Here is a 121,896-nt window from a genome sequence, read left to right as displayed (position 1 = left end):
TGTGTTTCAAAACAAATGACAAACAGCAATTTATCAACGAAACCGCAAGCTATGAACTAAAGCTAACGTAAATAACGTGATACATTATTCATATGTTTTATTCAACTATTATAGTCTATTTATATCTGATTATTTTCTGTATATATCAAACTATGGATCAATTTTCACTCATGCATAATGTTGACCCTTTTTTAAATACAATTTCAGTAATCCAAATTAACTTAATTGAATTTAAGTAATAAGCTATGTTCTTGGTGGTGGCTATTTGTGCAAGAACGTATGGATAGTAATACCCATTTATCAGATATTCTACCGCTAAACAGCATTACGTACCTGTCTAGTATTGTTGTGTTCCGATTTGAGTGGTGAGTGAGCCAATGTAATTACAGGCACAAGAGATATAAGTTCTTAGTACCCAAAATTGATGGCGCATTGGTGTTGTAAGAAATGGCTTATATTTCACTGGTGGTAAGTTTTTGTGCAAGCTCGTCTAGGTAGATACCACCCACTCATTAGATATTCTACCGCAAAAATGCAGTACTTGGTATTGTTATGTTCCGGTTTAAAGGGTGAGTGAGCCAGAGTAATCACAGGCACAAGGGACATAACATCTTAGTTCCTTAGTTATCATCACACCTTTTTCGACCCGCATACCTACTACAAATAAATAAAAAATGTTTTACGGTCAAATTAAACTACATCCAATTCTTAAATATTGCAGCCAAAATAATTCCCAAGAGATAATGTAATGTAAAATCTTATTTATATTTTAAATGTATAAAATAAAACACAAAGCTATACTTTACACCAAAGCAGTAAGAAGTAAAAGCCTGTAAATGTTCCAATGTGGGCTTATTGCCTCCGTTTTGAGAACAAAGCTTGGAGCTTATACCATTACTCTGCTCCAATGCAGTTAGTTGTCCGACGTATGCACGATGTTATCCTTCAACGCTGAGTCCGAAATGAATTATAAAGACAAGTTTAGCATAAGAAAATTCGGAAGTGCTTGCCTAGGCTTACACTACCACTCGTTACAAATCACAGTTTATTTTATTTATGCTGCACTTTTTTAGTATATGAAACCTTAAGATATAATTATATCAAAATATTAATAAATATAATGTCCTCTTGACCGATTCCGGCCACGGCGGCCAATCTCGAGAGAAATTAGCTAACTACGCATAAGATATTAAAGTGCACATGTGTGTCCGCAAACACAGGTGCACTCGCTATTCCCTAACTCTCATAATCCGATCGGATGGCTATTCGACACGACCGGAAAGAGTTTAAGCGCAGGAACAACGGCTTTACATGCTTTCCGAGGCACGGGAGTGGACACACTTCCAACTTCCAGGCTGCACCAGGCAGGCAGACTGAGAATTTTCTGACAGAAAAACCCAATAACTTTTATTGGCCCGACCTGGAAATTTAACCCATTACCGCCGGGTCTGCGGCCTTATATCAAGCCACTAGACCAACGAGGCAGTCAATCAAAGTATATTAAAATAATATGTTGTCAAAGTAAAATGTATCGTATTCTTCTTAATGAAATAATATTGAGTAATGTAAATTCATGATAGCCCGGTATATAGAAGAAAATTTTCTCAAGAAGGTCGGAGGTTAATGTCCTGACAAGCACCACTGGCTCATTCAAGTGCCAATTAATGTTAATTGTTTATTGCGCATTCGTAACTAAAGAAAACTATAAGAAAATCTAAATATGTATTAAAATTGTAAATCTTCAATTTAAAATGATAAAAAATGAAAAATTTTGACCATCAGTAAGTCAGTTACGCTCTATGTCTTTAATATAAAAAGTTAAACCAACTTTAAAATTATTTAATGTATAAAATATCAAAATTGCGTCATTTATTTAATGTACGTAGAACAACTGCCTGAAGTTGGTGTCAAGCCCATAAAATTGTCCAATATTATATTTTACTTAGAAATATTGTTATTTAGATGCTATCATAAAAATTTATAATAATTAATTTACAAATTATATTATTGATAGCTTGCGAATAACAGAATAATTGGGTGTGGAAATAAACATCAAATTTTCAGTCACACATTCAATCATACATAACTTAAAAAAACATACATGGCAAACATAGAGCCACCACTTTTTTTTAAGTTGTTTAATAACTTATATGTAGTCAATATACACATAAAAGATTTATGTGACGAATTGTCAATCGCCTGCTAACGTAAAAATAAAATCCTCCTTACATATGACCACCAATTAAAATAATTATAACAATTTACATTTGACTAGAGGATACTACATTATGAATCTAATATATTTTTCATCAAATCATATTAAATTAATATGTTACTGTTGTTTTATTTACGAAATTACTTAACTGCATTAATACTGATGGTAGAGCTTTGTGCAAGCTCGTCTGGGTAGGTACCACCCACTCATCAGATATTCTACCGCAAAACAGCAGTACTTGGTATTGTTTTGTTCCGGTTTGAAGGGTGAGTGAGCCAGTATAATTACAGGCACAAGGGACATAACATCTTAGTTCCCAAGGTTGGTGGCGCATTGGTGATGTAAGCGATGGTTAACATTTTTAACAATGCCAATGTCTATGGGCGTTGGTGACCACTTACCATCAGGTGGCCCATACGCTCGTCCGCCTTCCTATTCTATAAAAAATACCATTATGTTGTTATAAATAAATAAATAACAATCATTCGTTGCCATAGCAACTATAAGATGTTATGATACATATGTTTTATAAAATAATTCTTGAATAACCTTGAACATACTTATCATAAACAGAGTTGTAGCTTCACGGGCCAATGCTAATTGCTAAGCATTGATATTACAAACAACTAATTGAACTGTCAGTTTTGCTTATTAATAGTAGGTATCTCAAAATAAAGGTAGATTTTTCACCACTATTTATTATCCTTACTCTTTATACATTATATCATAATTCAAATAACTAATATAAAAGATATTAATGCAATCATAATCGTGCAATCGTCCATACATAATGGACAAAGTTAACATTAATGTATAAACAACAACTTACCGAGTGTAGGTAATGTTTATTTACAAACAACTTAAATAATTAACACAGCATTCCTCACTTTAACACAACTACTGATTTGAATTAATATTTGTTCAACCTTTAGACAAAACTCCATAAAATTACATGGTAACACAATCAAAATATTAGATAAATTCACGCAACACTAGACAAACAATGTAAGTTACGAATAATATTTATAAGCACTCAGTGTTTGCTGAGCAATTGTTACTTGAATTAAATCGGATTACGCTACGTCGCCGTAGCTCGTAGCGCGAAGTGGCTGAAAGAGGGGCGTATAAACGACAGGGCACGCGGCGAGCGACTGGCATGGAAAATCGCCTGAAAACACCTAGATACCGTACATGTTGATATATTTGTATATATCAACGCCTGGGCTCAACGTATCTACCTACTGCAAGTACGGCTGGAAACATGACCGCCACCGTAGTGTATACGATTATCACGCGATCTGCGTTTTTTTGTTTTGATTGGTATCTTTATAATAACGTATTTCAATGTGACAAGCTATCAGTTGTATAAAAAATGCACCAATTTAGATACTATCAGTATTTTATTGATGTCATACTATTTTTTTATTCCATTAAATTAATCATTTATTATTAAAAATCAAATAAAGTTAGTAGTTTCTTTGTTTAGAAATTGACATTAAATTCTTCAATAAATCGTAACAGGATTTAATAGATGTTAAACTAAACGCTACGACCAACGCGTATATAATTTAGAATAACCTAATATTTATTGAAGTTAATTTGATTATAAATTTTGTTTTAATGTTATTTAACTTCGTGATATGATTTTTACCTGGTATAGACTGGTACATGACTGGACATGGTATAGACTACCGACATTATAATGATTTATCTTTTGTATAAAAAGCGATGTATTTACAATGAACGATCATAATTATTGTTGAACTTGAACAGGGTGGTTACTCTGCCTCTTTAATGAATATTGTTTATAACAACACAACACTTCTTTCGCTATCCTGGCTCACCTTCTGTTTCATAGAGCACGGATGTCTAAATGTAATATATAAATAAAGAAAATATAAGTATTATTATTACATTTTAATAATATTATATTTATATATTAATTTATTATTTCATATTATATTTATATTTATTATTATATTCTCTGCAGAAATTCAGCGTGTCTGTTGGCGCATATTTTCTCCTGTGCCTTTGAAAACATGGTCTTTCCGTTCGTGTAAATTAAAACTGTCCCATTTGATTATGACAGAGATGCTTCGTGAACATTGTACAGCAGCCGCACCAACGTCTTTATTCATATGAATAAACACCATTTAGTTGCATACGGCACAGCTGCCAATTTTTGTACATTATACAAAGGTCTTATATTATGTATTTACCCCTTCATTATTTTAAATCTATATGTAATTATATACTAAAATTATAAATGCAAACTCAAAACTGTCTGTTACGCTTTCACGGATAAACACCTAAACAGATTTTGATGAAATTTGCTATGAAGCAATCTTGAACTCCAAAGACAACGTAGGCTACTGTTTTATACCTAAAACTTGCTTTTCTAACACGCGGGCGAAGCAGCAGGCGAAGACTAGTATCCACAAATTTGTCTTCATAATAAACTTTTTAAGGACCAGAACATTAAATTCACCCTTATCTTTCCCGCTGTTTAAAACAAGATATCTTTACTTCGTTACAGTTCGTTATAAACATCGAGACAGTAATTATTATATTGCCTTATTCTACTGTGATCTCCAGTTTATTATTAAATACAGTAATTTGCGGCTTACACGCGGTGTCGGTGCGGCGCCGATGTGGCTGCTGAGCGGTTTTAATATGAATACATGGTTATTTTTTGGTTTACTTTCAAATATTTAAATTGGCATAGTCATAAAATTATAAGAATTAAAAATAAACTGAAAGTTTAGTAGATTTGATTTGTATATGTAGACTTTTATTTGTGTATGTAGACTTTCATTTTCAGAGTATCTACTGCTTATTACGTTATCAAATCAAATAAAAACATTAATTATTCAAGTAGACTCATCAGAGCACTTTAAGGTCTTGTTACTGATTGTGATTGTGATATGTTATGTTTATTATGTTGCTCTATAAATAGTCCAATGTTAGTGATTTTTGTAATTTAAATATTCGATATGATTTGGATTGGCCATAAAAATCATGGGTTTACTTGATATTTAAAGAATAATTAACTTTATTAATAGGTAAAAAAAATATCAACAATATTTTATGATTTCTTTTTCTTTGGAGTCAGCTGAGATGGCCTCGTGGCTAGAACACGTAAAATCTTCAAGCACCTTTGACTTTTAATATGCTTAATAATTCGTTTGTATAATTCTTCTCGTGCTCGGTGGTGAAGGAAAACTTCGTGAGAAAACCTGCATGTTCCGAATGAAAATCTGCACTTCTGTGGAATCTGTGGTTGAATAAGTTCTAAATCCCCTCGTCAAAATGAGATGCCTTAACCCAGTAGTGCGACATTTACAGACTGTTACCACTTACTATAACTTTGGTTTGAAGTACAAACTCAGACATTGTATTTATGGTACCTATCAACTTATGTTCTTTTGTCTCTGTTACTTCACATATTAAACCAATTGAAAGCTCTGTCGATGGGACAAGTCAAATTCATTTCCGTTATATATCGATATTTGCACTGTATTCAATGCAACATGAAAGTCGTTTCGTCTTTTAAAAAAAAGCTCTCTGTAAAATGCATAATTCAGTAAGTATATTTTCGAAAAAAGCAGTAGCAGCCCGGAGTACTTCGGAAAGTACGTAAAGCCGTTGGTCCGAACTCTTTCCGGTCGTGTCGGATTGCCATCCCATCGGATTATGAGAGTTAGGGAATAGAGAGTGCACCTGTGTTTGCGCACACACTTGTGCACTATAATATCTCCTACGTAGTTGGCTAATCTCTCTTGAGATTGGCCGCCGTGGCCGAAATCGGTCTGGAGGACATTATTATTATTATTATTATATTTTTACAAAAAGATAATTTACACTATTCGAGTAGTTTTAAGAAGAATAGTTTTAAAGTTTTTCTAGGTATAAGAAAGTAGGTTGTAATAATGTGTTGTTACTCAATTTATTAAGCTCAATGCAAATGTACAAGTTTTATATCAGTGAAATATATAAATTGATGAGGTCCAAATTTACAAATATTTTATATTATTTTTATGGTTAATGGCTGCATCCGTTAAGAAATCATTATTAGATGTTGAGGTTTATTTGTTACAATATTTTTTAATTATTTGAACTCTTCTAGAGTATGAATAAAGTAGTAGCTATATGATTTAATGAATTAACACTTATTTTTTACTCAGTTTTAGTTCGAATAACTACACACGTCACGTCAAATAAACGATTTGGTTTTTCTATTACTATTTTTAATTTAAGTTATTTCTAATTAAAGTAATTTACTTAATACATTGGCAATTTTATTATTTTATTTTTTTGTTATATAAAAATAATAATTTATTATTGAATGTATTTGACACAAAGTCAAAATGCTAGAATCAACAGCAACATTTCAAAGCTAATAACTCGATTGCGCAAATAAAAAAATTCTTTACAATTCGCATGCATGTTATAGGTAATACAAAGAATTATTTTTGTAAAGTTATAGCATAACATAATGGCTGATGTTAAGGCGGTTGAGGAACTAACTAAAGTGATAGAAAATGAGGAGGAAGAGGAGGAATTGGATGGTGTAGAAGAAACCGAAGCCAAAGATCCCGCTAAGAAGAAAAAAAAGAAAAAGAAGAAGAAGAAGACAGGTTAGGTTTACTTATTAATAAAACATAAAATGTGGTAAACTGTTTGACCTTATCTTACCTTTAACATTAAACTATCCGTAGGTTTTTACTATTTATAAAATGTTGAGGTTAGAAATTGAAGGAAGTTTATTTTTAGCGGGAACCGATAATATAGCTGTTGATAATGAAACTACAGTATCAGAAAAACCTGAAACGCTTTCTGTAGAAGAAAATGCAGGTGAAGGAGAAGAGAAAAAAAAGAAGAAAAAGAAAAATAAAAGTGCTAAAACCTCAAGCAAAGTACAAACAGATCCTCCATCAATTCCAATTGCTGAACTTTTCCCAGATGGTAAGTAATTTACTTTCATTATTTTTATGAAAATAAATCACCAAACAACAATTAAGTATATACTTATATGAAATTTGTACTTGAAAACTACCGCTACATATATAGTTATAAATAGACTTATTTTCAAACTAAATTATTAACAATGATATAATCTTACACTTGCTTCAGGAAACTTTCCTGAGGGCCAGATAATGGACCATGGGCCAGCAGAGGGTATTGATGAAAGAACTGCTAAGGACCGCTTTTCAAGCGAAGAGAAAAGAGCATTAGACAGAATGCACAATTACATCTATCAAGAAATAAGACAGGCTGCTGAAGCTCATAGACAAGTGCTTAATCAATCAATTACATTTTTTTTATTTTAGACAAATGGTGGTTTTCTAATATTCATATTCACATTTTAGACTCGAAAACACATGCGTGACTGGATTAAACCAGGCATGACCATGATACAAATCTGTGAAGAGCTAGAATCTACTGCAAGATGTCTTATTGGAGAAGATGGTCTTAAAGCTGGACTGGCTTTTCCTACTGGTTGTAGTCGTAACCATTGTGCTGCTCATTATACACCAAACACAGGTTAATATTTAAATATAATATTATTAAATTGACTAGTCATGTGGATATGTAATTTTCAAGGTTTTATAAGAAACATGAATAATTCATTAAATAATAAGAAAAAAAAAATTGTTAACAAACTGGGATAGAGTTGAAACCGAAAAAGTAATAATAGTATTGATACTATATATACTTGTATTTATATAAGAATTATTTATTAAATAAAATATACTATAAAAATACCGACCGTAAAATCATGGCTGCATGGAATGGTAGCAAATACCCCATTAAGATAGAAAAATAAAAATATATATCAAATGCTAATTTTATCAATGAAATTAGGTATGTTTCATATGTGATTAAATAATTACACATACATTTTAGGAGACAATACTGTCCTTGAGTATGATGATGTTGTCAAAATAGATTTTGGTACACATATCAATGGACATATAATTGATTGTGCATTTACTTTGCATTTCAATCCACGCTATGATCCATTGGTAAAGGGTGTCCAGGAAGCTACTGAGGTAGGAATCAAGGCTTCTGGAGTTGATGTCAGATTGTGTGATGTTGGTGCTGCTGTTCAAGAGGTAGGAGTCGCAAATATTTATTAACTTAATAACACTATAAAGTTCATTCACTAGTTAGTAATCGCTTAATTATTATTTACAGGTGATGGAATCACATGAAGTTGAATTAGATGGAAATATGTACCAAGTGAAACCTATCCGCAATCTTAATGGCCATTCAATAGGGCCATATCGTAAGTTCTTAAATATAAAGGTTGCAACAAATAACTCTATCAACAACTAAATTATGATTATTCTACGAAAGATTAAATGAAATACAGATTTTATTTGATTTAATCTGAATATAATTAATATGACTAAGTTCAACAGAACATAGTTATGATCTATGCATAATATATTTTTATTGAAATTTTTCATTTTAAATTATAGGATTTAATAAAAATATATTGTATGTACAAAGTTTTAAATTTTAACAATAATATCAAATTATTAATACATTTCATTCTATTGTAGGTATCCATGCGGGTAAAACTGTACCAATAGTGAAGGGTGGTGAAACAACAAGGATGGAAGAAAATGAGTTCTATGCAATTGAAACATTTGGCTCTACTGGACGTGGTCAAGTGCATGATGATATGGATTGCTCACATTACATGAAAAACTTTGACCAACAATATGTGCCTTTAAGGTAATATTGTAAATACTGGTTTAAAAAAAATATTATCAATAATGTTGATTTTAATGAAACACATTTTAACATTACAAAACTTATGAAATTTTGTGTATTGTGTACAGATTGCAGTCTTCGAAACAACTCCTCAACTTAATAAATAAAAATTTTGGCACCCTTGCATTCTGCAAGAGATGGCTGGAACGCGCTGGTGCTTCGCGCTACGCAATGGCGCTTAAAGACTTGTGCGACAAGGGGGTGGTTAATGCCTATCCACCTCTGTGTGATATAAAGGGCTGCTACACTGCCCAGTTTGAACACACCATCCTATTGAGACCTACATGCAAAGAGGTTGTATCTCGTGGTGATGATTATTAACATATTTTGATTTATGTTCTTATTAATTATATTTTATAGATATTTTTTGACATACTTAAATATACCATATCACTAAATAGTGATAAAGCAATTGTTTTAATTATCACAGTGTTTTACAATACAGCATGTATAATTTGTATAAAAAATAACACTTGCTTTATATGATGACTTAGTCATTGCTTGTTTTGTTGAGTTTGGTTCATATCATGATTGAGACAAATATGTTACTGTTGTTAAGAGTGTATTGATATAAACAACTTAATGAGTATGTTGGTACTCAAAACCTCTTTTATAAGTAATCAGGTCACTATTTGAATAAACTTCTTATACGTAACTAGCAGTTTTACTTATGACATTAGGGATAATAAAAAGTTAAAACAATTATTTTTAATAATTTTATTTCATCCCTTAGGAAAATCTATTTACCTATATGAAGTAAATATAAACGATTACATTAATTAATAAATCAAGATAATCTTCGTGGTATAATAATATAGTTAGTCTTTCGTCAAAAACATTACTCGATAGAAATGTATAAAATTGTTGACGTTATTTAGATACCACTAGCATATCAAATATTATTATACTACACGACTATATCTATAATACATTATAAAATATACTAGGCAAATCGACATGATCAAAGTGAAATATAAATCAACCTGTCTGATTAATACAATACAATTAATAAAATTAAAATTCCTCGTTTTGTTATACAAATGGCATGACGATGACAATACTATATATTTTTAAAAGTAATCGTTGCAAAATAACCATGAAACAGGATCAAGTTTGTCGAATATTTAATCATTTGTTTTAAAAGATTCAACAGTTCGGCTACATAATTACTTTACAAACAAATCTTTATATCATCAACGAGACGATAGTAATGTATAAGCAAGCGCGAGGTGATACTTTAGCATGTAGCCGGACTTAGGATTGACTGATGGAATATTGGACAATATTTCGTGTAGAAATTTAATAATAGACACCAAAAACACTTAATAAAATAAATGTAACCAGTCCAATTTATCCATCCATCCATTATAATATATCCCAGTGTAATTTGTCCATAATTGCATGACTAGATTATGGATTCACATGACATTATTTTAAGGTTATTAAATATCCACTGGGATTACTTTTATATTTGTTTTTAAGAAATATAAATGATAAATCGGCAAACAGTTCTAAGAGGTAATGAATCCAACTAAAATTACATACAAATACCTTATACCACACTGGTAAAGTATCACAGAAATTAAAACATTCCTAGCTAAACTATCGCGGCATCTAATAATTTCCAACAAGACTACGAAATTATCAGGACTTGGTCTTTATTTACCTTACATTCGAAAGAATACAATCGTAACACCTAATATTAGTTATAAGTTAGGCCATTTATCAATGAAAATTTTATTCATAAAAATACCTTGGAAATGTCTAAGACGAGGTAAATATAAAAGTACCAATAAATATTTCATTCTAATAAATTTTCAAACAAATTTAAATAATACAATCAAATCCAACTAGGTAAACAGCTATAAACTGATTAACACTCTAAATTCTGTACATCACCATTAGATGAAATATCAGAATGGGGCCAGTTGTAGATTGTCTGCAATGGTACATGAAGTAATTCCACAATGTATCTGTAGTTCGGTTCTGAAAGAAAAAAAGACTTCAATTTTGAAAGTCAACTGGCAATGTGCCCTGACTCCACATGTTAAAATACACAAACTCCAATATGTTTCTTGTCAGTACTATTACGATTAATTTGGAACTATGGGAATGATATGGCACAACAAAAACCACAAGACGAATATGGCATTTTGATAGTGACGAATTTCTTTTTATGGACTAACAAAAAACAAACAGTGTAAAAATTATCCAATAGGTTCGATTATTTCTTTGTCCTGCAATTCTGCCTTGATAAACTGCATTATGACCATTAGCTTATTTTTGTTTCATGGAATTCAACCACTTGAAAGGTTGCCATGATATAGTTGCCATTTGTAAGCAACAACTTTATGTCACTATGTCCAGGACAACTAACTTATGAAATGTAGAAAATGAATTTATAGAAACAATGTTAATTTAATTCAAAACACCTACCATTCTCAGGATTTATATATCCCCTTCTTATAAGGAAGTCCATTAGAACTGGAGCACTTGTGGTTTTAAAATGAGGGGAAAGAGCTCTTTGCACACATTCTTCTGCAGTCAAAAGTTCAAATGTTTCTACTTCACCATCTGCATTTTTTGGGACAAAATCCAATGGAAGCTCAAGATCATACACATATTCCGTATTAGGAAACAACCCTCTTTCACTTTCAAAGTAGAAGCTGAAATTTTTGTATGAATATCATGAGATTCTTTAAAATAATATATAAAAAATTAGACAATATTATTAAATCATGTTTCTCATAAGAAATATATCTATAAATTTTACAAATCGATAATCTTACTATTCAAAGTAGAAAGAACAACATTATAAAAAAAATTATGTTTACTTACCTAACACAACCAGCTGGCACCAACTTTTTTACTAACTCACCCACAACAGACGCTTCCTCTGCAACTTCTTTTACACAAGTTTCCAGAATTCCATAGCCCACTGCCAATCCACCACTAACAAAACAATCCCACTTTCCTTAAATTGAAAACTAATAATTAAAACAAATGGTCAAAATCTTTTAAAAATTTTAAATTAAGCTTATATAGTTATCAATCAGTTATTGATAACATTATGCACTTCTTTAAGTATCAGCTCTGACTGACTGTCAGATTATATGTATTACTTGTGTTTAAACTTGTAAAGATTTTAACTTTTATTGGATGTTGAATCCACCAAAAGCCTTTCCCGGATCAAATACCCAACAAATAGAAATGGCCATGTTTTCATATATGTCCTTTAAACTTTACAACAAAACAATTCTATATGTTGCCAATCTCACAAATATATTCCAACAATTATATTAAAATGTACCTGGCCATGTCTGCTTAGTAAAGCTCCTCTGCTGTAACCAGATACAAAGTCCTTTAACTGGGTGAAACAAGTAGCCATTTACACTGACCCCATAGTTTCTTATACCAAAAAGACATGTTGCACTCCTGTCCATTTCCAGCAGGCTTTCGTGATGGAATAGGGTGCTCACCTCGAAACACTAAATAATTATGTTTATAATTAACTTAATTTTAATTCTACATAAATAATATACAATGCTTTTAATAGCTAAACTACATTTATACAACAAAAGCAGATTGATATCTTATTACAATAGTATAAGTGTTGTTTCAATTTGAACATTATCAATATTAACAAAAACTATATTTTTCTTATGAATAAACACTTAACAAACCTCATCTCGCCAACCCTTGAGAGCACATAATTCATTTTCTTTACGTAAACCTTGTAATACTCCAGCAACTTTCGAGGTTCTTTCTTGGTAGTCTCTGAATGCAGGATTGAGTTCCACAACTTTACCAGTAATTCTGAATACCTAAATTTAAAAGATTAATATTAACAGTAAAAATATTACTGCAACTAGGAAATAAATATTCTTGAATACGCAAAGTTATGTTCAGACATAAATATAAAACATCAATATAGCATATATATACCTCCGGGAATCTTTGAAGATGTTTTAGTATATCTGGACGAACAAGCCCTACTTGGTGTCCAGCTACTAAAAACGGCTTACATATTCCTTGATGAAGTCCTTAAACAATAAAACACATATTTTCAAGGTACAAGCGTGGATTAATTTATGTGTGCATTGTCATTGCACCACTATAAAAAACAAACCTGATAAATAAAAACAATTAAATTTCCTCGCTAATTTCGTTAGTTCTGAAATGTTATTTTTATTTATAGAATTCATATCTTTCATATTTGTTTTACACAATTCCAATGAGAAATTTCAAGCGAACTTGCGGAATGTAATATCGATTTCACTACTCGATTATATTTTTAACATAAAAAAGTAAAATCTAAGGTATCAAATCGATTATTATCATGTAAAAATTTATTCACATGTGTTTTAAATTACGGATCTTTCACAATGCTTATTAAATTATTGATTGCATGGATTAATCCTAAATCTGCTAACTAGTATTATAACTAGGTACGAAAGTGATTTTGTTTGTTAAGTTTTAACATCTTAACTACTCAACCGACCATCATGAAACTTTACATATACATTGACAGAGCTATAGAAAGGTACAAGGGGCACATAAAAACTGTCCCCCATCACACGTGGATGAAGCCGTGCAAGGAAACTAGTACATTGATAAAAAAAAATATTAAGTTTTGGCGTGTCCGCTATATAATTAAATCGAAAATATCAATGATTAATATATGATTAATATGATTACAAATAAACGAATCAAAAATAATTACAAGAATATTTCATGAATCGATTATTTGACTATATATTGGCAGCCCTACTATAGATACAGTTATGACAACGCTTAGAAAAATAATATGGAGTATAGAGGTACCTCTACACTTCATAATAATAAATTACACATTATTATTTATGTTCAAAGAGAATTTATAACATAGTAAATTATGTCTTATTATTAATATTAAAAAACAGTATTTTTTAGATCGACTCGATTGATATTAACCCGCATTAAATTGAAATTGATTTACTTTAGAATATGCACACTGAATTCATAAAAAGTAAAATTTGCGTGTGTACACAATACTTATCAAAAAATATATTAGAGGTTGCTAAATGACTATAGATAATTTCAGCAGGCTATGTATGTATATACATATATATGTTTAGCTGTTCTCAAATATTTTCTAAACAACCTACCATAACCTGACAAGGTATCAATATCCAAAGTATAAAAGCTTATAGCAAAAATGTAAACAAAAAATTATAATAAAAGTAACGAGTTAATAGTTTTCAGTTTATTTCAAAGCATAAGTTTAGCTTTTATAAAATACAATATTATAAATTCTATATGTGATTCGGTAATTTAAGTCTGCAATAATTAACAAAAAGTCAAACCTACAACTAAAATTAATAGTACAGAGGCACTTACTACACTTTCCCACCATAATAATTCAATAATAATGTGTTAAAGCTAAAAAACAATTCTTGTAACGGGTAAAAAATGTTACTTTAAAATTTATTTGGGGTTATTAATTATGAATATGAACTAAAAAAAATTGAACAATTGGTCAAAGAGAATGTTCATCCGGTAAGGTTTTTTTTTCGTAGAACATATTTTTACTCTTTGGTTTGGTTATAGTTGACAGTTCTAACTTCTATAATTGAATCTCTCAAATGCGTCAAAATAAATATTGAATTGAATCAATTGTACTGTTTTAAATGTTTCTTTTTTATATTTTTAATGTTGCATTAAGTTATGAAAACTAAGGTGCTAAAATAAGTTTTAGTGTTCGGTTCGAAGTCTTAATTATAAAAATGTCTATCGATAATTATAGCTTCATAAGTGATATATCACCGATGTTTCGACCATATATTCAAAATATTTTTCATGATTTAAAACTAGGTATAAAATTCTTAAATAATAAATATTTCGTAGTCGAAACCTTATTTATTTAATATAATGTTTTAGGTCTGTGTAAAACTAAAGTGGACTTAGAAAGAATTGGTAGTACTTCTATTGGTTCTGAAACTCAGTTTCGGTTAGTACTACCCTATTGTTCAAAAAAATTAAAGTGGGATATAATATTTGACCCATCGGTACCTTGGTTTGCACCGGATTTCCGATTTGATGATGATACTTTCTTGAGCAATGCTGATGAAGAATTTTTAGCAAATGGTGTCCCAAGTCTTACAAAATGGAATGCCAATGATCCAAAATCCCTTAGTGATGTAATCTCAGAACTGATTAATATGTATAAAATATACCAGGTAATTATTACATATATTTGTCATATTTATTTACAATTGTTATGGATATGTGTTTTAATAAAAAAAATTTTAGGTAAAAAAATTAAATGAAGATGAAAGTTCTCGTGCTTCATTTGAATATAGTGCATTGCTAGGTAATGCTCTAACAACCGAGCAAGATGTTGAAGTTTGGGTGGGAGGTCATGTTGTGGAATTTTTAATTAAACTCAAAATAAATACTTCCAGATTACCAGAGCTGTACAATGACGGGTAATGTAATCTATTTAACAAATTATGGGTTTCTTTTATGTAGTGTCAATTTTTACTTGTGAATAATATAAGTATTAATGAATTATTTCAGGATAGATCGAAATCCAGGAATTGATACAGCTCTTCTTCTTGTTCGTTACCCTAACTCCACCAATGCAGAATTGATTCTATCACCATTTCTTACAAAAGTATTAGGAAACATATCCTTACCTATGTAATATTGCATTTCCTTATATGGATTTAATATTTTTTTTTACATAAATTCTATGTAATATATATCTATATCAATTTTAGGATGCACCAATCAGGAGTTCTAATGGATTATGTTCCCATGGTAACGGACATCTTAAACAACAAGGTAACAAACTAATAACTTTTATAATATCAACAAGCCTCAGTAACAAAAACATCTGTAATTGCTTTAATTTATCTACATCGAACGAAATGTTATGAAATTTTTGGTTAGTTTTTGAAGGATTGCAGTAACTGAATTTATAAGAGTTGGCCACCAACTTATGAAAATAACCAAAAAGATAAATGTTATATTTACTTAAAACAAGTAATATTTGTATTGTAGATTCAAGACCTTCTTAATAATGACAAACTGAAACGTGAATTATTAGCTCAACTTATTGTCAAATATGAGGGAGCAATATTAGAGCATGATGCGAGTAGTGCAGCACTGTTATTTGAAATGAATGATTTTCATTGGATTCTACAAATAGATATAGGTAAGATTCTGTATTTTAACATACAGAAATTCTACATTTCATATTTACACTATATTTTGATATATTTCTGGGAAGAATTAATTTCGAGTTTATTCTAATACAATACTTTTTTATTGTGTAAGAATCTTTAAAATTTGTAATGATTAATATGTTGGTTTCAGGTATCAATTTTCCAGAAAAACCTCCAATTCTGACCCTTCGTTCTGTTTATCATTGTTCTAAAGGAAAGCCCAAATTCAAAATACTTCCAAGCTGTCCATACAATAATTTTGAAGGATACATTGAACAACAAGCAGAAATATTTAAAAATGAATGTAAAGGAGTTATTCAGATCCACCAGACTTTAAATCTTGAATAAGAAGTGTATGTGTATAAATTTTAAAGATTTTCTACTTCTTAATTTTTTTAATTAAAAGTTAACATACAAATAGTTATTGTTATTAATAAATGTCTTAAGGTGAGCATTTGTCTGCAAATATAGATTCTTTATCTTTATAGTTGAACAATGTTTTAAAATATTTACTTAAGTTTAAATGCCTGTTCACATTATTAAATACCAAATGTAAAAATAATTGTTCTATAATAAAATTATTAAAAATAATTCTAACTAATTATTCTGTTTTTATATATTTGGTTCTATTTGGAGTTACAAATGAAAGAAAAGTGTATTAGTACTAACATTTATTAAGTTAACATAGTTAACAATTTTTATAACTTAAATGATCATATAGAGCTAAATACAGTAGAAATTCATATGAATACAGTAGCAAGATTACCAAACATTTGCGTTAGCGAAATGAAATATTTTTCTGATCTATGAATCAATCTTTAATTCATTCATAACTGCTTTAGTCTTTAATTACATTTTTGTATCAACTAAAAATGATAAACTACAAGTGTCTAAAAGTTTTTCAAATTCTTCTCTACGTGAAATTATATAAATCATTGAAGTAAATAATTTATATTTATCGCTGTCTAGTTTTTTTATTTAAATACAACAAAATATCACAACAGATATTTTTTAACATAAATTGTGAATTATTAATATGATGTAATATGATGAAACAATTAAAATCACAAAGAGTTACTGCAGTGACAAATTATGTCGACGGAAGTACCCCACATAAGTTATTAATTTTTTTATCTATATCTTAACATACCTGTCAGTAGGTTAGGACCTTGTACAACTATATCTACTCAATTTAAATTAACTCTATTCAAACTCATTACTAATTAGTCAATTTATTATCTTTTTTTTCTCCAATGAATTCATAACGATATCTCATATAAAATACTTTCATTCTGTCCCAAACATTCTCAACTGAATCCATAGCTGGTCTGACATCAAGTAAAGCAAATTGAAATTTGTTGTCAACTTCACCCCCATCATAATAATCAATGACATAGCGAACATCTTTTCCACAGCGATCCACAATCCAGTCATGGCGATCAAATGGCAATTCATACCTTTAAAATGAAAAAACAAAACAAATTAAATGGCTTACTATTGAATAATAAATACAAAACTAATAGATTTTTTAAATACACTTCTTTTTAGTAATAATAAATACCCTAATAATGATCTAAACTGTGCTCTTGGACTATATTGAGTAGCTTTGCCTCCAAAACTCTTAAGTCTAGGATGGCCACATTCCTTGGCATGCAATGCTTCCCACTTCAAGACTTCCTGCCATGCCTGAAATTAAATTGATAAAATCAATATTAAATTTAACCCTTTTATCATATATAAATTTTCATGTACATCATCTTGTGCTCTAGCAGTGAAAGACAACATGAGGAAACCAGCATGTGCCTAATTTCACTGAGATTCTGCCACATTACCCATTAACTTATGGAACAGCATGGTGGAATAAGTATAAAAGATAAGAGTACTTAGCTCAGCTGTGTGATATTCACAGGTTATTACTTTACTTGGTTTTACTTTATATTATATATCACACATACTTGCTCATTGTTAGCATTATGTATTCTTATGATATCTTCCATATCTTTTTGTTTGATATCTTCATCTTTCCAACGCCACCCTTTACGAAGCATTGCATTCCAGAACATTTGCTGACTGGGATACACCCAAAATTCTGTAGAACCATCTGGCATAGCACGAGGGATTGTAGAGACTTGACGATTTGTTGGTAGTGTGAATGGTTGATCTGGGGCTGGCTGCTGGTTTGCAGGTGGCATCTAGGTGAAAATTTATAGTAAAATATATAAGATGAATAATTAACACTATTTTTTTCATATAGCTTAAATGATTAAAAGTTAAAATGTCAGTTTAATAAATAAACTTTACCATGTTATAAGGATTTATATCATGCTGAACAGGACATTCCGAAGGGGTTTCGTTTTTCGTATTTGTGTCTTTTTTATGCATAGGACATTCTGGTGGTGGGTTTCCATTATTTCCAGGAAAATTTTTAGGAATTGCTTCTGCAGACACTTTATTTCCCATTTTATGTAATTAATATTATCTTACGTAAGGTCACAAGGTTAACCAAGAATAGTTTTCATTTTTCGCCTGAAAATAAAATTGTACGTAATAATTTCGGCCAACTTCTTATCTCTCTTCCGTATTTCAATAAATAATCTTTAAAAATGTTATAAAATTATGAAAAAGAACTTGATACAAACGTAAATTGTCGAGTGCAAATTTCCTTTGCTGATTAGCTGTCAATGTCTGTTGTCAAAGTAGTTGACTTCGGTCAAGCCGTTAAGCCAAATAGTTATATCACAGATTAGGATAAGCGCTTTCGGTATACTGGACTACTGTACCCCTAAGTGCTTAGTGAAACTTCTTGTGACTATAACGTAATGAGCACTCGATTTAACATTTTCATAACGAGTGAATTCAACATGTTCTGCATAAGTTCTTATTTTATCAAGCATCAAACCTCAACTGTAAAACTCAAATGAATCGTTAACGAAAATGTAGTTACTACTCTTAAATATCTACCAAAAACCGTAACAATTGTGCAGACTGCAGCCTTTGAGCGTTGCACAATAAAGTATGATATTACATAAAATTTCATTAAAAAGTAGCTTTTAGTTTCATATTTTACTAATTGAAGGAACTTGCTTTCAACTCAGAAATAAAACGAGATTGTCTTGAAATGAATGAATTATTTCTTATATTATTCGCAATCAGAAAATATTCTTATAATATGTTTTACCACGCAATGATCGAAGAAATGTTTAAAATTAATCAATTTTTTGCCATGAAGAGTATCTTTTAATGTTCTTATTGCCAGATTAAAAATGTAGATTATTATCGCTTAATATCAAAAATGAGATACTCTTCAGAAATATTTTAAAGAGGTTCGTATTAATTTTAATATTAAACTTACAGTCTTACATAATTAACATGAACAAATTTATATGTATATACGCCACGGTAACATATTTTAAATAATTTCCAAAATGCAAGTGTGTTCCAAACAGCACGAAGTTTTAATTAAATTGCTCAATTTTCCCGTCTGTGTGGTATATATTTTTAAAACTAACTTTTAACTTAAATTAAAATCCTTTATGCAGTCAAATTAAATAATAATGTTTATTATTCATGTCAGCCGAAATACGTCCACTGCTGGACAAAGGCCTCAAGGATCCCTCGAGGATGTCTATGTTGGCCGGTCTTGCGCTGCCCACATCCAACGTTATTATTATAGCTGCTAATTAAAAAACAAGTGAAATCTCTAAGTATACAAAACAAACCATATTTTTTTTATAATCCAGTGTAAAGTGTAATCCAGATAAATAACTTAAAAAAAGTATACTATTTTTTTTTATAAAAACTTAACCATACCAATCTTGTTATTATAAGTCATAATTTTTTTAAAAATAATTATATCATAGTTTATTTGGGAAGGCCTATTTCAAAAGAAACCTGTTATATTCCCTGGGTTCCCTTATTTTTGAATGTAATAAAATATAAGTCAGAACAACAAAGATTATGTTAATAATATTATGTACTCAGGTAGGTACAGGTTTCATTATCATCATCATCATCACCCTTTTCGTGTCCACTGCTGGACATAGGTCTCTCCAATGGAACGCCACTGAGCTCGATTTTCAGCTCTTAATCTCCAACCGCTGCCAGCCACCTTGCGTATATCGTCTCTCCACCTAGCTGGAGGGCGTCCTACGCTACGTTTGCTAAGGCGTGGTCTCCACTCCAGAACGCGTCTACTCCAACGGTCGTCGGTTCTGCGACATATGTGTCCAATCCACTGCCACTTCAGCTTACTAATCCTTTGGGCTATGTCGATTACCTTGGTTCTCTTTCGGATCACCACATTTGGGATTCGATCCTTCAGAGAAACTCCGAGCATAGCCCTCTCCATAGCTCGCTGAGCGACCTTGAAATGGCGGACCAAACGCACTGTCAGTGTCCACGTCTCGGCTCCGTAGGTCATAACCGGTAAGACACACTCGTTGAAAACTTTTGTCTTCAAGCATTGCGGTATTAGTGACGAAAAGACTTGACAGAGTTTTCTATATGCTGCCCAGCCCAGTTGTACTCTTCTTCGTGCTTCCCCCTCGAAGTTGTTTCGACCCAACTGCAAAGTTTGCCCAAGGTACACATACTCCTGAACAACTTCGAGAGGAACTCCGTTAAGAGCTATTGGTTCCGGACTGACGTGTTCGTTGAATATTATCTTGGTTTTTTCCAAGTTCATCCGGAGACCAATTCGAGCAGAAGAATCAGTCAGGCTGCTCAGCATATATTGCATGTCCTGCACGGTTTCTGCCACGATGACGATATCGTCTGCAAATCTCAAGTGCGAAAGGTACTCGCCGTTTACAGTATTAAATAGGTTTATTATATTTAAAATTAAATGACAGGTGTTGCAGAAATATATTTGTTACATTTAGTGTTAATATGAAAAAAAAAAATCAAGATTTATTATATATTTTTTAATTCTACAAATACATTACCTAAGAGATTAATAATTAATAACAAATTTAATTATTATTTTTTCAAGTATTTTAAATACTTCTTTGCATTAAAGTTGTCCTCAACAGTTTCCGTTATTTTCACTTTTCTTCTTGGTTTCCTCTTTTCTAACTTAATTTTTCGTTCTTCTTCAGATAATGTACTTAAATCTAAAGGTAACTGAAAAAATTAAATAGGTAATCCATTTTGTTTGAGGTTATTAAATTATTATAAATTGGAGCAGCGTGGTGGAATAAGCTCCAAACCTTCTCCTCAAAATGAGGAGAGGAGGCCTTTAGCCCAGCAGTGGGACATTCACAGGCTGTTTCGGTTCGGTAATATATATTACATTCGATTAAAATGCAAATATTTCCAAAACACTTGTGTTACAACAAGCCGAGATGGCCCTGTGGTAAGAACGCGTGAATCTTAAGCGATGATCGTGGGTTCAAACCCGGGCAAGCACCACTGAATTTTCATGTGCTTAATTTGTGATTATAATTCATCTCGTGCTTTACGGTGAAGGAAAACATCGTGAGGAAACCTGCATGTGTCTAATTTCACTGAAGTTCTGCCACATGTGAATTCTACCAACCCGCATTGGAGCAGCGTGGTGGAATAAGCTCCAAACCTTCTCCTCAAAAAGAGGAGAGGAGGCCTTTAGCCCAGCAGTGGGACATTCACAGGCTGTTACGGTACTTGTGTTACAATTTTGATCGCAATAATTAAGTTAATAAAATTCTAATGAAAAAAAATTAACTGTTTATAATGTGCACAAGTGTGTGTGGCAATCAGATCCTCATTATCTGCACCCATAGATACAAGATAGAATAGCCAGCCAAAATTATTATTAAAACTGCAATGATTCTATTTCAATATCATTTACAATTGCATATGAATTTAGACATTGCCACTCAACTATTAACATCCATAGTCATTAATATATTTGTATGTATATTTATTTTGTAAGTATTTCAAACACTACAATTTTTTTAAGCTCAAGGGTTAATACAGTGCAATTATGTTCATTACAAAAAGAAACACTGGATACATCTTTAAATTATATGATGTATGCACTTTAAATCAAATATATGTACTTTAACCAAAATGAAAAATCTAACAGAATGGAATATTCCATCATCTGTTCTTACATTTCCAGTTTTAACAATATTTAATTTCCTCAATCTATGAATAAAAATATTAGAAATACTTACTTTTATAATTTGTCTAGGTTCGTGGTATCTAATGTTTATTGAAGCGCCATTTGGTAGGATAACTTTCGTAGGATACATTCTTGTATAAATTTCTCTGTGAATTTTGGTTACACTAGATACATTACAATTTAATCTTCGTATGTTATATAAATTGAACACATAAGGCTTAAGTGATAATAATGCTTTAAAGTTCATTATGTTTCTAAGAACAACTTAAAATTAGTAAATATATTACTTAAAATGAATAAATTTATAAATAAAGTTGCAGTTTTCAACTTCAAAGCCAAGCAAGTATTGCATGAATGTCAATATAATATATTTGACATTGAGTTCTTGTCATTACTCATATGTAATATTTTTTTGTTCTTTTTTTTGCGAAAGAATTATTCCGGAAAAGTATCTCATCCTTCTTGTTTTACTACTACCTAGAGAGAGTATTACCTGAAAATAACATTTGAAGATGAATATTTCTTTCTCTGTATGTAACTGTCTACTATCCCTGTCTAATCCCGTTTTACTTAGCACTAGCAGTCCAGCAACGCCATCTAAATTTTATATTTTACGTTACGAGGTATTTTTTTATTTTTATACCCCAAGAAATAATTCATTAGCTCTACAAATACTATGCTATATATGGCTAGTGCTAAATACACAAAATACCATTGACCATGTTATGATATAAGTTTGTATTATCTTGGAACATGTTGAGTATTTATCTATGGTCTAACTACTTGTTATTGTATTTTAATTATTATGTAGCTTTGGTAAATTGTTCATGACTGTTTTGTTTGGTTTTGCTTGCAACTTTGGTAGGATTGTTCGCTGTAGGCGTGGGTACTGGATTTTTAGTATTTTACTTTTTGTGAATTGCGATATAGCATTACGAAACATGAAAAACGGATACATGTGATAAAAAACTTTATAAAATCAACAAAATGGGCTGTACTCAAAGTGAAATTTCACCTCAAAATGAAACACCTAGAAAGGGTTGTACCGATGTATTGTGGGTGGTCATTTATGTTATTTTCTGGATATTGATGGTATGTTGTATTAAAATTTTTGAATTTGATATTCCTTTTTATTTCTTATGATAAATTAATTTATTGTTGTTTTATTAACTTTTTTTTTTCAGATTATAATAGCTGCTATATCATTTGTGTATGGGAATCCTCAAAGATTAATAAATGGCTATGATTCATTTGGTAATACTTGTGGTGTCAAAACTAACAAAAAGCTTATTGATTATCCATTAGCTGGTATTAGTACTGCTGATAAAAAATATCTTTTTTTCTTGAATATAAAAGAAATTCGTAAATCTCTTAAAATATGTGTGAAGCAATGCCCAAATAGGAAGATGGAATCTTTCTTAGATATTCAAAACTTTTACAAGGAGACTGGTTCTAATCTCTGCAGCCATGACATCAATTTTGATAATAAAACAACTAAAAATGAATTGGATAAAAATTTAGAAAGGCTATGCCCTACCTTGCCTGTATATGACTCTTTTCCATTACTTAATAGATGTTTTCCAAAATCAGCTACGGACTTAGGAAAAAAGGTCTTCTCAGATTTCTATGATTTGCTTAACAGTTGGGATACTATTGAACAGATGTTGTCTGACCTGTATTCTTCTTGGAAAGAAATGATCATTTGTGTTATAGTCGCATTTAGTAAGTAATAACCGAATATAATGTTTATTGTAAATACATTTATATTGTTGCAATGATTAAATTTAGGATATTTTTTTTAGTTTGCTCGCTAATAATGGTGTCCATTTTACATTTATTGGCCTCTTTAGTATCTTGGATATTTATGATCATAGTATCGATAGCCAGTGTAGCAGGAACAGGCCTGTTATGGTATACATATCACGAATTAAGAACAAAGCAAAAAGATTTTTCTGATACAACTATGTTTCTAGCCGTAAGTATATCATAATTAAAACATAAAAGGGAAATATATGTTTTTTTTAAGTATTAATGTAAATGTGTATATTTACCTTACCTTGTTATATTGTAGTATTTGTTTATATAAAAAAAAAAATCTTATATCTTATAGATTCTCATTTAATTTATTGATTTTTAGGAGTCCCTCAAAAATGAACAAGCCTTTTTATGGTATTCAATCATAGCTACACTAATAACAGTAAGTGCAAGTTTTACTATAAATAACAAATAAAAATATAATTTAAATTATTATGGATTCATAATTAAAATAATTTTGTTTATTTTAGGTAATACTATTGCTGTTAGTCTGGGTTATGCGTTCACGTGTATCATTTTTGGCAGCATTGTTCAAAGAAACAGCTCATTGTCTAGGATCAATTCCTGCACTCTTCCTACAGCCCATTATCACATTTTTCTTCCTAATATTATTTTTTACTTTTTGGTCTCTTGTTGTAGTAAGTAAATAAATTACATAATATATGCTTAATACAATGTTTGTAATAATTGATTTTAATAAAAAAATAAATATGATATTTTGTGAACATTATTTCAGGTAAGTTTAGCAACGGCGAATTATCCAGGCACAACAAATTTCGTGAACAGTACAATATCATCAGCTAATGTGCAAAATGTTGCAGTTTCAACACAAAATATGAACAAGAGTGCTAATTTCAAGAGTAAGTTGAAAAAAATATTTGCTTTAATATTCAAATGATGCTATATGGATCTAATTACTATCAAAATATAAGTTCTGTTGTGGTTATACTACTAATGTAATATCATAGGTTATATTCTAGATGACATAGTGTTTGATCCAATGTGGGTAAAGAGTATGTGGTGGATGTGTCTGATTTGTCTCGTCTGGGGAAGTGAGTTCATACTGGGATGCCAGCAGATGACAATCGCAGGTGCTGTCTCACACTGGTACTTTAGGTAATTTTTTTTTTTTTTAACAAGTTCTCAGTAGTAGCCCATAGTGTGTACTCTCCCGAGGCCAAAATCATGAAGTGCTTTGTATAAATTTCTTGATTTTTTAAATTATAAAAAAACCGCAGAACATACCTATGTATGTTCTGCGGTTAATTTGGATAGATCTAGTGTTGTTCTACCCCTCGACACTATTTTCTGGGACACCTGTATGTACGGGTATAGTGTGAAAATTAATTATTCATCTTAACATTAATTAAGTAAATGTTATAAAAACGCAATAGTCAGAAATTATTGCTGTAATTATATAATTTTTTTGTATGGGTGTGCCTTTTGACATGTGAGTGAGATATTTCTAAATTAATTAATTTAGGTCGTAATTATTACTCTAGTGAATAATATTCGTGACGCAATTCAATTAAGTTGTGTTTTAATTATATTGACCCAGTTTTTATATTTTGACAGCTTCATTCGTCTAACTTTAGCGGCTAGCTTATAAGGCTGTAGATCCAAGGTCGTGGGTTCAAACCTTGGTTCGGACCAATAATTTTTTTTTACTGTCAAGAACTTCTAACAGCCTGGAGATTAGAAGTTGGCAGTGTTATTACTTCGTGCTTGAAAGCACGTAAAAGCCGTAAAAGAGTGCACTGATACAAATATAATATATCCTGTGTAGTGGCCTAGATTCACTTAAGAATATCATCGCCATATTTTTAATAATGAAATTGTGTTAATAAGTGTGTATATCAACTTTTTTTTTAAATAGAAACGACGTTTTTTTTCAGAGGACCAAATGCACATCCATCGCCAGTGTTGTATTCGATTGGTAAACTTCTAAAGTATCATTTGGGATCAGTAGCTAAAGGATCATTTTTAATAACACTTTTCAAAGTACCTCGGCTTATTCTTACTTTTTTACATGCTAAGTAAGTGTAATTTCCGTTAATGTTCTACATCACATTTTTCACTTGATGTTTTATATAAAATTAATAATTAGTACACTTAGTAAATTTTTAGTGCTATTACTAAATGAAATCTTCTCAGTTTTTCTAAAATACCAACAAATGTTTACTATATTGTTATAAGTTATTTATTTTAATTTTTGTAGATTATCAGCAAGAGCTGAAAAGGGTTCGGATTGCGCCAAGTGCGGTTTAAAATGTTGCATTTGCTGTTTCTACTGCTTGGAAAAGTTTATACGATATCTTAATCACAATGCATACACTATCATTACCATCGAGAGGTGCAATTTTTGTAAAGCGGCGGCAAAGGTGATTTTTTTTTTAAGTAAAAAACTAGCTGCTCCGCGCGATACTGTACGCGTCAATCTTTACTGCTCCTTTCCCGTGGGATGTAGTACTTATTATATACTTGGTGGTAGGTAGGTCTTTTTGTAAGCCTATCTTGGTATGTACCACCCACTTATCAGATAATCTACCGCATAACTGATATACTTAGTATTTTTATTCCGGTTTGAAGGATGAGTCAGCCAATGTAATTACAGGCACAAGAGAGACAACATCTTAGTTTACAAATTCGGTGGCGCATTGGCAATGTAAGGTAATGGTTAATAATTCTTACAGTGCCAATGTTTATGGACGGTGGTTACCGCTTTCCATCAGGGGATCCTTTTGCCGTCAGTCTATTTTATATCTATTTTATATATACTTATTTACAATAACATTTCTAAATATATAGATTATCTAACGCAAAATGATTTTCTCAAATCGGTCTGGTAGATTCCGATCCATCAAACTTCAGCTTTATATAATACATAATACCATAAAGATAGATAAATTCAACGACAATTTAAAACATTTTGCTTTCAACTTACGAGACTGTGATTCAGTTTTATAAATAGCTAATAATACTAAGTATGTATGTAGGTTGGTAGTACGTAATCCTCTATTAGGTAATCTCTTTAAATGGAAATGTGGTCACGGTGACTAATGTGAATCAGCGATACAGTTAAAATATTTACTACTAGGAACAATGCAGACACTCATAACTGCATTGTTCCTAGATGATATTTAATATTGTTAGTTGTAAATATAAATAAATTTGCAATATTATCATTTTTCATTTTCTATACACAATTTCGTAAGTTTTCTCACAATGTAAATGATATCGGTTTTGGAAATGGTATACCTATTTAAATTGGAAATGTTTTAAAATTTAGGTAAAGCTAATTAGAGCTGTATTTTTCAAAATATAAACAGATTAATAAAAATAATAATAATTGTCGCATTTCAAAATAGATACTTCTTATTTCGATAATAATATTTGCATATAATATAAATTCTTAATATATATCTTCTTTTCTCTAATAAATAAAAATGTATGTTCGTCTTCGATGGCTAAACCATTCCGATCAGATTGTGATGAAATTTTGCTGTAATTATATAATTTTAGTAGAGTTATTCTGCGTCTGACCGTAATGGTTTATTTAACCAGACCAAAAACAAGATTTTTTATTTGTATGTTTGTCCTTTAATATAAACGTTCTATGTAGACCATTATTCTACCCATTCGAAGCCGGAACGGGAGGCTACTTTTTAATAAATTTATCTTTTGTTTTATTTTAAATCAATTCTTCATCCCAGGCTTTTAGCACTATAGTAAACAACGCGTTGCAAGTGGCGACTATAAACAGCGTGGGAGACTTCATCCTGTTCCTGGGCAAGTGTATCGTCACCGCGGTCACCGGTATCATTGGTCTTCTGTTGTTGAAACGGAACACCGATTTACATTTCTACGCGGTGCCCACCCTCGTCATATGCATTTACTCATTCTTCATCGCGCACTGTATACTTTCTTTATATGAGGTATGGGTTAAATAAGTTTATTTTTATTTATTTATTAGTATCCCAATTTTATGTTCCCCCGATAACGTGTATGCAATATTTTATAAGGATCGGTTGAATAGTTACGACAACGTGAACTTGTAACAAACAAACAAACTCACTTTCGCACTTGGCATTAGTAAGGATTAAGTTTTCTGCGCGGTTTCCGTGTTAAGCGTTACTACTTTGCTCGAGGGTCGTACCGTGATGTTACGAGTTATAATCATAGAATTTTTCTTCATCAAATGAGCTATCTAACGCAAAATAGTACAAGCTGTGTAAGCTTAATTTGGGATTAGATGGCCGTGTGTGAAAAATATGCCAGGATATTATTATTTAATTATATTATAATATTTTTTCAAATCAGACTCGTAGTACCAATGTCTAAAACGTTACTCAACACGAGGTTCACTAGTTATAACATGAAAGCGAAACTAACAAAAAAAAAAGAATTAATTATATTAATATTATATATAAATAGGATAAGGGTAAACAAATGATGATTATGACAGATGGTAGTGGACTGCCTGTTCCTCTGCGTGTGTGAGGACCGGAACATGAACAGTGCGGACGGGCGATGGAAGAACTCGCGACTCGCTGAGCTGGGCGTCGTCAGCGACCGAGCTGAGACAGAGGACTTGCAAGAGAAGTACTGATCCTAACTAGTGCATGCCATCTGACTTGTGTTTTGGTAATGTATGCCTTTAGCTTCGTTAACTCTTTCATTTTTATATAAATTAGTCTTTCCTCTACTCATTTGTTCATGGTTACCGTTTAACTGTAGTGCGTACAGAACCTTTATTTGACACACGTTGGAGTGTGGACTGGAAAAATGTTAATGTTAGCTTGAATGGATTGTAATGTGACAGGAACTGGCAAACGCCTAAGCTTTCTTGTTACTTATTCGCTATTAAGGTTGTTTTAATTAGCAGTGCATGTGGTGTTCTGAATGGTGGCTGTTGGAATTTATTTATGTAGACTTCACTAAATAACTATTTACTTAAAAGTATCTAAATATTTTATAGTAATGTTTTAAATATGAAAGCTTGCTTGTTGTTTTGTGGTGGATTTCTTAAGCATTTATATTGTTTTTATCTAATATGTGCAACATAATAGTATACAAATAATCGTAATCGAGCCGAGATGGCCCTGTGGTAAGAACGCGTGAATCTTAACCGATGATCGTGGGTTCAAACCCGGGCAAGCACCACTGAATTTTCATGTGCTTAATTTGTGATTATAATTCATCTCGTGCTTTACGGTGAAGGAAAACATCGTGAGGAAACCTGCATGTGTCTAATTTCACTGAAATTCTGCCACATGTGAATTCTACCAACCCGCATAGGAGCAGCGTGGTGGAATAAGCTCCAAACCTTCTCCTCAAAAAGAGGAAAGGAGGCCTTTAGCCCAGCAGTGGGACATTCACAGGCTGTTACGGAATAGTATACATAGTAACATGACATTCTGTGTGTTGTGTTGTTTTTGCTAACTGGGGAATGATAAATTGTAGTCTTGTATGTTATGCAGAAACTGTATACACAAGTATTAGTATTATTTATATAATAAGAATTTAGAGCCAAAAATTACATTCGAATGACTTAGATTGTTAAATAACAACCAAAAATTGGACTTAATTTTACTTGATCAAAATTTATATTTGGTTGGTTTGGTAAAACTTCTTAAAAGTATAAAAAGAACAATAGTATTTTATAAAAATACTATAAATTAAATAAACTCAAAAATAAGATATTTATGATTTTTTAATTGTTGTATTTATATAAAAAACATTTTTATAAAGGAGACATAAAATACTTATGCAAATACATTTTTGTTTCAGATAATCACGTTTGTAATATGAAGCAATCAAATTTCTTATAATTATGTAATTTGCATTATTATCATGTTATTGTGTGGGTGTAGCTGAATTTTTACACCTTTTTAAATAATATTTATTATACCTGATAAGTGTTCTAGGGTGTAAGGCAATGTTTGTACTAGCAAAAAATCAATATCTGAATAGATACTGCTAAAATTTAATCATAATATTTAAATAACGAATCTCAAAAATTGTGATTTTACTTTTTAATAATTTTAATTGCTAAAAAAATAGTACAAGTTATTAAGGGATTGAGAAATAATTTTTCAAGCATTTTGATATTCTCAAACTCATTCCGTTTTGTTATTATAGAAACATACTATTTAAACATATATATTTCTAGAACACCAATTTTGGTGCTGTTTATCCTATTATGGCATATAGTTTCATAAATTAATTTAAAATTCTTCATATTGTTAAAGTTAAAATGTATAGTTTATCATGACAAAGTCTCTATGCACAAGGATTGTTGTAAAAGTCAAGTATCTTTTGGATGATAAATAATCATTTCAACTTTAATATCGGAATCTCATTAAATAGTATATTAACTCAAAAAATATTTTTTTACCTACAAATACTTTATAAAATGCCGTTATTTAAAAACTATATAATGACATTATTTAAAAAATGCCGTCCTTTCTGAACTAAGCTAAACATAATCAATGTATTTTAAAACTGTGTATTGTAAGTTTTAACAATTTTTTATTAATTTTAATTGTAAGGGGCAGTTTTTGCCATAGAATGTAACTTTACATTTTTTTTTAAATTAGATTAGACTATATTTTTATAGACCTGTTTTCTGTTCCTTTTGACATTTTAAGTATAAGAAAACTTTGAATTTATTTTAACAATGTAAATCTAGGTCCGTAACTCTCAAATATATTTTTTTAAACAAACATAATATAAACTATATTTAACTTAAAATTGTTATGTAGTTTTCCTGTAATTCTACCTCACAAAATCACTTCCATTATTTACAAGAGAAAATTATTAAGTTATCATGCTTAGACTTGCTTCTAATAATTCGTCATAAATATATTTAAAAAAAAAGTGTTCTATAACAATATTTAAGTAATTATAAAAAATAATGTTTTCCTGCTTTTGTTAAACATTTATTTATAATCTTGAAATTGTTTAAGCATGCTTTGGTATAAATAAAAAAGTGTGAAATTATGAATATGATTTTTATTATTTCAAATCATTTTTTTATAACCTTTTTCTTGATGAACTTTTTTCTTTTCTTTATTTGATCTGATATTGCCTTACTCTTCGCTTTAAGTTGCTTACGTCTTATGGTTTTATCAGACCTACTGGTAGTTAACCTCATACTAAATGCTGGTTTCTTTTGTGCTTCAATGTCACTCTCATCAGCCACTGAGTCATTTTCTTGTTTGATTTGTTCTGGAAGCAAAAATTTTAAATTCATTTTTATAAACATTTGCATTTGAGAATCAATAATATCAATATCAGATAGTTTATTAAATCTTAGTCAAAATTAAAAATTTAAACTTGTACAATACCTTCCATAAGAGCATCTTCAGCTTTCTTAATAGGATCACCTTTGAAGAAATCAGTTCCTTCTATATCAGGATAACCAGTTTCTGGTCTAGTAGCTTCATTCATTACTTTCTTCTCAATCCTTCTTTCGTATTTATTAGCAGCCTTCTTATTATATGCTTGCCTTAGTTTAGCGGGACTTACATACTTAGCATTTTCCCATAAAGTAGCTCCTCCAAATGATCCCGAAAATATTTTTACCTAGTTGATAAATAAAATTTATATTTTTCTATTATAATTAGTATAAAAAGAAAGCAAACATAATGCTGTCTTCTAAAGTGATTTACTATAGTTTGTGTCAAAACTTTTGTATTGTAAAATTACATTTTCAATCAATATCAAACCACATATAATGCTTAATTAGAACTTACTGGATTTAACACAAAGCGCGGGCCTATTTCAGCTAGAGCTCCATCTTCAGACAATATCTGGTAATTTCTAAACCAAATTCTATTATCCAAAATCATAAAAGTATAAACATGATCAAAGAATGGTTGACTTTTAGGGTGATGTTTTGGAACTCCGAATATTTGAATGAGTAGTTCTTTCAAGAGACTGAAATGAGGATCTTTAGTGAACTGTGGATCAAATGATAAGAGAGGTCTAGAACCTCTTAAACAGTTACCAGTCATTTTTAACTCGCCCATTGTGTAAACTAAAAAAAAAAGATAAGTTACATTTCAAAAGTTTAACCATATTATAGAAACTTTTAAAAGTGTTATAAATATTTCTTTTTACTATTAATCAAATTAAAAAATAAATATATAAACACTTTATTCAAATCAAGTAATAACAATAATACTTACTATTTTCGACTAAAAACTTGGCACTGGGTCCATTAGGGATATTAGAAAGCCATAGATATAAGTCTCTCATTTTTCTACCTTCAAATAGGATACATTTATTGCAGTTTTTCATTTCACTGATTTCATTCACTACATACAAATTTTTACTTCTCTCCATTTTGGACTCACTTTTATGATGAGGCATTAATTTTTTAAAATCCTCCATCAAATGCCGATGGCGATGGTTAATACCGCGTGCAGCAAAAACAAGTACCCTTTGTCTGTTGATCCATTTTACCTATAAAACATATTTTAGGCAATTAACTATAAGGACTAAGTTCAATAATATTGCTTACAAAAAATAAAAATAAAATATACCTGTCTAGGTGTAGGATCGTCGGACATACGAACAGGCGGTAAGATTACTTCATTTTCTTCTTTATTGTTTTCCTTTACTTGTTTATCTTGTTTCTTAATCTTCTTTGCCTTAATTTTCACCATTTTATATAATTTAGTGAATATTTAATTACTTCACACTTCTTAAAACCACGTGTTTACCACAAAAACAATTAAATTGTAGATTTGACAAATAAATGTCAAATGTCGACACTTGACAGCTTCAAGAATTGAGTCAATGAGAATACAAATTCGTAGAGTTGAGCACAAATTTAATGTGATTTATTCTGGATCCTGTAAAAATTAAAGGGTAGTGATCAATGATTTCAAAAAGTACAAACATATTAAACCCTTTTCTCTTTACTCGGTGGTAATTTGCACAAGCCCATCAGAGTTGGTACCAACCACTCATCACACGTTCTACTGTCAAATAGCAATACTAATGTGTTCCGGTTGGAATGGTGATTGAGCCAGTGGAACTAATATCACAAGTTACATAACATCTTAGAGGCATTGATGTGGGTGATGAATGGTTAATATTTCTTAGTATGTCAATATGTATTTGTGGTGGTGGCCCATATACCCATATCTACATTATAAAAAAAATCAGAAATTACAAGTATTTTTTTTTGCTTTATTTCTTGTACCGATACATTATAGTCTTTTCTTAGTAAGAACACAATTTATATAAGTAATTTACTGGTGGTAGGGTTTTGTGCAAACTCGTCTGGGTAGGTACTTAATGATGATCTCAGCTACATTACGTACTTTGATATTCTGTAAATTTTACAGTCAATATTATCATTATCTAATAATAGCTGGCTTAATTTTTACTCATCAGATATTCTACCGCAAAACAGCAGTACTTGATATTGTTGTATTCCGGTTTGAAGGGTGAGTGAGCCAGTGTAATTACAGGCACAAGGGACATAAAATCTTACTTCCCAAGGTTGGTGGCGCATTGGATATGTAAGCGATGGTTGACATTTCTTACAATGCCAATGTCTAAGGGCGTTGGTGACCACTTACCATCAGGTGGTCCATATGCTCGTCCGCCTTCCTATTCTATAAAAAAAAATGAAAAATGAGGTTCGATTATAATAAATAGCGCTAATCGTAAGCTTTAAACTAGTACTTTACGAAAACTGTAATAGTAAAAAAGTAAGCAATCGGTGAATAAATTATATAGTTGGAATTAATAATTATAAAAAAGATAATATTACACGGTATTGTTCAATTTGTTACATTTTTGCAGGTATTGTTATATTTTACCGCAATGAGCAAAGTTACGAAGAGCAATGGTAAAGTAGAAGGTTCGAATCCTAATTTTTTTTATCTGTCATACGCTCATACACTCCGTAATCTAGATTAATATGCTTACCTGTATTAACAAATCCAAAATCTCTTGTATCTTATTTTAAAAAATACCTGCTAATATTTATATTAGCAAATCAGATAAAATCCTTACTAATGTATATTAAACGGGTTTGGCAATTACCGCTGTACTAAGCAGGTATTTTAATGAGAGTTGATACCTACAGCGCATAGTAGACATATTATTTTATCGTATGTAAATTATACGTCAATGTAGCAGCTAAATGCGTTATGTGGCGTATAATTTAGTAGATAAACAAACGCGGATAAGAACGCTTGCGCAATAGTGTTTTAAAAATATCTACGTTATAGAAATATATTTCGCGTATGTCTATTTCATCGTAGTATTCTTTCATAATGATAAAATCAATACCATATCTTATTTCAAATTTAAATAAGGTTAATATTCTCTCTCAAGCAAAATACACAACAAGCGTCCTTCCACAATTTTCATCAGTAAGTTGTCTATACAATACAAATCTATGAGTATTTATTTGCATCAAATAGAGGAAATCATATAAATTGTTTTATTATAACATATAATATCTTTACAATTACAAAATATAACAATATTTATTGAAGATATTTGCTTTATCTCTTTGATAAAGTAAATTTCCTAATAAGTAAGGTCATATTAGGCAAAACAGTATTTTCCAATCCTAATTAAACCTAATTACCTACTTTAAATGATATAAATCCCTATACTAGTGATGAAGTATTTAACCTCAACTCATTTCCCATGTTATGTTATAGAAGTTTTTAAAATTACAACATATAACCATTTGTTTGGACTATATAGGCACGGATAATACGGCTGATAAAAAAAACACACACGTATAAGTGTAAATTGATTTTAGGAAAAATATACCGTGAAAAGGAAAAAATTTGGCATTTTAAAATCAGCAGATGTTGAATATTTTAAATCTGTTTTAAGTGAAGATCGGGTACTGACCGATGAATCAGATGTTCTTCCTTTTAATATCGATTGGATTAAAAATTGTAGAGGTTTGTATTACTTTCAAAACTGTTATTATTAATTCATACTCAAATTAAATAATAATATTAGTAACCTGAGGTTGAATGCTTGAAACCCTTTTTTGGGAGTCCCTTATAGTAGTAATTTTTGAGTATTTATTATTATTTTTGAGACTTTATTATTCATGTGTACAATCAAGAGAATAAACAAACAAATAAGTGACAATAAAGACGTAAATACGTGAATATTGATTTTATTCAGTCATTATGCAATCAATATACATAAGCACTTGAGTCTAGGTATACATACTTGAAAGTATACTTATAAATACATGATATTATTAAATACATTTTATTTCCATTAATATATGAAAAATGTAAAACATTTTATGGCACAGGGCAATCGAAAATAGTTTTGAAACCTAAAACAACAGATGAAGTGTCTCGGATCCTATCGTATTGCAACAACAAACGTTTAGCAGTATGCCCTCAAGGCGGCAACACCGGACTGGTCGGGGGTTCAGTTCCAGTTTTCGACGAGATTGTCATAAACCTTGCCTATATGAACAATATTATCAGCTTAGATGATATATCAGGTAAGTTTAATAATAATTATATTTTGTAATACCCAAACTAAATTCATATTGGTATATAGATTGACGTAACACCTCGTAAAAACAAGCTTACCTCTCCAGTTAAAGTTTCTTAAAGTTGAAATTTCCACAACGACATTTTTAGCTTAAGTTATAAAATAAACCTATGTTCCAAATTTCAGCTTCGTAATTTCGAATGTGCGTTGATCGTCAATTAGAACAAATAATTCTATAAGTATAGATAGATGCGTGATGAAAAGGAATCTCACATAAACTTTATATACCAACATGAATATTCCTAGTTTAATAATATTTTATTTTAACAGGTGCCTTAGTATGTGAAGCGGGGTGTATTTTAGAAAATCTAGATGACTATGTTCGCGATCACAACCTTATTATGCCGTTGGATCTCGGCGCTAAAGGCTCGTGTCATATCGGTGGGAACATCAGCACCAATGCGGGAGGCCTGAGACTACTCAGATATGGCAATTTGCACGGGTCAGTTTTAGGGATCGAAGCTGTAAGTGTTTTTATTTATCTATAATACGAGTACCTTCATTTGTCACGAAGTTGTTGTGTTTTCAAAGCTTTTTTCACATCGGCAAGCTATATCGATAAGGTACTAACAATTCTGAAGCTGGCAAAGATTTCTATAATTACATACAATCCGCCTAGCGATGTAAAAGTCGCAGGTACGATACTGACGTCCGACGTCTGACCCCTTGGGCTATTGTCATCCCCCACTCCTAACACTTAATTGGAGAGGTACATAGGAATATTAATAATTCCTTAAAAACCGGGCCTTGATATTATGCTTTTTTTATACTTAGATTATATTGTGTCAATACATAATATTTATATATAATTTTATGAGGGTACCTGTTAGAAAGAAAATCAATAACATTAAGAATTAATCGCCATAAAATTTTTGAATTAGATACTATTCTATACATGAAAAATGCCTAATATTATAAATATAATTATAATATATCGTTTTAATATATCCTACATTCAATTGTTTTCATACTGCAGAATAAAGAATTTTTACTGCAAAATAAATTGCCAACATTCTTATCCATCATTTTCAAAGATTGCGTTACAAGTTATTGTTAGTTAAATAAATAGGTAAAATAATTATTGAAATCATTTGAAAATGTATCATATTACATCTTTTTTATACATCTGATGTATAAATAACGTGTAATATGATACATTTTTAAACATCTTTGAATAACCTTCCATTACTTTGTAGTAATAACAAACACAAGTTGAAGAAACAAAAAAAGTACTTTTTCCGTATCTCAGTTATGAGTGAAATAATTACAGGTGAAAGCAGATGGCACTGTTGTGGATTGTCTACGAACTCTTAAGAAGGACAACACGGGGTACCACTTAAAACACCTATTCATAGGTTCCGAAGGCACATTGGGAGTTGTTACTAAAGTCGCTATTCACTGTCCCGCCCTACCCAAGGCCGTGTCTCTTGGTTTCTTCCGTAGGCAATTCTGTTTATTAAGGGTCACAATTATTTTATATTTAAAGGTATAAAAAGGGAAATAAGTTTTTGAAATTAAGGATAAAGATTTCCATAGCAGTACTTTACCTAAGTTTACTTTACCTTTACCAGAGATGGGCTTATAAGGTTCAAATATATTTTTAACCCATTCGGGGACACTAACGATAAGATAATATTAAAATTTATTTATTCTCCGTAATAAAAGATATAATTTTTTAATTATGCTATACAATGTTTCTTTTAATTCAAGTTTGTTTTAATTCAAATTCAAACGGTTTTAGACGCAGAATTTCGGAATATTGCATATCATCTTTAAAGTTTTAAGCATGTAACATAACCGCAAATATTAGTTTAACATTAATTATGCGTAATTACCTGTATATTACATGATTATAACTATTGCAGGTGTAAAGAATTTTGAAAATCTTCTTAAACTATACAAAAGTGCCAAGTCGTCTTTGGGAGAAATACTTTCAGCGTTCGAAATGGCGGACAATAGTTCAATTAGCTTAACTATTAAAAATTTCAAACTTTCGTAAGTATCATCGTGTATTATTATTTAAATGCATATAATTTTATCAGCTTCTTATGTGAAGTGTTTGCGTTGTTTCTATATATAATCAGTTATATAACAACCTTATCGGTTTTTGCCTTTGTTACATATTATTTATTATGTATTTAATTCACCGTTTTATCTTGGATCTTTACTTATTTAACGAATAGATATTTTCTTTCAATAAATATAATATTAAAAAGCAAGTAGTAGTACCTATATGTAAAAACCAACCTACTCAATATTAAAATAATGGTTGTCTATGAATTTAGTAATAGTTGTGATTAATTATCACGTATCAGTAAATAACATTTCGACGAGCCGGTTGGCGTTGTTGGTAGTAAAATTTAAAACAGTAGTGGGCATTCCATTCTCTTATATAATTATGAAAAATATACTAAAACATTGGCGTAAACTTATATTTATATATAGTTATGAATTTTCATTTGAATCGTCAAGATTTTTTTAAGACAAACCTACAGCCAGCATTATCAACAAAAGTGTTAAATGTAAATATAAGAAGAGATGTAAATATTCAAATCAGGAGAGGCATCACTTAGTTTACAATTTTAGTTTTAGTGGAAGAACGAGACGTGAAAAAGTCAACATCTAAATTGTCAGCCATTTGTATTAACACGTGCGAACTAAGTAACAGCAAAACATCGCAATGCACCGTACACAAAACCGTGCTGCGGCAGACATAGGTCTTTTAAAAATAATACCTTTTTTTCTTTAACCGAAATCAATAAGACAAAAATCAGACACCATCATAACCGTCACGATTTAATCAAATATATATTCCATTTAAGAGTCCATATAATTTATTCATTTTTTGGAGAAAAGCTTACATTAACATTATTTATAGAAACCCAATAGGTGACTACCCGTTCTATGTGCTGATAGAGACGCACGGCAGTGACGAGACCCATGATAATGAGAAGCTGACCCGATTCCTCTCCCAAGAGATGGAGAGTGGACTAATATTGGACGGGACTGTCACCTCCGAGCCTGCTAAAATTAAGGTATCCATTATTAAAACATGAGTCGACATTATACTTGAGTAATGTTTACTATTAATAATACTAATTTTTGATTGGTTTTGTGCAAGCTAGTATGTGTACAGACTATTCTAAACGAAAAAAGTGTAAAGATAAATAATACTTGGATATTAGTATTCTTAACTATTTATATTTACTTTCATTTACCTACTATCTCAATAGTTTCGGTAACAAATTCGCCGATTCGTGTATACATGATGAGATTATGATTATTCAATTTAATTCTATGTCTCGACCAATGATATCGCGTCAATTTAATGTCAAAAGTTGTTTATTTATCTTGACTCATCGTGTGATTGGAATCGTCTGTAGATAGCGTTATTACTTATTTAAGGAGGTAGTGACCAGTTAAAATAAATAAAAGACGAGCAAATGGGCTACCTAAAGTTAAGTGCTCACTTCCTTCTTCCTCCACCAATAGACACTGAAGACGGCCAAGTGTGCGACATTCATATGACGTCTTTAGAATACTATTTCGCCTACAGGGCGCAGTTCTGTGATGTCCCTTATACCCTCCTATTATTAATTCAGAAAAAAATATATACTTAGAATATCTGGCACATCCGGGAGAGTATAGCGGGTGCGGCTTTAGTGGACGGCTACGTATTTAAATACGACGTGTCGCTCCCGTTGCGCAGCTACTACGACCTCGTGCTCACGCTGCGGTCTCGTGTCGGCAACCGCGCGCTCGTCTACGGATACGGACACGTCGGTGCGTACCAACACATCTGTATTTGTATGCTTCGTTCAATTTCTTGATTTGGTCAATCACGAAATTCGGGCATCGAGATGGCCCAGTGGTAAGAACGCGTGAATCTTAACCGATGATCGTGGGTTCAAGCCCGGGCAAGCACCACTGAATTTTTATGTGCTTAATTTGTAATTATAATTCACCTCGTGCTTTACGGTGAAGGAAAACATCGTGAGGAAATCCGCATGTGTCAAATTTCATTGAAATTCTGCCACATGTGTATTCCACCAACCCGCATTGGAGCAGCGTAGTGAAATAAACTCCAAACCTTCTCCTCAAAAACAGGAGAGGAGGCCTTTAGCCCAGCAGTGGGACATTCACAGGCTGTTATGGTTCAATTTCGATAGTACTTAATTATTTTGTAGTACTGAATTAATATCACTTAAGCTCTCTAAACTGACATATTGTGACATATTTGGAGGTAAAGAAAAACTTAATTTAGGTGTGTAATGTATGAACAAAAATTCAAAATGTAAACAAATTCGGTTTAGTTGTATCATTTTCGACCCGTACGTGGAACGTAACTCGACGTTTATGTGAAGAAAAATTGAAATGTATCGAACTTCTTGGACGTGATAAGCATTTTGCACAGCAACTATCATTTTCAATGTAAACAATTTTAAGCGACATGTTATCGTTTACATAATATGAATAAATAATAAATGTTGTTGACAGGCGACGGTAACATTCACATAAACGTGAGTGCGTCGGAATACAGTAAAGAGTTATACGCGATATTGGAGCCATTTATCTACGAAGAGGTCGCGAAGGTCGGAGGATCGATTAGTGCGGAACATGGTGTTGGATTTAGAAAGCCACAGTTCATACATTACAGCAAAGACAAGACGGCGTTACAGCTCATGAGAGATCTGAAACAATCTATGGATCCCAATGGAATACTTAACCCTTACAAAGTCTTACCAGACGTACCTGATATTGAGAAAGATTGGTCTTAGAGATAATATTTTTATTTTTATAATAATTTATATTTAGCATCCAACTTTGGGAGCCTAATTTTTTATTACGAATTGTTGAAAAAAAATATGATAAAAATTTAAATAAAACACGAATATATTTAAATGACTTTTATTAAAATATCCATTTATTCTTATAACATTCATAATATCACTGCAAAAAAATACAATGGAATATTATAAACATACGCCTAATTGCTTCAAATAAATAAAACCGATATTGCATAAACACATTCAAAAATTCTTTTATTATGTTATGATGGGAATAATAATAATAATAACACAAAAATATTACTACTCATATGAGTTCTCAGTAATTATTAGGATTCACTGCGCTCATGACACGACCACACTCTCCCAAACATTATCATACACGCATTATTATGCAATGACAACAAATAAATGTAACAATTTGGCATAATGTTGACCTCCACAACAAAATATTGTCATCATTTAATGAATCTTAATGATATTAAAAAAAAGCTCTATCACATGCTTCTAATGTAAACCGTGACAAGTAAACTAAAAGACAAAAAACATTTTCGTTTTAATTTTTTTTTTTCAATTGACTAAATTCCATCAGTTCTGAGTATTATTAAATTATTTGAAAAATCAAATAATATATCATTAACATAAAAATGCATGTGTATGTTTACCGGAATGTTTTTCTTGCCACGAAATAGTGCAGAACATATTAAAAAATAATAAAAGAAATACCGATTTTAAATTTAACCGTTTGGTAAAAGGATTTGTGCTGTTACAAATAAAAATGTCATTTGTGATATAAATATAGTCTACGTGTTAAGAGGAAGATATTCGATATTAAGATTGAATATGGCATTTATTGTCGTTAATTAGACAAAATAAATGGAAAAGTAATGAGATCACTAAACATTTTTAACATTTTAGACAAAATGTAAACAAGAATAAAGTAGATAAAACATGCTTATTTCTATCAGAAGAGGTGGGTACTACATATGTTATTATATATAAGACGGATTATGAGAGTAATAATAGTATTATTAAAAATCTTTAAACGTGAACCTAACACATCAAAAACAAACCAACGCCTTTTTATGATCAAGTTGTAAAAAATTTCATCAAAATCAAAGAAATACACCTTAATATTACATCATTTAAATTACATTGTAAATGTATTAGCTTATTCCGAATAACTGCATCGCGATCATATGTAAGGCCTTTTCTATTGCGTTTTGTGATAACAGCACCACTTTCGTATATAATTATTATGGAAGAATTCATTGTGTAACATAATTTATACTTTTACTTTTTATGCCATACTCATTCGAATAACTAACGTTTTTTAAACTACAAGTTTCACTGACTTTTTTTATTAAATTGTAAGACTAAATAGACAATAATTAATAATAAAAAAAAAGATCATCGACAATTTTGACACCTAAAGCCACATTTACACATGCGCGCAAGTGACGTAGACGTCTTTTGTCACACGTTTAAATGATTGGAAATGAAAAGTACGTGAATATGCTAACGGTCGCTTGTATTTGTCCAACTTTTCATCAAGAAGCGCATGTGTGAATGCGGTATGAATTATATTTTACATCTTAAATTTAAAAAGGCTTGATTATTTTGAACTTGCTCATAGTCAAATTAGGTGTCAAAATAAACGACCTTTGCGGTTTTGTATATTTAAAAAAACTCGGTATAGATAAAAACGATTTGCCAATTCTACTTTACTACCGATTGAGTTTTCAAAATTAATTAAAGAAATTTTGGTTGCCTACTTGTTTACATTTAGTCTATAATAATTATGTACTGTTACTGCATGCTCGATTAAAATAGTAATATTAAACATATGTTAATTAAAAACTAGTCATTAGTCACGTCACGTCGTAAAGCAAGCAAGTTTCCAGAGTCACAGACCAAATTGTGTATTAGATACTTCATAAAAAAAAAAGAAATGTACATTATATGTTATAAAGCATTATTTATGCGTACTATGTATGAGCTTTCGAGCTATAACATTCAATACTCGAGGAGCTTTTCAAGAGTATCTAGATATAATTCTTTTAAAATATGAATAATTCATTGGGATATAACCATACATGTGTAAACTTACATTACATTTTTTTTAAATTTATTATTGCTCGATCCATGGCATGAGTATACTATTGGTTTATGTAGAAAAGGCAACATATTTTAATACTTTATGTACCTTATGTTTATGCATATTATTTATAAATTGATTATAAGCATTCACCGAAACTCTTTTTATTGTTTTATAAAGTTTTATTCTTTTTTTTTACTTTTCACAATTGTCCTAATATAAAGACGCAATCTGGTCTGTTCCGGACGTGTCGTACGGGGAGAGATGCGGTTATCGTTTGATCTGATTGGAAATCTTGAGGAATTCCAAGTATGCATCCTGCATCTCTAGGTCCATACCCGTGTCCCAGGCCTCGTTCTCCAACTCCTCACTAAAGCCAATTTCAGATATAAGAAAAAAAAAAAAACTTGTATTTAGACTATACTTTTGGAAAATACCCTTCCAAAAAAAAGTTTAATTGCTGATAAGCTACCATTTCAAAACATTATTTAATAATAAATATCGATAAATTTACACTCATAAATACATTTAAAACCAGAACTCACAGAATGTCGTCATCGAGCGAAGCAGGTTTGTTCGGCAAGTTACTTTGGAGGAAGTTGCACTCTTCCGTTGTCAGCGACTGCCCGTCGGCTAAGTACCCGCCTGCCAACCCGTCCGTTTCAGAGTTTGTTTCTACAGGCCGAAAAGTTAACATCGAAAAAGTAATAAAAAAAGATACCGATTCTGGATATAGCTTTATTAAATAATTAGGTTAATAGGAGGAACAACTAAGTTTTCGTATCTTATATATTTTTTATTAATCGGTAGACCAGAAGCATTGTTTACATGTACTATGGAAGTGATCCCTCAGTTTCGTTATAATCTGCTCTATATTTTCAAAGACATCGGATAAATAATTATTTTTCTCATTAAGAAATTCTGTATTTATGTAAAATGTTTGGAAATATTACCAGACGGAATTTGTAAGGAATTTATTCTCGATAACTTGTCTAATAATTTCAAAATACATTAAAAGCAATCAAAACAGTATATTGAAAATATGGCTTCCTTTAACCTTGAATATCTAAACACTTGCGTATACGAAGATTCTATGAGACACGAGGTAACTAAACATAGATATTGACTATCGAATGAGGACTTATACAAGTTTATAGTTTAATATTTCACCGCCGGGAGCTTATATTTGTTTGTGCGGTGCGGGTGTGTGTGCGTACGTGCAGGTGCGGGCGCGGGCGGGGGGCGGCGGGTGTCGGCGGGCACGCGGCGCTCGTCGGGCTCGGGCTCGGCCAGACCCCAGCGCGCCGTGCGCAGCTCCAGCACGCGCTGCACGCATGCCAACTGCGATCGGTACTTGAGCCTCTCGAACGCCGCTTGCATGCTCGTCGGGCAGTCCGCGTCCAACGCGATACCGGACAGCTGAGCAATTATTATTATTTGAGCAATTTATAAAGAGCCAGCTTGCACTAATATATTGTGATTCCAAGTGAGTGATGAAATTATAATATTTTAAATGAATAGAACATTTTCATTGTATAAATTTAATTTCATAATTTCTGTACATGACAATATATTTTATACTTATTATGGGAATCATTAATAGAGAAGTCATAAAAACAAATGTATACCCTGAAACTTACATAAAATATTATGTTTGAAGAAATATGTAACTATATTTAAATAAAAACAAGTACATATATATATGGCTTTTACTCACTTTTAACAACTGGCAGACTGCTTTTATATTGACTTCTTTATCTGTGTCAAGCAGGTGTAACAATACTTTACAAAGACTTTCTCCCAATGACCTTATTCTTCCTCTCTGTAAGATTTATCAGAATAAAAATTGTCAAAAATATTTGGATGTGCCAAGAACAATTTAATAGATATATTTTTTTAATAACATGCTGGATTATAATTTTTATATAAAATAATTTTAATAATATAGATAAAACGACAAATAAATTTGAATACAATGTTGCCTGCATAATCAACAAATTGTATGACTTATGACATGTGTTATTTAAACATGTGAAATAAGTTGACTATATGTCACAAAATTATTTATTCATGTTCTTTGACAATAGAATGTAATGTTTTAATTATAAATAATTTTCTTCATTTCAACACATTGTCATACCTCTTGATTTCTATTTAGACCATTCTGAGATCTGTAGTTGTATTTTGGCTTGTGGGTAAAGGTTAATAATTATATTATTTTTGTTGCCTAATGAGCAACTGATTTTTCTATGACAGAAATTTAATTTATAAGAACTCTAATACAAAGGACAGAAATTCATACTCTGAACAGATAAACATTTTTCTACAAATAATAAATAAACTAAGTCACATACACTTAAATAAAATTAATCATGAAACAGTATTTAATAAATATATTACTGTCCAACTAGGTCAGTGACATTTTTAATGAATATAATTGCTACCTGATTGTCTTCAAGTTGTGTGTATATTTCAGCTAAAAACATCGCAAAACCGCGCATATTCTCCTCAGATGTTTCAACACCACTTATAATTTTGTTCTCTTCAGCCGAGCAACGTTCGAGTAGACATGCACGGAAAGTGGAATCTTCTTGAGGTACCACTGAATCATACATGGAGCACAGACGAGCTCCGTTGTAACGGAAATTTGCTTCAGCAATTGACTGTAAGATATAAAAGCTTATTATAGACACATTGATAAGAAATTATAACTGAGGTATATATTATACTCTAATTGTGTTAAAAAAAAGCAGCAAAGCATTTTCTTTAACAAACATCTGCCATATCTTTCTACATAAATTTCTTATACAAGATTGTTAGTGTTGTTTCATAGTCTTAACCTAAAACACAATTACACTATATTTAAAACAACCCCTATACCCTTATAAAAATGACTTTTTTATGTAATTAAATAGAATAAATATGTATTTTATAATTTCTTATAAACATAACTTTTTCATAAGATTCTGATGTAGTTACGTAGGTTGAACCAGTTAAAACAAACACTATCATAGATACTAACTATACTTATTCAGTTTAATTAGCATAGACTTACCTGATTAACAATAGCTTCAACAAGAGGTCGAGTGTAGTCCACATCATTTAGTGTTAAAATAAACGAATCGACAAGTGGTCCACATAAAGTGTCAAATTTGCCAGGGTCAACTGTTATCTCACACATGACTGTAATCAGGCTGGCTATATTACCCTGTAAATAAATTGCAAAAAATATCCATTTATACAAAGAAACATTTTTAAAAATTCATAAAACAACCATGATTATGGTTATTTGACGGTTAAGCAAGTAAAATAGTAAAAACTTACTTTAACTTATATGATTTTTTTAAGCGGAGACTATTACTTATAGGTTATTAAAAATAAATATTGAGAGTTAATTAACATATATCAATTTTAAAAAAGAATGTATATAAAAATTAAGAAAATTATTATTTTATTATAATCAAATAAAATTGAGATAGATATACTCACCCGCAAATCAATATTTTCAGTTTCTTCGATTGAATTTGACAACTCATACAAATTATAAGTGTCCAGTTCTTGTGCTTGTCGAATTCTATCTTGGGGGGAGGAAAACCGCTGCACTCTATAGGGCTCAGGTGGATATGCTACTGGAGCTTGACGAACATAGTTGGGTGGATACCATTCCTTAGCTTCTGCTGACAGTTTCGACTTGAGAGGTTCAGCTGTTGCTAAAAAATTAAATTTATTATCATTTTCGTATTTTATATTTTAAATTAATTCCATAAAAAGTTTAGTACATAACAAATATTTCAATACCAGTAACCATTCTCTCAGATTTAAATTAAGGATAATTTACACTACTTCGTTTAGTAGCAGGACCGGTTGCTTTATGTCAAACTACGCCGACGTCACCATAAATGAAAATTCTTACAACTTTCACCTGAGTTATATATATGTCGATGTAATATACTTAAAAACGATTAGTGACACTGATCAGTATATATTTACGTTACAAAAGTAACACGTATAATTATAAATAAAGAATTTTACATTTGGTTTCTTCATTTAAGTGCTTGGGCTGACGGAGCTCTCGAGCCGTCTTTTCGGGTTGATGCCAACAACCACGGCCTCTACCTCTAGATCCTCCAACCTCCCCGTTATTCATTTCAAGAAATATCAGCGATATTGATACACAATAAAAGCAGTATGTTGACAAATTTTTGAACAAATTCCATACACCGAAACAAAAAGCACTTTAAATTAGTTTGCTAATCTCGCTCGTTGATTTCGACACGTAAACAAAGGCAAATACTTCAACAACGTTTCACGACACTACCTCCATGTTTTATTTGAGCGAGTGAGACAAAATCAAATCACAGAATGGAAAATTGTATTGGATGCGTTCCTAAATATTTAATTTAATATACAAAAATAGTCAAACGGTATAACCACATAGTCATATTGTGATTATTTTATGTAGTGGCCTTTAAAAACTAAATATATTGAATAGGGCTTTAAAAAAAAAAGGCAAATGCCTATTTCCTAGTTCTAGTATTAAGATACTAAATAGGACATCGCGATAATGCATTCTCATACATGATACGTTATTTATTTGATATTTCTTTTTTTTGCATCAATCAATCAATCAACAGCCAATCGTTGTCCACTGCTGAACACAGGCCTCTCCCAAGGTGCGCCAAAGCTCCCTGTCCTCCGCCTTCCGCATCCAGTTGGTGCCCGCCACCTTCTTAAGGTCGTCGGTCCACCTGGCTGGGGGGCGCCCTACGCTGCGCTTGCCGATTCGCGGTCTCCACTCTAGGACTCGTCTGCTCCAACGGCCATCGGTCCTACGACATACGTGACCAGCCCACTGCCACTTCAGCCTGCTAATTTTGCAAGCTATGTCGGTGACTCCGGTTCTTTTCCGGATAATCTCATTTCTGATCTTATCCTTCAAAGATACTCCGAGCATAGCTCGCTCCATAGCACGCTGAGCGACTTTGAATTTGTGGATTGTCCCGCAGTTAGTGTCCACGTTTCGGCACCGTATGTCATGGCAGGTAAGACGCATTGGTTGAAGACTTTCGTCTTCAAACATTGCGGTATAGACGACTTGAGGACTTGACGAAGGTTGCCAAATGCTGCCCATCCCGAGCGAATTCTTCGATCGGCTTCCTTCTGTATTATCTGTCCTAGGTAGGTATATTCACTAACACCTTCGAGAGGTTTCCCCTCGACGTATATCGGTCCCGGCACGACATGCCTATTGAACATGACCTTGGTCTTGTCCAAGTTTATACCGAGACCGACACACCGGGAAGACTCGCCTAGGCTACGCAGCATTTCGGTGAGTTGTTCCAGCGACACTGCTATGATGACGATATCGTCGGCAAATCGAAGGTGTGAGATGTACTCGCCGTTTACATGGACTCCATACCCAGTCCAATCCAGCGTCTTGAAAACGTCTTCCAACGCGTTGGTGAACAGTTTCGGGGATATTACATCGCCCTGTCTCACCCCTCTGCGCAGTTGGATCGCCTTCGTCTTACAGTTCTGGATGTGGACAGTCATTGTAGCGGCGTTGTACAGACATCTCAGTACCTCGATATATCTCCAATCGATATAACATCTCTGCAATGAGTCGAGCACTGCCCAGGTTTCGATGGAGTCGAAGGCTTTCTCGTAGTCCACAAATGCCATACACAGCAGCTGATTGTAGTCTTCGGTCTTCTGCACAATCTGCCGAACAGTATGGATGTGGTCCACGGTGCTGTAGCCTGATCGAAAGCCGGCTTGCTCTGGGGGCTGGAACTCGTCAAGTCATCTGGCAAGACGGTTCGTGACAACTCTTGAGAACAGCTTATACAAGTGACTCAGGAGGGAGATTGGTCTGTAGTTTTTCAAAACTGTTTTATCACCTTTCTTGAAAAACAGTACCACCTCACTCCGGGGTGTTTCCGGGGTCTTGCCATGTTGGATGATGGAATTATAGAGGCTTGCTAGCTCTTTCAGGACCGGAGTCCCGCCTGCCTTAAGCAACTCTGTTGTGATTCCGTCATCTCCCGGAGCTTTGTTGTTTTTAAGCTGTTCTAGAGCCGCCCTAATCTCGCCTTGGTCGACGACCGTCAGCTCCTCGGAGTAATGGCGCGTAAGAGGGGCGCGCTGGTCATCAATACTGATTCCCACGGGTTTATCCGATCTTGAAGAGAACAACTGCCCATAAAACCTCTCTACTTCTCCGACAATCTCAGGCCTAGAGGTAACGACCCCACCATTTTCAGTTTTAAGTTTTGTCAGACGCGGCCTCCCAAACTTGCGAGCGAACACTTTCGATCCCCGATTTTGCTCAATCGCAGCCTTGATGGCACGGGTATTGGAGCGTCGGAGATCGCGTCGCGTCAGCGTTTTTATTGTTCGATTTAAGGCCTTATCTGACAAAAACGATGGTAGTTCTCGTCGTTTTCTCATGAGCTCGAGTGTCTCAGCAGAGAGTTTTGGTGCGTTGTCTCTTCTCTGTGGCGGAAAACACTTGCGGGATGTGTTTTGCAGTATTTTGACCAGTGTGTCGGTTTTCTCATCAATGCTGCTTACGGTTTCCAACGCAGTGAATTGATTTTGAAGTTTCATTTGGAACTTTTCGGAGCCTTGAGCAGCTTGGAGCATGGTAGGTTGGAGAGTAGACCTCATCATTCTCGATCTTTCGGCTTTTAAGTCGATATTTAGAGTGCCTCGAACCAAGCGGTGATCATTTCCGGTATTAAACCTGTTGATCACTGAAACATCTCTAAATATGTGCCTTTTATTCGAAACGATAAAGTCTATCTCGTTCCTTGTCACGTTATCGGGGCTTCGCCAGGTCCACCTTCTCTGGGGCTTCTTTTGAAAGAAAGAATTCATCAAAAAGATCCCCTGCGCTTCGAGAAAGTTTGCCAGCATTTGTCCCCTGTGATTTCTGCAGCCCAAGCCGTAAGGTCCGACTTTCGATTCACCGCTATCTTGTACTCCCACTTTAGCATTAAAGTCTCCCATAACAACATTGTAGTGAGCCTTCGAGGTGTCGTTGAGGGCCTTTGCGATGTCCTCGTACATCGCTTCGACCACATCATCAGAGTATGTCGAAGTTGGCGCATATACCTGTACGACCTTCAGGGAGTACCTGTCGGAAAGTTTTAGGACAAGGTACGCTACCCGGTTCGACACACTACTGATTTCCACAATGCTGCTAATGAGATCCTTTTTGACTAGAAACCCGACACCACCCTGGGAGAGGTTATCACCTTCGCGGAAGTAGAGTAAGTTACCGGACTCTAGACTTATCGTGTCCTCCCCCTGTCTTCGGACTTCAGATAACCCCAGTATATACCAGTTTATATGACTTAACTCTTACTTCTAATTCGGCGAGGTGATGGTCCAGCCTCATCGAGCGTCCATTGTACGTTGCCATGTGCAATGGTTTTATACGGTAGCCTGCCGTGAACCGGTGATTCTTAGCACCCCCTGCCCTGCCGATACCGCGACCGCAACCTTGGTCGGGCCTAGCGGGCTTGCCGGTAACTGGGGGCCTTTTTTTTGGGCGCATCTGCCATTAAGGAGGGTTTGCCCATACTCGCCGCGCTGGGCAGGCGTGTTGGCAAGCGCAGTAGGGGGTAAGATATTTATGGGGGGGGGACGCTGCTGCCCATCCCCCCTTTTCCCCGTCCCTCAGTCGCCTCTTACGACACCCACGGAATGAGATTGGGGGAGTACTATTCTAAGCCGGTACTCCACGGCATATCTTTTTTTGCATAGTAACTAAATAATATACTAAAACATAATGGTTATTTATTTTTTAATGCATATATCAGTAAAATTTAAAACTTCAAAGATCGAGATATAATTTATATGTATTTTTATTATAACAATTTGAGCCGCCCGAGTCTGTGCGGGATGTTACCTCTGAGGGAGGGGTACGAGCAGGATTATCGTTAAGCTCTCTCAAAATACGCCACAGAGAGCATCTTGAGATGTTTGGCGATCGAATCGATTTTGAAGTCCTTGTTTAGGTCGACGTTACGTATGTACCATGGCGAGTTGGTAGTGATTCGAAGGAAGCGATTTTGTATCATCTGCAGTCGGTTGATCTGATACGGTGTGCAGTGGGCTCGCATAGGTCATAATGGGACGTATGAAGGTTTTGTATAATGTCGTCTTATTTCTAAGGGACATTTTACTCTTCCCACATAACATCACATATAGTCTTCCTAGCACGTACGCTCTGTTGCGCACTCTTTTGATGTGGGACTGAAAGTTGAGTCTCCTGTCGAGTGTGACTCCTAAGTATTTCACTTCGAATTTCCACGAGATAGGTTGGTCGAACAGGGTTATGTTTCCCGGATTGCCCATATGATTCCTAATGTAAATAGGGTTGCGGGTTAAGTGTACTGCTACACTTTTGTTCGGATTTACTTCAATTCTCCACTTCCGGAATCAATCGCCTAGTGCGTTGGCCGCGGATTGAAAACGCTTAGTCATCACTGCCGTCGAAGGCGAGGTCTTGTATAGGATGGTATCGTCCGCGACTCTTCGCGGACCCACAATTCAATCAAAGAGTCAATTTAGCCCTCTGGCTAAATTGACTCTTTGGGTTGAGTTTGGGATATCATTCGTGAATAACAAATAGAGTATCGGGGATAGTGCGTAGCCCTGCCCTGATGGGGTAGTCTCGTATAATGAGAACGAGTCTGTCTGACAATTCTAGTGTATAGTTTATATAATAAACCATTGTGCCAGACTTTGTCGAATGCTTTCGCTACATCGAAGAATAGCACCCGTTGAGGTGATTTTACCGATGGTGAAACCCTTGAGTATGTTTTCCGTTTGGCAGTGGACCTGATTGACGCACGAGTGCCTGGCTCTAAAACCGAACTGCTCGTTAATTTGAATCTGTTTGGCCTCAACGTGGGCTTTGATTCTTGCTAAGATTACTCTCTCGTAGACTTTTCCGAGAGTGTTGAGGAGGCTAATGGGTCGATAGCTCGTGGGTTGATTCCTGGGTTTCCCTGGTTTAGGGATTCCTATAACTATGGCTTCTTTCCAGTTGTCTGTAGAAGAGCATCGTGCCAGAAGGGCGTTAAATATAAGCACGAGAAGTGTTATAAGCTGTTGCGGGAGGCGCTTAATTGCTTTGTTAGTAATCCGGTCCGCATCAGGCGATTTTTTGACTTGTAATTCTTTGACAATCGATTCGATCTCCTCGACTGATATCGGTGATAACGGTTCGTCTGTTGGTGGCACAGAGCTGATGTTGTGTACTAACGTCTCGACCTTTCAAAGGTGTTCCGGGTCTACCGGTTGGTTGCTCGGTGAGCATTGTGATTCGAGGCTGTCTACTAATCACTCGGCCTTATCCAAGTCGTCTGTTACGGGTAGGAGATTCGGGCATAACAAAGGAGGCAAGGTCGCGGCTGATTCCCTTTGAGGGATCTCAGCATTGACCAGAACGCTGTGTGCAATGGCTTGGTTTCCCCTAGGCGAGTACCGCAGTTATCATCGCGGAAATCGTTAAAACGGGCTTTGACGTCCTTCTGGAGGTCCCAGTGTTTCCTCCGGTTTTCTTGTGACGGAAATGCGTCATGAGCTGGTGTGGCGGCGTTTTTCCGCGTGATAAGGTCTTTCAGGGCTTCAGGAAACATTCAGAAACCGTCGGGGGTTTCTTTAGGCATTCCCCTGATGACGACGCGTAGTAAGCGCTCGTCTTCAAGTGCGTGGACTTGGACCCTAAAAATATCTTGCGCGGTATTTTTGGCGTGCGTATAGTAAGTACGCTTCGCCGATATTATGTCGGAAATTGTAGTCCACCTAACCTTATCATGTATGAAAACCGGCGGTGGGAGTTTCGAGCTTATTTGTTCGTTCGTTGACGGGGTGGCCGCTCGGGGCACCGGGGGTGTGGGTGACGCGGGTTGCGAGTAAGCCATAATTGGTTTAGTTGGCTTGACCGGGCTACAGGCTTTGCGAGCCTTTGTCGGGCGTTTGCAAGGAGGCGGGGCTTGAGGAGCCTTCGCCTTTCTCTTAGCTGATTTGGAGAGGATGGTCTCGAAACCGTCGCTCTCCTCCTCCGTATCTCGAAGCCACCGGATGTGGATCCGCGGGACCCCTCACTATCGCTGTCGCTTTAGACCCCCATTGTCTCACCGGTGGGTGACGAGGGGTCGGGCGAATCCTGTCCGTGAGCTTCGGTGGCGGGCCCTAGACCTACAGTGCTCTCGACGTCAAAGGCGAAGTCGCGCAGACGCTCTACTGCCTCGTTAGGTAGGTGCTAGTGGAGCAGCTTTAAGAGCTGTTCCTTCAACAGCTTGCTTAATGGGTCCATGTGGCCCGACTAGTTTTAAATTGTTGCCTACTTTACCTGTTAGGTGTGTGCCTACGGTGTGATCCCTAAGGAAATCTTCCCGTGGGTGGCAGAAGTTAATACACACTCCTTGTGTGTAATTATAATCTACGTGTGTACTTACTGACGGGTGTTGGCTTGCAAAACTTAACACGGAACTCGCGAAGTACACTACACTTCACTTCACTTCTGTAGTGCAGTTCGTGACCAGAACTGCACTGCACTTGCACTTAGTGTCTTTCCACGGCGTTGAAAAACGGTTGAGGACGCGGCCTCGGCGGGCGATTGACCCTTCGGAAACAAAGGATTGGCACTCAGGTAGTCGCGCAGGTAATCGCACCTGTTGTGCGGGTTGGCTTGTTTGAAATTTTGCAATCGGGCTTCCCAGGTAGAGACATACGTGCGGGACGGAGGTTGGAACGAGAATGAATTTATTGAAAAACGGTACGAGTATATAGACAAAAAAGTGGAGTAAAAATTAACCAATCAGAATACAAGAAAAATATAAGTTGTAAAAATATAAAAAACAATAACAATTGCGAGCGTCTACATTAAAATTAGGGATTTTGATTGGCGCGTAAAAACCTGTTTTGCGCCTTACTCCCGCGCTTAATTCCCCACTATCGACGATGCGCGGCTGATTCTACAAATACTCGTTTCACCGCGTCGACGCGTTCAGTCAGTTCGAGCGGCGCGTGGAGTGAAGATGTGTTTCAAGACGTCAGCAAGTTAATTTGTTTTCGTTGAAAAAGTGAAACCAATTGAAGCGAATATTATTATATGAAGATAATAAATATAAACAGTTCTTTTAAGAGCTTGACATTACGTCATACTCCGTCATTGCATGCTGCTTCTTGTTTCAAATAAACAGTTCTTTCAGAGCTATACGTTGTTTCAAACGATGACGTGATATAATGCGGCATGCGTGGCGTGTGTATTCTTGTTGCTTTGTGCGTATCGACGTAATGCTAAATACTCATAGTAAAGAAATATTTAACTTTATATTCCGCCTAACTTTGTTACTTCTCCTTCAACAGTAAATTCAGCAGTCAGTTAAGAGTGGTCAGCAGAAGCAGTACTTTGTCAAGTGTTTATACACTGCGCTTTTTTTCGTAATGGTCAATAAATATAGATTTTATATTATATCCCACGACTTTTTCTCTGACTTGTTCAAACTCCGTTATCATCCGTTTAACACCCAACATGCGAATGTGGACGATTCGCGCACGCTTACATCCTTTTTAAGCCGGAGCAGGGTTCACAACCGTACGATACTTATCGTGCAAGTACGATAATCTCATAATGATGTAAAATTTGATAATTACACTAACCAATAACAATTACAATTGTTTTTCCTGTCAGTGCCATCTATTGGCTCATTTCTTTCTTAGGAACAATGGCAGCCGCTTCGTATATATATTTTTTAGTGTACTTCGAATATATTGTTGTGATTTTGTAGAATATTATAATCATTATCCTGTTGTACGATAATTTTAAGGGCCCTGGTACGATAACTGTCTGGCTTTAGGTTGTGAACCCTGTGCCGGAGTTGGTTTTAGCGGCTCACGTAAAGTCGCGAATTAAAAGTATGAAATCACCATTTTTATTTATTTTTTACAAACCCAGTATAATCGTGAACATAAATGACATGACACACCATGAGCCATACACACAAATCAGATACCTGCATGTTTTAAGATGACTTATCCTAGGGTGTCTACGTATACAAATATAGAGGACAACCGACAGCGTAGATATTGTTTTGTTAACTAGTAATTGTATAAATGTAAATTATTAATTGCCATGATTATAATTATTATTGGTTTTGTATATTATTATTAATATATAAGACATTAATTTCATAAAACCATTGATATAAAAAAACCCTAGATACACAGTCACGAACAAAAGTAACACTCGAAACTGTCACTAAACAAGTAAACACTCGGCAATTCTATATAAGTAGTTATAATTATACAAAAAACAATTTTTTTGCAAACTCAGTTTTCAAGTTTCAGGGTGTATCTACTACGGATCACTCTTAAAACTTTAAAAATATAATTTTTTTATGCTGACATGGCAACAGGCAACAGCAGGAAATACATTAATTTACTTGGAATAAATTTAGTTTATTGTAGAGTTGTCTTTTTACTATTACTTAGTCTATAAACTTTTCTATAATAGCTTTTGTACGATTATTTTTTTAAAATTTCTATATTAAAAACTATATTATAATGTATAAATATTTGTCAAAAACTATAACACAAAAAAGTTCAAAATTAATAGTTAAAAAATTAAACATAAAAAAAATCGACCCCATTGTCTAAGAAAATGACCCTGGTCATACGACTAAAATAAAAGGAAGCTGTTATGCATAGTTTTTACACTTACAATGCGGACATTGAAATATGCCGTATTATACTTGGACCGATGAGTGAAGTTTTGAGATAAATCAAAATCACATATTGCATTGTATATTAAGTCATAACAACAACAAAAACTAATCAACAAACAATTTTACTAACCGATAATTATATATCCCATCCTTTTTTAACGTTCTTGACGTAATATTTTCCGGCATTTTTAACGAGCGTGCAGTGACGCGGGCGAAGCTATTTGAAATGAGCGCACAATTTTGAATTATGCGCTCATTTTATGCGGACGTTTTTGAGACACTGAGTGTGTATCTGTGGACGTTTTTTTGATACTGAGTGGGTTATTTATATATCAATGCATAAGACATTAATTTCTTGGTTCGAATTTATCATTATCATCACATATAAGATTAGGTGATAATTTTTCTTCACATTTGGTTGTAATTAAACAAGGTTTACATTTTATTAACTGATTTTATTATTTTACCATAAGTAAAGCATTAACTAAACAATTAAAACAAAAAAATGGTAATTATAGAATTAACAAAACATCATTATATGATTTTTATGAGATATCTTAACACTATGCTTTACAACTAACTATCTATACAATGACACTATTCCATATAAGATAAAACAATCTGTATTGTTTATATACAAAACTATTATTTAAATATTTTTAGTGATGAGTTTAAAATAAACCCTGTTTTTTTTTATTCGAAAATCAAATAAAATAAAAAAATAACTATAAAATTTCAAAAATTTCTTTTGATGGTTATAAATACATTAACACTTCTTTTAATGTACCAAGCACAGGGTTTCCTTTAGGTTGAGTAGGACTAGACCTAAGGAGGCAAAATTTCGATAAGAGTGTCACGGTAGCATGCGCATGTGATTGGTATATTAAAGGTAGCTTTATTATTTGAAATATACTGTCATACTGATTAAATAGGGATTATTTATACACTGAAGGATTCTCCACAGCCACATGTGCCTTTGATGTTAGGATTATTAAACACAAATTCTGCTGACAGTTTATTTTCTACAAAATCCATTTCAGTTCCTATAACAAGAAAAACAAATAATTTTTATTAAATATAAACATGTTTTTTCTGTATACTCTATACAGAAAAAATAGATCTAGATATAATTTCAATATCATTTAAGAACAGTAATTACACAAAAAAAAACCATTCAAATTTGCCTAAACCTTTTTAACAATAAAACACACTCAAAATCAGTTGCTGTTTTTAAATGATATTGAAATTATCAGCTCATTAATAACACATACCTAATAATGTCAACTGTGCTTTTTTATCAATTATAATAGTTACACCGTCTTGTTTTACTTCTTCATCAAGTTTTCCTTTAGCAGAAGCATAATCAAGAGTATAAGATAATCCATTGCAACCTCTTTGTCTAACCCCAACTTTTAAACCAATAAAACCTTTAGCCTCTTCCTTCGCCATAATTTCTTTGATTTTTTGAACCGCTGATGGGGTTAATATAAGCGCGGTTCTAGAAGGCAGCATACGTTTTTTTACAGCGCGCACAGTTGCACTTGCTATAGTTTTCGTAGCCATCTAAAACAAGTCTAAATGTAAGTATAAATTTCTATAAAATTCAATAAATTCTTCATATTGTTTTATATAATTTGTCCAAAATATATGTATAAGAATTTGTACCGCATCAAAATGTATTACTTTGAAAAATAAGTACCTTTTTCTATATAGTTAAGTTTTAACGTCAATGAGTATACTTTATTTTCAATTATACGCACAACTTTTACCTTCAATTTTGGAACTATAATATCTTTATATTTTTATTTTTTACATCATTTTGCTGTCAAAATTGTCAAATTGTCAAAAGCAAATTTTCAAATCGAAAATTAATGCTGTCATTCTGCTGTCATGCTGTCAGTCTGTCTGTGATAGTTGATTGTGTATTGTATACTTAGTGTAGTGTATAAATAAGCAAACGTATTCTATCATTCAGCATCGTCTTTATTATAATTATTCTTCAAATCAGATTCAGTTTTTATTTTTTTGGATGCTAATAAAAAAAGTAATCTTTAGTAGATATAACGCAGTTTCTATCTATTACTTTTATAGTTCTTACTAAAAATTGGCCGAGCGACTTGGTAGCTGTGCTGTAAATGGTGGAATTATATTATTTCTGGATACAATGTAGAAATAACCTACCTACCTATACATGTTTTAAAAACATTTCAAACCTAGCAGGTTAATCTAGATTTCTTTTTATTTTCGAAAATATATTTTACATTGACAACTATTCAAAATCGCAGTTATTATTTAAGTTAATTTCTAATTATCTTCAAATTTACCAATAGTAAATATTTTGATGTTACTTAAATGATCTTTGTTGTATGTACAAAATATGTTTATCTTTCTCAAATCTAAGATTTAATTTAAGTTTGAATATATATAAGTAATTTAAAAATCGCAGTTACATAATATATTTTCCGCATCATATAGCTGACAGCTACGTTTAACGTGAACGTGCCGTAATTGTCTACGCGTAATTGTCACATTCTAGTTTTAGGTTGTCATTTAGATTCTAAACAGCACATGCGTCAACCAAATGTCAACAACACAAGTGAACGATTAACTAACGTCAACAATTCATTAATAGTTATAATAGCAACAACTAAATTGCATTTAGGAATTATAATTATAATTATACAAAATAATTTTCAATTCAATAAATGAAATGAACTAATCTCTTAGGGGATAAGTTTCTTTAGTAAATATAAAATCACTCGGATTTTAGGTTATCTATTTGCAACTAGCTCTTACTTTAAATACCGGATGAATAATAATTGGAATCGCAATCAAATGAGGGGTGGAAATAATAGGGGTCGAGGTCATGGTCGAGGTAGAGGATCCGGCGGATTTTGGCCTCAAAGAGGCTTTCGAGGTTCTAATTGGCGTGGATACAATCGGGGCGGCGCCAGGCAAAATTATGAGGACAGAAAATTTAATCAGTGGACTCAGAAACCAAAGCGTGATGGGCCAACCAAAAAGCTCTCAGAACAAGATATTGGAGTTACGGAGTATTTAAGTGACCATGAGGGTTTTAATGGCATTATTAAATCTAGGTAAATATAAAGTTTCTGAAAGCTTTTTGTCTTTTAAAAGTTTTTTTTTGACATATTATTCTATTATTATGCTACTGAAAGCTTACGGTGTCTCATAAAGTTAGTTAACAATCAGTTAGCTAACATCAAAAACAAATATATTATACTCAATGTCAATACCATACCCTATTACAATTGGAGGTGAAGTAAATTTAAATAAACTAGATTTTCAAATTGCATACGATTTTCTAATGATTCTGCTGTATTACACATAATAACCAGTTCTTGATTAATTTGCCTTTATTTATAATGTAACACTAGTCCACTTAACTATATAACTTATTATATCTTTGAAGGTGATAAGTGTAATAATTATGTTTATAATTATTTGTGTTATTCTGTAGAAATTCGCTTCGTATCTCACTTGTGAATTTTGAAAATCAACTTACAATTATGAATTACGATATTGATGCATGTACTTTAGGGTAAGAATTAATATGAACTTACATTTCTGTAATAATAAAATTTATACAAATCCGAGCATAACAAGAACAAAATATAAGAAGTAATTAGAAATAAATATTTTTGTCTATGGTTTCATTTATGAATTAAATAGTTTTTCCATTTTTTTTTTAAATAAGTTTGCTATACATAGTAAAACTAACCACACAACATTTTATCAGAACTGGAATATTTGTGTAAATGGTATAATTTATTATAAAATAATTACTAAATTAATAATTAAATTAATGGTAGTCCACTTAATTAGTTCAAACCACATTAATTTACAATCTCAAAAGTTCCGATTAAAACTTTGCAGACATTGAGAACTCCATTTTTTGTGAATCCATAGTGAATATCATAGATTATTCAAGGACTCGATCAATGATATCCCATCAATTGATATCTCTGAACAATGATATTAGTGTCAAAGTTGTTTATTTGGGTTTACAAACATTTAAATATATATTAAATATAAATTAATTTCATAAATATTAATTGTATAATATTTTTTTGTAATATTCTATGGTATTATTATAGATTTGCAGATTTTCAAGTATCTGAAATTAATGAGAAAGGTGAAATTGCGAAGCTCACTGATTTGTCTGCACCTGAGCCACCAGTAGATGAGGATGTAGTGGATGATGAGGACCTGATTATTAATAAGTATAATTTAGAGATCCTGCCCATGGAAACTTGGGACAATATTAATAAGGTGGCTATATCTCCTGAAAAAATTGCACCAGTAAAAGTAAGTTTCACACCTATTTTAATGTTATTATTGGGGATAGTTGAATGGATTTATTTGGTTTATTTTCACTGCTTAAAATCTAACAGCTCATTAAGATTGCATTGAATATTTAAATCTTTGTTTTTCTTTACCCCTTCTTCAATTGGAATAACTCTTTTAATATTTATCTAGAAAAGTAGTAAAAAAATGTACACCAGTCCTTTTTTTTGTAACTGATACACATTAGACTGAGATTAATTCTCAGGAAATCTGCCATTACTAACAATTTACCTTTACAAACAAAAAAAAACAGTATAATTGCAGTTTATGCATTAGCCTTACAATAGCATTAGACTTAACTTAGAATCTTCAATGTTCAAACAATAATAAGCTGTTTTTTTATCTCAGAACTACTTGGAATATCTCTGATCTTGTGAGCCATTTTTTTGGTATTTTATGCCATAATATAGCCAACATTATGGCAAAAAATAACTTTAACTTGACCCCATTGCTGACCCGTGTTTGTAATTAATTGTTGAGGTGACGGTGAATTAAAAATAAGAATATGTTCATAAGCAATAATTGTATTAACATGTTTTAGGTGGATGTTACCGGCATGTCAAAAGAGGAAAGAACTAAGATACATGATGCAGTTAAGAAAGCTTTTGGTGAATGCATTGTTGGTAGCACTATTACTGAGGATGAAAAGAAGTTTGTTATCTTTGAAAAGTATAGGAAAGGAGGTCAGTGTATATTTTAATATCTATACTGAATATTATTGTCATTTCAATAGTATACAGTATCAGTGTTTTCCTGTTGAATTAGCAATGGTCCGAGTTTTATAAACATAAATTTAATGAAATTATATTGTTATTATACTAAAAATGCACAAAAACACCAACCTCGTGTCTGTTGACAGAGGGGTCCGACAAGTCCGTGAAGTCTGACAAAACATGTCCCTGCGAGCAATCGGCGTAGAGGGCTGTAGTCGCCGTCTGTAAGACCGTCATGATCCAGAAGGAGACGGCGGAGCGGGTACGGGAAAGGGCCGATCTTTCTCGGTGGAGACGACGTCGGCGTCGTCTCGGCCCTCTCACAGCCCCGACGCCCGAGGCTAAAAAGATAGAGTGTAACCCTGAGGCCGTGGATGTGTGAAGTGCCATGAAGAGGACGGCAGCCAGGATGGCCTCGTGCTGCCGTACGCACTAGCGAGAAGTATGGGGGTCGAGAATATGGAGAGCTCCACCGAGCGGCGCACAGCACGGGAGGGGCCGCGGATGCGTTATATCAACACGATCCCGCAACCTCTCCGATCCGTGCCGAGGACGGCTATTGCAGTGGTTTTAGTGGGTAAGAATCCAACATAACCCTCCCATGGGAGCCGGTTACCTTTCTGAAGGTTTCCACTGCGTTAAAAAAAAGAGGTCAGACAACCTCTCGCCCAAACTCCTGAATCTCGTTGCCGAGAGCACCGAAGAACTTCAACTTATGCTAGCAGATCTGCAAGTAGTTTCCCTGAGGATCGGTCTGAGAATAAACATGTCCAAGACCAAAATCATGACTAATCGCTGCATATGTACCTAACATAATCGTAGGTAAAGACTCCGTATAGGTATTCAGCGATTATATCTATCTTGGAAATCGTTTATCATTTGATCGTAAATCTCAAATACAGGAGATCGAACGACGCATTGTCTTAGGGTGGGCTGCTTTTGGAAAGCTCGAAGATACGTTGACATCCAAACTTCCACAATGCCTCAAGACCAAGGTGTTTAACCAATGTGTTTTGCCTATAGTCACCTACGGTGGCGAAACATGGACGCCTACTTAGCATAGCATGCACAAAATAAAAGTGGCACAAAAGGCGATGGAGCGTGCTATGCAAGGCATCTCTCTCGTTGATCGTATACCAAACGCGGAAATCCGACGAAAAACGAAAGTCGAAGATATTGGGAAGCGTATCACGAGGATAAAGTGGAGATGGGCTGGACACTTATCAAGACGGGAAGGTGGAAGGTGGACTAAAGTCGTTACGGAGTGGTGACCTAGAGAAGCGAAAATGTTAGTGGGCAGATCACCCGCCCGATGGTCAGGATATTTTAGAAAAATGGCAGGTGCTCAATGGATGCGATTAGCCGGACTAAAGGACCGGGAGAATTGGCGTGCCTGTGAGGAGGCCTATGTCCAGCAGTGGATTGATGTGGGCTGAATATGATGATGATGATGATACTGAAAAGTAATTAAATTATGGAGTAGTGGATATTCTTAATTATGGGCTTTACTCCCATTATTAAGGTTTTTTGTGAATAATATTGTATGATAAATTATGAAGTTGGAAATAAAACGTATATAAGCTAGGACAAAGTTATATCATCATATTTTCTGGAGCCAAATTTGTGTGAGTGGCCAAAGAACGAAAAACTTGGTACAATGTAAAGGTTAAATGTAAAGGTACTATAATTTTACTATTTAAAACATTTCAATATGTAAGATATATCTTGTTACAGTGCGTGTAGACAACAGAGTGAAGTGGGTGTGGCCGGGAGAATATGTCCGCTTCATAGTATATAAAGAAAACTGTGACACTATGGAAGCTGCACAACGCATTGCAGAACGGTTGAGATTAAAGTATTTATCATTTTTTAAATATTAGATCTTATTTTATGTCCCTGTAACCCTGTTCATGAATATGAACATGTTCAAAAAAGTTCACGAATTTTTTTTTAAACATAGTGAAATCTATTATGGGAATTAGTAATTATAATGGCTAAATAAAAAACCTTATACCAACACATGGAGCACGTTTGATAGGTTGTAGTACATAATAATTAATATTACTGTTGTATATATTATATATAAATAGCAGCGCTTCGCATCTTCTTTTTCGATCCGTAGGCGTCTTAAGAGGTCCTTAACACCCCTGATGATAAGATTACATCTGCCGATATCAACTTGTTTGTTACATAGCTAACACACACTGACCCAGCCGGTGGGGTCGAGGTCCCTCTTTTATTATAACCCGTCCGCGCTGAGGTGTATGACGGAGTCAATGCATAATCATTATCCTCCTTCCCGTCGCCGACGGTGTCCTAAGCCGAGGTTCGGCCTCAGAGGAGGCGCCCTTAGGAGACACGTACCGAGCCCTTAAGTGGGCTCCCAACATCCGGCTGAGTATCTTAAAGACTCGTCGACTTGTCCGGTGATGCTATCAAGGCCACTTAAACCAAAAGTAAAAAGTCAATTCGAAAAAAAAGCGCTTCGCAATTCCACTCACTTTATATTTAGACTTCATGTTCATATAAAATTATATATGTATAATTCAGTTATTTAAGGTTAAAGTGAACTAAAAGATAGAAATAAAAGAAGTTACTATTTACCGAGTGCTTTGTGCTTACCACAGCTTGCTTGAATAAAGTACATTTTGATTACATTACAGTATAAAGCCATCCATGGTCGGTTACGCCGGTACCAAAGATAGAAGAGCGAAGACCTCCCAATGGTTCAGTCTGCGTAAAGTAGATCCTAGGAAAATCGTCAATGCGTGTAAGGACTTGAGGGATATCCGAGTCGGGAACTTCAGCTTCAGCAATGATAACCTTAAATTGGGAATGTTAAAGGGAAATGTGTAAGTTTAATTATTATTATGTTTAAATTTAGTTCAGTTCCTAAACATATTAACAAGTTGCTAAAAAACACCACGTGATTAATGGAAGCCAACATAAAAGCAAAGTTATTAATTGAAAAATTTCATTGTTTTGTTGCATCACACAAAGCCATTTGAGATTTTATAGATCCTTAAGTTAGATTAATAAAAAGGTTTGGAGTGTATTCCGCCAACTATTCGAAAGGTTGGTGGACACACATGGGGCAAAATTTCAACCGAAACATGCTGATTTACTCTTAATGATTGGGTTGTATTAAAATCCCAGGTCCTCGCGATCGGCGACCTTATATCTTGACTAGATATAAAGTATTTTTTTTTATATTTGGTGATTAAATATCAATGCAGACCTGCAACTGTTACATTGTTCAATTATATTTTAAGTGCAGCAATTTGAATACAGCTAAGGTTATATATCTGCGTTTCCAGGTTCCGTATATGTCTCCGAAACGTAAAGGCGTCAGATGAATGTATCGACAATGCATGCACATTGCTACAAACAAATGGTTTCATAAACTACTACGGACTGCAGAGGTTCGGTTCTCGTATCGATATGCCGACTTACGAGATAGGAAAGAAACTGTTACAGGGGAATTTTCAGGAAGTATGTGTTTATTATGTTGGTTTTAAATTTTGCTTCGTATAAAATTAATTTAGTCAAATCAAAAACCCATCACAATGTTTAAAACTTTATTAATTAGGAACAACTAATTTTTTCTTTCATATTATACGTTAGTAAATATAAATAAATAATTATGTCATTACATTACAATATGATCATGCTTATAAATGCTTGTAAATTTATAGACATACAGACATCATTGTCGTAATTTGTATAGATAGTAGAAATAAACGAGTAATTCGATTGTCCATTTAAAATTTATTCAATATTACTTCTGTCGATGTCCATTACAAAGTAGGAAATGTTTTCATTCAGTCAGTGCATAAAATTTATTCGAAATGTAACCTCCCACTCCCGCAGGCTATCGAGTGCATGCTGTCGGATTGCCAGGACGTGTTGTCGACGTACCGCGCGGAAGGAGCGCGCGCCGCGCTCGCGAGAGTGTCGCGCAACGCCGGGAACGAGGCGAGAGTGTTGCGCGCGCTGTCGCTGCGCCCACACGACCTGCTCGGCGCGCTGGACAAGGTTAACTTTAATCCAATGTGCGACTAGCGAGTCGATTTTTACATAAAGGTTTCCTATACTCCTTGTACGATGAGTGATGTGACCCCGAATTACCAAAAAACCGGTGGTCCCTTACAAAGTAGGAAATGTTATTAGGTCGCGCGCAACGCGAGACTGCTGTACATCCATTCGTACCAGTCGTTGATCTGGAACCGCGTGGTGTCGGAGCGCCTGCGCCGCGCCGGCCGCTCGGCCGCCGTCGGAGACCTCGTGCCGGAACCCGGGCACGACGACGGTTAGCGACTCCTCGCTCTATTGTACTCGACTAGGCATTTTTCACGTCCCATTGTATTTCTCCACATCGCATGGTATTCAGCTGAAGATCATTGGCTCTATTGGCCGGCTCTCAATCCTTTAAAGTTAGGGAAAACTATATTTTGATATTTTCTTGCGCTCAACATTTACGATTCTAAAGCTTAAAATCGCCCAACTTTTTGAATTTAATATCGCAATGAAAAAATAAACTAATTTATATACCGTTAAGACATTAATTAGTGGACATAACTTTTTTGAAACGGAATACTTGTTGAAAGAAAATATCCGTCTAATAGGAGATTATATAGTATACGTTTACGTTTTTAAATTATCTAATGTTTTGTCAAAAATTTGTAGAGGCAATGGTGGAAGAAACTGATAATGATGATAATCAAATGGATCTACAAAATGACGAAATATCAGATGATAACGTGACGGCCACAAATAATGCACAAAAACCTGCAGAAAAAACAGATACATTCACTAAAAAGCTTATGCCAGTAAAGGTTTTAACTCAAGAGGACATTGACAGCGGGAAATACACGATATTTGACATCGTGCTACCTCTACCCGGGTATAGTGTTGAATATCCACCCAACATGATAGATTACTACAAGGAGCTACTTGAGAAAGATGGATTAAAGCTTGACATGAGACACAAATATAAGTAAGTTTGGGTTTTAAACATATTGGTCTTGCGTCAATAAGACATTTCAAAAACTTATAATTTTGTAATTCCATAAAGAAAAATAATATTGATCGTAATGAACGACTTAGAGAAGTGCAAAGTTATAGAAATGGACTAGGCCCGTTGTAATCTGTGTGTCCTTAAGTACATAAACCATTCGGGCGGCTACAGGGCCTACAGCATGTGCGGCGGGTACCGGCGCTGCACGCTGCGGCCGCTCGCGCTGGAGTGGCGGCGCGCGCACTACGCGCACCCCGCGCACGACCTGCTGCTGTCCGACCGCGACCTGCTCGACGGTCGCACCGCGCCCGCCGGCGGTGAGTGTTCGCGCTCGCTGACCTCTTTACGCCAAATTAGCACCTACACCTATTTATAACTTTTTGAGTCCGACGAACGGTCGCAACCAAAGAAAATTACAAGTGCAAACTATTTCGTTAATTTTTATTATATATAATTTTTATTTTTTAGTTTAATAGTAGAAAGTTAGTTAGTAAACAGTTAATTAGTTATATCAAAATGTTTTTTTTTTAAATTTGATTTATTCAGATACATTTTATTAATAATTGATTTTGTTCCAGGCGGTAAATACAAAGCTCTGCTCCTAACTATGACGCTACCCACGAGTTGTTACGCCACGATGGCTCTCAGAGAATTACTGAGAGTGGACACATCGAGTGACAGCCAAGCGTTGCAGAATAATTACCATGAAGAGGGCGATAAAAATAGTAATGATAATAAAGAACCTGAAGCTCATGAAAACGTTAGCTTAGGAGACAAAAGAAAAATTGATGATGATGAAGATCTCGATGAAGATATAGTTAAGAAAACTAAACAAAATGGTGATGAATAAATATTTAATTATAACTTTATAATTTGTTATTTGATTGAGTTAAATTACCATAATCTTTTATGTGTTACAACGACTATACAGTTTTTTTTTTTATTAGGAAGGCGGACGAGCGTATGGGCCACGTGATGGTAAGTGGTCACCAAACGCCCTTAGACATTGTAATAAATTTCAACCATCGCTTACATAGCTAATGCGCCACCAACCTTGGGAACTAAGATTTTATGTCCCTTGTGCCTGTAATTACACTGGCTTACTCACCCTTCAAACCGGAACACAACAATATCAAGTATTGCTGTTTTGCGGTAGAATATCTGATGAGTGGGTGGTACCTACCCAGACGAGAGCAATCTCGTCTGGGTATGTACCACCCACTGGTAGTGGTAACTGGTAGGGCTTTGTGCAAACAAAGCCCTACCAGTTACAGTTAAAACAGATCTAACATTTAAGCTAGAAAGCAAGTGTTTTAATTAATATAAACTTAAATATTACTTAAAATATTTCAATTTCAAATTAAAAATCACAGATTTGATTCTTTATTAGGTATTACATTATTGGAATTTCAATAATCAAAACAAGTAAGCAAAATAGTAATGGATTTTAATAAAACCAACATGGATTCTATGTATGTTTCTGACTCAAATATTTGCAGAAAGGCGTGTCTCCCTCTATTTACAAGCCTTTTATTGTCGTCCATTTTCGCATCAAAAACTAAACTTACACGATCAATCAATGGTCCTCCTGACTGGCCTAGGCCAGTCTGGGTACGGGCCTCGGGGTTGCCCCCCCCTACCCGGGATGCTCCTCCCCGACGGTTCAACCGTCGTGTCACTTAGTTCTGGCCCAAAGGGCCAGGGTCATTGTGACCCATAAACTTACACGACTTACTATAACAAAACAGTTTACCATTCAAGTCAATAGATGGCGTTAGAATCGCTACGAACATTTACTTGGCATTTAAATTTATGAAACAATATTCTAAAATCAAACATTTTAAATTCCATTTCAAAATAATTAATCAAAGTTAAGTCAAATCACTAAATCTTATCTGTTATTACAAAAAGATATTTTTTTGTCTTTAATTAACGGCATGTTATATAAAGCTATGTAAATAAATAAAGCTATCTAATATCTCAAATCACCAATCTTCCCATACGATGAAATTATACATACACCCTTATAATAATACGAACACTAAGCACTTGAGCGAAAATTGGAGATTGCTATTTTTTTTACATAAAGATATCTAAGACCGATTAGCCCTTGTATTTTCCCAAACCAATTAAAAAGCAATATATTACTGAATAGCCTATGTTGGTACATCTTGGACCTATGACCTATGAGCAGTTTTAATTTTACTAGTGGTACGCTGGTACAGTTGTTGTTGTTGATCTATCACTTATGTTATCCACAATATTCATACTTAGTATTGCTGTGCCGGAGCACAGGAGGAATACTTTCATGTCAATAATTTAATTACTTTTTGCGAGAATTACGAAACTAATATATTTATATTATTAGTACGATATATCATGTTATAAAAAAAGATGGGTGTGCGTTATGATAATATTTTTATTCATTAAAATTGTGCAATTGCTTAAACTTAGTCTGAGGGGATATTGAAAAGGGCCATAGGTCGCCATGCTTGCTGACGTGTCCCACAGCCTGTCTGCCAATTAGACCTGCGTGGGATGCGACGTGAGCTCGGAGCTCTCCTGGCGTAGGGAAAGAACGTGTACACCACGTGCATTTGTGTGGCTTGTTCTGGAAATGGAACGGATCAATTAGATTTCGTTTTACTGTAAATAAATATGGTTCAAACATTGCGGCTCGATGTTAGGCAGTTTTAATCAACCGATTGAGCTGAAACTTTGTACATACTTGTGAAGTTGGTTTACAATACACAATTCAGGATAACTAAATAAAAAATGGCTGCCGTTAAGCTGAACAATATTTTGACTGCTTTTTTGTAACTTTGTTTCTTTATTATTACTTTTTGTAGTGAAAAAAATTGTTAATTTGGAAACAAATTAAGTAAGATGTTGCTTCTAAATCTTTATTTTCGAGGTTCGTTAAAAACTATCATAAAATGACAACATTAAATAATTGGAAAATCTACTTTATCATATGATGTGGATGTATAGACGTCTATTATGTTTTGTATATTAAAAACGTAAAAAAGCTGTTGCGCTAATGCTAAACTTTACTTTAAAGTTTGATGCAAAAAATATCATTAACGCTAATTTTATTCATTGTCATAAAATAAATCCTGACAATACCTACATATTTTCAAGATATTATATATTTCTTTCGATGCAGTTATGCCAACCGAACTAAAACTGCTTCGAAACTACAATTTTGCAGCTGGCGTGCAGTTGTAATTGTGATCGTGATCATAACACTAAAACTAGTGTTATGAATCGGTATGACAATAGTTCGAAAGGTCTATCGAAGCTGCGACCTTCACATTGCTATGCGGCCCGTATACGGAGCTATTTACACTATATTTCTTGTGATTGCAGTATATGAATAATAAAATAAAAACCTTAGTGTGCGTCATTCGATGGTAGTAGAGATTTGAACTGGCTGTAAAGCATTTTCCACATTCAGGACACTTGTGCGGCTTCTCGCCTGAAAAGAAAAAAAAAACTGAGTATTATGTTCTGTTCCATCTTTCCTATTTACTTTAAACTTAGACTGTATCAATTTATCAATCAGTCGATAGTTAAAATAATTGATAAATCAATACAAAATACAAAATAATAGTATATTGTATATATGTACTTCTTCACAGAGGTCTGTGTAATGATAACAATAGTATATTATTACAAACATTGCCTTATTGAATAATTGTTGCTAATTAAATTATTGCGCAACTAATAAAGAGTTTACAATTATGCTAACACTATGATTATCGATTTAAAAAGGTTTTTGTCTTGGTGTCTTTATAATGAGGTGACATAGCTATAAAAAATAAATTATAATAGATACCTGAATCGAATATTAAATAATATTTTACGAAATATTTACCACTTAATAAGAAAATATAAAATTTTAAGGTACAATTTTCAAAGATTCAAAATTTCCTAATTACTGCACAGGAAAATAATAAATAACTTATAACGAATCCTCCTAATAAGCGCACTGTTGGAAAGCAGTTTAATGTATAAAATATTCATTTTGTTTCATGTCATTCTGCCATACCCGAGATTCTAGGAGACTTTTGAGCCTAATTGAAAATATGGACCTAATTAAGGTAATTAGGTATTTTTATTTCAGATTTTATTATATATATCTATTTTTTTGGAGTATAAGTAATGATAAACACAGGTTGCAGGTTTTTGCCTATAACAGCTTTAAATGGTAGAATATATATATATATATATGTATTATGTGCTTTAAAATAAACAAATTGTATGTATCGGGTGCAATTCGAATAACTTCTGATAAAATATAGATTTTCATTCATACCTGTGTGAATCCTTCGATGAGTGTTCAACGAACTTGAAGTGCTGAAGCCTTTGCTGCATACGTTGCAGATATGCGGCTTTTCTCCTGTTTAAACAATTTTGTATCGTAAGATGGCGATGAAAATAAAGATATTAAAAATTAATTAATAGTATTCAATGGAGACGGTAGTGATTTTTTGCTGTTATCATGATAAAGTTGATAGGTTTTTTTTTTAATTTTCCAAAAGATAAGAATTAGGATTCATAGTTAACTTAATAAACTTTTGCTGTAAGAGTCATCCTTGTGATTTAATAATATAGTTTGTTATTTTCTGGAATATAAAGTAAAGCGAGATATCTTTCTCTCGAAAGCGAGACAAAGAAAATTGTATAATATAAGCAATAATATGCTATTTGTTAAAATATAATAAGATTAATATAATGAGATTCATTTTACAAACACAAGTAAAAACAAGCAAACAAATATGTTTGCTTATTTTTACTGATTTTACGCATACACTAATATTCTAAATTTTAATTTGAATTTTAAATTACCGCAGAGAAATCCTCGAAAAACACCTGCATTTTACAAATATGTATTTATTTTTTATTTATGTCATTTAATAAATTATAAATTTATTTTTTAAATAAAGTAGACCTGGGTCGCTTGGTCCCTAAAATGAGTTCGAAAAAAGGGAAAGAAATGGGTGATGACGGAGTAGCAGTAAGTATTTTAAATTAGTATGAAATATGAACAAAGCTCTGCCAAACAAGGAAAAATTGATAAGTTTTTGATATTTATTCATGTAATTTTATTTAAAACATATAGATATGTATCTCGCACTGTAATCTCATCTCATATCATCATGCATCTAGTCGTATATTAAACTAAAACTGTGGCTCTGCATGTTACCTGTGTGGGTACGCATGTGACGTTTCAGTAATGAAGGGCGGTCGAAAGTCTTCAGACACACTTGACACGGCAGTACCGTTTTCATACTCGCCGCTCTTTGCGTCAATAAAGGGTTTCTCTTGTCGACGAGACTTGTCCGTTCGTAGAGTTTCACCAAGTGATCGTTTAGTCCAGCGAGGAACTTAAAATCTATAACATTCAGCATTTTGTTGGGTTTGTTCTTGGTTGATAAGTCAAGAGGTTCGGCTTGAAAATTCATCGTTGTAGCAAATAAGATTGAAGCTTTTGATATATCAATAATTTGTAAGAGTTTAATTTTATTACATCACTACAGTAAAATTATTTCTTTTTCAGATTTCTCGTAATGCTTAAAATTAGATTTAAGTACATGATTTCGTTTCGAATTTCCATAGATAAATGTGATAAGTTTTTCCTAATACTCCCTTAAATAGCCTAAGGGTTGACACGTACAAATGACGACGTTATATCGGGCAGTATTGAATTGTGTAACGGTGTAGATCGTTTGGAGTATTGTGGTGACGGTAACAATGAGCTCCGTAGAGCATCGGCCACTAATCGACGTGATTTGACGATTTTTTCGTCGGAATCATGAAACTAAAAAGATTATTATCAATATTAGATAAATTATTAAGTAATACCGCAACTTAAGAGAATTTTGTAATACAATTAGAACGTTAATAACAGTAAATTTAATTACTTTATTTATTTACTAAATATTTTCTTAAAATGTTTAAAGCTCTAAATGAATATGGCAAAAATAATATTAGCTAATATTGTTATTTTTCTCTCTCCTTGTTTGCGATCGCTATCGTTTTTTCCATGTAAAACATTTATTAGCCAGTTCCTAATTTAGTCATAGAATAAACATATTTATTCAAATACCGTATCCAAAAAATTCAAAGTTTCAAGTTTTGTATTGAAGAAAACGTAATCGCTTATAAAGGTGACGAGGCAACAAAATGTTTGGATTTTCACGCTTTGTGCGACAAACGGAGGCGATATTTGTTATTTGTACATTATACTGATGATATCGAAGGTATTGTTAATTTACAATGCGGACGAATTTCCGATTAACAGGCTCACCATATTTGTGAAATAAAGTGACGTTGCGATGGTTTGTGGAATCTTTATAATAAATATATATACGTAATAAAGTAACGTAATAATTGTATATTAAGTGTAAAATCGTACTATATATACTATATCGTATATCGTTTTGGTGTTCAGGTTTTGTACAAAATTTTGTTCTGTGAAAGTACCACCCATTCATCAATTATTCTTATGCCAAACAGGAAGTGTATTGTGTGTTTTTTATTAAGGGTGAGCCATTGAAATCACAACACTGGACATACTCGTGACACTAAAAGAAATATCAACCATCCCTTACATCGACAATGCGCCCCCAACATCAGGAACTAAGATGTTATGCTCACTGGCTCGTACACCCTTTAAACCGAAACACAACAATACTTACTTAGTGTACCTACTTTGTACTTTATAGTTGAAGAAAACCCTATCACTATGTTTGTCCGTTCATTTCTCTTGTGAATATAAAAAATCTTGCTCAGTATGACTAATTTTATTGTCCATAATTGGATGTACGTATAAAACGTTTGACGTTGTTCATCGTGTAAACCGAGTTTTCATATTGCACGTATTAGACCTTCTATTATTATTATTATTCATGTCATCAAATATGTCTCCGGTTGCACAAGGGGTCATTGATCTTTTTTACCCAATTAAAAGGGGTCCCGTTAAGTTAAGGTTAACGAGCGGAAAAAAGAAAAATATATACTATTTTTTGTTGCATCAATTTAATTTGGTTTAATTATTTACATTAATGGCTTACTGATGTAAAAATTCAGCGCAGTTAATTTGGTATTTATATATTATTATTGAGCTTGCGGCTTTGCCCGCATCCATACGACCACCAGTACACGTGACGGTGCGGTGCCCTGCGTCGGGCCCTCTGCATGGCTGCCTCGCACACCACCTTAAGAGCGTTGCGCATGCGGTTGGCCAGCTCATCTACGCTGGCGCCCTCCCACCTTCACGCGGAACCCATCGCTGCACGATGGCAGCCTCCTTGACTAGCTCGTGATCTAGCTAGATCACGAGATAGTCAAGAAGGATCAGCTGATCAAGAGACCACTTCAGGAGCGTGGTTGTCACCCTCGGGGGTTCCGCTGGTTTGTGGCGGGGAGGCTGTAATCTCGAATCGGATGTATCTGTGTCCGACAGAGTCTCCACCTTCTGCACGCAGAGTGAGGACAATTCCGCACTCCGCCATGGACTGGAGTAGCAGCTCCTGAGCCCCAGCACAGTGGTTGATATACCTCTGAAGGAAGCTTTATACTTCTCTCATGTCGACATAATCGACATTCCTCCTCGGCCTGGCGCCTTCCAACGTTGGTGGTGGTCTGGGTGCCTAAGACCACCTTACCCTTTTTGATGGGTGGATTGCATTCCCTTGTCCTCATCACGTGCCTGGAGGACTTGCCAGCGTCTGCACGAACAGCGCAGCGCAGCTTTCCGGTGCAGCCCACCGATTTGTGGCCATCGACGTCGCACCGGAAGCAAAGGCCCCCGTTCAGTCTTGGATGGGCAGAGTGTGTTTATATGGCAAAGGCCCATACACTTGAGGCAGCGTAGAGGGCGCTGCTCCAGTACGCAAACTCTATGAACGAGGGCCATACCCATATATCGAGGTCCACGTGACACCTCTGCACATCTTACCATTTCAATGGGGCAATTCCCTTCTCGAGAGACTGCAGCGATTTATGGGACGGACGACGCTGGTCATTCCATCCAGCACCGTCCGGAGCTGGTGCGGGTGCTAGTTTCGGCGGTGGAGCCAGACGGGCTGCCTGAGCGTATGTCGGCGCAGTCTGTTGTATCGACTCCCGCTTCTTATCCGCAGCTAACGGAGGGCGTTGCACCTTCGCAGCCAGGAGTCGCTCTTCCAATTTGGGATTCAAGTTTGCTCTAAAAAATCGATTTAGTTGAAAGCGAGATACACAGACAGAGTTACTTTTGCATTTATAATATTAGTATAGTTTTTACTTACTGTTTTGTATTGTGTATTCTTTGTTTATTATATATACAAACATCAACGACATATTTTATTTACATCGGATTGATATTTTGGTGCACGATACCATTAGTTGTTATTATTTTCTCTATTGTTACAGATAAAAAACGAGATATTTTGAAATGTAATGTGAAAATTACGAAACGAAGTTTTTATTATATTTACTGGTGGTAGGATTCGGTACAAGCTCTGGGTAGGTACCACCCACTCATCCGATATTCTACGGCAAAACAGCAGTATATTCAAATTTATTAGTATTCATATCTTATAATGCCAATATCTATGGGCGTTGGTGACCACTTACTATCAAGTGGCCCATATGCTCGTCTGATTACCTATTCTATAATTTTTTTTATTAAAAAATGATTTTTTTTATTGTATTCTGTTTTATTGTATGTAGCGCTGGTTCAATAAGTAGGTTCATCAATTTTGTAAACGAGTTATGATATGACTTGGAATTCTTTTGTATTCAGGCGTATATGGCTTTATACTCGCAATTACATTATTGTATTTAATGATAACAATTTGGAACAAGGTTATTCGATATCACTCTAAGGCATTTCATTACTTTTAATCATATTAACGCTAATTTACGTTAATATGATTAAAAGTAAAATATGTTTAAAAGTATATTATTTTATACGTAAAGAAAGTTCGTTAATAACTGTGTGTGTGATTTATTTTCCTCCGTAGGCAGCGGCGATGAAAGATGTGTAGCAGTACGTTGGTACGTCATAGACACATTCCCCAAATCTATTGCAAAAGAAGAAGTTTTGTTATAATGCCACACTCCTTCTAAATATGTACACCATTCCTTACACCACATATTAAAGATTTATAAATTAAAGATCTCGTGAATTAAGTCGCAGATAGCAGCTACTATACTGATATAAATGCGAAAGTGTGTTTGTTAGCTTGTTCTACTCTCACGTGGATTAATTTAATGGATTGTAGAGTGACATAGGCTAGTCGGAAAAATACATGGGGGAAAAAATAAAATTCCTACCTTTATTTAAATTTGCAGCATCGGTAAATATCTTTTTATTTCTATTTCAGACGTTAAATATTATATTTATTTAGAAATATAAGTTATTGTCATTAAATAATATAAATACTAACAAATACGAAGTTGTGCATCGTAAACCGAAAAACAAGAAAAAATACTCCCAACTCAAATGCCGTCTTATTCAAATTCGTTCGCAAATCGGATTTTCTTTCGTCTTGTTAAGAGCATTTGTTTAACTTTCCTTCCTGTTTTCAGTTCTTCTATTTATTTTGTTTTATTTTGTTCATAGATAAAATAAAAGTTTAGACCTTTATTTTAATTTGGACTTTATGTATGGAAAACCTTAACTAATAAAAGTAAAAAATGCGGTTATATAGTGGTGAATATGCTTTTTACATGAAACATAAAATAAAGGCTTAAATTGTAAATATAGAAACTTTATATTAATTGTTAAATATTTGTCAAAAGGAATAATTTGGGTTGCTATAAAACTTAAAATTGAACTTTTTCTGAAAGCAATTGACACTAAATGTACTTACAATGTTTAATAAATTTAAATAATAAGAAATATATACTTTATTTAAATAGGCTCTTGTCAAGATTTTCGTTTTTTTTTAATAATGAGCTTTAAATTTATTCATTGTTAAATGTAAATATTAACCTTCAATTTACAATTTTTAATATACTACACATTTTTTTATATTTACAAGTTAGATAATAAAAATAATGTAAATATTTTTTTATTTAAAAAGATGACTATTTGGTTTTTAAAAAAGAGTAAATACTGAGTTTCGTCTCGGTTATTGTGGGTAGAACCTAAATTCCATATTAGTGGTAATATGACGATACAAAAGTACTTGTAAAAGATTCGATTTGATTTACATTTATATTCAGTCAGTTATAGTCAGAAAAAATGGTGATAAGAAAGTAATTCATAGTTAACTTTTTTCGCTTTTATAAATATATCCATACGGTCTAGTAGTTAGAAGGCGTGCATCTTAACCGAAGAATACGGACCCAAGCAAAGAAGGCCTATGTCCAGCATTGGAACATTCACTTATACTGTTTTACATTTACTTATAATACTAATGTCCTCCTGACCAATTTCGGCCACGGCAGCTAATCTCAAGGAGATTAGACAACAGCGCAGGACATATAGTGCACAAGTGTGTGCGCAAACAAAGGTGCAGTCTCTATTCCCTAACTCTCATAATCCGATCGGACGGCAATCCGACACGACCGGGAAGCGTTCAGGCGTAGGACCAACGGCTTTAAGTGCTTTTCGAGGCACGGGAGTGTACCCATTTCCAACTTCCAGACGTTTCAATGCAGCGGTTGCGGTCATATCAGCAGTAAACGACGTTTTGATCATAACAATAGCCGATAGACCCTTGAAACGTTTACGCTGCAATCGAAATAACCACCTAAAGCGTTTGGACGACGTCGTGTTACTACCAGCTTTGTAAATATACCACAATATTAAATTACTATAATAAGCACGGGGACGCGGTGAACGGTGTGACTTTGTAAGCGGCCGATGTCGCTTATAGGAGACCACAGGCTTACAATATTTTGTGGTACTTCTGACTTATTCTACACAAAAAACCTTCTTCCAGTTCAAGGAGTACGATATACTTATTTACTTTTCTACGATCAGGAAAAAGCACGAGAAAACTATATTAAAACTATAGCTATAATATGTGTTTGTTTAACTCTGTAAAGTTCAAAGAATCATCAAATTCGTTTGAAGCTCGTAGAACAAAGGATCTCGGTATAAAAATAAAACAGATCTCGCAATATTTGGCAAAATTACGGCCGCCATCGATCGGCGCGCCTCTTGCATAAATGCATTAGCCTGAAGATAGGCGCCGCGCACTATTGCTGCGGTATACATCAAGACAGGTAGCGATTGTGTCTTGTTACATTTTATTATATACGAAGCCTGTATTAATAATTGAAAAAAGTAGATGCTTATGATTATTAAAAAAAGATAAAGAATAACAATCTAAGCTAAAACTAAATTTCGAGTATTATTCTTTACAGTACCCATTCACCTAAAATAGCAATATAACTAAAATTCTAAAATCGCATTATTAAAATAAAATAAATATTTTTGTAATATACGATAATGGATCATTTGTGTGAGTAATTGCAGTCTCTTATACTAGGTAACAACATGACGGACTTAATGAGTAATAGTAAGCATAATTTAATAATAATAAAAATGTTGCTATAATTGTTAGAAATATTAAATGTATAGATGTATACACATAGGTAGGTACCACCCACTCATCAGATATTCTACCGCAAAACAGCAATACTTGATATTGTTGTGTTCCGGTTTGAAGGGTGAGTGAGCCAGTGTAATTACAGGCACAAGGGACATAAAATCTTAGTTCCCAAGGTTGGTGGCGCATTGGATATGTAAGCGATGGTTGACATTTCTTACAATGCCAATGTCTAAGAGCGTTGGTGACCACTTACCATCAGGTGGCCCATAATGCTCGTCCGCCTTCCTATTCTATAAAAAAAAAAAAAAAAACATACACATGAGTAACCACAAATAGTAACGACAAAAAGTATCCTAATTATAAAAAACGCTATAAGTTTGTAATTCGCTTATCTTCAGCGGCCCTAAATTTATTCTTAATAAAGCGCCAAAAGGCCGGCCGGATGTATTTTTTGATATCTCTTACTTTGAGGATGAAACGAAATCGAGGGTAGAATCCTTCAGGGATGGTTTAATGTGTAGATAGTTCCACGCGCTGAGATCGCTTTGGGATCAATTTCCGACCAATATAACTTAGGTACCGTTTTAGTCATATTCTGCCCTTTTTTAATAATTTTGTACTATTTCTCGGGAAGTGTGTGAACATCTACATTTTCTTAAGCTACTTACTTTATAAGTAGATAAGTAGTTTTTTTTTCCACTAGGTATGTAGTTTATATTTGGTATACTAAGTAACTTTTATTTATAGAAATATTTTTAATTGTTTGTTTATTTTGTAGTATGTTATTATTATAAATATTGACTGGGTAGTACTAGTTTTAGCCACAAAGCGAAAATAGAAACGTTATGCTAATCTAACTTCGTCGTTTCACGTCGTTTTTTAATATCGCATTTTTTTATAGAATAGGAAGGTGGACGAGCATATGGGCCACCTGATGGTAAGTGGTCACCAAACGCTCTTAGACATTAGCATTGTAAGAAATGTCAACCATCGCTTATAGCCAATGCGCCACCAACCTTGGGAACTAAGATTTTATGTCCCTTGTGCCTGTAATTACACTGGCTCACTCACCCTTCAAACCGGAACACAACAATATCAAGTGTTTTGCGGTAGAATATCTGATGAGTGGGTGGTACCTACCCAGACGAGCTTGCACAAAGCCCTACCACCAGTAGCTTGCTTCAAAACGAATCGTCATAAAACATCGCTTAATTTCCATTTTACGTTAATTTATGTATTTTAGAATTGAATTTATATACAATTTTTGCAAAATTAACTATTTTCACGTTTTATACTTATACCTACCTACCTACCTATGTACGAAAGTGCTTCGCTAGGCTCTAATAATTTGTGATTAAATAATTTGTGTTTTTGTGAGAAAAATTGCGCTTTTTCAGGAAAGACACCCATTTAGATAAACTTAAAAAGCAAAATACAACATTTGACCTCAAATCGTTAGAGCCGTTTCAGAGATACACGGTTTATATATATGCTTTTAATATTTTAAGATTTTTATATAGTGTTTTTATATTGTACAGAAAAGAATGTCTCGTGTCTCTAATAGCTTATTTTTTATAATTTATGTAATCTTTACAAAATAATCTTATATTGATAAATATAGATGTGGTTATGATTTCGAACGATTTTTGAAAGTTTTGATACTTGTATGAAAATATTGGCTTAAGTATGTAACGCAGAATATAAGGTATAGTCATGTTGTTTTATTCCAATTCATATAACGGTTCGATATGCGAATAACATACAATTTGATATCTAAAAAATCCTACTAAAATTGTGTTAATTTTTTATAAAAAATAATTATCGTATACTATGGTGATTAAAAGCATTTGCTTTAAGAATTTTTCTTCAGTAAAAGCCTCTAATCATCCCATATTTAGCAAATTGTCCATTATCAATTTGAAGATTTAACTTCATAAGATATAAATTTGAATTTAGAATACCTTTCTTAATATGTGCTGAAATTTGAAACATCATGTTTGCTTACTTTTTTTTCTTAATTCTAGAAATTTCCATTTTTTTAACTTTCGTGTATAAAACGAACCTTTCACTTTTTTTTTTTAATATTTTATATTTTCTAGTAAAAAATATATTAAGATATAAGTTATATTTAAGGAAGTAAGCTGTTTACAACTATGTATTATTTTTTTTGCTTTTGGTACCTATATATTAAATAATATTCTATTCTACATTTCATATCAGCAATTTAGTACTATAAAAAATTGACGGTGCTTTTGAAAACGCAATCTTTGATCTGAGTAGGCTAACCTATTTCTTTCGAACTGTTGATTTTGGAAGTGTAAAGTTTCTGTATTCCATAGTTTTTGACATTGACTTTGGTAATATCTAAGAGTTATATAAGTCGTAGGTCATGAAGAGTGATGAGACTAGTCTTTTAACAAAAGTCTTATTGTACATTATACATATACGGTATCACAGTTTGCGACACATCATACATAACCATTTAACAGTAACTGCATAAATACTTGCTTAGTTTAAGGGTCGAGGAAGATTTTTTTTGGCAAATTTGATTATATAAAATATTTTATTTGGAAAAGTATAAATAAACGACTTTTTGAAATGTATTATCAAAAATTCTTAGGCATAAATGAATATACCTTTAATAAGACAAAGTACGAAATGGCGATCTCAAAGAGCAAGTCACTTTGTGAATCTGAAACTAACCGGGCTGGGCAAAGTAATAAGTCCGAGATAAAAACCTCCAAGCTGGGCGTGGCCTCTGGTAGGCGTGGCGGGGAGGAACAGGGAGGGGCCTGGAAACCATGTCGAGAGGCTTTTATTTTGTTTTTCATTCCAATTGTATTTAAAGAAATGGAGTTTTCGATGAAATTCTACGTACATATTTACTTGCTTTAATTTTCTTTGTCTGATTCTTTTTATTTCGCCTTTTTACTGAAAATAGTAATTGAATTAAATAAACCTATTTCGTTTATTTATTTTTTCAATTTCACAAACGAAGAAAATTTAAATACAAAAAACTATGATGTCATCTATATTTTAATATCTGTGACACTAGCTGGTCTTTGAGCACAACACTCTCGTTAAAATTTATTATTTAATTCGATTTATAACACAACCTCTTCCCACTATTCTATGAGTGTTTGTTTAAACGTTCCAAATTCTAGGGTATACCTATCTCTAAAGCTCTGACTTAAAAGTTTGCAAGTTTTATGACGTCAATATGCGTTGGTAACAAAAGTCACTAAGTAGAATTAAGTATTAAAAAATAAATCACACAGTATTGCGTTATTGTTCGTAATATTCTGAAGAATTGAAAACAAATGTCAAATAATAGTAATTTTAAAATATTTTAATGGAAACGCGCCTTAATATATGTTAACGTATCTAAAAAAAATTAATTAGTCCTCCAGACCGATTTCGGCCACGGTGGTCAATCTCAAGAGAGATTGCCAACTGCGCAGGACATATTATAGTTCACAAGTGCGCAAACACAGGTGCACTATCTGTTCCTAAACTCTCATAAACCGATGGAATGGCTATCCGACACGACCGGAAAGAGTTCAGGCGCAGGACCAACGGCTTAATGTGCTTTCTGAGGCACGGGAGTGTACACACTACCAACTTCCAGACCCCGGGCTGCTATTGAAATTTCGACAGAAAACCCCATAAACTTTTTATTGGACCGACCTGGGATTTGAATCCAGGAAATAAGGGTCTGCGGCCTTACATCTAGCCACTAGACCAACGAGGTAATCAGTTTTTTTAAGTACTAAAAAAGGCACTACACTACTACACACTAATATTATTTATTAGTACCTAAATTATATTATCATAAGGTGACTTTGTAGTACATTATAGATGCTGCACTCAAAAATGTTCATTCAATTAGTCCATGTTCAGCTTATTAGAATTAAATTATATTTCAGATACATCATTTCTGTGTTCAATAGCTAATGTCGATAAGATAGAAAAATCACTCTATTGATAAAATATTGAGTATATCCAAATATCAAAATGTTAAAACATAATAAAATAAGCTTTTTGTAATTATTTTCGTATTATTTATAGTAATTTAAAACCTGAATATTTATTTTCATTTCAATAAAATATAGTAACTGCTGCTCTTTTCTATAACGCGTAGGTTGGATATTCCATCAAACGTAAATGTCAAATCAATCATTAAAATTTAAGTGATGATTTTAGTATATTTATCTATAACTTTCGTTAAGGGGCGCTAATGAACCATTAGCTACGTCTGAAACGGATCTTATTGAAATATCTAATAAAGAGAGCTAAATACCTCTAAGTGTGGCTGTAAGATATTGTTATTACGATTACCTATTTATTCATTAATTTCACGGCTACACAAGGCCCACGTGCAAATGGGCCACCTGATGTTAACTGGCCACCACCGCCCATAGATAATGGCATTGTAACAAATATTAACAAACATTTACATCCTCAATGAGCCACCACCCTTGGCAACTAAGATGTTATGTCCGTGCCTGTAGTTACACTGGCTCACTGACAATTCAAACCGGTACATAACAATACCAAGTACTGCTGTTTTGCCGTAGAATATCTGATAAGTGGGTGGTACCTACCAAGACGAGCTTGCACAAAGCCCTACCAAGTAAAGCTATGTCATAGCTATATATGAATCATTAAATAACAAAATAAGAATTAAATAAATAAACATCGCTTTCCCAAATCGTATATAATTTTGACCTTATAGGTATGATTTTATAAACCAAGGAAGTCAATTTTACAAGGATATATAAAATAATAAATTATCTATAAATACGTACTGTTATTAAGACTCCGATATTTTAATATCTGAAAATAAAATACACATTTGAAAAAAAAGAAATTAATCATGTTTCGTGAACGCAATAAAGATCCCCATCATCTTTGCAGTTCTTTCAATTTCATCATGTATATTTAAATTAGGTTTGTATTACAGTCTGTACGCTTTACCTTTAATATGTACGGAACATTCTTATTATCCTGTTGTTTACGCGTTTCCATTCTAACACGGTAGCTATTTTTTCTATTAATAGCATTAAATGCTTGCCTTTATATATGGATGAATGGTGACATATAAAAAGTTAAAGTAAAGTAACAGTCTGTGAATGTCCCACTACTAGGCATCTTGTCACTTTTAGCAGAAGATTTGGAGCTTATTTCATCAACCTGCCGCTGCCCCGACGCGGATTACTCATATTAAAAATTTTTATCGACGATTTCTTTCACCGCCGAGCACGAGATGAATTATAAAAACAAATTAAGCACATGAAAAATCAGTGGTGTTTGGGCTTGTGCCCGCGATTTTATCGGTAAAGATTCACGCGTTTTAACCACTGGGCCACCACTAATATCGATTATACCACCACCGATTATACCACCACTTACATACGATTTGGGAAAGCGATGTTTATTTATACATGATTTTAGATATTTACTGAAGAAAAAGTAAGTTTAGCCAGCCTGTGAAAGTCACACCTAGTTTGGTTTCTAATTATGTTCATGCCTTATGTATAGCTTTAAATATATATATAATACTGACCATGGAACAGAAAGTGTAGTAATAAGCGAGATTGTAAGGAACGGTTTAAATCTATACATAATAGGAAAAAACAAATATCTTAGTGAATCGAAATGCAATTAATGTTATATAAGACAAGTGGACAACCGAATTTATAAACAAATCTAGGCAACCTAACTATATTTACTAATTATAGTTATTTGTTTATATACGTAATATAGTACATTTTTATATATATAATAATTTCTGTGATAGCTCTATAGCCTAAATTGCTTGATAGATTTTAACATACGACATGTTATTAGATTGATCTTAATGGCGAGATATAAGGAAAAGAAATGGTCAGGGCAATTGCATACGAAGGCATATAAATCCTTTTTTTTAAATAATGAAGTAGATTAGCGAAGAAATAGTATTAGTTATTTTATTCACTCATCGAACAGGTAAATTACAATTATTTTCGTATGATATATTTATATAATTAGTTATTGTAATTATCTCTTTTATTTAAGGACACGAAATCGTGACGTTCAAGGTAACGGAGATGTCTTAGAAGTTGCAACTCGCGCTTCTTTTTTCAATTTCCCCGTCGGCGACGCGTCGGGAAAATCCTCTTTTGATTTATTTTTTAATTCGCCGTCTCATTTCAATTTATGGTCGGCGGCTTTGAGGCATTTGTACCTGTCCCAACTTGTCTCTATGTTAATGTCTTATTCTGAACGCGTTCACTTTGAGATATTGGATTACAAGTAATTGATAAACAAATTAGTGTTTTTTTTTATTTGATCAGTTAGAAAAAGTATAAGGAAATACTTTAAATGTGAACTATATAATCTATATAATTCATAATTATTATTTATGAATTTGAAAAAAGACCAATTTTATTAATAAAATTAAGAATAAAGTTATTACACATATAATTACTAGTAATCTTGATTTAGCAATACTTTTATGCTACGGTTCATATTCAGTTGACAGTGCCACTTAAGTTTTAGAAAGGTAAAACAAACGCTTCCGAAGTAATATTTTACGAAACGTTTTCATAGGGACGGGACGGGACGGGAACAAGATGGCGCGGCAAAAAGCACAAAGTAACAGATGATCCTAATTTAAATATCTGCAAGGGACAGTGAGGGTGTTTAGGAGTTAGTAAAAAGGGTCTCTTTTACACTATGTCGTTTTTCACACAGTTTTTTTTATTATCCATAAAATACCTTTGCAAGCAGTGGTAAGTAGAATAATTGGCTGTATATTATAAAGTATAAAACTATGATATGATAATCTATTCAAGGCCTTTAAATTATATAAATAAAAAAATACAAAAGACTATCGACTACCATATACGACTATCCGACGGGACGACGGGAATTTATAAATTAATTTACGCAACTATGAAATAATTTAAGCAAAGCTGCGAGCAAGAGTTAGTAATACATATATTTTTAAATTGTGCTAATTAAGCCCTTTCATTTCGCCCAACAGAGGCTGATTCAATTTTTTTTAAACATGAAATGAAATATCTAATGTCCTCTAAAACGCGCCCGCATAAACATAACCAGCCGTTGATCAAGACGCTTTTAATGATAACTCGTTTGTTCAAGTTTATGACATGTAGTTTACAGGATATGTGAGAACAAACAAATATGCATTCATATATAGCTTGCTGAAATACCCTCCGTAGTTGTATAAAAATAAATATTACTACCTACACATACGAGTAAATTTATCTAAAATATTTACTTATTTATAATATGTATATTTTGACGAATTATTAATTTTACCCTCACAACATCGAAAATCAATAAATAAAGAAACAGAATCAAGAAAAAAGTAATTTAATTGTAACTGATTTGCTTATATCATATTTTATATTATATCGTGTAATGTGTACCGCTCAGTGGAGCAAGACAATATCGTGGGATCAAAGTGACGGTGAGCGGCTTTCAGCGGCAATATTAGTACCATCGATTTATTTAGTGCAAAAACTCTTTTACTTTAAGATGAATATTCGAAATAACTGACTAAAGCAACATACTTACTTAATTGAACTTACATCGTTACTTAATCAAACAATTTTTTTAGGTTTAGCCGAGATAGCCCAGTGGTAAGATCGCGTGAAATCTTAATCGATGATCGTAGGTTCACACCCGGGCAAGCACCACTGAATTTTTATGTGCTTAATTTATTATAATTCATCTCGCACTTGACGGTGAAGGAAAACATCGCGAGCAACCTGCATGTGTCAAATTTCACTGAAATTCTGCCACACGTGTATTCCACCAACCCGCATTAGAGCAGCATGGTGGAATAAGCTCCAAATCTTCTCCTCAAAACGGGAGAGGAGGTCTTAACCTGAGGCATTCACAGGCTGTTCCTGTACTGTACCGTACATAGTTTTTATTAGTTATTCTTTGTTTTATCGCATTAATGTTAATATGGTCAGGACAATATATTGAATAATGGTTTAGTATTTGTTATAGAGATAAGAAATATGTTTCAGTATTCATTTATATACGAGGGTAAATCCAAAAGATGAATCGTATCGTTGTAAATTAAATAATGTAACAATATTTTTCCTTTACCCTAATTTCCAGTACTATAACTAATGCTTCAACAAATATATATTTTGCCTTTGTCTCGAACCATGCTTACATTTTTGTTATGTTCCGTTTTAAAGTGTGAGTGAGTAACTACAGACACAAGTGACATTGCATATTAGTTCCTAAGGTTGGTGGCACATTGTCGATGTAAGTGATGGTTAATATTTCTTATAATGCCACTTACCATCAGGTTTGGTCAGGCCCATTTGTCAGTTTGCCCACCATTGTAAACAAAATAAAATTTCCCTACAGAAATTAGAATGAGGTTATTATTTGGTAATAAAATACAAATTAAATAAAATATAACAATAAAAATACGTCGTGAGAAAAATAAAAGACATGATATGAAAAAAAATATATAATAAAGTCGTTGGCCAAAAAATAAAGTATATAAAAAAAATTTGCTTAAGATTACAAAACAAATGTGAAATAAAACAAGTCCTACTCTACGAAAGGCACGCACTAAATTTAACTTACACCTAAGTTGCACTTGTAACAAAAACACTAATCATAACTTAACTATCGGTTTCGCTCGTTTAACCTGGACTTAACTGACTGTAAGAAATATTTTACACAAAAACAAAAAACTATAGCTTAAATAAATACAACTTGTCAAAAGTAGAATCTTATTTTATTATCGCAAAGCTAACTTATGTCTTAACTCCCACAAGAATAGCTAAAACGCTTACACAAACTATTCTAATTTAGTAACGGAAAAGTAAAGTTAACGTCTCCATCTGGTTCACAAACATTAGCAAACGAGTTTAACAAAGTAAATAGCCTAGTGACAGCCCGCGGTTCGTGGCTCTCGTCTGACGGATATGTCTTCAATATGTTACTTGCTACAATATTAATAAGATACATAGTCCATTTTTTCTTAATACTACAATATCTGGAACAAAACAACACTGTATCAATTACATGACACAAATTATGGATTTTGAAAAAAAAATATAGTTAACAAGGCACATATAATATGGTATATATGAACATCAAAGATAAATGTCATGGTCTATCTGAAAGGTTCAAATCAATTGAGACATAACAGGCTCAACTCTTAAGCATGGAGATATTGTTATAATTATATATGATATATATAATGTGAATACCTTAAATTGCTGTTATTTTAGATAAAACTACTTACAGTAATGAAGTTTATACTGTTCGTAAACTGCCCGCGGCTTGACTTCCAACGTGGCTGGCCGCGTGATCGGCAGTCTACGACAGCGTAAACTAAAATCATACTAACACCTGGAACAAAATATTTCATTCAATTTCTTAGTAACATAAAAACGAATCTTATATAAAAACAGCATAATACTACTTTTGGTTTTTTTAGGCATTGTTTCATGCGTTCCATACAATTATCAATATACCACACAAACGATTGCACGATATCAATGGAAAAGATAACTAACCTATATAACCATTATTTGTTTTAATTTTATTTGGGGATATTATATATTTAAGCTATATAGCAGTTTAGTAGTCAACGTGGCTTGATGCGAGTTTTTTGTGAACCAAATCTAACAAACCTATAAGAAGACACGTGCTTTTCCAGAGTAAAAAAGCAACCACGTGGCTTCCAATATATGTTGGCCCACTGCGTGGCAGAACGACGTTACATGACATAGTTCTAATATGGATTAATATTATAATAAAATAGTTACTCACAACTAAACTAAGCGCGTGTTCTGAGCGCGGCTCGCGTATGGTGGCGAGTCGGCGACAGTAGCGCGGGCCAGCCGCGCGGCCGGGCGGCGTCGCTTAACGCCGGCGGCCGCCGCACCGGGCGCCGACCTGCTGTCGGGAGCAGGCTGCATCTGCCTGATATACCATTTATATATTTTCATAACTCAGTAGAAACTCAGGTTAAGGCTATGTATGAATAGTTCATACATAGCCTTAACCTGATTTATATCAGATGCATGTATACTATATTTAAAAAAAAAACTACATAATAATAATAATAGCATAACTTACTCCCTTCAACAGATCACGTGTGCCGCGGGCACCCTGGCTCACTGTAACAAAATTAGCTCACTTAGAAATCAAAAATATTCAATTCAGATAACTTCAGTTTTACTCTTGGAAATATATATAGATAAACACATTATAAATTAATTAAAACACAATAATTATTTCTAACTTAGAAAAGAGTACATGGGTACATGGAAGAAAGGCCGGATATTTAAATAAAAACTACTCACGTCCCGCGTCATCGCCCGAGTGCAATTTGCGCGTGCGCACTTTGCCTTTTATACGGGAGATAAGACAGTTAACAAGCAAATAGGTGTAACTTGAATGTTATTATTTTAAAACAATTAAGTATATTTATTTTGGCGCATGTATTTGGTAAGTAGGAATTACTATTGATAATTAGGTCATTAATATTTAAATTGTTTTTATATTGATAGCAAATATACTACTTGATTTTAAAATCTAAGATAGATTTTATAATTAAATAGTATATTTTACTCAGTTTTCACCTTCGTACCGGTTATTTGAATTTCCGTTTAGAGTGATTTCTCTCAACAACGAACATTTACCTGGTGGTAGGGCTTTGTGCAGGCTCGTCTGGGTGTGTACCACCCACTCATCAGATATTCTGCCGCTACACAGCAATTGTTTGAAGGGTGAGTGAGCCAAGGGACATAACATCTCAGTTACCAAGGTTGGTGACGTATTGGCGATGTAAGCAATGGTTATTATTTCTTACACCGCCAATGTCCATGGGTGGTGGTGACCACTTACCATCAGATGGCCCATTTGCTCGTCCGCCTACTTATAACATAAAAACAAACTTCGGACAAGTCTAAGCTTGGCTTTTCAAAGTGTAAATGTTAAAAGTATTTTGGTAACATTACCTCGAAGTAATAGCATTGAAAAATCACTATGAGATTTTTTGTGTATGATTTTTTTTTTACCTTAGTATAAAGTACTTGGTACTAGAATTTAGTAAATACACGTTAATATTTTACATATTTATATTTTCTCTTCAAGAAATAATTATAAAATGTAAAAATTCCTATTTCATTTATTAAATAATAATGATATGAAACAAAATTAGAATATGGTCTGACATTTTTTAGGATGAAAGACGAGCAACTGGCCTATCTGATGACAGAAGGCATTTAATGGATCTCTTGAGTAAAACACTAACTTACTCATTATCCATACAGGAACACAGCATTACAAAATATTACTCATTGGCACTGGAATAATTAGTGAGTGGGTAACAGGCCTTAATAATATTCAGCTTAACTGGTTTTATATTAAACATTATATTTGTGATAAAAAGTGTGGAGTTAGCATTCGTTGAATTCCGTGCAGGAAAAACAAAAATTCAATTGTATTTAATTATGTAATTTAATCTTTGGAAAAGAGTATCTACTAAGTTTTTTGTTATTATCTCTAGGTTGAATTTTATTTTCAATTTTTATAATTATATAACAAAAAATATTTTAAATTAAAATTAACAATTTTCAGTGTTGTATTTTTAGCGCAGATTACTATAACTTACTTTGCAGTAAACAAAGAATGATCGAGATTATTACATCTACCTACATTTAGTTTCTATTTTTTAAATATAATTTTTGAATATTTCAATTATGGTTATAATAAGTTTTAACTTAATTTCACCTGTTAGTTGTTGTCGGTCAAATAATGCAAGAGAATTTTAATTCAATTCCACAACAGTTGGGTGGAATTTCATATATTCTGATGAGAATACAATTTAGTATAAGTACTATATTTTTTTAATTCCTGTAGGTAAATCTTATTTTTTATTAATTATTTTAAGTTGATTTTTATATTAAATATCGAACTATTATTATAATATTATATTTCATTAGTATAATGTAAGGATTTATTAATTTGTCATTAAATTCTGTATCATTTCTTATGAGAATATTATTACGATAGTGAAATTTGTTTTTTTTTTTTGCAATCGTGTTTGGTAAATATATTAAAAGCATTAATTATAAGTACAACACGCTGTGCAAGAACTTAATATTTTGTGGGTAGACTGAAAAGACTGATCAAAATATTAATCGATGTTTATATAATAATAAATACATATGTTATTACATAAAAAGGTTTTGTTTTTTTTTTCGTAGTTGTCATTTTAGTGTTTAGGCTACAAATAGCCATGATATATTAAAGATAATTTAAATTTAACTCATAGTTATTTTATATATATGTTTTTTTCACATTTAAGTAGATTAAAAAAAGTAAAGTAATAGCCCTTAAATGTTCCACTGCTGGGCTAAGGTCTCCTCTCCATTTGAGGAGAAAGGATTAAGCTGCAACGCTGCCACGCTACTACTATGAAGATTGGTAGACACACATGTGACAGATTTTTAGTGAAACTAGACACATGCAGGTTTCCTCACAATGTTTTCCTTCATCATCAACGTTCATCTGTGGTGCTTGCCTGGGTATGAACGCACAATCATCAGTTAATATTAACGCGTTTTAACCACTGCGCCATCTCCGGTTCTGAAGCAAATAAGTAAAATAGTATTTTGGGTATTTTTTTTATGCAAGAGGGGCCAACGCCCGAGGTCTAGCATGTGCGTAGCTGCCCTTTAAGGAAATAAATGAGTAGGCTAAAATATATCATATTATTTAGAATATTAATACAGAATGGTTTACTTATTGAACTATTTGCTTATATCGAAGTAAACATCCAATTCAATACAATTAACAATTTAATTGTTGCAAATGTTAATTGTAGGCATATTTGGTATAGGAAATTCAATTGATATTTATTTATTTATTTTGGGAAACAAACAGCATAATATAAAACATAAACTTTTGATAACAAAATAAGTCTCACATAAGCCAAGAAGGTTTTCACTTTTAAATTGTGACAAACATGGAGTGAACAAGTTAAGTTGTAACAAGAACAAGTTATATGACAAGTATTATACCATATAAAGTAAAGTATTAACAAGTAATTTAAAAAGCAGAACAAAAAAAAAACGATAAAAGTATTAATGACAAACACAGTTTTTAACTTAAATAAATTTACGTTAAAGATATCTATATTACTGTAACGTTTATTATAATTGTCACATGCTCTTATCAAAAAAGCGATTTTTGCATAGTTCGTTCTACACATAGGGACATAAAAGGTATATTTTGAACGGGCAATGGAATGTGGACACTTGATATAAATATTGTTGACAATCGACAAAATTATTTACAATTTTGTAAAGAAAAACTTGATCTTTGCATTCCCTTCGTTTCTCGAGCGACAAAATATTATTAATAGAATATTATTAAATAGCTTATTGACCCAAATTTACGCGTTGATCATCTAATAAATGTATTCTGTACGTTTTCGATAGCCATAATATACTTTGAGTATTGTGGATTCCAAACCGTTGAAGCGAATTACAAATTAGATCTTACATACGAGTTATACAAGACATTATATTATTGATATTTTTTAAATCTCTTCCCTGGCGAAATATGAAACCCAACATACTTAAGCTTATAAGCTTTTGCGATAATTCTATTCACATGGTTGTCAAATATTAAATTAGAATCTAATCTAATATAATATAATATTACTAATTATTACGCTTTGGGATTTTTCGGTTGTAACCATTCAGATCACCGAGCAATGTATTTTTTTTAATTTTGTATTTATAAAGCTTTAAGTTATTTCGGAATTCGTATTATTTGGTGCGTTATATATTACTTAACTTATTAATAAGACGTAAAAAGCAATCTCTTTGTCTGGAAAGACGCCATCTTGGCTAGCCAGCACTTAGCTCGATAAATTTAATAATCCTTGGCAGACAACCCCCATCTTCTACTTCCAGGGAAATATTATATAAGAGAAAATCTCCCTGTGGGCGGGACGAGGGCGTGTCCTCTAGCGAGTGGGCGTGTCACGTTAAGTAACTTTCCTAGTTGCCGTTTTTGATAAAATAAATTGTTTTTTAAGTAGATGTTATGTAAGTGAAGCAACTGTATACATATCTAGATATAACATCTTATATTTTTTATTAAATACTTTTTCTTAATGATTTTATTAACACAAACAATCCAATAAAAGGAGTATTGAATATAGTATGAGTCCTAGAAGTACTTCTGGTTCTACTATGAATGTATTAAATTGAAAAGATAAACTCTTCAGTCACATAAAATATAACAGAATCGCTATTGCTTATGAAACGCTTATTTGTGGAATATTTTGTATATTTATATATAGACATTTATTTGATATAATTTCGTGCATAAGTTTAAAGATGTATGTATATATTGCTTTTTTTTTAAGTTATCCAATATTAACACAAACATATCTGAAGTATAGTTCGTAAATAACTAAAAGTAATATGAAAACCGAAAATCGTGAAATTACGTTCTCAATTAATAACTCAGAAAATATCTTAAGCGAATCAATCATTATAAAAGAAAATATGATTTTTATGTTTATTAATTTGTCGAAAGGTCATTTACTATATTATTTAAGAACATATTATTTTGATGATATTCAACTTTTTATTTCATTTTTAAAATCATAATTTTAATAACGGGTTAAATCTGAAAAGTTTTAACCTCGGTTTAATTTATAATTTTGTGTAGTTAGTTAGATACGCAAATCGAATATTATCATAATCCAAAACACTCGTTATAACAAGACTTGATCCTAAGAGAAAATAATTTACACAAAAGTAGCGTATAAAAAACTGTTTAAAAACATTGATCGTTTATATTCTATACAGCATTTCGAAAATGATGCTGTTTTAAGAAACAAGTAGTCCTTCAAGTTAGTAAGTTAGTAAACAGCCTGTGAATGTACCACTGCTGGGGAAAGGGCTCCTCTCCTTTTTTCACGAGAAGGTTTGGAACTTATTAGCTTTGACAAGCAGTTACTCTTATTTTCATTGCAAGTACAATTTTCAACCTCTTAGCTTTATTTATAGTTTCACTTGAACCGCAAGTACATACAAATCAAATCTAAGTAAACGTAGAACGGTTAGAAGTAAATATGCTATTTATGTATTCTGAATAAGGCACACCTGCTGTAATCGTAATATTTCACTCAAATTAAGAATAACGGATTAAGATTAAATGATGATAGGTGATAATAAGAGATCACCTCTATCCAAAGGACTGCCATGTAAAAATTTATCAAATTATCTGGTCACTTATTATTCGTAATAAAATAAAAAAAAAGAATTTAAATTAAAAAGGTTCTATTGTAAACAAAGTCCAAACAAATGTTAATTCTTCAGAAACTAAACATTTTTCGGTTACATTACCCGCAAAACGAGGATACACTTACTTGCAAAATAAGTGATACCTTTGAAATTATATTTTTTTACTTAATTTTTTGAAAGAATTTAGATATTTATTATGACTTTAAAAAGAATTGATGGACATGGATTCGATTCCAACTTTAGATATAATAATCGCTGTATTGCTGGTTTTGGTTTGCGTGTTGTCTTTGTGTGTTGTGTTGTGATATCGGTATTTATCTCTTATTATTACACAATTATAATAATGATTGTTAGCTCTTAGTAAGAATGTTTTCTAATAACATTGTTACTTGTTCATCCGTAAAATTTGAGAATTTGATTTGCATTCAAATTATTTTAAATTTATACTAGAAAACTGTCTGGAATAAAACTAACAAATGTGTATGTAATGGTGATAAAATAAGAAAAATAAGTAATTTACTATTATTTAAATAGCTAATGCTTTTGACGTTTGAGTAAATATTTTATTAAGTTAAAACGGTTGCAATTCTTTAATGACAGCGTATTCTTACTTTTTATTACACATCGTTATCGTGAGAACAAAGGCTAGTTGTTATTCTGCCAATAGTAAGGTGTATATTTAAACAGCACCGCGAGTCTATTCATTTGTTCCGGACCGCATCTGCCGTTTCACGAGCTTTAAAAAAACACAAAAAGGAGGAAACCCGGTGGAAAAGGAAAACGACCCAGCGAGGGGATGTTTATTGTTTTAGATACGGACATATTTTATTTACTAAGTGGCTATTTTGAATAAAAATGCGGTTTGCTAACGTTAAAAAGTACAAAATGCTAACGGCGCACTCGCTCGAGATTTATACCGACGACCTTTATCTCGATATTGTACTCGGCAATGCATTGTAATATATTGTTTATATTTTGTTTTATTATCATTATAAATTACTTAATATTTTTTTCTATCATCATGTAAAATTTACATTTTTGACATAAAATAAAAATGATATGAGGTTTTGATTTCTACGAAATTAATTATAAAATTACTTATTCTGTGTTGAATACCATTTATAAGGTAACATTCGACGTTTTAAAGTTACCATATATCAGTACCGAAAATATTTTCAAGAACAAAAATTTTAATCAACAGTTTTCTTCGATTTATTGTCCGTCGTGATTACGGGGCGTCGGCGACGTCGTGATGCGATCGCGTTTACGATTCTTACGCGATAATCGGCTGAGCAAACAGTGGCTACACGGTTTTGCAAACAATACGATACAGGATGAATTTCAAATTAAACTATCATCTCAAAAATAATATATATGGATTGTTACATTTCGTAAGGTTTAGAAATAAGTAATATGTCTGCGATCGCGTTATCATTATTAAGATTTTTTGAAAGCGACAAATATTAAACACTAGAGCTAGAACCGAAATGGTTTAAAAGATTTTTTTTATCTTAACCGCGAATTCAAATCCGGGACAACATCGAGCTGTAGGACGCTTTAAAGTTGTTACTTATTACTGAAAACGCTACATTACTTTGTATTATTATTTGTATATTGCAAATTCAATTAATTTCTTAAAGATCTAATACTTTAACTAAAAACCTTCTTTTGTTTAAAAATGTAAATACACAACGTCAAAACGTCTTAGTTAATTCGGTAGATATTAATTATTAAAGGCATTGTAATAAGAAATACTGAATTGAGAAGGATGTTTGACGTTTGACATTCGTTTTTAGAGAACATTGTACATAAACTTACTGGAAATGGAATTGACTTAAAACTTAATATTAAGCTTCTAAAATTTGTGTTTATATGTTCACGTATTAATAATAATAATTTTATGAATATGTCCATGAAGAGTTGGAGATACGCCAACCCAAATGTTGTAATTTTAGATATCAAGTATTTTATCAGAACATTTTACATACAATAAGTAACAAATCCTTATTATAATTAAAAACATTATTAATTAGCTATTGTATTAATAGAAAAAAAGTGTTTTGTAAGAAACCCTTAATCGTAATATTATATAATAATCCATAGTTTAGTATATATTTTATTTTGGTTTTGCTTATTACATATAAAGCGATAGTAATTCATATAAGACAAACCTCTTTTATTCTTCGAATATCTCAATTTAAATCAATGCTTTTTTAACCCTTTTTTTGTTTATTTATGATTATTTAAATTAAAAATAACAATTTGAAACTTGTAACAACAACAACGATAATAACTCTTAGTGTTTTCAAAAAGTAATATGTGAATTATTGTTTATATTAATATTTTAGTCAGCCTGTGAACAAACTATCGTGGGATAGTACGAGCGTGCGCACATCGACGCCCGCGGCGTGCGCCCGTGCAACCTGCCATTACCAGCTATCATAGATCACCCCGATCATCTTCGTTGAACATGAACCATCTTTCTAAACTATGAGTTATTTGTTGAAAAACGAATGTGTTCTTAACCGTTAACCATGACTGCATAGAGGCATACAAGATCTTCTGTGCATCTGTGTTATATACTATAAAATCTCCAGTAGTAAGGTGGTCCTTGAGATTGGCCGCTGTAGCCAAAATGTTGACTACATTTTGGCTATAGCGGAGTACTTTATTAATTTAAACAATTTCAAACATTATATAATAATAGATACTGTTGTGGCTTAACGTATGCTTAAATAATAGTCTGCTGGCTACATTTTAAAAGGACAAACAACAATGCTTTTTGTTTTAGTGTTACGTTCTTAAAGTTGATAAAGCTAATGTTAAGTACATTAGCTATACACACATACGGGAACGGAAATATAATTTTTTTATGATATAGGCAGGTGGACGAGCAAATGGGACACCTGATGATAAGTGGTCACCACCGCCTATAGACATTGGCGATGTAAGAAATAATAACCCACCAACCACCTTTGGTGACTGAAATGTTACGTCACTTGTGTCTGTAGTTACACTGGCTCACTCACCTTTCAAACCTGAACGCAACAATAACTAAGTATTGCTGCTTAGCGGCACAATAACTGAGTACGCACCCAGACGGGCCTGCACAAAGCCCTGCCACCGGATAATAATATGTTATATGGCATAGTATAGTCTTTTTGCTAATTATTTTTTACAAGCAATATTGCTTTGTACAAGAGCGTCTAAGTAGAACAATAAACGATTATATAGCAGTACATTGTAGTGGTCTGGTTTGAAGGTTGAGTCAGCCAATGCAATTACAGACACAAACGGAATAACATCTTAGTTCCCATGGTTTGTGTAAAGAGTGGATAACAATTGAAACAATGAACATCTTCGGACGAGGGTGAATAAATCATCTTAATCATGTAGCTCATTTGCCGGACTGCCTTCCTAAATACAGTTGTTATTTTGGTGATCCCATTCAAATTTCTATCAGAATGTTTTACCCATAATAAAGAATAAAAATTGTCATCATATGAGTTCATTGGATTTCTTGATTACTGTATGTTGTGCGCATACAACGAACACTTTTCTTGTGTTTGGTTGTTAAATACGTTACACACATTTTTCATGAAAATTAATAAATCAAAAAATATGATGTTAGAAATAACAATTACTACTCAAATCATAGATTATATACATGTAAAATTCACACATTAATATTATGTTCTTTTATATAGGTATGTATATAAATACCGTGTGAAACAGTTCTGACATATAATAGCGAAAGTTATATTATGAGAATTAATTTGTGACTATTAGCATCATTATACTCAGTCTAGTGTTATAATTTTATCTATTATTAAACAAGACTGCCTCGTTGGTCTAGTGGCTTTATGTAAGGCCACAGACCCGGAGGTCCTGGGTTCAATTCCCAGGTCGAGCCAGTAAAAAGTTATTGAGTTTTTCTGTCAGAAAATTCTCAGTAGCAGCCCGGAGTCTGGAAGTTGGAAGTACAGTCCTTTGCCTCAGAAAGCACGTAGAGCCGTTGGTCCTGCGCCTGAACTCTTTCCGGTCATTTCGGATTGCCGGATTATGAGAGTTAGAGAGTAGAGAGTGCACATGTGTTTGCGCACACAACTGTACACTATAATATCTCGTGCGTAGTTGGCTAGTGTCTCTTGAGATTGGCCGCCGTGGCCGAAATTGTGTGGAGGACATTATTATTAAACAAGTTTTAACAAGATCATAATCGTACTAAGAAAATATCTAATATGTCGACCAGAACCATTCATAAAAGGACCATTTTTGGGTAATAATTCTTAAAACACAAAATGCTTGGAACTTCCCACTGCTTGCATGCGGTTTGATCGATACCTTTGGTATAATTTCAACTTTGTTTCTTTGTTTGCATTCATCAATGAGCACGAGGTGAGTTATAAGCATAATATAAGCACATGACAACTTAGAAGTCCTTTTTTGAAGTCGCAATCTTTTGTTGCGACCACTGGGTCATATTGGCTCTCAGATAATAATAATAGATGTATATTAATTGGTCAAAAACTACTAACTTATCAGATTCTTATGAACTGGTTATATTCAAGGTAGTATCATCACTTATAAGTTGTTAAAAATGTTAACGACGATTTATAGCGAACGTCAAAAAAAGATTTGTTTTTCATTTAATTGCTTCAGTTACTTAAATTGATCAAACAATTTAATTTTGTAATTGTGACCCATTTATAAAGTATATTTTTTAAATTGCTGTTTAATTAATCAAATAATCACTATAAAGTTTATATTAATAGCAAAAAAGAATATTAATTTTTTATAATTAATATTTAAGAAAAGTCACATAAAAACCAGTTTTGTAAATAATAAAATGCTTTGCTAGAACACGATACGAATATAGTACCGTTATGAGGCCAGTAATTGCTGATCTGATCTCGTGTAATACTGTTAATTTGTAATTATTATGTTACCAAACATTATCGACGTTTTCGAATAATCGGGATTATGTTAAATTGTAGTAAAACAACAATAAACAAGAAATTTGCTTCAAAAATATATAAACTTGTCAATCCCGACTAATATTATAAATACGAAAGTGATTTTGTTTGTTTGTTTTTACGTCTTAACTAGTCAACGGATCATTAAGTAAATTTGCATACACGTTGATAGGGGTACAAAAAAAGGACATATAATATATAATTAGAAACACCTAAAATCATTCGTCTTCATACGCGGGCGAAGCCGCGAGAGGAAAGAAGTTACTTATAAAATTAATTAAAATAGCAATCAACAGTAGTTACCGAACCCATTATAAAAACTGAAAACAAAACAGTAACATTACAACATTATACAAGTTTGTATTATAACGGAGTTACGAGTAAATGATCCGCAGTGCGGAAACGGTCACTACAAAACGGGTTGAAAAATTGCCACCATTAGCAACTGCTGATAAAGACGCTAATGATTACGAGTGTACTTATTTTTGAAATGCATGCGAACTTTTAAACATTATTAACACGTTTGTTAGGAAAACCTTCTGATAAACACAATAATTAATGTTGATGTTTCTAGATTAATTAGATAATAATAAAAGCAGTAGAGGCTTCTTATGTAACACTGTTTAGTAGTATTATACATGGTAAGGTCGAGGTCGTTATTTGATAGTTGCCATTGACTTTATACTACCACTAAACAGCTCAACTTTGTATAGCCTATTCCAATCGAAGATGTAGTAAAGATATACAATCCTAAGTTTTATATATTTCACACGATTTGCTATTATGTCTGCTATATTATGCACTGCAAACATTTCTTGATTAATAAATTTTTATTTATAATTCAATACTATAAATAATGATTATTCACTTGATAGTCTACTTAACAATTTATACTTTAATTTTAGTTCCGAAAAAATCTTTGCCGATATTCAGAATGCTATTTTTCACGAATCCATAATGAATACAAATGGTATCATGTCAATTCAATGTCAAAATTGTGTATTTGTCTTTAACCTTCCTGTAAATTAAATTGGCAATATGCACTGGTTTGACGGTTGATTAAATAACTGTGCCATTTGAAAGATCTTATATCCTCGTATAAAACAATATGAATATAAATGGTATTAGTTATATTTCTTATAAGCCTAAAAACAACGTCACTCCTGTAAAATTAAGAAAAATATTATATAAATTCTTCCCTTAAAATTTAAACACAAACATTATTCCATCAACACCTGTGTATTATACTTTCAATTCAAAATCATCACTGCATTCACAACGAGATAACACACGACCTGACATACCAAGACAAACTTTTATATACAAATGAACAAATGACGTGTGATTTAATATGATCCTTAATACAACGAAACATGGAATTGAAAATCGTTATAAAAGTTTTGACGCTTGCAAATATAAAGCATGCGAATATGGGAAATTGCTAACGGATTATGAACTTCATGCCTTAGGCAATAAGGCACATGCATTTGTGTTAGTGTTTTTGACAGTTGACATAAACAAATTCCTGGATGGCAAGCAGCGGCGCAGAAAATGACTTGTCAACGAGAGAGCTCGTATCTACGGACCGACACCTCTATAATATAGGAATGAAAATTTTCATAAATATGCCGATATAAAGTATTCTCACTATTTCGTAGTTTTAAAATTACTTTTATAAAGGGAACAAAGTTTTTCGTAAAATATGTGGTATATAAGTTCAGGTTTCAAGTTTCAATATGTAGTCAAGTATTAAATATAACAAAACCGTAACAAATAAACTGCAATTAGTTAAGCTAATATTGTAACTTCCACCTTTTCTAGAATAAGTTCGCAAGGTCATAAATCCCTCATCTCATAAACATTGCGCCCAAATTAGCTGAAGATATTATTTTCTTTAAAAATAATCACTAAGGTAATGTATATTATACGAAAATATCATTATAAGTATTGAAATAAATGTAAAATTATTCAGGAGGCATCCATTCCGCCATTTTATTGTAGCGAAATGGCGCCACGCACGCCACCTAGCGGTTTCTTGTACTCACACGATCCGCTATCTGACAGTCAGTAAAGATGGCCGCTGCACTCTAACTCCATCTCGCGAACGCCTTCGCACAGACACTTAACAAAATTAAATTTTATCCAGGACATCCGCAACGGCCACAATAGTAGCTCATTTGCATTACTACCCACTAGTTACTGTATTGTTACACAATCACTCGCACTCACCACAAAGAATATATATAGTCCACATGCATAATCAATTGATTGATCATTCAAAACTGAATCTATTACAGCACTAATTAACCACTAATTAGTAATTAGAATGACGGAGCTATGTCTTCAACGACAGCGAGCCGTCGAATGAAAAGCTCTACCATGTTGTTACTGAATTTTATACTCCATCCCAGTCAGCAGAGCCTCCAAGTTTGCCTCCTTCAAATTCGTTATGCATACAGCACCAAGGGCTGTTGAATACCGTTCGCGTTTATTTATGAACAGGCAAACTTCTGGTGGCTGGTGGGACGCACGAAATACGATATAGGCTCGCCTCCCGAGCTCGGAGCTGGTAACCGGCAAGGCAAGCCAGCCTACAATGCATGCGATCGCTGAAAAAGGGCTTTTTATGTATTCAACTTCACAACTCTGTAGCTCATCTGCAAGTCGTATTATGGACCTAATTAACAAGTTAATATGGACGATCCGGGGCCGCGTCTGCGCACAGGGTGCGGATGGACGTGATGCCGTTTTAAAATTTGAATCGGAATCATCAGTCGCGAGATCTGCCTGAAAATTTTGGAAAGATATTTACATTTACCTGCTTCGAGGATATTTTAAAGTTCGCTAGAGCGTATTCCCGCGTCCTGAAGCGCTCGCGATTACAACTTTGCAATGGTAAGGAGCGTTCAGAAATTCCGCCCCGCCCGACACCCCCATCACAAAGTATAATGATATCGTCGCCGGCGTTATTATGGGAGTCGTCATAAATATTTCATAGAGCGAGGGCAGTAATGACCGAGTGACCGTTGATCGTCGACGAGAAGCGACGGGTGGTCGCGGAGTCATCGCTCGGTATTGCCTATTTGAGTTCGAATAATCAGTCGCGATATCATACAGAAAATAACCACGTTTCTTTCTACCTAATCTAGTAGGGTACAAATTATAGTTAAGTTTCTCTTTTTACAACTATGTATACTTATAGACTATTTGTTACTCCTATTAATAAATATTCTCCTATTATAGGAATAATGATGTACAAAATAACTGCCTGTAACCAAGATTCGGCATTAATATCAATGAAATTTCGTACACCTATTATAATACACCTAATATAATATTTTCTGCGTTGAAACTATTAAATGACTGATATTATATATTTTTTACATGAAAATCTACAAAAAATTAAGACTTGATTATTAGAAAATATTTAAAAAAAGCATAGTCGTGCGAGATATAAGTAAGAGAGTACTGACACTGCTAGTTTAATGTAGTCAACTTTCCTTCTGTAGTCCAGCAGTTCTCAGAGCTTTAAGGAAGGTAGCTAATTATTGTCGGACTTTGTGCCGCCTCACCATCCTTTGATCACGTTACTTTGATCGGTATATCACTGACTTACGAGTGATCCGGACAAGTAAGATTTGTGTTAATATTTTTATCACGATTGTGTTCATAATTCAAGAACGGCATTAAAACTATCGGCCAAATTTGTCTACTTTAAAACAATTGAAATTGTATTCAGTCAAAATTATAAACAGATCCGTTTAAGTTATTTATTTATTTATTTATTTAACACTTTTTGCACAACATATACATAAAATGAGAGAAGTAGGAAACAATCAAAGAAAAAAATATTGATAAGATAAAGAATAAATAAATATGTATTTTTAAAAATTAATTCTAAATTATTGCAATATATGTTAACACGTATATACAACCACACATGCAAAATATCTGAAAATGCCGATAGTTTTTTAAAAACTCTTCCGTAAATAGCTAATATTGTAGTAATCTGCTTCGCTCGTTAGCACACTGAAACCTAGTTCCGCCGATTTCCTTTGACGACTGAAAACTTGTTAGAGTCCATATTAAAATTCAAAAAGGACTGCAAACTCTCACTCGATTCCCGAAAACATTATTCAAGGGATTTGAATAATGATTTTGTTTTACTCACACCGCGCTTAATGTATGCGAAGATAGCAAAGCTGGCCCTAACTTGGTAACGTGATTTTTGGGACTTAAATGCTTTCGAAACTCAATTTCGCGGACATTTTCGTAGCTAAAGCAGTCGAGCTCTTTGTACTCTATTTTGTATAAATTTGTATATAAGACGCGTTTATGATTGTTACATTAATATAATTTCTATACTTTACCATAAACTTGTCCCGTACAGTATTTTAAATGTGGACTTTTCATGCATAAAGCTGTATTAAATATCAGATAAACTTAAATTAACGTAACATTTATTTTTTGAAAGAAAAATAGGAAACGCTTGTTAGTTACACATTTACTTGTTCAAGTGATTTCAGTTTAGTCATAAAAATGTTAATGTGCCGAAAACAAATAACGCGTAATGTATGCGTGGGGGAATTAAACGAGTCGTCTTGTTTGTCTTCCAGACATTTTTACTTTGTCTCTGATTAAGATAAAACCCGCCAAATTGAATTGTCCAATGGAATTGATTTCATTATTCACTAATGGATTGGCTACATTTTCTGTCTATGTATTTTTTTAATTTTAGGTTTTCGAAAAAGTTTTTATACTAAAATAAGTTAAGGAAGCTTTATTTGTAAAGTTAATTTTTGTTTTTATTCTAAATATTTTTCTTCTTGTATGGAATTTCAAACGAAATAGCTAAGTTATCTAAGGATGTAGTGATTGTTTAATTTTAGCACTATGTATTATATAGTAAACATATATGTACACATGTTTTTTTTACTTTGACTAAGCAATAAGTATAATTATGCTATAAATATATTTTTATATTGGATAAAGAAATTTGAATTTGAAAGAATACTGTATTTTATTAGTGTTGGTTTTGTTTATACATTACATAAGTTTAATTGAATTGGACTATTCAATAGAACTATTATATAGTCATATAATATGAAATAGTTTTTCTAATCAAGCATTCGGAGTCCGGTTAAATTATTGGTGAGAGAAGTAACTCACGCCGGGTAAAATGTTCCTGGTCCGTAAACAAGCCGAAATTTCCTCTGGCCCTTATTTATCGCGAATGATGGATGTTTGAGGAAAATATTGTTACTGAATTAATTCAGTATGAGTACCTCACACCCCTATATAGATATATCGGTATTTATTCTTTATTTAAGTTATTAAGGAATTATTTTTAAATACAATCATTGTGATATATTTGCGCTTCATTTTTCACTTAAATTATTCGTGTTCAGAAATTCGAAACTTTGAAAAAAATTTTACTAATTAAAAAAACAAAGGATTTCCTATTTACTGCAATTACAGACGGTGCTCTGTCATGATTATTGCAGTAAATAATACTGCTAAAAATAAAATAAGGTTAATTTTTGTTTCGCTTTAGGTTAAATTAAATTGATTTTTAGTTTTATATCCTGATGGTAGTCAGTAGTAAAAATAATTTAAAACTCTTTATCAAATATAGTTTTTCAGAAGCAAAGTATAACATTCAAACATTGTTCTCACAGTGTTCATCTCCGCGTTGAACTGGAATATAAAACACGGAATGGAAATGATGGATTCGAAGTTTCAAATTATTCAAATGAATGCGCCCGCGACCCAGCACCTAAAAACGTTTTGCCTCTCTCCGTTACACAACACTCCTCCGCACTCCTGTCGCGCTGATTTCAATCAATTTATTGGATTTTTATTTCCAAAGCCAGATTCTTTGTTTTCGTATAATTTGAACATATCGCTGAACAGGAGATGTGAAACTTTGCTATGCCTATTATTTTTTCACTTTATTGTAATAAGAGCAATTATGAAAAAATCTATTTTCAAAATTTATTTATTATGTAATTCAATGATACCACGATGTATTTGAGATTCTTAAATATATTTACTATAAATAAGTAAATATGTTATGGCTAGCTTGTTTTGGTTAAGCTGGCGTATATCTTATATAATTGTAAATACGAAGCACTCTGTGTGCCTAGTGCAAGTTTTTTTACCTATTTGATAGTGTTATCGTAACTGCATCGTCTAGTGACAATATTCGGAATTCTATACAAATCGTAGTTAACATCACAGTTTCAAAGGGAGTTAGGTAATAAGAAGATAATATTTGTGTTGTAGGTTAATATAACAATTATTTAGTAAGCATATAAAGTGTAAATAATAAAATAAAAAGACAAATAATCATTTTACTCGTTACTAATGTATGTACAAAATTTTACGATTTTCTTTTTTATAATTTTAATTTAACTACTGAAGCTTTTTGCGAGGCTGCGTCTGATCTGGTTCTTATGCAAATTCCCGGGGCCCATCCCTGGGAACATAAAAAATAACTTTCGTTAGCATCTGCGAGACAGTCTCACTTCATTTAGCCGCCAAATGTATATAAAAGTTAAGGTGCTTCAAGCTTCCCTCCGACTGTTCTTAAGAAACACTTTGAATAATGACCGCCATTCATTTTACTACTCGTTTTGATATTTACTTACTAGATTTGTGCGGAATCAAGAAAAAAGTGAAGTCAATTAGCAAAATACAGTCTAGTACTGGCATTTGGCACTTTCAGCAAAGATAGCATATTAGATAGTTGTACTGATGAGACCGTGGTGTTTTTTAACTGAAAAACTATACTTAGCAGTGGGTGACGAGTAATGATGATGATAAAACTAGTAACTGATGAATTATATTTGTATATAAAAGTATTTTCCATGATCTATATGTACTCTTCTGAATTTATTGCCATATATTAATAGAAATATAAAACGAGGCAGAAAAGCGCGACTGTCTCATGTTTTTTGGTGTCGTTTATGGCGGGCTTTATGGATTTTTTTTTGAATAATGCGAGTGTTATGGCTCGAAATATGCTTCATTTGGTGCGAGGAAACTTCTCCGAGTAAACGCGGAAATCATATTCATATTTTTTCCACTTCAACTGCTCTAGACGTCGTATTTGAATAAAGTGCGTCGACATTATTTTCTTCAAGATTAACTCCCGTTTATACTTCCGACGCTGCATATACAATACACAGCCGTAGACTCTACATTGCTTTATACTATATGGTTAGGGAATTATATATATATAAACGTTTTTATTTGAATTAAAGTTATATATAGATTTGGAATTAATTTTTTGTGTTGTATTAAAATGTTTTGTGTAATATATTATTCTTTATGTTGCTTGAAAACGTAGAGCTAAATGAATTCTAAGGCAAATTAAACATGGTAAGTGGTCACCGTGGTCAAAAAATGGTGGCTGTTGGAGCAGACGAGTCCTAGACTGGAGACCGCGAATCGGTAAGCACAGCGTAGGGCGCCCTCCAGCCAGGTGGACCGACGACCTTAAAAAGGTGGCGGGCACCAACTGGATGCAGAAGGCGGAGGACAGGGAGCTTTGGCGCACCTTTGGCAGAGGCCTATGTTCAGCAGTGGACAACGATTGGCTGTTGATTGAAGTAGTCACCTTCGTTAATAAAACTTAGTTTAAGACATAGTAACAGTACGTGAAATGTTACTTCAATTTCTTCTGTTGATCTTCAGATATAACGCGTAGCCAATTTAAATTAATAATATCATAATCATAACCGAGATGTGAAATGGTCTAGTGGCTAGAGCACGTGAAATTTAACTGAAGATTGCAGGTTCAAACCCAGGTCAGCCGAATTGAATTTAATGTGCTTAATTTGCGTTTATAATTCATCTCGTGCTTGGCAGCTTAAGAAACACTGAGGAATAGAAAAGGTTTTAATTCGACACATTTACATGTTTATTCACCAACCTGCATTGGAGCATCGTGGTGAAGTAAGTTCCAATTCTTCTCTTTTAAAATAGGGTGCTTTAGCCCAGCAAGAAGCATTAATTATAAACTGTTACGCTTAGATTAACTATAACATAGTTTTATAGCTTTATTACTTTTCTTATTCTATTTTAAGTAAATTTATTATAAAATCAGAATAAATAGATTGAAATAAAATGTACTATAAATGATTAATAACCTGAACAGATTACTTTTCAAATAATTTTATAACCCAACGATTTTCAAAAGCAAAATTTTAATTCTACCGCGCATATTTTCTCCTAGCAAAGACTTAAAACTCTGAGTATTTACGCCAGACCAAACTTAATTTAGCCCTCGCCGAGACCGCAAAGAAAACTTACCTTAAAATTAATATTTCTTTCATTAAAATCTTGTAATATTTTCGCTGCTGCATGCATAAGTAATGTCCATGAATACGGAGCGTGCAAAAACTCGGCTTTTGGCGCTCGGCTGTTGGATGTCGGCTCTATTGGTTTTCGGCTATTGCCTCTCCGTTCTTGGCCCGATTGAACGCACTCTTGTTTCAATTTTATTTTCCTAGCTTTTACACAATTATTTGTTCGTTCTTTTATTTAATTAAGAATTCCGTACAAATATTTATTTTTGAAGTATTTTGGTTTGTTTTGATAACTGCTGAATGTTACTTTGATTTAAGATTTAATAAAAGTTTCTTATTCCTCACTAACTGTTTACCTGGAATCCTTTACATCGGCTTTTTTAAATTTTTTGTATTAAATTATGTTTAATTTCTTTACGATCAGATCTGTGGCTTAGTCATAATTATGTAACAAATAGATATTTTGCATTATAATCAACGTTTGGAAATACCGCAGAAATTATTTTGTTAGTAGCTTAATATAGAGCATCATATAAATATATAAATTATTCACTATATACTAACAGTGCAATGGTTGAGTTCATAGAACCTTTTTTATCATAATTACAGGTACTCGATCAATCTTTCATCAAGCGGCACCTGTGGCTTTGTAATTCTCTTGGGGTAAGGGTTGTGAGAAGTATTAAATGACCTTAGAGGGATGTCTTCGAATTCTACCACAGTTTTTGCGCAATGGACCTGTCCAGTAGGTTTGATTCCTGTTGCATTTTTTATGTTTGGTAAGGATTATTAATATATCAACCCACAAAGGGCAGTATATTTGTAAGTTCTTAGAAGTTTTATTAAAAATATTTATAAAACTAGTGATCGACTATAAGAACTTATTTAGATTTTTTTTATATAATATAGGTAGGCGTTTGAATATATGGGCCACCTGATGGTATGTGGTCACCAACGCCCATAGAGATTGGCATAGTAAGAAATGCGCCACCAACCATGGGAACTAAGATTTTATGTCCCTCGTACCTGTAATTACATTGGCTCACTCACCCTTCAAACCAAAACACAACAATACCAAGTACTGCTGATTTGCGATAGAATATCTGATGAGTGGGTGGTACCTACCCAGACGGGCTTACACAACTTGATACTATAAAAATACAGATACTTATCACAATAAAAATCGCAACCAAAATTTTGGTTCTATGTTAGAATAAAAATAAAAAATTGAAGTGGCAGAAATTGGTCTAATATATATATATATATAATTTAATTTAATTTCAATATTGTTTTTGTACTTTAATTTATTTTTCTGTTTGTTTTTCTGTTATTTGCCCATATGTTTGATATTCTAAATATATTTTCTAGATCTCACTGACACAAATCCCACATTTATAAGAATCATATTGTGTAAATGTAACGAAAAATGCAAAAAACGGCAGCAACATAGCAATAACTTAATTAGTAATAAAATAAAATAAATGTTTTAAAAATAAAGTATAAACATTAAAAATAATTGATAACAATCAATTTGTATCTTTATAAGGACATATACTGTTACTATTTTATTTCCTAACGCGAATTCTTACAAATTATTGTCGACATAAAATATAAAAATGTCTTATCAATTTTTAACGCATACCTACGTTGCTGAGAATTGAGCCGTTTGTGTAGTAAATAAATTCCCAATAAATTTTTGATTTCATACACTTACGTAGACGCCGAATAAATATTAAGAAAAATAAAAATTGATCGTGTTAGCACATTTTCACGCGCGCTGTCGTGTGACTCGAGTGCTCTACGTGTAATCTATGTGCATAAATTTACCGAGATTGTGACAGACCTCGGTCACCTTTTGACGTTGATAAGTCGAGAATTTTCTACGAAAATATTTAAAGTTAGGTATTATGTAAACTGATTAACAGGTATTTTATTTTTTTTCGATCCCTGAATATGAATGAATGCAGGTAAATTAATAACCATATGTTACGGTATGTGAAATTGAATTTTATTTACCTACAACACAGTTATACTAATATTATAAATCTGAAAGTCACTCTGTATTTACGCTTTTACAGTTAAACCACGGAACCGATTTATACCTAACATCTGCCTAGACGCGAGCGAAGCCGCGGGAGAAACCTTAATCTTAGTGAACTTTATAACAGTGTTTTGATATCGGTTTTTAGGGTACAAACTGAAATGAAAACCTGTTATACCCATGAGTCTAATGAATGTTTCACGAACATTTTATGAACGTAAAAATATCGTGATTCTCATTTTTTTGGTTTACCTTGTTAGGTAAAAATCGGTCAATAATTATTTTACCACCAAACATTCAATCGATTTGGAAGAAAGTGACAACTTTTAGTTCACCTACATGTCTAATTTAAATAAAAAAAATGTTATGTATAAATTTTTAATTTTTATATTTTGAAATTAAAGCTTTCTCAAATTTATTTAATTATAATTAAAGCGAGTCTCCTCAATATGGTATTCCAAGACTGTTACATCAGATACTTTTAAAAATGGAAGACAACGTTTTGTAATAATTAATTATCATTACTCTTAACGATGAATGAACACCCCGTCACAAGTTTGTTTCTCCTCTTTATTTATGTTTCACAGGTGACATTATTTCATCGTAAGCACCACATAAAATATATACTTTTGGAAGTGTTGAAACATTAAAGCATCGTAACGGGTTTAAGGAGGCATCAAATTCAACTTTTTGGTGGTTTTATTGCGTGAGAAAAAGGGCAGGTGGGTATATTAAAATGTTTCATGTAAATTTCAGCCGTTCGCTGGCTATATTTCAGGAGTTAAACTGTCTGTCTGCCGAATTTGGTATTCATGGAGGACTTTTAGTTTCGAACTTGCTTCTCCCAGTTTTTTTTGGGATTTTAACCTAAAAAGAATGAAAGTTATTTTATTTAAATATTTAATGGGTAACTTACGATTTCTCTTGGTTGTATTTTTGTAGAAACAATTTTAATATTAATTCATTGTTATTAATAATTAATTTTAATATTATAATTTAAACAACTTTATAAAATTACGCTCAAGCCTTTCGTAATACAAATATTTTAATAAAAATAACAAAAACAAGGTTAAATGTTTAATTAAACGGCTATATTTATTGTTTGTGTTTTTGTGTTATTAATCTTTATTTTTTTTTAAATTATAGTTCTGATTAAACTTCAGACAGACACACATTTGAATGTGTGTCTGCCTTGTTTTTTTTGTTTTTTTTTTTGTCTGAACAAATACACGTTTTTGTAAAATTAAATCAATAGGTATTTTCGTAATTTAAATAACAGTGAAAATCCATTAAGATTTCATTATTTAAAAGAGGTTCTTTTTAAAGATTTGAACAGGAGGTAAATATGAAAATAAGTTGACGTTGGGAGATTAATAGGTGAGGTTTTTAATAAAATTCAGCGGTTAATGAAAGACTAGAGGGTCGCTACTTGAGACGGACGCACAGGGACGCATTTTAAGTAAAAAATGTAAAATTACTAATGGTGGGCAGAGAGTAGGGCTCTAGATGTTACAGTCTCTTGTAAATGACCAAAAGACGTTTTAACTAAGGTAAGTAACAACCTGTAAATGTCCCACTGCTGGGCTAAGGCCTCCTCTCCCTTTTTGAGGAGAAGGTTTGGAGCTTATTCCACCACGCTGCTCCAATGCGGGTTGGTGGAAATGCGGGTTTAACTAAGGACGTTGGTCAAATGAATTTTGTTTTGACTGGTTAAGAATTTTGACTGTAGTTTACATTTTTTGTTTAAAATCTTGTTTATATTGGAAATTTAGGTCCCCTTGTCAATGTTGATATTGTCAAAGGTATTTATTATGTGACTAACGTAGCTGTTATCCTTGTAATTTGTATTTCTTGTCATACATTAAAAAATATAATGCCAACAATTGTTTACTTTTAATTAAAATAGTTTTACTTTATATAGCAATTTATTTGATTTAATGATTTATTTATGTTCATTTCTAAGTTAAATTCGAATCGTAAAGTCAAACACGTATTGTTACTTGTCGGGGTATGTGTGTAATGTATTGGAAGAATTTATTAATTCGTCCTTAGATAAGGTAATGTTAATAATATTGTTATATCGATATGTACACGACTATAAATATCTTGATAACGATGCTTGCCTTGCTTACAAGTATAGTTTTTAGGATTTTCTTATCTGTATAGTATAATTACATGAATATTATCTATTTATATTATAAAACTCAATGCTTTCACTAGCTGTTGTTTTTTTATGCAAAATGTAAATTTTTTAGTTAGCGCTGCATCGCTTTAATTTCGATTTCGCCTTCTACTAATCGACCCGCTTAGAGCATCATTTTTGTTAGTAGACGAAGAGAAATTTGTAATGGCATATAATTATTTACGATTTAATGAACTTGTGCTGAAAATGCACTGATAATTATCTCTATTAACTTAATCCGAGGGATCCGTGATATTTAGTGCTAGTTTACTTATAGTAACGTACATTGTTTCCGTTATTATTAAATTATTTTTTAAACAGCATACTTAATCCCTAAGGATATTTTGAAACACGGCTTTTATATTTCAATTTTATTGTTGATAATTAATAACATTATGATTTCGATAAAAAAGCAAGTTTACTATATTTTTAATTTCATACTTTAATTAAAAACTAAAATCAGATTCCTCCCTGTCCGATATAAGCCGTTGAGCCCCGCTGTTTGTTTTGATTGTATTAATTAAAACTCGACCCAAGTTTTAAGATTAACACCTCTCTTTTCTTTCATTACCAAACTCCATATTCATGCCTTCAGCCCTCCGACAGAAATAACCAGATTATAAAAGATTATTCCAATACTTTGTGATATAACAATCGTATATTATTATAAATTACATTATTCTTATGCGGTTTAATATAATTGTAACTTTTCAAATATCACAGCGACTAACAGATCCCATCTCCTAGTATATAAAACTAAAGTTTACTACGTGATATAGTCTTCCTAGGAAAAAAACGTTAAAATACTTTTCATTTTTTCCGTGTCGTTATAAAAGAACTTATTTAAAATTCTATAGTACTCAGAGACTTGTATAAAGAATTTTATAATAGGATACCTTTATTATATATATAAGTTGCTTATTGCATAAAAATTTTGCATTGCATAAAAAAGAATATGAGTTCTCTGAAGCCATATTAAAAATGACATAGCCTTGTTTTGTATTCCATTAATACAATACCAAAATGGTATGGTATGATTATACCATACCATTAATATCAAATACCAAAAATAATACGCATATATTAAAAAAATAATCGTATTACTATTCTGATTACCAAAAGTAAGGGTTATTGTTATTGGCCCTTTTAGGACTAAGCTACAGAATAAAAAAAATCACGAGATAGAAATCATCTATTTTTAATAAAATTACAAATATTTACTTTAATAAACATTTGCTTATTGGTTTGAATGGCCTTAAAATGGTTTTCATGTAACATGTGTATTGTTTTCATTGATTCAAAACAAAAATTTAATTAAATACACATGACTTGAGTAAACAAAATATAATTCAGTGAAAAAGGAACACGTTGTGGGTGAATTATCATACCGCCCTTGTGCGAGCTCACTCTAGGTAATAAGGTATTCAATTTAATTAGATACAGAACATTTTATAAGCTTTTATTGCGGCTCGAATCGGGTTTATGTCTTCATTCTCATATTGTATGAGGCGGGTATAATCTATTTCAGTTGGATGTAATATAATTTTGTATTGAATGAAGTCATAATTTGGTAAGCAGACGTGATAATCTTAACTGAAGATTGCGGTTCAATCAATCCTTATTAGACTAGCTTAGTTGAGCTGCAACCTTCGTCAATAGGAGAGAAGGCTTAAGTCTAACAGTGGGATACTTAGAAGCTTTTTTATTTTAATTGAATACAATAAAGTAAATTATTATTGTTTATTTAATGGGGATAGCAAGAAAGTAAATGTATAACTGAACCAATTTATTTCGAAGATGATTTCAATTTGCATGCAGCAGCAGACGCTCGTATTCATAATAACAAGACATCAAACATTACAGGGCAAGTCTTAATAATTATTATTTTTATATTATACGCGTAGTTGTATATTTAATTCTGTAGGATTTACTGCTACTGAAGATTTAAACGAAAAAAAAGAATAATGTTGTATTTCAATATTATTTGTGGTATAAAACAATACCACTTAAAATTTTTACAAAGAAATCATTCAATAAAAAGACGCAAAGTAAGCTCGATTCGAAACTTATCATTCTGCTTACTTCGAACTAAAGAAATACACCAGTCGAATAACGTATAAAAAGGCATTAACCCACAAACATCAATCTGAATTCCGAACGTCAACAGATCTTATCCCATTTGACGGACATCTGTCCTCTATTTTTACATTTTTAACATCCCTTTATTTTTGCGAAGTTGAAATAAAAAGTAACACTCGAAGAATGGTCGATGCTCGGTATATTTTTCAAAGCTTTCTCCTCGTCCTGTTTTTATCCTACTTGACTCCTAATGTGCTGAATTCATACATGAACAATCGTTGTGGAGTGTTCTTCGGAGGGTTGGTGGGGAGAGGGTGTTTTCTTTTACAGCGGGGGAGGTGTCCGCGAACGCGGTCTCGTTAGGGACGGCAATCTTACGGAAAGTATTGTTTTGATCAATTATCTGATGTTCTGATATAATTAATTATATATTTTTTTTATTATCTATGTTAATACATATCTAGAGTTCAATTTTTAGGAAAATGTTAACCAAGGAGAACAAAAATATCGATATAACATGCTGATGTTCATAGATGTTAAATTATTTCAAAAACTACTATTAAACAGAGAACGTTTAAGATAGCTTACCATAGACTTAAGATTGAGATAATCTGCCATAAACCTAAGTTTTATTATGATATAAAATTATAAGGATATAAAATGTTTCGATGCAATTTACTAACAGAAAATTAATGTAAGCCAAGGTTTTTTAATTGTATATAAATAGTAGAAATCATATCTTCATGCATTTCATGTACTTCTGTACATATGAATTATTATGCCATCTTCGTCGGATTTTATAAACAATTCAAACTAATTTCTTGAACTGTAAATAAGGAAAATCTTCTGTAATATCTATGTAATGTCTAAGAGCTTAGCTAGTTCTAAATTAACCGTGGTAACATAGTGTCGACCCTATCGTTATCTCAAAGAACATTGGCGCGGTTGGGTCGCGCCGCCTACAAGTACATAGCCACTATGTAATCAGCTCACACAAATAATGCCTTCCTCGGCTATGTACTTGAGAATTATTTAGGTTTATTTTATTGTGCTCGCTGATTTGAACGAGACAATCGAAATATTTTTATCAGCAGTTGGACTTGTTATTCACTTATATCTTATTGTTCGAGTTCGAATTGATTCACATTAAAATTAAATTATAAAATTTCTTTCAGAAAATATATTTCATCGCTTATACGCCTTGACAACACGTAACAATAACATTTTGGAATCAATTAAGTTTTCTGGGCGTTACAATCTAAATATGCATTATCAACTTTTGTTGTGTGTGAATATAAAGATAGATTTAGTTTTTAACGACGATTTTAATAAAGTAAAAAAACTATGTATGGGTACGTAACCAAATGACTTTATTAAGTACATCAATGTCATTTTTTCAGATGTTATTTAAAACTGAGTAATATTATCTGAAACAGCATGACTAAATGTAAAAACTATTACGTAATCACTTTGTTTAAAAACGCACTCACATAACAGTACTGTCATTCCGTTCTCGGGGATGTGGTAACAATAATACAAGGCCACTCCATATTTATTATCCTCAGGACAATAAAATAAAGCGTCTTCCGGTCGAGTTGTCCGATAAAGTTAATTAATACTCGACGTAAGAGTGCAATTACATTAATGGTGGGAGGGGAGGAATGATAATGTGGGTGGAGCCGCGATTTTCGTGAGGTCACAGCATCTCATTGAGGCGCGGTTCGACCTCGCTCGTTTGCGCCTGATGAAGAGGAGTAAGTATGTGACATTATGGTATATTAGGAACAACATTCAAATATCAAAGGTAAATGACAAAACGTGGCAATTTTTTTTTTGTAAAATAATTAAATTAAAACAAAACGTTCAACAAACAAAATCAATGATAAGATAAGGCTCATATTATTTCATTCTGTTTTATGTGGTACAAATTCATACTATTAGAAGATAAGGAACTAAAAGTTTGAAAGATTTATGGAATACATTTTTTAATCCGACATATATATAATTATAATTTAATAAATACCAAATTAATGTCCAATTTAGCTTAGTGTAATATTTTTTGGTATTCCTCGTCGTTACTTTTTAAATCGGTTACCTAGTTGTCGAAAACACGGTGCACTAGTTTTAACGAAACCGAGGTTTGCTAAAGTCCCTCCTGAAGGTATCCGAGAGCTATGAATAGTCATGGAAAAACCACAGACTTTCATTCCACCTGACTTGTTTTTGTACTCATTGCTTTTAGCGAGAATTGCGTCTCATCTTACAGGAGACGAGTGTTTATGGAAAATTTGTGTTTATTGAATTGACTGTTCCTCTTTCTAATATTTTTAATCTAGATAATGTTGTAACATAATGAAGCAAATACCGTATAACTAATTGCTTAGAGAAAGCAACGTATATATAAATATACGTTTCATATTTTGAAATATTTTCAATAGCAGTACTATTTCTTACCATAACGCTATTTTAATGAGTAAACTCTTTAAATGTTATAATTATTATTGCCGTAATTCTAACTTCCTAACATATTCATCACCGTGTGAGTATCAAGCGTGTCCTCACAGAAAAGCTTTATTGGTAACACCTGCTTATATGTATAATTAAGACATTATTTGAAACCACTGAAAGGATATATTTGTTTTTAAAACAGCTTGCAGCTTGGCGGTACGCAAGAATAAAAATATAGATTTTTAAAATAAATATTGTAATGCATAAAACCTGTGCTCAGAATGACCTTTTTTATACTTTTTTCACATTGCGACTAATATGTCTAACATCAGAGCTGACCCTAAGTCTTCTAGCACGCGACTGACTCATACATATCCCACTAATGTCATTTCTATTCCACTGACGGCATCCTATTCGTCATAGTGTCGTTTGTGTGGTCTGCATTTGATATCTAGACGTCTCCTAAGTCTGACAGTAGGGTTGGAACTAAGACACATTCTAGCTCCGTTTTTTAGCTTTAAATATCGACTTACATAGTCGCGAACAGTTTTTGTTATGAAACTAGGTTTGATTTACGACGGACTTAGAATTTTTAATAAGGAAGAAGCTTTTGCTAAAAAATAAGTATGAGTTTCGTTGAATTCAATTTATTTCAAAGCAAATCTGTAATAATATAATATTTATATTGAATTAGTTAAGTTATGTTAGTGGTCGTTGGGGTTGCTAGCTTTAAATATAAATATAAAAGCTTAGTATCTTTTTCATTTTGGTAAAAAAAATTATATTGATATAGATCGAACATCAATATATAATATATCTTATTTTATATGTTTTATTGTGGTTTTAAACAAGATATGTACATATCATGGTCACGAGCTGACATGGAGCTTCTACGTTATCTACGATGAACATATATTTAATAAAATGTGAAAATAAATAACTGGCAACATTAGTACTAATATTATTATCAAATTATGTGTTTTATCCAAAGGAGCCAGTTAGAGACAATTTTATACAGTTGCCATGAAAATTATGCGGCCCTAATCCCAAAACTGTAGGTGGGTAGTAAAAAGCATCTTCTTGGCGTCTGTCGCGGACGGGCCACTTGTCACGAGAGCGGTGATAAATCGACCACTAGCGACATCTCTTGCCTGTTACTTATAGACCCCTTACGTATAACGCGACAACTTATACTACACTCGTTTTACTTCTGTGTCAAAGTATTATAACCTTTATTTCGAACGTCGTAGGACTATAGTTGCATTTTGTCGGGTTTATTGTAATGTTACCTCTGGTAAAGTTTAAGGGAGACAATGTAGCAACATTGGAGTAATAGCCGCGGTTATGTCGTCGTTATGATAAATTCGTGATTTAATTATGTTTCTTGGGAATAAGGAACTTTGTTAATGTTATATTTGTTATATACTTAGTCTTTTAAAATTAGAAGCAAGAAATACATATCATCCCAGAATAAATTACGTCTAAGCATATCCAAATATAAAATTATTTTGAGTATAATAATCATTAAAGTTTTAAATATTGTGACTGATAATGTCTTAAACATTATCAATCATAATTAATATATGTAAATGAAAAATTAATTTATATTCGCGAGGAAGCACCCACTTAGTTTAAATATTTTAATTTTATAATCAACAATGTTATAATATAAATAATTTAAAACTTTCTTCTCATTATTAAGTCATTATTAAGTAGATAATATATTTTATTATATAGTGTAATGGCTTAAACAAAGATTATTGAAATAAAAATACTCGACTCATTGCACCGGCCATTACTCAGGCTCGGCGTGTAATCAATCTTGCGTATTCTACGATTATTTAGTTCAGCCGCGCAGCGCTAGATGGCGGGATCTCATTAATTATGCATACTGATGACCCACGGTAATAAGGCCGAGGTTTTCTTGGGAAAATTTGGCAACGGTATACGAAGATTTGGAAGATTAGTGAAAGAATGGCTTGATAAGGAAAGCTGAGCAGTAGGTACTCATTTCTTAGTCAGCACTCCGTTTTCTAGTAAATGGTTTACTTTATTCTGTGTGTAATCTACCTCGTAAGAAAAACAGGAGATAATTTAATATTATTTGGAAACTACGGAATGCTTATGATATTATTTCAAAATAACGTTAATAAATTCAAATATCAATTGTTAATTGTTTTGAAATCCTTGCCAATAAAAGATTCCGCAAACGATAGCATCTTTTCAAATATTATTTTTCTATATACGAATGCCATTTTTGTAGATAAAAAAGCTACACAAGGTAGACATACGCAAGCTCTTAATATTATTTCAGTAAATATTTGTCTTCTCAGCCATTGATATTCTTATTGCACTTCTCTATAAGTTCAATAAAAATGCATATATTCAGACACGGATAGTTTCCTTCACAGGAAGGTTATTTACACGTCAATAGATGGGGATTTCGCTTCACCGATCAAAGCCTCTGATCGCTCTCTAATGTTTATCTTAAAATATTGTGGAAGATAATAAATGATCCGAGTATAGAACGATGGTTTTTTTTATGATTTCGTCCAAGCAAGTTTTAGTTAGCACAAGAAAGTGTTTGATGTATTTTCTAAGTATAGTAATTAATAAATTATCAATTAAAAATTAAAAATATAATTACAATTAAAAGTTTCTCGTCTTGCTCAAAATTAAAGAATCATTTGTTGATTTATATGTGGAAATAATAAATTGAGGTTAATTATCAACAGTAAAGTTTTATAGCACTCACATTCTACGGTCGCTACTGAGACACCTGCTCGTGGGTCCAGAAACACATATGAATGTCAAGACCACGTCAAAGCCTTACCACTTTTAAATCGTTTCCCTTAAATTTAGTTCAATTCCGAAAAGAATAACGCAAACTGCTAGTCAATCAGTCAAATAAACTTTATCTATAACAATACTTATCTTTTATGCATAACGAAAACATTGCTATAAGTCGAAAACATTTTTTGATATGACATTTTTAAAAGATGAACTTTTAAAGAGAAACAATCAAAACAAACTTAAGTATACCCACATGTTTATTCAATAAACAATAATTGAAAAAACAACCGATGCCTGATGTATTATCAACAATTCAACATGTAACCGCTGCCCGATCTATCTACGAAATTAGACACACCCCACACTTGTTATGCACCCTGGACAGAGCAAGAAAAATAAAGGAAAATTTATAGAGTCCGAACCGTTCTGATGCCGTTATGTTTTATTGTTATCGTCTTATTATATCAATACTTCGTTTTTCTGCTAGTGGTTATTGATAAATTCGGTGAGCGGTTTTGTTGGAATTGGATGATGTTTTCCAATGGGCACTATAGGATGATGAAATCTATATGCATTGGTGAAATATTTTGGTGTTGTGAGCGTTGTTTTTATATATTTTCTTGTTTTTGCTTCAGTGTTTGTGGATTGCTCGTGTTTTGTTTAGATTCGTTAAATTAAGTCTACGTGCCTGTTCGTATCTACAATTGAAGGGTTGAAGTGTAGAAGGTTGAAATGATCCCAGTGACGGTAAGAGGTTACCTTATAGTAGTGGTAACATTTAGGATAAAAATTTCTATTCTAGTTCGTATTACTTCTGTTTTATTCACTCATTCAGGAGGTGCGACCACTATATATTGCGACCACTGTATGAGCTACGTCTCGTGCAATTGTAGTTTTCACTTCAAAGTATTACAATACAAAACACTGTTTTAATTAATAACTGGTTATTTAAGAAAAAAAACCATTTTTTTGGGAAACAAACAGCATAATATAATACATTTAACATAATATTTAATACATTTACAATTTACTGGTGGTAGGACTTTGTGCAAGCTCGTCTGGGTAGGTACCATCCACTCATCAGATATTCTACCGCAAAACAGCAATACTTGATATTGTTGTGTTCCGGTTTGAAGGGTGAGTGAGTCAGTGTAATTACAGGCACAAGGGACATAAAATCTTAGTTCCCAAGGTAGGTGGCGCATTGGCTATAAGCGATGGTTGACATTTCTTAGAATGCCAATGTCTAAGGGCGTTTCGTGACCACTTACCATCAGGTGGCCCATATGCTCGTCCACCTTCCTATTCTATAAAAAAAAAACATAAGCATTTGATAACAAAATAACTCTCACATAAGCCAACAAGGTTTCCACTTTAAGATTGAAATATGGAGTGAACCTAGCAAGAACAAGTTATTTAACAAGTAATTAAAATATATAAAGTAAAGTATTTTGCTTATGAAGTTATATGTTATGTTAGTATTATATTTTTAAAATTGCAAAAAAACTTCAAAATATCGAATAATATGATTTATTATCATACACTAACTTACACGTATAATATAAATATTGTATGAAGGTTAAATAACCTCCTTAACAATAATGTCAGAAAGAGATGAAGTGCTTAACTAAGCACCCGGTTAAACAACGTTTATAAGTAAGGCCGTTAGTTTCTACTACCTTAAATTGCATAGATTTTTTACGGCTTAATGTTTCTTTTGACAATTAATGTTAAGCAGGTTTCTCTTATATTGCATCAGAGAGTGCCTGCGACTAATTAACCAACCGATTTACATAGATCCGCCTCCGCAATAAGTCGTTTAATCCTATTTCTTATCTTTACACGCTAATGTCTTCGAATTTGCATTGTCGCCACAAAAACTTCATTTTAGGGTGCTCTTTCAGATGTAGATTTTTTGCTAGCAAAAATACTCCTTTTGCTAAATAGCATTAAGTATGATACAATATAATAACCATAGTAAGTTCTTTGTTATGTAATTTGGAAATAGACAAATTGGCAGGTCCTTTAAATTGGCCAACTTGAGATTGTGTAAAAAAATATAATATTGTCTATGAATAACATTAGCTTAATAATAATTATTACATAATGACGTTCTCCGGTCTACGGATGAATTACTAGAATCAGTGCTGCAAGATAGTTCAAAGATTGTTAGACATATCAAAACGTAGTAGTAATCGTTTTTAGTCTAAATATTTATAGCCTATACATAATGTTATGTCATAAAATATGTTATGTTATATATATTTGCATATTTCTACTTATTAACTAACAATTGTTGCAAATATAACAAAGATTTTTCAAAAATTCGAAGCGAAAGACATCGCGAAATCTCTCCGGTCCCTGACTGTACTAATGTGCATATTCATGATTTTTGAAGCGTTTGCGACGAAAATTGTGTGTCTCGTAAATTTGCGGGGGAAATTAAGGAGGTTTAGCAAAAAAGCTCACTTGAGCCGGAATCAAAGGCTATGCTAATTGCGAAGGGGCCGTCTCGGTAATTAGTAGCGACCTCTGTCGGCGAGTGGATGAACTGATATCCATGTAGTGAATGTTTTACCGATGTTGATACTCCACGTGTTCGTGTTCTTTAATAAATAAATAATTAATCTACGATAAGGGCTTTTGAAAGGCATTGAGTTTAGTTTGATGTTCGCTTTAGAAGTCATTATGGTTTTAGAGAGTTATTCTCCCTTACGTTATTATATTGATTCGGTTATCAGTTATCAAAATGATTCGCTGTTATGATTTTTAACTTTAGACGATTGACAAGTAGATGATTGTTTAACATATATTTTAAAACAATGTGAGAAAATTCTATCAACATTTTTATTTTGTTCATACATTATCAACAGCGGAAAGCTATTGATACATATCATACATTGTTATGAGTATTGTGCATATATCTCGTTTAATAATAAATTTATGTCATTTGTTTATATTTTTCAAAATAATAAAAGAAAATGAAATATATAATGTTTTATTATTTGTATTCAAAATAAATAAAGAAGTAAAATTTAAATCACTAAATCTCCAAACTTTTAATTGACAAGCGGAAATGAACCAGCATTTTAAAAATTTTAATATATTGTTGAATATTTTTAAAAAAGTTACCGTTGTCTGTATCCCTCTTTGTTTTTATTTTTAATTTTCCATTTAATAATTTTCATCTTGACGCCATAATATATTCTACGTCCGCGGATAAATTGAAAAGTTTCGGAATGTCCGTGTGATACCGATATCACTTCCTCATTTAAATATCGGAGACGAGTCGCTTCGAAAACGAAAATTAACTTTTTAGACTTAAGTAACGGAATAAAAATTACCCTATGAGTTTTCTCTTAAATTTCAGTGGTTTATCTTGGTATGCTTAGATGAACTAACAGAATACGAATTTCCACTTCAATTGTGTCTATGTGTGTGAACAAATGTAATACTTTTAATTTTTTTAAGGTATGTTATGAATCACCGTCATCACATCACATCTGGCACCGTAATCAAAAGTATACTAATCCACCGTCAATAGTTTCAAAATAAATAATAAGCGTGAATATGTGTGCCATTTGAAATGTAGGCCAATAATTAAAGATTTCAAAATCGAAATATATGTTATTCAAGTCGGCTCTTACAAGCACTTTTGAATTATCCTTTTAAAAGATTAATTTTAATGTCAAACCAAACTCAGTTGTTACTGTTTTTCATCAATCAAAAAATATACATACATACATTTACAATTATATTTTTGTATCCTGTACATCAATGAATACTCCAAGCTCTTCTGTCATTTATATAATTCTAAAGAACAGTAAAATAATAAATATCTTTAATTTATTTTATATAATATTTACCACTTTTACCACCAATGACATTACCAACGACATTACCATTGTCACAAGTGGAGGAAAACAGTTTTTGACATGAAAATTTCAAATCTCCTGCTAGAATGTGTCTTAACCTCAGTATTTACTCGTACGATAATAATACATAATAAGTTCTTTTCATATAAATAGTGAACTTTTAACATACAAAAATAATAGTACTAATTCATAGAATATAAAGTTGAATTAGTAATTTCTTGCAAATACCGTAAAAACGACTTCGAAACTGTCATAATACCTTATCAGGCGAATACAGTTAAAACAAACGAAAGACATAATAGATGCAAAAAATGCCCTCGAATTTTCAACCATGCGTTTACGTTAATAGCGGTGTAACGAATGATAGGTCTATTTTTTTTAAATAGATTGCTATAAAAATTGTATATCGCCCCACATCGATGGCACCAGATAACCTCGCATATCGACGCAACGCATAAATTTGCATACATTTCATATCCAGTGAGCATAGGAATAAAATTAGACGCACATGGGTCGCTTTTTTAAAACCGTTGTTTTTACTTTTTTTTTATTTCCCAACGGTCACCGGACGAAGCCTACCTTCTTTCTCACAGTAATTTTAATATAATATTTCATATTTTGTAAGTGTACGACAAAAAATTCACACATGGTAAATATGTGTATTTTATGACAATAATTACTTTGCAGAAAAATTAAAAGCTGTTTATTTTATAATTATTATCGTTTACGTAAGTTTGGCTCAGTGGTTATAATAAGTTAATTCAAATATATTAGAATTTGTAAATTTCAATCTCGTGTGCGGCGGAAAAATATGATATCAAGAGGAACTTGCTTGCTTTCATGTTTCCGAAAGCAGACAATTCAGTACCAAACAAATACCATTTAACTTTG

General features: G+C 32.7%; 11 protein-coding genes and 1 long non-coding RNA gene across 19 annotated transcripts; 5 read left to right on the top strand and 7 right to left on the bottom strand.

Moving 5' to 3' along the window:
• The first annotated feature begins 6,615 nt into the window (after positions 1 to 6,615).
• On the top strand, positions 6,616 to 9,653 carry LOC126768512 (methionine aminopeptidase 2). Its single transcript, XM_050486672.1, has 8 exons — positions 6,616 to 6,852; positions 6,989 to 7,180; positions 7,349 to 7,509; positions 7,585 to 7,759; positions 8,123 to 8,331; positions 8,414 to 8,504; positions 8,785 to 8,959; positions 9,067 to 9,653. The coding sequence occupies exons 1-8, from the start codon at positions 6,711 to 6,713 to the stop codon at positions 9,317 to 9,319; spliced, it is 1,398 nt and encodes a 465-aa protein (XP_050342629.1). The 5' UTR covers positions 6,616 to 6,710; the 3' UTR covers positions 9,320 to 9,653.
• Positions 9,654 to 9,700: 47 nt separating this feature from the next.
• LOC126768539 (uncharacterized) lies at positions 9,701 to 13,277 on the bottom strand. The gene is made up of 7 exons (XM_050486714.1): positions 13,128 to 13,277; positions 12,944 to 13,041; positions 12,682 to 12,822; positions 12,309 to 12,486; positions 11,837 to 11,972; positions 11,435 to 11,664; positions 9,701 to 10,984 (listed from the first exon to the last, which is right to left on the bottom strand). Exons 1-7 carry the CDS (start codon positions 13,210 to 13,212, stop codon positions 10,872 to 10,874), a joined length of 981 nt encoding a protein of 326 aa, XP_050342671.1. The 5' UTR covers positions 13,213 to 13,277; the 3' UTR covers positions 9,701 to 10,871.
• A 1,346-nt stretch (positions 13,278 to 14,623) lies between these two features.
• LOC126768529 (BRISC and BRCA1-A complex member 2-like) lies at positions 14,624 to 16,807 on the top strand. Its single transcript, XM_050486704.1, has 7 exons — positions 14,624 to 14,851; positions 14,918 to 15,216; positions 15,290 to 15,465; positions 15,557 to 15,679; positions 15,760 to 15,823; positions 16,043 to 16,196; positions 16,358 to 16,807. Exons 1-7 carry the CDS (start codon positions 14,764 to 14,766, stop codon positions 16,552 to 16,554), a joined length of 1,101 nt encoding a protein of 366 aa, XP_050342661.1. The 5' UTR covers positions 14,624 to 14,763; the 3' UTR covers positions 16,555 to 16,807.
• Positions 16,808 to 17,094: 287 nt separating this feature from the next.
• Positions 17,095 to 18,988, bottom strand: LOC126768561 (holocytochrome c-type synthase). Of its 2 annotated transcripts, XM_050486747.1 has the most exons (5): positions 18,846 to 18,988; positions 18,508 to 18,732; positions 18,162 to 18,398; positions 17,768 to 17,892; positions 17,095 to 17,663 (listed from the first exon to the last, which is right to left on the bottom strand). In XM_050486747.1, the coding sequence occupies exons 2-5, from the start codon at positions 18,664 to 18,666 to the stop codon at positions 17,426 to 17,428; spliced, it is 759 nt and encodes a 252-aa protein (XP_050342704.1). In that variant the 5' UTR covers positions 18,667 to 18,732; positions 18,846 to 18,988; the 3' UTR covers positions 17,095 to 17,425. The 2 variants fall into 2 exon arrangements, with proteins under 2 accessions (XP_050342704.1, XP_050342705.1); XM_050486748.1 differs by lacking the exon at positions 18,846 to 18,988 and having other exon boundaries at positions 18,508 to 18,839.
• A 2,125-nt stretch (positions 18,989 to 21,113) lies between these two features.
• Positions 21,114 to 22,667, bottom strand: LOC126768580 (39S ribosomal protein L55, mitochondrial). The gene is made up of 2 exons (XM_050486773.1): positions 22,362 to 22,667; positions 21,114 to 21,327 (listed from the first exon to the last, which is right to left on the bottom strand). Exons 1-2 carry the CDS (start codon positions 22,554 to 22,556, stop codon positions 21,184 to 21,186), a joined length of 339 nt encoding a protein of 112 aa, XP_050342730.1. The 5' UTR covers positions 22,557 to 22,667; the 3' UTR covers positions 21,114 to 21,183.
• Positions 22,668 to 23,099: 432 nt separating this feature from the next.
• Positions 23,100 to 30,624, top strand: LOC126768484 (choline transporter-like 1). Of its 4 annotated transcripts, none has more exons than XR_007669236.1 (13): positions 23,100 to 23,401; positions 23,494 to 24,031; positions 24,112 to 24,284; positions 24,447 to 24,506; positions 24,595 to 24,762; positions 24,861 to 24,984; positions 25,093 to 25,240; positions 26,020 to 26,160; positions 26,343 to 26,505; positions 27,838 to 28,059; positions 28,590 to 28,768; positions 29,915 to 29,957; positions 30,014 to 30,624. XR_007669236.1 is itself a non-coding variant. In XM_050486626.1 (13 exons), the coding sequence occupies exons 1-12, from the start codon at positions 23,297 to 23,299 to the stop codon at positions 29,916 to 29,918; spliced, it is 1,983 nt and encodes a 660-aa protein (XP_050342583.1). In that variant the 5' UTR covers positions 23,100 to 23,296; the 3' UTR covers positions 29,919 to 29,957; positions 30,014 to 30,623. The 4 variants fall into 4 exon arrangements, 3 of the variants coding, with proteins under 3 accessions (XP_050342583.1, XP_050342584.1, XP_050342581.1); XM_050486626.1 differs by having other exon boundaries at positions 28,590 to 28,726; positions 30,014 to 30,623; XM_050486627.1 differs by having other exon boundaries at positions 25,105 to 25,240; positions 29,915 to 30,624.
• Positions 30,625 to 31,123: 499 nt separating this feature from the next.
• LOC126768526 (ribosome biogenesis protein BRX1 homolog) lies at positions 31,124 to 32,903 on the bottom strand. The gene is made up of 5 exons (XM_050486700.1): positions 32,674 to 32,903; positions 32,317 to 32,593; positions 31,882 to 32,165; positions 31,474 to 31,711; positions 31,124 to 31,354 (listed from the first exon to the last, which is right to left on the bottom strand). Exons 1-5 carry the CDS (start codon positions 32,794 to 32,796, stop codon positions 31,152 to 31,154), a joined length of 1,125 nt encoding a protein of 374 aa, XP_050342657.1. The 5' UTR covers positions 32,797 to 32,903; the 3' UTR covers positions 31,124 to 31,151.
• Positions 32,904 to 34,304: 1,401 nt separating this feature from the next.
• On the top strand, positions 34,305 to 40,739 carry LOC126768500 (uncharacterized). Its single transcript, XM_050486657.1, has 9 exons — positions 34,305 to 34,521; positions 34,923 to 35,070; positions 35,439 to 35,636; positions 35,960 to 36,153; positions 36,960 to 37,128; positions 37,555 to 37,684; positions 38,568 to 38,724; positions 39,310 to 39,472; positions 40,187 to 40,739. Exons 1-9 carry the CDS (start codon positions 34,423 to 34,425, stop codon positions 40,465 to 40,467), a joined length of 1,539 nt encoding a protein of 512 aa, XP_050342614.1. The 5' UTR covers positions 34,305 to 34,422; the 3' UTR covers positions 40,468 to 40,739.
• Positions 40,740 to 41,767: 1,028 nt separating this feature from the next.
• On the bottom strand, positions 41,768 to 46,908 carry LOC126768522 (polyadenylate-binding protein-interacting protein 1). 3 transcript variants are annotated; one of them, XM_050486693.1, is made up of 8 exons: positions 46,607 to 46,908; positions 46,064 to 46,284; positions 45,630 to 45,782; positions 45,019 to 45,237; positions 44,292 to 44,396; positions 43,792 to 43,993; positions 43,120 to 43,249; positions 41,768 to 42,944 (listed from the first exon to the last, which is right to left on the bottom strand). In XM_050486693.1, exons 1-8 carry the CDS (start codon positions 46,719 to 46,721, stop codon positions 42,845 to 42,847), a joined length of 1,245 nt encoding a protein of 414 aa, XP_050342650.1. In that variant the 5' UTR covers positions 46,722 to 46,908; the 3' UTR covers positions 41,768 to 42,844. The 3 variants fall into 3 exon arrangements, with proteins under 3 accessions (XP_050342650.1, XP_050342651.1, XP_050342652.1); XM_050486694.1 differs by having other exon boundaries at positions 46,064 to 46,278; XM_050486695.1 differs by lacking the exon at positions 46,607 to 46,908 and adding an exon at positions 46,373 to 46,397.
• Positions 46,909 to 55,754: 8,846 nt separating this feature from the next.
• Positions 55,755 to 57,186, bottom strand: LOC126768577 (iron-sulfur cluster assembly 1 homolog, mitochondrial). 2 transcript variants are annotated; one of them, XM_050486769.1, is made up of 3 exons: positions 57,090 to 57,186; positions 56,592 to 56,883; positions 55,755 to 56,363 (listed from the first exon to the last, which is right to left on the bottom strand). In XM_050486769.1, the coding sequence occupies exons 2-3, from the start codon at positions 56,881 to 56,883 to the stop codon at positions 56,260 to 56,262; spliced, it is 396 nt and encodes a 131-aa protein (XP_050342726.1). In that variant the 5' UTR covers positions 57,090 to 57,186; the 3' UTR covers positions 55,755 to 56,259. The 2 variants fall into 2 exon arrangements, with proteins under 2 accessions (XP_050342726.1, XP_050342725.1); XM_050486768.1 differs by having other exon boundaries at positions 57,020 to 57,179.
• Positions 57,187 to 57,893: 707 nt separating this feature from the next.
• LOC126768479 (pseudouridylate synthase 7 homolog) lies at positions 57,894 to 66,276 on the top strand. The gene is made up of 11 exons (XM_050486618.1): positions 57,894 to 58,418; positions 59,439 to 59,649; positions 60,230 to 60,371; positions 62,136 to 62,256; positions 63,065 to 63,253; positions 63,719 to 63,893; positions 64,272 to 64,436; positions 64,572 to 64,710; positions 65,088 to 65,397; positions 65,590 to 65,735; positions 65,997 to 66,276. Exons 1-11 carry the CDS (start codon positions 58,129 to 58,131, stop codon positions 66,266 to 66,268), a joined length of 2,160 nt encoding a protein of 719 aa, XP_050342575.1. The 5' UTR covers positions 57,894 to 58,128; the 3' UTR covers positions 66,269 to 66,276.
• A 19,188-nt stretch (positions 66,277 to 85,464) lies between these two features.
• On the bottom strand, positions 85,465 to 87,379 carry LOC126768586 (uncharacterized). Its single transcript, XR_007669237.1, has 5 exons — positions 87,332 to 87,379; positions 87,105 to 87,145; positions 86,796 to 86,948; positions 86,266 to 86,372; positions 85,465 to 86,013 (listed from the first exon to the last, which is right to left on the bottom strand). It is a non-coding gene; the product is annotated as an uncharacterized LOC126768586 (long non-coding RNA).
• Positions 87,380 to 121,896: the final 34,517 nt, after the last annotated feature.

The sequence above is a fragment of the Nymphalis io genome, chromosome 5 (assembly GCF_905147045.1).
Source record: "Nymphalis io chromosome 5, ilAglIoxx1.1, whole genome shotgun sequence".
NCBI lineage: Eukaryota > Metazoa > Arthropoda > Insecta > Lepidoptera > Nymphalidae > Nymphalis > Nymphalis io.
The sequence above is the reverse complement of the archived record's forward strand: the minus strand, read 5'-3'. Positions and strand labels throughout refer to the sequence as shown.

Bases quoted from the DNA above. Each gene is read 5' to 3' on its own strand.
- LOC126768512 (XM_050486672.1), top strand. From the start codon at position 6,711: ATGGCTGATGTTAAGGCGGTTGAGGAACTAACTAAAGTGATAGAAAAT. The intron at 7,181-7,348 runs GTAAGTAATTTA...CACTTGCTTCAG, and splicing joins TGCTGAACTTTTCCCAGATG to GAAACTTTCCTGAGGGCCAG. The intron at 8,960-9,066 runs GTAATATTGTAA...TATTGTGTACAG, and splicing joins CAACAATATGTGCCTTTAAG to ATTGCAGTCTTCGAAACAAC.
- LOC126768539 (XM_050486714.1), bottom strand. From the start codon at position 13,212: ATGAAAGATATGAATTCTATAAATAAAAATAACATTTCAGAACTAACG. The intron at 11,665-11,836 runs GTAAGTAAACAT...CAAAAATTTCAG, and splicing joins GTGCCAGCTGGTTGTGTTAG to CTTCTACTTTGAAAGTGAAA. The intron at 10,985-11,434 runs GTAGGTGTTTTG...TTTTTCTTTCAG, and splicing joins ATATATAAATCCTGAGAATG to AACCGAACTACAGATACATT.
- LOC126768529 (XM_050486704.1), top strand. From the start codon at position 14,764: ATGTCTATCGATAATTATAGCTTCATAAGTGATATATCACCGATGTTT. The intron at 14,852-14,917 runs GTATAAAATTCT...ATAATGTTTTAG, and splicing joins TTTTCATGATTTAAAACTAG to GTCTGTGTAAAACTAAAGTG. The intron at 15,680-15,759 runs GTAATATTGCAT...TATCAATTTTAG, and splicing joins GGAAACATATCCTTACCTAT to GATGCACCAATCAGGAGTTC.
- LOC126768561 (XM_050486747.1), bottom strand. From the start codon at position 18,666: ATGGGAAATAAAGTGTCTGCAGAAGCAATTCCTAAAAATTTTCCTGGA. The intron at 18,399-18,507 runs GTAAAGTTTATT...ATTTTCACCTAG, and splicing joins ATATAAATCCTTATAACATG to ATGCCACCTGCAAACCAGCA. The intron at 17,893-18,161 runs GTATGTGTGATA...ATTTAATTTCAG, and splicing joins ATAATGCTAACAATGAGCAA to GCATGGCAGGAAGTCTTGAA.
- LOC126768580 (XM_050486773.1), bottom strand. From the start codon at position 22,556: ATGAACTTTAAAGCATTATTATCACTTAAGCCTTATGTGTTCAATTTA. The intron at 21,328-22,361 runs GTAAGTATTTCT...TAATTTTTTCAG, and splicing joins AACCTAGACAAATTATAAAA to TTACCTTTAGATTTAAGTAC.
- LOC126768484 (XM_050486624.1), top strand. From the start codon at position 23,297: ATGGGCTGTACTCAAAGTGAAATTTCACCTCAAAATGAAACACCTAGA. The intron at 26,161-26,342 runs GTAAGTGTAATT...TAATTTTTGTAG, and splicing joins CTTACTTTTTTACATGCTAA to ATTATCAGCAAGAGCTGAAA. The intron at 26,506-27,837 runs GTGATTTTTTTT...TCTTCATCCCAG, and splicing joins TTTGTAAAGCGGCGGCAAAG to GCTTTTAGCACTATAGTAAA.
- LOC126768526 (XM_050486700.1), bottom strand. From the start codon at position 32,796: ATGGTGAAAATTAAGGCAAAGAAGATTAAGAAACAAGATAAACAAGTA. The intron at 32,594-32,673 runs GTATATTTTATT...TATGTTTTATAG, and splicing joins ACGATCCTACACCTAGACAG to GTAAAATGGATCAACAGACA. The intron at 32,166-32,316 runs GTAAGTATTATT...TTTTTTTTTTAG, and splicing joins CAAGTTTTTAGTCGAAAATA to TTTACACAATGGGCGAGTTA.
- LOC126768500 (XM_050486657.1), top strand. From the start codon at position 34,423: ATGATAAAATCAATACCATATCTTATTTCAAATTTAAATAAGGTTAAT. The intron at 35,071-35,438 runs GTTTGTATTACT...TTTATGGCACAG, and splicing joins TTGGATTAAAAATTGTAGAG to GGCAATCGAAAATAGTTTTG. The intron at 38,725-39,309 runs GTATCCATTATT...ATATATACTTAG, and splicing joins CCGAGCCTGCTAAAATTAAG to AATATCTGGCACATCCGGGA.
- LOC126768522 (XM_050486693.1), bottom strand. From the start codon at position 46,721: ATGAATAACGGGGAGGTTGGAGGATCTAGAGGTAGAGGCCGTGGTTGT. The intron at 44,397-45,018 runs GTAGCAATTATA...TAAATCTTACAG, and splicing joins CACAACTTGAAGACAATCAG to AGAGGAAGAATAAGGTCATT. The intron at 43,250-43,791 runs GTACGCACACAC...TTCGGCCTGTAG, and splicing joins GCCCGCGCCCGCACCTGCAC to AAACAAACTCTGAAACGGAC.
- LOC126768577 (XM_050486769.1), bottom strand. From the start codon at position 56,883: ATGGCTACGAAAACTATAGCAAGTGCAACTGTGCGCGCTGTAAAAAAA. The intron at 56,364-56,591 runs GTATGTGTTATT...TTCTTGTTATAG, and splicing joins AGCACAGTTGACATTATTAG to GAACTGAAATGGATTTTGTA.
- LOC126768479 (XM_050486618.1), top strand. From the start codon at position 58,129: ATGAATAATAATTGGAATCGCAATCAAATGAGGGGTGGAAATAATAGG. The intron at 63,254-63,718 runs GTAAGTTTAATT...CTGCGTTTCCAG, and splicing joins GGAATGTTAAAGGGAAATGT to GTTCCGTATATGTCTCCGAA. The intron at 64,711-65,087 runs GTTAGCGACTCC...AAAAATTTGTAG, and splicing joins GGAACCCGGGCACGACGACG to AGGCAATGGTGGAAGAAACT.